The sequence below is a fragment of the Nothobranchius furzeri genome, chromosome 13 (genome assembly GCF_043380555.1).
Source record: "Nothobranchius furzeri strain GRZ-AD chromosome 13, NfurGRZ-RIMD1, whole genome shotgun sequence".
Taxonomy (NCBI): Eukaryota; Metazoa; Chordata; class Actinopteri; order Cyprinodontiformes; family Nothobranchiidae; genus Nothobranchius; species Nothobranchius furzeri.
Genome location: NC_091753.1, coordinates 39319474 through 39463652, shown reverse-complemented (window position 1 = coordinate 39463652; position 144179 = coordinate 39319474). Strand labels below are relative to the sequence as shown.

The 144179-nt window shown below is 41.3% G+C and overlaps 5 protein-coding genes across 13 annotated transcripts in view; all 5 read left to right on the top strand.

The window, feature by feature from the left end:
• Positions 1 to 1006, top strand: part of hepacama (hepatic and glial cell adhesion molecule a) — an 11530-nt gene extending 10524 nt beyond the window's left edge. For both annotated transcript variants that reach the window (XM_054742695.2, XM_015951551.3), the window contains exon 7: positions 206 to 1006. In XM_054742695.2, the coding sequence (XP_054598670.1) occupies positions 206 to 559 (354 nt within the window). In that variant the 3' untranslated portion in view covers positions 560 to 1006. The remainder of the gene's footprint in view (positions 1 to 205) is intronic.
• Positions 1007 to 1154: 148 nt separating this feature from the next.
• On the top strand, positions 1155 to 21466 carry pde9ac (phosphodiesterase 9ac). Of its 2 annotated transcripts, none has more exons than XM_015951549.3 (19): positions 1155 to 3968; positions 4157 to 4300; positions 5658 to 5728; positions 6224 to 6301; positions 6607 to 6650; positions 6722 to 6776; positions 10205 to 10275; positions 10411 to 10495; positions 10567 to 10645; positions 10732 to 10806; positions 10890 to 10976; positions 12562 to 12666; positions 12775 to 12857; positions 13129 to 13285; positions 13487 to 13600; positions 14769 to 14873; positions 14975 to 15103; positions 15192 to 15287; positions 18597 to 21466. In XM_015951549.3, the coding sequence occupies exons 2-19, from the start codon at positions 4232 to 4234 to the stop codon at positions 18642 to 18644; spliced, it is 1551 nt and encodes a 516-aa protein (XP_015807035.1). In that variant the 5' UTR covers positions 1155 to 3968; positions 4157 to 4231; the 3' UTR covers positions 18645 to 21466. The 2 variants fall into 2 exon arrangements, with proteins under 2 accessions (XP_015807035.1, XP_015807034.1); XM_015951548.3 differs by having other exon boundaries at positions 10408 to 10495; positions 18597 to 21464.
• A 33855-nt stretch (positions 21467 to 55321) lies between these two features.
• oafa (OAF homolog a (Drosophila)) lies at positions 55322 to 75783 on the top strand. The gene is made up of 4 exons (XM_015951553.3): positions 55322 to 56052; positions 71963 to 72097; positions 73358 to 73538; positions 74090 to 75783. The coding sequence occupies exons 1-4, from the start codon at positions 55816 to 55818 to the stop codon at positions 74362 to 74364; spliced, it is 828 nt and encodes a 275-aa protein (XP_015807039.1). The 5' UTR covers positions 55322 to 55815; the 3' UTR covers positions 74365 to 75783.
• A 210-nt stretch (positions 75784 to 75993) lies between these two features.
• Positions 75994 to 79669, top strand: tlcd5a (TLC domain containing 5a). 2 transcript variants are annotated; one of them, XM_054742696.2, is made up of 4 exons: positions 75994 to 76312; positions 76986 to 77271; positions 77408 to 77611; positions 77963 to 79669. In XM_054742696.2, the coding sequence occupies exons 3-4, from the start codon at positions 77416 to 77418 to the stop codon at positions 78490 to 78492; spliced, it is 726 nt and encodes a 241-aa protein (XP_054598671.1). In that variant the 5' UTR covers positions 75994 to 76312; positions 76986 to 77271; positions 77408 to 77415; the 3' UTR covers positions 78493 to 79669. The 2 variants fall into 2 exon arrangements, with proteins under 2 accessions (XP_054598671.1, XP_015807040.1); XM_015951554.3 differs by lacking the exon at positions 76986 to 77271 and having other exon boundaries at positions 75995 to 76312.
• Positions 79670 to 81968: 2299 nt separating this feature from the next.
• arhgef12a (Rho guanine nucleotide exchange factor (GEF) 12a) lies at positions 81969 to 126791 on the top strand. Of its 6 annotated transcripts, none has more exons than XM_015951559.3 (41): positions 81969 to 82229; positions 103526 to 103546; positions 104302 to 104393; positions 109493 to 109558; positions 111388 to 111486; positions 112349 to 112398; positions 112628 to 112685; positions 112774 to 112946; positions 113252 to 113329; positions 113647 to 113766; positions 114068 to 114175; positions 115430 to 115561; positions 115708 to 115809; positions 115909 to 116019; positions 116097 to 116186; positions 116360 to 116402; positions 116601 to 116706; positions 117897 to 118034; positions 118143 to 118175; positions 118667 to 118781; positions 118875 to 118968; positions 119044 to 119247; positions 121839 to 121959; positions 122036 to 122068; positions 122193 to 122344; positions 122462 to 122608; positions 122867 to 122952; positions 123413 to 123538; positions 123621 to 123735; positions 124125 to 124225; positions 124335 to 124412; positions 124488 to 124563; positions 124646 to 124813; positions 124898 to 124985; positions 125075 to 125152; positions 125236 to 125330; positions 125407 to 125610; positions 125695 to 125931; positions 126022 to 126248; positions 126327 to 126396; positions 126469 to 126791. In XM_015951559.3, the coding sequence occupies exons 1-41, from the start codon at positions 82198 to 82200 to the stop codon at positions 126477 to 126479; spliced, it is 4278 nt and encodes a 1425-aa protein (XP_015807045.1). In that variant the 5' UTR covers positions 81969 to 82197; the 3' UTR covers positions 126480 to 126791. The 6 variants fall into 6 exon arrangements, with proteins under 6 accessions (XP_015807045.1, XP_015807047.1, XP_015807046.1 ...); XM_015951561.3 differs by having other exon boundaries at positions 118872 to 118968; positions 126040 to 126248; XM_015951560.3 differs by having other exon boundaries at positions 118872 to 118968; positions 126037 to 126248.
• Positions 126792 to 144179: the final 17388 nt, after the last annotated feature.

The following is a 144179-nucleotide window of genomic DNA, read 5'->3' as shown; positions in this document are numbered from 1 at the left end:
TGCATGCCATCCACCTCAGTGGACATGGTAAAAAAAATCCAAGTTCAAATAAATATCAAAATAGACGTTTCTTGCCTTAAACACCTGAAGGGGGGAATCCCGACTGAGGGTTTCATGAGTCATGCATGACAGGGTTAGTTACATGAGACATGTAATCTATATTTAAAGGCACAAACAGCTTAGGAGGATTCTTTCTTTATTTCAGGAGACTCTGGAGCGTCTGGAAGAATGTTCTAGCAATGCCGCCAGCCAATCAGAGATCAATGTCCCTGCTACTTACGTCCAAGTCCTCCCTCTTACCTCCAATAGAACTGAGAGGCCTATCTGGTCTGCTCCACGCAAGTACCCCCGCTGTCCCTCCCCGCTGGCACAGCCACTCCCTGTTCCCCCCCTTCGTCCGGTCTCTCCTTCTGGTCGCTCCCCTGCTCACTCCCCAGCATCATCTCCACGCAGCTTCAGCCCAATTAGAAAGGTCCGGCCACCTGTGGGCATCCCCACCAGCCACCTGCCTGTGGAGGTAGAGGGTTCAGAGCAGACCCACTCCCCATCACAGCACTGACAGCCGTCTGGATGTTAGGTCTAACCCCATCATATGTGAATCATCTGTAGTTTGTCACAGTTTGTTGTGTTTGTTTATGTTTGTTCTCTTTAAATGAGCACAGTTTAACTTTTCGCCTACTTCTTTGTTGCTATGCACAAACTTTCTCTTGTGTTTGATGAGCCTCGCCGTCCTGTAGTGAGTCGTGTCAGTGATGAGACAGTAAGAAAATCAATGATGTGTTTATTTTACTTTTCAAATAAAAGTTTTGACACAAAACGCACAAATTAAACCACACACACACACACACAGAGAGACACACAGAGAGAGAGAGAGAGAGAGAGAGAGAGAGAGAGAGAGAGAGAGAGAGAGAGTATTATTATCTTACACATTAGGGCACTTTATAACCTATAAGAAAACTGGTGTAAGAATTGTCTTTTATTTTGTGACAATAAAATTCACAACTCATGCAGGTGTGCCATCTTTATTTAAAATAATATGTTATTTAAAACTGATGTCAAAAACTTCCTTTTTTTTAGGGTTCAAGAGGTTTTGTGATGGTGTAATGCTTGTCTAGTCCACTAGGTGTCACTCAAAGATTAAAATAAAGCCCTGTTTTGTATAAGTTATTTTATTTGGTTTGGTTGCATTGGTCAAAAATTGCACGTATAACAGAATATTATATAAAATTTGATTGTAATTATTCTGAAACTAAAAGGGAAATATCATCATAGCCTTTAATTGTTTGTTTGTTTTGTATGCATGGCTTTACCTTTTTATTTTGACCAAACTGACCAAATATTTTGGTTTCCAGCTGTTGTAACTGAACTATGTATGGGACTTTTTGAAAATCATAAAAGGGAAGGAAATGTGATCATAGTTCAGGTGATCAATATGCCTCAACCTGTCTCTTAGCTTGTGCAACTTTATGCAAATATTTGTTTTCTTTTTCTAAATCGACACTTCTACTTTTAAAAGAAGCAGTAACGTGTAGAGTGTTTTCACGTCTGTGTTTGTTGTCAAATCCAGCTCTCGTGTTCCGTCACACCCCCTGATCCCTCCTCACATGCATGTTGCTGCACGCAGGTTCCTGCCCTTCAATCCTGCTCCCAGGTTTCCCTGCGCTGAATAAACAACTGGGTCTGGCAGCGAAACATTCTCGCTGGCATGATGACGAAATCTTCTGTTTAGTGTCCACCGACGTGACTTCTGCCGTTTGCTCTTATGAGAAACACTCTGAAGACTACATTGCTGTATTTCAGGAAATCCTCACAAAGGGATTGTAGCATCACTTTAGTTACTCTAAGGTTTGAGAAGATGGATGATGGAACACTTTGAGATGGTGATATCTATTGCTTTTGGTTTAGCTTAACTTATTACATTACAACACCTGCACACATAGGATATCCTTGATTAATACACACCACACTGCTATTTAATCAATACTCACACATTGTGGTTTAAATGTTTGATTTGTGTATTTAAATTGGGTGTAATTTGGATTTTGTCCCATTTCTCATTCATTATCTCTCTTCTAGTGGCCTTTAGAGCCAGACCATAACCTCGTATCACCAGCTTTACTTCAGGAAAACCATCAGAAACAACGTTTTGTTTCCCTGCAGCTATTTAACCCGATTTGTTTCTGCAAGTTTTTTTTTCTTTTCACCTCATTTGCTCAAATAACTGCACCATCCATGCACATATGCACCAAAGTAATGACAGTTTAATGATGTGATGTGTTTTAACTTGAATGCATTTTCTGGTACATAACAAAGGACCAAAAGCAAAAGGATGCACAGGTGCATTCAGATGTGAGGTGGCAATGTAAAAAAGCATGCATATAAAGTAGCCGGATCCATCGCTGTTATCAGGATAATGTGTTCTCTTTTGGAGCTCCAGCTGGACGGTTGTTGTGATGGAAATCTGCATGATTTTACTGATCTGCTTTTATCCTGAAATGTGTCTTCCATTGCTGAAAGTGTGAGTCCTGTGGATGCATAACCTAATCAGATCTGCCTGGTTTGATCTGTTTGCTGCTTTGTTCTGTTTCAAATACCATCCATTCACTGGCACACAGGCTCATGAATACTCGTGCAACGCACAAACTCACAACTAGTGATAAATAAAATGGAGACGGATTGATGAAAGTGGGTCATTGGTAATTGAATTTGGAAATTTCCTTTACATTTCTGTGACGTCAAATATTAAATGCTAGTCAGCGTCTGTCTGGTCATGTTCCAACTTCCTTCCAGTGTGGCTGAAGAGCTAAAAGGGTCACTTAATGAGACTCAAGGGAAGTGAATCACGTGTGAAAGAGAAGGTGTGTTTGTCTACATGCAGGTGTGTGAGGAGAAGATGTCCTCTGGGGGGTCTCCAGGTCTAATTAATCACCCCTTGCTGCCTGAGTGAGCCTAGTCAATAATGTCCTTGTTAACACCAGCTACTTGGAGTGAAATTCCCAGAAGAAATGAGTAACTTTATTAGTGAATGTGTGCAAAATCCCTCATTTCTCAGTGCATGCTTACAAATCTGTTACACTTTATTTTAGAACATGTCGTAACTTTTATTTGCAGTTTTCATTTTAACAATTTTTCAAAACAATTAGCAATCATTTATAAAATTTCAGATGTCACATTTTGTTGCAGGTGTTAAAGTAAGAGTGTTTCTGATTGAGGCTGCATGTAGCTTTTTTCAATAGCTGTGTTATCTCACTTCTCTATAACTTGGTTTGTAAAGGTTTCATCACAAGTGTTTACTTATAAAACATCACTTCAAAATAACACAATGATTTCAGTTTAAGACAGTGTGACCTCCCAACATGAGAAATGGGTTTGTATTTTAGAAAATAAAGGCATTTGCACATTTTCTAAAGAATAATTGTGAATGTAACAGTGTGCATACAGACATTTTCTGGTTTTCTAATCAATCAAAAATGTTTTTTTTATTTTGAATATATTCCTTTCAAACTGTGTTTTTGGCCTAAGTTCATACGTGTCTAATAATTCATTAATTTAATCTTTTCAAGTTTTAATTTTCTAGCAAAAACTTGAATTTATAACATTAAATGAAATCTGACATGCATGCAAACACAAGCTCACTGCTAAACCGTCCTGCTTCTTCATTCAAGCTATTTTTTCCCACTAAAACACCATAAAGGAAATAGTTTGTCAGCTTTTCAGGCAAAAGCCTCACACCATTCATCATACTCATCATCACAGTTGTCCTTTTAGTCTCCATAGTAACGGTCTCACGGAAACAAGCGCCACTTTCACCTTTCTCACATGTCCTTCGTTATCAGCCCCATCACTCACACTCCTCCTCATATAGCTTACGTGTGTTTGTTTGTATCTGAGCGTCTCTGCATGTGTGGAAGCCGACCCCTCTGCACCTAGGACGCACCACAGGGTGAGAAAGCCACACCGTTGATGCTGTGAGTTCAACATCCACTGTATTTTCTAGTATTTTACATAATCTGTTCGATCAATTTTATTATTGCAGCTGGAAAGTCGAGTCTCATCATTTGTTTTTATGTTATTATCTTTTATTTATCAATTTTCTTGTTTTGAAATTAGCCAAATCTCAAGCAATATTCAGTCATTTTTCTTTTTGTCTAACCAGAAGATTATCCAGTTTGCCTCTTCACATTAAAAAATTCTAAGGAAGAAACTCTCAAGAGACAGGAGGGAGGTCAGAATGGGCTCCAGCTCCTCTTCTTATGCTCCCAGAAACATTTACCTGGATGTGGACGGCAAAGTGCAAAAGGTGACCTCTATTACTGTTATTTTTTTATTCACATCGTTTTTTGCTCGCACTTTCTTACAGCAGATCAAACCTTTTGGCTCATGTGAGTTAAAATGGAGTTTACGTGTTTGGTTCATTAATGTGTTTTGTACAAATCAATGTTGAATTTTTTTCAAAAATAATAAAAAAAACTCTAAATTCTAGAAAACCGCTTTCCAACGTCTGTTAAATGCAAAAGAATCCCAAATATTCAGTCTCCTTTTTAACCTTTACTTAAATATTTTTCACTGATATTGATATTTAAAAAATCAAAACAAATCTAGTTTTTGATGCTGGTTTTATTATTTTAATGAACTTTTAATTGTTTGGGATTGTAAATGCTATGTTGCATGTAAAATCTGTGTCCCTTCCTGCAAAATAATATTCGTGAGCTTCTCAGTTTCAAAAAACTTCCCAAACTTTCTAGAAATTAGTTTAGTAGTTGAAAAAAATAAAAATAAACGAGTATTCCCAGTATGACCTGGTGATGAGGATCTAAAAATAAACAATGATGCAGCCTTTCAGGTGCTGTTGAAGAAAACAACAGCAGCAATAGTGCTCATCTTTATTCCTATCAGCAACAGCTTTCGTGTGCAGCAGTATTAGCACCATTCTTTACATTATTAATCATTAGAACATAGATATGAATGTAGAAATAAAGACTTTTAGATTTTTTAGCACCAGTGAGACCAGGTCAAAGCGTGCAGCGACAGGTGGTTTTAGGCTCGAGTTTCATGTGTCTGAGATCCAAACATGCAAACAAGGAATAAATGGGAACATTTGCTGATCTGTTAAAGTGAAGAGCGCTCAGTGGTCATCTGGAACTGACATATCCTTACAAGATCCCCTGGCCCACAGCCTGGGCTGATTATTTATCTGTTGCCTTCGCTGCCTTGTTTTCTGGGCACACAGAAGGTCTTTGCACGTTCTTCTGATTACACGCTCTGCATTTATTGCAATAAGTCTATTAAACTTAGCTGATTTGTTTGCATTTGACATCTTTATTAATTCCATGAAATCTAAAACCCCATCTGTTGTTTTTTTTTCCAAGTTCTTCCCACAATGCAAACAGCTTCTTCAATGTAGTTCTCATGTAATCATGAAATGATCTAACCCACACTTTGGATTATAGAAGAACGCATGAAGCTGCAGCTGTTTATACGCACGTGCTTCTCTCAACAGATTTGACCTGATTAAAATGATAAGTTTAGTTTTCCTTGTGACTGTAATACCAGCTACTATTTTGGTTCGAATCCACAGTTGCATGTTTTAAAAGGTTTCCCAGAGGAAGTCAATTAAATGTGTAAACTTAATTTTTAAATGTGTATTTATGTTACAGGTGGTGTTCAGCCGGTTCTGTTGTCCAAGTGTCATCAAGGAGCTTCTTTATTCCTCATCTAACATTCCCAGGTCTGTTGTTTGAAGCAACTGCCACACTTAAAACCATTTTTTCACTGGCCTGAGATTACTGATGACTAATCTCAAAAGGCATTTTTAAGGGAGTTGCCAAATGTTTGTAAACATTTGCAGGACTTCTCAATTTCCTGATGATTTGCAAGGCCTTGCTGTTCTGCGAGCCATTAAAGATGTCTGGCATCCATCTGGAACTTTGCAACGGGATGGCGAAATTCTCATTGAAAATTGTTGCAGGCTCATCTTGTGTCCCATCATGTGATCTAGCAAAAATATTAAACTAATTGCAAAAAAAGGAATCAATTCAGTGTGATTTTAATTGGAGATTATTCTCTAAGAAATTCTTTGTCACAAACTTCTCACCAACAATCAGTTCAGTGAATTACTGGCAACAGATTTTAAAGAATATACATTTTAAAAAACTGGGTTCCTCAACATATTTTCATCAAATGTATCAATAAACAATATTTCTCTCTTTTTTTCACACAACAGAAGCACCGCGATCATGGTTGTGGATCCAGAAGGTGCCATGGTCTCTATTGATCCCACAATGCCTACCAATTCCCCCAGGTAGCGTGTTCCTCTTTTTAAATCAATGTGTCCGAATATCTACATCTGTAGAGATTTTGAATGTCTCATCATTTTAACTTTGAAGTCACAAAAGCAGTGGTCAGAAAATTCTGGAATCAATTTGAAAATTGGAATAAATGATTGATTCCTTTTACAAAAATTAATTGATTGATTTAAACTCTTTATGTTTTCATCACCTCTAAACAAAAAAAATTTTTTTTTTGTTTTAATTCTGGCTACAGAAAAAGAAAATGCAAAAAAAAAATGTTTTTTCCTCTAATACACAAACATCTGATTTCTTACAGCTATTTGTACAAAGTTGTCCCATTGGCCTCTGTCCAACCTGAAGGTACAGATTATTGAACATCTTTAGGTATAATCATTGCAATTCACTTACCATGTTTATTGTTGTGCTTACAGAGAAGGAAGGCATGCTTCAGAATGTGTTGTCCCATGTGGCTGAGCAGTTCAGCAGGTAAATTGTTACCTGATCTTATTTATGTAACCCTCTCCTCCATGCCAACCAATTACATGACATTTAAAGATGTGGTTCTCTCGTTTAATCGATGCTTTTGAAATGGGTTCTGGTAGGAATGAAAGTCTTGCAAGCTGCGCTCATGGCAAAAAAAAAAAAGCCCAGAAGCGCTTCCGTACCAACAAGTCGGCTGCTGCAGAAAGAAGCCCAACACAGCAGGATTTGGAGTCTAGTTTCCTGATATTTGAACACCTTGCCTTGGATTGGATAATAGCAATGTGACCATACCACTGACTTGCAATGTGGATGTTTTATCTCCATGAATAACAGAAGCCTGGAGGAGTTTTTTGTGTGTGTGTGGTAGTGTTGCTAATGCTAACGGTTAGCTTCTACTAGTCAGGACGTTGTCTGCTGTTTCCTGAATGTTAAGAAACAAGAGCTGTCTCATCGCGAGTCAAGATTGATGAATCCATAAATGTTAAGGAACAGCACTAGGCTGGTTTAAATCCTACCTGTCTGACATCTTTCATTTTGTTAACGTACACAACAAATCTTCATACTCCAGGATTACTTGTGGGGTGCCACAGGGTTCAGTGCTTGGACCTATTCTTTGTACTATATATATATATATATATGCTTCCAATTGGTAAAATAATTAGACAGCATGGGATAAACTTTCACTATTATGCAGTCAATACTCAGTTAACCCTGATTAACCTAATCGGATAGGTAGATTACAGGCTTGTCTTGAAAATAGAGCCCTGCACTGAAGCCCTAGGCCCTCGGGCCGGGCTTCGGGCCAACAACTGTGTAATTACCTCAGACACGGGCCGGGCCGGGCGCCTTTATTTTTAATCAAATTCATTAAAAAAATTGAAACACAAACGCAGCAGCAGAGCCCTGCGCAGGACTGTTTTCTTCATCCCGCTCCTGCCCGCTCCCGCTGAATTTCTGACCATTACCGCCTGCAACTGCAACGTGTGTGTTACACTCCCGCCCGCACCTGCAGCGTGCATGTCTACTCCCGCCCGCAACCGCAAAACTCGGAGAAATTATTACCTCACAATAAAAGAGATGTATTGAGTTTGTGTCCTCTCTGGTCCTGGAGAAAACATGTCACAACCCGCGGCTCTTCCATCCATCTGATGCGGCTCTCTGTGCTTGCAAAATAATGAATGGATATTTAAATAAAATGCTTTATATTTTACTGAATTAATTTAAATCTGTAAGTCAATTCTATGTAAAGATTGTCTGCGTAAACCTGAACAGGTCCAACCCAGTCTTACTGTGAGACCGGGTTGACGGGTCACGCTTGTGCGTAATCATATGCGCTTTCTGAGCTGAAGAGATTCTGGGCTTCTCCTCAGACAGGCTCATGGATGCGTCACCACATTGGAGACAGGAACAAGCACAATTCAGCCAAAGTTTCATAATCAGGGAACATTTTCTAAGTGACAAGTCTCTGAGAGACAGGGTTTGGAAAACACTCGCTTCAGTGGGAGGAACCTTCCCGCATGCGCTCTGGTTCTGCAACGCACTCCAAGCCAATCTCCACAACTTCAGCTCGCTGTGCACATATGCGCTGACAGTGAGCTGCGCTGAGCAGCTCAGATGGGAATCTTTTCTTGGGTGATTTAGCTACATCTGCGATGTGTGTAACGAATAAAATGTCAGTTCGTCGGCATGCGTCGGGGTAATTCTTTCTATTCTTTCTCCGTCAAAATAAACCGTCAAATACGGGAACTATCCGGTCAACACAAGCCCTGCTTTTGACTGTTTTGTTTTCTTGTGAAAATTGTTGGAAAGAGATCAAACTTAACTTGATTTCCACCAGAGCCAATGCGCCGTTATCTCCGTGACAGTAAACAAGGGAAAAACAAATTGATCGGAACCTGCACGTCTTTTAACACTATGGTCAGGATTGACGCACTTTGTTTTCATTTACTTGGTTAAAAAAAAAAGTCGGGCTCGGGTCGGGCCAGAGAATCTTGAAAACCTTTTCGGGCCGGGTTGGGCTGGGGCTCCACCCCCTCGGGCAGGGCCGGACACGGGCTCAGATTTTAGGCCCGTGCAGGGCTCTACTTGAAAACATAAAAAAATTGGATGACTCTTAACTTTCTGCTTTCAAATCAAGCAAGATTGAAGTTCTCATCTATGGACCGAAACTTCGGTAAAGGTAACTGCTTAGTCAATCACCTGACCTGAACGGCATTAAATTAGTCTCCGAAAACAAAGTAAGGAACCTTGGTGTTATCTTTGACCAGGACAAGTCATTCAAATCCCATGTTGAACAGGTTTCCTTTTTCCACCATTGGAATATTGTTAAGATTAGAAGCATCCTTTCCAGGAGTGATGCTGAAAAACTAGTTCATGCATGTATTACATCAAGACTGGATTACTGTAATTGATTGCTCTCAGGAAGTCCACAGAATTTAGTTAAAAGTCTTCAGCTTGTCCAAAAAGCTGCAGCTAGAGATCTGATGAGAATTAGAAAGAGAGATCATATCTCTCCTGTCTTAGCTTCCCTACATTGGCTACCTGTTGAATTCAGAATATATTTTAAGATCCTTCTTCTCACATATAAAGCTCTTAATCATCAAGTTCCATCATACATCAGTGATCTGATTGTTCCATGTGTTCCTAACTGAGCACTTCACTCTCAGACTGCAGGTTTACTGGTGGTTCCCAGAATATCTAAAAATAGGATGGGGGGGTGGGCAGATCTTTTAGTTATCAGGCTCCTCTCTTGTGGAACCAGCTCCCAGCTTTAGTCTGTGAGGCAGACACCTTGTCTACTTTTAAGACTAGGCTTAAAACATTTTTATTTGATAGGGCCTATGGTTAAAATCTGATGTTAGCCCAGATCTGGACAAGTGGGGCAGTAGAGGGAGGTGGAGTGTACAGTCGGTAAAGACAGCTCTCCCTTGCCCTGCCTCCAACATGCCTCTATCTAAAAGGCTAGGTGTTGGTCTATGTGTGTGTCTGTACTCTCTTCTCGATCCCCACTGTTGCTAAATGCTTGCTTAGTATGAGTATTGCTGTAAAGTCACTGACCCCAATCCAGTGACTTGATGCAACCTGCTGGGTTCCTTATATAGAAAACTTTTTACTTGAGACGACTCTTGTCGTGATTTGGCATTATATAAATAAACTTAAATTGAATTGAATTAAGTGACATTATGACGTAGAACTGCCAGGCGTTTGATCCTAGATTTTCCCCATGTATTCTCTATCAGAAACTGATGCAGGAGATACGTGTAGGAGACTATTTGTCATGTTCAGCCTGAATGAAAAACACACAGTGACCGATTATAATCAGAAATAATCATTAAAAATTGGTTTTCAGAGTTTCACACCTTTAACTTCAGCCCACAGAGAGTAGAGTAACTCTCAACCAAAGTTTCTGTTTTCTCTGTCATCTCTCACAGAGCATTTCACATCAATGAGATGAAAACTGAGCTCACCAACAGGCTGACGATGTTGGAAAAGAGAGTGGAACGTGAGTGGTAGAGTTTATACGCAACACCTGAAAATGTCTGGCGTGAAACTTTATTTTTGTTTTTTAATAATTATCTGCTCAAACTCATACTACATGAAAAATATTCAGGCTAACTTTTTTAACTGGTTTCAGTAGAGGGTTTGAAAGTGGTGGAAATTGAAAAGTGCAAAAATGATCTTAAGAATCTTCGAGAGGAGATGTCTTCAAGAGGTAGCAGCAGGTAAAATTATTCTTCATGTTCACGCATAACAATAACCATGAAAAATGTTGATATGGAAACTTTAATTTCAGGTTTAACTGTTCGTGTAAATACAACTTAGACGATGGGAAGAAGGTCACACCCAGACGAGACGTCCCCAATTATCCAAAGGTGCAATGGTTTCTCTTTTCCTTTTCTTTATCATCACTTAGAATGTAACAAATGTTCTTATCATTTTATCTATCTGTCACATTCAGTACACACTTTCTCAGGAGACCATTGAAGCTCTGAAGAAGCCGACTTTTGATGTTTGGCACTGGGAACACAACGAGGTTTGTTGATGATCAACCATTATTATTGTGTTCTGCACTTTTAAAGACTGATGTCTGGTTGTTTTTGTCCTTTGTGGTTGCAGATGCTGAGCTGTCTAGAGTTTATGTATCATGACTTGGGACTAGTAAAGGAATTGAACATGAACCCCATCACTCTTAAACGCTGGCTGGTAAAGAAGGCACCAATTAATAAATAAATAAATAATTTTGCAGTGTTTCCCAACCCTGTCCTGCATGATTTCCATGTTGCCCTTTTAAACTCCAGTGTTTCCCTGCTGCCACACACCTGACTTAAATGAATGAGTGATTAACAGGCATCTGCAGCACTTGATGTCCTCCTGAGGAGGCAATATCAATCAGGTGTGCTGAAGCAGAGACAGGGAAAGTAAAGGAAAACTGAAGGAATATTGTTGGTTGGGATACGAATGGAGAGTGGAACGTTGTGCTTGGCCAATTTTGGGTGCGGTGACTTGAGAGGTGGATTGAGGCGGCGGAGGGTGAACATCGGGTTGTGGCTCACAGTTCGGATCTGGGTTGGCTGAGGGGGTTGTTCGGGTGGTCAGCCGACGGCCTGTACATGCCTGGTAAGATGGCGGCCCGACTTTGCTCTGTGTCGGCCTCGTTTGTGATGGTGGATGGGGAGGAAGGGAGCAGGTAAAGCCAGTCCAGCCGTTCATTCGGCTGGGTCGGGGGCTGGTAAGAGAGACCGTGGAGGAAACAGCAATGCTTCGGGTGGCGATTGGGATGCGCAGGTGAAGCAGCGGCGACTTCAGGATGGCAGCTTTGTGGTCCGCATCAGGGCAGTAGCAGGTGCGCATTTTGCAACCTCCAACCTGTTCGGTGTGACCAGGGAGCTGTGGGAGGTGATAGGTGATGCTATGATTGTGTTTAGTGGGCTGTAGACGGTGGTGTGTCGGATGAAGGCCGAGTGCCTCAAAGCGCTGAGGCTTGAAGAGTTTATGGGGGTGGGGGGTGGTTATGGTTGTTCGGCATCTGGGGTTTGATGTCAGTGGATCCACTCCACTTTTGACGCGGTGGTGCTCCCTGCTTGTGTTATGTTGGGCTTTCTCAGCTACTTGGTCAGGGCATTTGAGGGACTCCATTTGAGGTGCTTTAGGTGCCAGGGCTTTGGGCATGTGGCTGGTGCCTGTGTGGTGGGTGTGAAGTGTCGGCAGTGCGGGGGGGGGGGGGGGGGGGGCATGATGGCAAGAATTTTGATCTGCTGCTCCACTGCTGCAACTGTGGTGGGGACCATCAGGCTGTTTACAGATGTTGTGTGGCGTATAGATCGGCGGTGGAGGTGGAGAAGTTTCAGGCAGAGCACAAGATGTCCTGTGCAGAGGCAGTGCGTTGAAGTTTTCTTATAGGGGTTGTGTGTGTTTGGGGGGGGGGTCTGTTGTTTATCGCTCTGTGGGTGCAAGGTGGTGGGGAGGTTCATTTGTGTGTTGCATGTGGCGGGTTGCTGGGTTTTTTGTGGCAGTTAATGTGGCAGCAATGCGCCTCTTTGGCATCCAGCCTGCCTTATTTAATGAAACAGAAGAAGAGACATGGAAAGCATTCAGATCAGTGTGCCCTGAGGACCAGGTTTGGGAAACACTAATTTGGAGCAAAGACACGGCCAAAAGGACCAGCTTTTGCTCAAAAACACCAGATAAAGAAATAGAGATCACACACAAGTTTGTCCGTTAGTTATTTAGTTATTCAGTTTTCAGTGGGCAGAACAATTATCAGTGTACTCTATTTTCTGTACCTCAGTTGGCTATTCAGGAGAATTACCGCAACAACCCTTTTCATAATTTTCGGCACTGCTTCTGTGTCAGTCAAATGATGTACGGCATGATTCACCTTTGCAACCTGAAGGTATGATATGAACAATAAAAAGGCTGATAATTTATAGACTAAATCATCTGTTGCTGAATCAACAACCAGACAATGATTAGCTGTGTTTTCCGTTGCACTGTTTTCCAGGAGAAGTTGACTCTGACAGATTTGGTGATCTTAATGACAACTGCAGTATGTCATGACCTGGACCACCCTGGCTACAACAACACGTAAGATTCACTTTTCTTTCTGTGGAGGTGTCGACAGCTATAACACTAGATTCCCACTGACCCCCCATTGTTCAATGCTGTTGTTGATGAACTGTGAAACTGGTTCGGCTTGGAGAGACTTCTGGTATGAAAACATGCCGATTGAGATAATGGTCTTGATTTTTGTTCTCTCTGGGGTTTCACACTGTTGAAAGCATCTCTTATCGTGGAAGCTTTATGAGAATTTGCTTATCTTAAATCCACCCGTTTAACTGTGTCTTCCATCCGTCAGGTACCAAATCAATGCTCGCACAGAGCTGGCCGTGCGCTACAACGACATCTCACCACTAGAGAATCATCACTGTGCCGTGGCATTCCAGATCATTTCCCTTCCTGAGTGCAATATCTTTGCAAATGTGAATCCAGACACCTTCAAAAATATTCGACAAGTGAGACACCATTCAATTCCATGACAAACATGTCTGCATGACGTTCCAAATATTATTTAGTTGATGTAAATTCCAATTTTTTAAAACTTTTTTTATCCAAATGTTTCCATTTATATATAATTTAAGTTGCAAGAAATCTGATTGGTGTGACATGTTTTGGGACTTGATAAATAAACTTTGACTTTTCTTTTGTGTTTCCAGGCAATTATCACTCTCATACTAGCCACAGATATGGCAAGGCATGGTGAGATCCTGGAGTGTTTTAAACAAAAAGTCAAAAATTTTGACTTTTCCAATGAGGAGCATGTGATATGTGTACGTAAAAATCTTACCAACCCAAGCACACCAACTAGTCATTGTACTGTTTACATAATTAGCCCCAAACCTTTTTATTCAGGTCGACTTAACACTGGAGTAAGACACCGCTAAGCTCTTCCAAACCTTTACAACCTTTTAAAACGTGGCTTAAGTGTGACAAATTTGGAAAATGTCCTTCAACAGACTCTTACAAAATATGTTTTATCCCGCTGTATTCCCATGGATGCTGCTCCAAACAACAAATAACCAACACTGTTACCATCAAGCTTCAGTACAGATGTCTCTGCCATACCCGTAACATCAACAGCTCTCAGAAGAGCACTTATATTGACATATTGACAAGAGCTGATCGAAAATCAATCAACTTTGATGAAAAACAGTAAAAATGGGGTTGTATGGGATAAATCTTGCATACAGCAGCTAATAATGTGAAATGACAAGTGTTGGGCTGGAGCCTGTAGGGTAAAAGGAATCTGAAAGGCCAAAGCATAACCACAGTTAGTTCTTGGTGGGATGTTGTTGTGGTTTTGTTCTACCCAATGAGTTTACAGTAATCAGCTCCAATGCACTCCTTTTAAACCTTCATCACACTCCCTTCTCCAGTAAACATTTTCACAACAATCTCAACATGTATGCGATGACGCCCCACCTTGCCACAACTTTCTTGGGCTGAATCAGGATGCAGCAACATGCAGGACCATACCAAATTAGTACAACACTGATACAAAATGGGACACAGCCTAGGCATGAGGCAATCCATGCAACTGAGCTCGAGGCCATTAGGCCTGCTGCTATCACGCTTCATCCATGACCTAATCTGCTGCCTCCACAAGCATAAACCATGAGGGACTTACTACAAAAGTTTTATGCATGCTTGTTAACCTTACTTTTTACCACAAATAATAGGGAGTCTGCCATGTATTTTAAAGCCTCTGCAAAAGACGTCCATGATCTGACTTTTTGATTCCATAAAGAGGTTTTCATCCTGTGTAAAGGGTGCATAATCAACTGACAGCTATGTTAGTATAGTAGCAAGTGTAGAAATATAGATTTTTTATGATAAACTCGTTACATATATTTAAAAATTTACTTGTTTTTAATTTAATTTGTGATTTTCTGACTTTTGTGGATATGTGCTTTCACAGATTTCTGTTTGTGTTTTCAGCTGAAGAAAGTTCTGGTCAAATGCTGTGACATATCTAATGAAGTGAGGCCGACTGAGGTCGCCGAGCCTTGGGTGGATTGCTTGCTGGAAGAGTACTTCATGCAGGTTTGTCTAGAGGTTCCTTTTACCAGGATGATGTCAACTTAAAGAAAATGCCAGTACAACAAGACAGAATGAGGATGATTCTCCTCCTTTTGTTTGTTCAGAGTGACAGGGAGAAGTCTGAAGGTCTCCCTGTGGCTCCTTTCATGGACAGAGATAAAGTCACCAAACCCACAGCTCAGATTGGATTCATCAAGTTTGTCCTTATCCCGATGTTTGAGACAGTCATGGAGGTAGGACAAAGCCTTTGTAGACATCTGGATATACGTAAACACTGTTTTTTTTTTCTTTTTTCATAATTACACTGATTTTTTTGATTAGCTTTTTCCTCAGATTGAAGAGATTATGGTTCAGCCTCTGAGAGACTCTCGTGACCACTATGAGGAACTCAAACTGCTCGAAGACGCCATGACAGAGGTGAAACCAATGTCTCTGATTAATCAACATCTTCTGACAGAAATTCAACATATTATGGAAACACTTGTGAGACAATAAGAATCATTGTGTTTACATTGCTTTAGGGACACTCGTATTTAGCCCTGTTACCACAGTAACGTAAGAAGAGACTAACCAATCCAGAGAGGAGCTTGTGGCTGTTTGCAGCCTATAATTTCACTGTCATACTTGGATAAGAGAGAGAGAGGTGGAGCCACTAATCACTGCTTCTCTTAGGTTGGGTTTAGACAGGTTTAAAAGCAAAATATAGGCAAAAGCACAATGTTTAGATTTACGTGAAGCATGCGTATGGGTGCTAATTATTGTGTAAAACAATATATTGTCAGGTGAGTTATATGTGCATCATAAAGCCACACTCATGAATGCTATTGGTTCAAACTTGCACAATGAGAGAATTTAGCACATGTTGACATTTTAAATCAGAGAGTGGACATTCCTGTGTGAAATCAGAATTTAAAGGGCAGTTCCTGCCATTTTAATATGGGTCTCTGACGTTTGAAAGTTCTGAATAAATAGCTCACCTGTAGTAGCTCTTCAAATGACCTGTTCAAGCAGATATTGTTTCATGAAGTTTTTCATTTCTTTCAGTTTTGAATTTTTCTTAAGCACAAATTGTAGTGTAACACTCCCAGTGCAACATGGACCCATTTCCTGCAGGAACTTCACCCAATTTCTATTGAAATGACCATACAACATTAAACCAATGGAGATGTAAAGATGAAAACAACAACTTTTACATCCAAATTTTAGAACTATTTTGTGATTTAAGTTGGTTTAATGCAGCAGCAATCCACTTCAGTCTTGGATGCAGTTGAATTAGAATTTAGCACATCACTGTGATCTGAATAAAACACCATTTCTCCAAAGTGAGGTCATTCAAATACAGGTGAAATGTAAAAACTTGAAATATTGTTCAAAAGCTCACGCAATACTTAAAATTTCTGGGATTTTCAATTTTGGGTTTGTATTATTGATGTAAGCCATAATCATCACTTTGCAAAGTTTTCATATTAAAAATGATTCTTGAGCCGGTGTGTGCTAAAATGACCCTTTACAGGGTTAATGAAAGGCCACTCAACCCCTATCGCCCCTTGTGGCAAGAATACTCCACTTGCAACTTCACACTGGCGGGCCGCTTTGTTGGGACTTAGCCTGATTCATACTTCTACGTGAGCTTCGCAATGGAGAGACGCACATGGAGTGTCGGATAGGTTTTCACTTTCGAACTTCTGTTCGGGCAGTGAAGTGTTGCAAAGCAATTCCCCACCAAGACAAAAGAGGGTGTGGCGTAGTTCTGTGCTACCATAACGCTCCCCGATAGTCCCCATAGTGTGTTTACTGTACCTGGTATTTACTAATGTATTTATATATTTCAGTGACTTTATAACATGGACAAATTTGTCCTTCATTCTCATCCAATTCTTCATGTGGTCGCCACCCCTAAACCCACTTTTACCATTGTTTCTGTCCACGTTTGATCCATACCTTGTACTCGCTCACTCACGAGTGAATAAATATTATTTTCTGACTTTTTGCGCGATGCGTTCTTCAGTCTGTTCTGGGTCTGCTGCTAAATATCTGTTTACTTTTTAACTGAGCTACAGCAGTGCTGGTGACAAATATACAGGAAGCGGCGTCGTGACCAATCACAAGCGTTCTCCGTAATTTTCGACAGATGTTTAAAATTTTAGGCATGCGTCGGCGAGCCCTTGCGCCGACGCATAATGGCTTTGCGTGTCTCCACACCGACGCAGGCGGAGAAGTAGAAATCAGGCTTTAGAAAGAATTGTGTTGACATACCTGGCGCTGGAGTCTGGTTCCAGCACATTTCCTGCATGTTGTAGATCATGAACACAGCTGATATGTTAAATTTAGTGATGAATCACTCCTGTAGACACTAAGGAAGGCTGGGGAGGCATTTCAGCTGTTAGATTTAGGTGTTAAAAAGCAAATGCACAGCAACGCAATATCTTTTGCTTTTGGTTCTACAAATGGACACTAGGGGGTGCTAAAAGCAAGCCAAAACTGCCTAATTCCCCTTTAAGTTGAATTACTGAAATAAATAAACTTTTGCAAAATATCCTAATTTTTTTTTGTTTTAACTGTATCTATCTACTGTTGAGATGTTTTTTTTTCTACTTAACTTAAGACTGCAACATATAGTTTAGAAGTTTATATTTCTCCTGCGGAATATTTTTCTACAATTGATATTTACGAACACACAAGGAGATGCAAGTACATATATATTAAGTCATATGCTAATATAAAGGTATTTTTTGTTCAACGAGGCGCAGAAGAAAAAAACGGAAAATTTGTCATTAGGCCTGGAGAAGAAGTAAACACGGCAGTGAGTGAGAGTGCATTTATGTCTGTGTAAGTAGAAGCCACTGAATCTGTGTTTTTACATGTTTAGTGTGCGTTATAAGCTCCTGTGTTTCCCTCTGTTCCTCCACAGCAACTCCCACCCTGACCTCTGCAGAAAGAACAACGTTAAATGTGCTGCACTTTCACCATTGCTGTTTCATAGGATCTGAATTATTTACCCACAATATCCTGTTTAGTTTTGGTTTTGCAAATAACGTTCAAAGTCAAAGTTTTCTGGAAATGTTATTAGTTTAAAAGCCAAACTAAACGCTTGAAAAAAGAAAAGAGACACTCAGTGGCGTGTCCAGATCTTTTAAAATGGGGTGGCCCAGGTGAGGCACTACTTTGTGCATATGTGGCACCCGTGGTTATGCTTTTTTGTTTTACCTCAATCCTTTTGTGGACTATGGAAATCCTATTTAAAGGGAATTCTGTGTGGTGACACCTGGGGTGGCCTATCAGATTCCAAGGGTGGCATGTGCTCCCCCAGGCCACTCCCTGGACACACCCCTGGAGACACTCAACAAATATTTGAAGATTTCAGAAAACAATCCAAACATCCGCACAAACCCAGCTGAGAACGACATATTTGATTTGTGAAAACAAGCTGGTGAAACTGTTTCTTAAACACAATGACTTTCCTTTTTTAATCACAGCATCCAATTGTACTTTGTGCTCACAAATTAAATCTAAACCTTATAATTTTATTTTCTGCCTTTTCACTTTTTCCACAGTCAATTCTGACTCGTGCAGTAGCTCTGAAGCTGCTTCTGTTTTTTCAGTGTTAGATCATCATGCAAGAACTGAACTGAGTTGTCAGTGAACCTAGATTTAGTCTCAGCTTTTGCCTTTACAGCTCAGCTGCTGCTTTCTCTTGGATTCATTTCAGCTCTTTTTCCGTTGCAGGGGTCCTCTTTCATGATCAAATTCGGGAAAGACTTGAAGAGTCAGTGAGGCCCCAGTGAAGACGTCCTGCGCCGCAATCTGAGGATGACAGTCGAAAGCAGGAGGGCAAAGATGAAAGAGACTCAGCTCAGCTGCATACTGAACTAAAATTAGGTGACACAAGGGGCAGATCTTGAACTTTGACTTAGACTTTAGCTCTGGATGTTGAAAGGAGGTGTTGGATCTTCTCCGTATATTTATGGCACTTAAGCTGAGCTCTTTTCTTGTTTGTATTTTTAATGCAAAAGTGTGAAAAAGGCGTTTTTAAAAGCATTAATGTAAAGTAATTACGTTCTTTTGCAAATGTGATTGCCTGATAGACCAAAGTTTTACAAAACACGTCACCAAAACTAAATCAAAGTTTTCCACAGTTTCCTAAACGGTAAAATTAATCAGCAATAACGTTTATTTAATGTTGGGCATGAAGAGATGTTTCATTTACACCTATGTCTTTCTGTTCTACTGAGCAACAGCGGAGAGGGCACTTTACACTTCTGCCAATGTGATAGAATATTTAGATCATTTTGACCTTTTGACATCCAGGCTAAGGCTAGATGACTGAAAAGTGCAATAGCAAATGTGTCAATCAAATTTAGATCATGTGAAATGAGTTATTTTCTTACAAAACACACATATTTATTGGAAAATATTTTCACTGAAGTCCTCAGGGGCTAGGCAGTGTCAGTTTTTCTCAGATTTACACTATAACAACCTTTATTCACTGACTGCTGGAACTGCTTGTTATGTTTTATTAATGCTACGTGTAATTTTAGGGGTTTTAAGTATTTTTCAAAAGATGTCAAATCTAGCAACCCATGTGTGTTAGAATCAACATGTTCTTTGTTATGTGTTAGAAAAGTGTCTCTTGCAGGCCTGAGCATGGAAAAGAGTCTGCAAACATTTCCTGTGTACTGGAAACTTGATCCAAATGAGCTCATGGAGAGGGAAAGCGGTAGTTGTTTGACGTCCTTGATTGTCATTTTAGTAGATCACAGGCTCTCTACAGTACCCAATTATCCGTGTTTCTGCTCACTCCTCGTGCATGGTATAATCCATTGCTACACCTTTTAAAGAAACAATGTGTAGTTTTTACCATTAATCTCTGGAAATATCCATTGTGGAAATTGAATAAAATGATGTCTAGTTGTTGAAAAATATTGTCAGCTTTGTACCGTATAATAATAAAAATTGGGTCTGAAGTTCATAGGGGCACGGGCCAAGCATCTTTGGGGGACACCATATTAGACGCCATGTTTCCTTCTGGCCGGCTCAGGGTCCTCTGCCTGTCGATGAGGTCACACTATGATTGGCTGGACGTATGACTTACAGAAGTTACATTACCACGCTCAAAAACATTTAGGCAGTGTGAAACAGGAATTTAATAACAAACTGCTAAACTCTTTCCAAACATATGTGAAAGAACAGAATCAAAAAAGAGATGCAATATATTTTGGCCAAGCGGTATTGCCATAGACATAGACATCATTGGCAGGTGCAGGGCCCTGAGTAAATCTAGAAATTACAGCACCAGAAAAATACAATCATCTAGATGGAATTCATTAATGGACCGTCAAAGTCTGAGGAGTCATGCCGAGGCTGCATGCTTTCTGCTCCACAGGTGACTAACAGTCACCCTGAAAGGTGTGACTGCCCCCTAGCACCAGGAAACTACACACTGCCACTTTAAGTTAATATTATTACTGCAAGACTGCCTGATGCCAACTTATTTTGTTTTGTATTTTAACTTGCACAGCTACTTTGACCTTTCAGGTCTCTCCCCCGATCACTGTAGTTAAAGTTGAGGTTTATCTTATTCTGGGGATGTGCAGCTGATAGTCCCGCCTCCTCATCTGCATACAATCATAGTGTTTTCAATTATGAAATAACCAATTACTGCTAAATGCGCTAGAATAAGAACTGATTCAACAACGACAACAAAAAGCATCTGAGACACATTTATGTAAGTTTAGCAATGGTGGACATAGAGAGGGTGGGACTTAAACCTTGTACTGCAACCTGCCACTAGGAGTTGTTCATTTGTCCCAGCTTCAAGTTCTGCATGGATATCTATGTGCAGGTGATGGAATAGCTTTAAGTGTTTTATTTAGATTAACAACCACAGAAATTTAGCTGATGAGTTTTTAAAAATGCTTTAAAAGCAACTGAAATACTTTACTGCTTAATCCCGCAGTCCATGCAGTCTTGTTATTTTTAACTCCTGCTGGTCACTGATTAGAGTTTAGTTACAACATCTTTACCAAAAAAAAAGCTGGAATCCAGTCAAAATGTACAAAAATGACACTGATTATTAACATTAGTGCCACCCAAATTTATCACTTGTTGAATCCATTCCACAAATTCCCTTTGAGCCATTCAACTGTGGCGGTTTCTTCCAGCTAGTCCTTGGTTATTTTATGACTGCTTTTTATTGACAGTGTGTTCTACTCCTCTCTCACGTCACCTGCAGGCTTCATCTGACACCTACAGTACCAAACACCACCTGTGTAGCTCTGAGGAAATCCCACTGCACGCTAACCTAGGAATCAGCAAGGACTTACCTGATACTTTATGTTATTCTTCTTCTGTTTACACTGAAAACAGATCAATGTTCAGCAGTTTCTATTTAATATTTTTAATAGTTCACCTGGAAGTGTTTTATCTGATATGGTTTGTGTTGTTAATCATGTGACTTTGTGGCTGTTGAGATGAAAGATAACAGAAAACCCATTTCATATTGAGTGTTTGAGCGTAATTACCCATCATCTCTTCAGCATAACGTGACAGTGTGTATTTACATACAACCTGCAGGAATGCCACAATAAAAAAAGTGTCTCATAACAGGATGGTGCACTAGTTCTAGTCCACTGATTAAGGGTATACTATGCAACTTTTTCATGAGCCAGTATGTGCTAAAGTGACCTTTTACAGCAGCCTGGTGAACTAGACCAAATTCTTACTTTGCAAAGTTTGGTCTAGGAAAGCTCTATAGAGCTCCGGGAGTTGACGTCACTTCTCCCGGCGTGCAACAGTTCAAATCGAAACGGCGCCATATTGGCAGGCAGAAGCCGGCAGCTGGACTATTTGTTATTGTCAGAAAACTCAATCAGACAGGAAATATGGTTGATTCCTGTTGTGCCCCAGGATGCAGAACAGACGCGGACGACATAAGAAATGAGCCATCTACAGGATTCCCCAAGATCCGGAGCGCCGCAAACGTTGGATCATTGTAATAAAACGCACTAGTGACCGGGCTGAAATGAAACTGTGGGACCGCGAGAGTACAGGTTTTCGCTTATGCAGCGACCACTTCATATCAGGTACTTAAACCAACGTTTCCTCAACTGTGTATGGTATTTATTTTAAATGCTTTTATTACGATTCTTAGTGGGCTTCCTAAACTTATTTTGGCGTGGCTTTTTCTGTCTTATTACTCATAGCAACAAGTAAACATCACGTAAAACGTTGCCTTGTGAGTTCTGCGTGCTGCCGTTTACGTGTTTTATGATCACAGCAATTAACCGGCTAAGCTGTATTTAATTTTTAAGCAATGGTTGATCATTTGTCAGATCACACATAAAAAGCACTTTGGATTGCTATTATCTGTCTCACCGAGACAGATCTCAGACAGATCCTGAGACACTCCTGCCTGACATATTTATTTTATTCACGGAAAACAATCAAACTAGTGATTTCTCTTGGCGTTCAGTTTATACATTCAAACAGCACAGCACTCTGTTTAAACTACTTACATGTAAATCTGTTATTTGTCCATCCATCCATCCATTTTCATCCGCGTATCCGGAGTTGGGTTGCGGGGGCAGTAGCGTCGAGAGGCCCAGACTTCCCTCGCCCCAGCCACTTGGGCCAGCTCTTCCGGGGGAATCCCAAGGGGTTCCCCGGCCAGATCTGGTAAGAAGTCCGCTCCGACAGCTTCTGGCGTTTTTAAAAAGTATCCCAGGGGCACGGTAAGGATCGGAGATGTTTAGTCTATTTAATCTCTGACTATATAAAACGATTTCTTCGGTTTTAAAGTGTGAAGTAAACTCCGACAAAGTAAAATCCAAGCTGATCCCGTGCACGTTCACGGTTACGACCCGTGTTTGTTCATCTTCTTTTACCTGCCAATATGGCGTCTACTAACTGAGAGTCACGTGGGGTCCGGAGCTCTATAGGAACATCTGCAGCATTCTCGCTGGCCAATCACAGCTCTCTAGAGGGGTTTCAGTCCTATAGGGGTTTCTATCTGCTTTGTGGACCAATCACAGTGCTTTATCCGCTTTGTGGACCAATCAGGGCCCTCTATTTGTCTGGTGGGCGTGGAACAAGATGGTGACAGCTCGTTTGAAATGGCTATTACATCAAACTTGGGCTATTTAGACTTGTGTTTTATTAAATTCAGGAGCAGATAGATGTATTTAAGTTATTTATTTAGAAAAAGGCTGTATTTTTGCCTTCTTCAACAGCGGACTGCCTTGTTTACCGACATTCAGTTCAGGTGAGTGAGCACGTCACATTGTTCATTGTCCAGTAGCATGCGGAGAGACAACAGACAAGACAACGGTAGAACCCGACCCACAACCAAGAGCCATCAGTGGAGCGTTGCCAGACTAAATAACACATTTATTTAGTCTAGCTTGCAAGGCTACCTTCACAGGGTTCATGATGTCACTCAGACCCCACCACCCCTGGCCAGAATACCGCACTTGCAACTTCAGAGTTGCCGGGCCAGTCCGTGTTGGACTTAACAAAGTGGAGCTGACATGCCTGGGGCTGCAGTCTGCTTCCATCACATTCTCTGCATGTTTGAGATCATGAATACAGCTGATTTGTTCTATTTAGGAATGAATCACTCCTGTAGACACTAACGAAAGCTTGGGAAACATTCCAGCTGTTGGATTAAGGTGTTAAAAAGATGAACGCGCAACAAGAAGATACGTTTTACTTATGTTTTTACTAAAGTACACTGGGGGGTTCTAAAAGCAAGCCAAAACCATGTTGAATCTCTTTATAGCAGTTACCTATAAATAAAAGGTAAATATTTCTTAGGAACAAGTTGAAACAACATGAAAAAGTCCTTCAGTATATTTGTTTTTATCTTAATGATGAATGACAACACAAAATTCCAAAAAGTAATTTTAACAACATGTCCTCACATGTTTCAAGCTTATAAGCTAAATGTATTCAGTGTAACTCACACATGTTTCTAATGCCTCTACCACATTGGTAGGTTTAGTATTTTCCTCAAAATGTGATCTAATGAATCTTGTATAAAATGTATTCCTTCAGGAGGTATTCAAGTCAGTGGAACTAAAATGCCATTTTCCTTTTTTTTGTATGTATATATACACACACACACACACACATATATATATATATATATATATATATATATATATATATATATATATATGTGTGTATATATATATATATACACACATATATATATATATGTATATATGTGTATATATACATATATATATGTATATATATACACATATATATATATATATATGTGTGTGTGTGTGTGTGTGTGTGTGTGTGTGTGTGTGTGTATATACATTTATCATAAAATATATAAAATTCACTTTAAATTCCACAAAATGAATATTATTTCAAAACTGTTCAGCCTTCTTAAACAGAATTGTGCACAAATTCAAAGTTAAATTTTCTCCAATCATTTACTTTTATTGTATTTGTCATATTATAATTCTGTTTTTGTTTTGTTTTTTCCTCTTCAGACAAAAGTTTTATCAATTTTTCTTCTATAGATTTTCTCACATTAATGTACAGCTCACTTCTTTTTCTTTTTTTAATTGAACCTCATTCATGTCATCTACCTCCCAAGTATTTTGTTTTCCAAGCACAGATCTGTTCTGGTGGTCTCACAAATCCTGATCTCAGGACCGAGAGAAGTTTGAAAAAGAAACAGAGGGTAATTTGATCCACTCTAATCCCTTTTTATCTGCTTTATCTCACGTTATCAGATTAAAGAGCATGTGAGAAAGACGCACACAGGAATGTTGATTGAAACTGATAAAATGTTCATTTCACAAGGCAGCACAGAGCGAGGTGAAACCCCATTTGGTATGAAGCCAGTCTTGAAAATGTTTGCATGCTGTGATTGACGTGTTTTGACTTGTCCATTTCTGGCAAGCTGTACGTTAAGAGGAATAAAAACAAAAGTTACTTTATTACTTAAATTCACCCTGAGTTAAATATACATAAGCGTCCTGTTTGTTCAGCGCCATTCCCATTTAGAAAGCCAGATTTTCAGCCCATAAAGAATAGCAGTTCTTCATTTCCTGTCTATTATTCTCCCTCTCTTACTCACTTCTCTTCTCCCAAGTTATACAGAAAACTCCCTTCACCCTCATCCAGGGGTTAAGGTGAGGGCGTGCGCGCGCGTGTGTGTGTGTGTGTGTGTGTGTGTGTGTGTGTGTGTGTGTGTGTGTGTGTGTGTGTGTGTGTGTGTGTGTGTGTGTGTGTGTGTGTGTGTGTGTGTGTGTGTGTGTGTGTGTGTGTGTGTGTGTCAGAGCTGTCGGAAGGCTCTCTGAACTGGAAGACTTGCAGAAATACAATGATCCTTGAAAAGTTTCATGGGAAACTCCATAAAATGTTATGGAACAATCTCCTACTGCTGTCCAAGCTCATCTTACTGTTCATAAATCTGTTCTTTATTACTAAAACGTTTTCTGTTTTGATGTCAAGCTCTTTGATGTCTACCAAACTTTTCCCAGTCACCTCTCAAAGATCAGAACGATAGAAAAGTCAGAGGAGTGACTCAGCCACCCAGACTGATCACTAGCGATATTTCAACGGTGCAGCTCTGACCTGTTTCCTGTGAGCAAACACATCACACAGACAAAGGGAGGGGGCAGTAAAACCATCACAGACGTTTCTTCCCTCCGACTCCTGCATTCACAAGAATGTTCAACTCCCTGTTCGACCATTAGACTGTGAGGACACCAGCTAGATTTACTGAAGACATCTACATCACTGCTAATAATGGCAGGAGGTCAAAGGTCACAAGTGAGAATCAACACTAAAGAGTGGTCCCGCATTTCTTTGTGCAGTGGGAACAATAAACAGAGTGGAGTTCTGGAAGTTTGGTTGCCAAAAGCAAGATTTAGTTTTTTTTCTTTTAAAGAAATAAAATCAGTGGAAGTGATTCTGGAAATCAATGTTTTAATGATTTTATTCAGCTCATTCAAATGAACTTTGAGCACAAGTCATTAGCCCCCTCTATAAAACAATGAAGCAAGTTATTGAGACATGTTCTCGTCCCACAAGTGTGATTTCTGAACAGACGGAGCTGGTGTGTGTGGCTGCCGAAGCCTTTTTTTTTCATTCCCTCTTCCGCTGCTCATCCAGAGCTGAGTTGCTGCATCAGGAAATGCAAAGATCTCCAGACCACCTTCTCCTTAGCTACCTCCTGGATCCTATCCAAGTGGTGTTCCCAAACCAGCTGTGAGACAATATCTCTCCAACTTCTCCAGAAATCATCCTTACCAGATGTTAAAATCCACTTTTTGAGGTACAAGTTATTCAGCAGAAGCCAAATTGGTCATTTGTAATCCTGATCTCCTTTTTTGGTTATTACCCCACAGCTCATGACCATAGACGAGTGTTGGAACATGTATGTGTTGCTAAACTGACATCTTTTCCTTTTGAATCGGACTTCTTTTCACTGCCACAGATCTGTAGCCTACAGTTTCCACATCACTGCAAAAACTTCCCCAATCTAATCTTCTTCTACCCTTACTTTTGAACAACACTCTGAAATACTTGAACCTCTCCAAATGCAGGTGGCAGTCCATCCTTTTCCAGTTTGGGACCATGGCCTCAGACTTGGAGGTGCTCAGCCTCATCTCAGCTGCTTTACCTTTGACTTCTATCCCTAATACCTGCTATAGACCCTGGCTCAGTCTGACCCTGGCTCAGTCCGGGCATCTTCCCAGTCCACACTGAAGGTCATGATTTAAAGATGTCAATCAAACCTAATTTCCTGTCAAACATAAAATAACATTTAATCTACCAAAAGATGGGTCAAAAATCTGGTTTAGGTTGGTCTAACGCAAATGTGTAGACATCAAATTGTAGATACACTAGAGACAGATTCTGAGTCCACCAGCCATGCTAACAGCCGTGCACAATCATGTTCATACTTTAGTCAATTTAGAGCCATCAACTCTTTCTAACATGCATGATGTCAGTGCTGAGAGGAGAGAAAAAAATCAGGCTTGAGCACAGAGTGGTCCTAGCTGAGTTCAAGGATTCCCAAAGGGCCACATATCTTCATGGGCTTTATCTCTTTATTTTTTAGACAAAAATGTTGAAATGATGTAGCAACCAGCTGGCTGCTGGTACAAGAGACAGAACACTTGCTGTAATTCATCTGTTGCACATAAGCTCCAGAAACCAGAGTGTTGTGTTGCAAGGTCTATGCACATATGCAGATGTGTGCAGAAATCACAGCAGCATGGGCAAAGCTTTAAGTTTTATCATGCTGTGCAGTAATGCCGTTTTATTTAAATGCCTTAAAATAAAGTAGTTGTCTTCAAAACTTCTTACTTTGCATCAGTAACAGAATGCTTTCAATTCTGGGTCTTTTAAATGGACATGTCGTGCATGTGTGTAAATGAATAATACATTTCATTGTGAGGTAAGAAAATCTGCGTTACATTCACTGTTTTGTAACTCGCATAAAAAGGACCAAATTAGCCCTTAAATTGTTTGTGTTGATTATGTTTTTGGTTTTCAATTTTCTTTTATGAAATTGACTCTTCCTTTCTTTAATAACGTTGCTTTGTGTTTGATTCTGGATCCTGTTCACCAGTCTCTTCACCCTTAATTATTTAATAATTATAAATTTCTTCTCTACAATGACCTGATTTTCCCCTCATTTATGACCAGAAACACAGTTTCCCTCTTGTCTTTGCTCCTCTCTTTGTTGTGCTCTTGTTTCCCCACCAGGCTATTGCAGACTTGCATCATTTGAAAAAGTCACATAGAAAATCTCATTAAATACATTCATATTTAATAATCAGAAACTCAATTTCTCGTTACTTTTGGACGCAGGAAGATCGGCCACTCGCTGCATGTTTCTACCAATAATGTGAAGCTTACCGGCTGAGCCAGAAGCAAATGCCAACAGGAAATAACACACTCTAGAGTTCACTTATCAGCGACACATCCAGTGCTGAAGGTCACAGAGAAGGCAGGTCAATACCTCGATACATGACTTGAGTTTGAGACAGAACCTTCATTTCTTCTTTATTATCACTTTATTTGCTCTACTTTTGCTTTCATTATGTACAAAAATCACACAAAAAAATCAAGTTTTAATGCTGATTTGGCTGTTTGTTTTGCTTTTTTCAGGATTTGACTGCTGAGAACTTTGTTTACATTTACCACCTCACCATGGCGACAGCTTGTGATATCCTGCAGGTTGGAAACCAACTCACAACCAAAACCATAAAACAACTTTGTGAGACATTAAATAAGTAGTGTTTTGCTGTGCTTCTTCATGATGTCACACACAACGTATTTGCCAAAATTTTTTTTTTTTTTTTTTTTTGTAGCTGCACAACTTAACTATAATCTTTATCAAACTGTGAAACAACTGATGTCAAAGCAGCCGTGCACATAGAGGTAAACCATCTCATGTATCCATTTTCCAGCATACCACCATTTAGTTTATATCATATATTTATTATCATTGCCTGCTCTGGTTCCCGCATGCTGGTGAAAACCTACTACTCTTGTTTCACTCAGTATCAGACAATGACCTTTACATAAACCCTGCACGCTGAGCCTGTTTGCAGGCTGTCTGTAATGCAATATTTTGTTTTTGTTCAACATGTTGCAAGAAGACAAAACTCTAACTTGGAAAGGTCGGGCACGCAAGTAAAAAACACTATAAAACAAATCATTTAAATGTTCTAATCACTTAATAACATTGTTCCATGACTGTCTAGAGTCTGGATTTGTATGTGACTTTAATTGTTTTTAAGCAGACACAATAAGAGAGAAGCTAATCCTGAAATATATCTGTCACTTTGCTGAGGCAAAGCTTGCACCAGTTTGTTTATTGCACGATAATCTGAAGTAGGCATCTGGATTGTGTGCTGGCAGAACACCAGCAGCTGTGCCGTGACTGCCAGGCCGCACGGCAATTACGTTGGCTTCTTATCAGCATGAATAGCAGGCCTGTTACTGCACAAGCCTAGCCTATTGACAGATCAACATATGGAGAACTGTTATAAAAAGGCCACTGTAGCAGAAAATACCTTAACATCACTCCCCTGTAGTCTCGAGGCATGAGTTCAAAGTGAAATTAGGTTAAAGTTCAGCCTGCTCATTGCTAATATATCATGAGATTTATAAGCTTTGACACAAGCAATTCCTTGGTAGTCAAATACTGGTGTTTCTGTTGGCACTGATCTTTTTCTGAATGATTGTTGTGTCTTTCCTGCTCTACACGCCCTGAATTTCTCACAGCTTTCCTTGCAGCCTGGATGATGCCTAAAAATTCATCTGTTTTATATGAAACTTTTTGTCTTTTTGTTTCTCTTTTTGTCAGAAAATGCAGTTATCTGTTTTTAATGTCATCTGAGTGATGGTTTAGACAGTTTATACATCCTCTACATCTTTCTGGTTACATCAAGCTGGGGGGGGGGGGGGGGGGATGAGAGCTTTCTCTTTCATCTTCCAGATTACAATCAGATTTCTAGTTTTGGGGTTGTCAATGAGCAGTATATTTAATATCGTTGTTTAGGGGACTTGCTGTGACACGGCTAAAACTAAAACCAGTGTTTGTGCCTCACAGTCTGAATCACTTCCCAACGACCTTATTAAAAACTCCACATTGTAAATTAGGAGTAGTTGAGCCTCTGCACGCTGAGTTTGATTAATTAAAAATTGAAGAGAGCCCCTCTGCACCCTGAACAGATGTTGAGTCATGTGACTCCTCAGTCAGAACCAGGATGTTAATCATCACTCTGGTGCAGGATGAGGGGACCTTGACCAAGGATCATCCACCATGAGATACACCGTTATCAAACAATCAGTATAGTTAACTTGTGTGTTAGTGATTGAAATTATCTGTTTGTTTAGCTTATTATTAAACTTACAGTTACACAGACGTTGATTTGTCAGCTTAATACGATTCATTCATTTTGAGCTACGTGTTAAAATGGGTTATTATATGTTACCAGACATGTACACACAAGGAAAAATTTTTGCATTTCCTTCTCAGAATAACAATGAGTGTGTGAAACCGGCTCAAAGTATTTGTATGTGAATATTCCAGGAACAAAGGAAGAGGCAGCTCCACCTGAGCTATCAGATCGTAACAGCTTTGCCCGGCTATAATGACGAATGATAAATGAGACTTTCCTACGCTTGTGTTTAAAGTGGGATCGCCTTTCATCTTGTGCTGGGACTCTGCCAGGAAAGATTCTTACTGTGGGGTTTTAGTGCTCTGAGCCATGAGCCCAAACATGTTTATTTGTTTTTACAAATCAGAGGTTTTATTTCATTCCTTACCTTTCTGCAGTTGTAACCGCTCTCTGTCATTGACTTTATGGGAATTTCCCCACGTTTAGCTCCTCTGACAGGTTATTGTATGGGATGGGGGACCGTGTGTCAGGGTGTGTTCTGTGCAGAAGTTGTTAAACTAGAGTTTTCTTTGGTTCCTCCGGTTATGACACGGAAATATCTGAATGTAGAGGAATTAAGGGTAACAATTTACAATAAGACTTCCTTTATAAACATTACTTAGTGCATTATTAGGTATTAATAAACTATTAAATAAAGTATTAACAACTGCTTAACCATAAGTAATGCATTACTAAGCAGAGCCCAGCCCCCACTCGCCCCGGCCCTTTGTCCTAACCTTAAGGACACGTGACAGTAAACAATAACGGTAACGTTAATAAAGGGACCCTTATTGTAAAGTATTACAGAGTTAAACAAGATCTAAGACCTATATCTAAAAGGATTTTTAATAAACCATGCAGATGGAGTCTGTCTTAATTCTTAGTATGAGCTGCAGTTTCATCCATTGTATCTTTTCTAACTTAAAAAATAGATTAGATTAATATACCAGTGCATCATTTTTCAGATCTAAAAGTGTCCCAAATCACAGCTGGGCTTTGGTTTTGGAGTCTTACTCCCTGATATTTGGACATATTGCCTAAAATTGGATGAGAGCAACACAACTCTACCACTGCATTGCAACATGGAAGTTTTATCTCCATGAATGACACAAGCCTGGAGGAGCTTCTGCTGTGTGGTGGTTTTGCTAATGCTAACAGTTAGCTTAAAGTAGTCGAGGCAAGCTCTGCTGATTCCCAGATTTGAAAACAACAACAGCCTTCCCCGATGTGAGTCAAGATGGGTGAGTCCATGAATGCTAATCCACAGAGTGACGTAGATCTATCAGAAGCTAATGCAGGAGATAGGTGTAGGAGACTATTTTCATGTTCATCCTGCATGAAAAACTCAGAGTGACTAATATTAATCAGAAAAAAATATATTTTAAATTTTTTTTATTCAGTCAACCCTACCTTTAATCACTTCTAATATCTTTAAACGTTGGTCTTGATCGCTGTGTATGTGTTTAAAAATTAAGGGCAGTGGATAAAAGGAGAAATGTCAGGTCTGAAAATATTTTTTATGCTAAAGAAAGGTGGAATTTTTGGCTGCTAAAAAGTTAAAGTGGCCAAAGAGAGAGAACAGAAACCTTCCAAAGTTTTGGCGCACAAAAGGATTAACCGACTTTGAAGGCTGTGTTTTGTAAAAGTCAGAAAAAAATCCCTAAATTAACCACCTATTAAGCTTCTGAAGACTTCTCCTTTTGGCTAATGTCAGCATTCATTAGGAGAACAAAAGAACCATGATGTGCAAATAAATGCTGCAGGGAGAAAACCACAGCTGTACAAAAAGCACATCACTGCACATCTCGAGTTAGCTAAAAATCATGTAAACAAATCAGAGAAGAACAGAAAAAATCTTTTGTTCAGAAATGAAAGCAAAGGGAAGTGTTGTTTTTTAGAAAAGATGAAAAGGATATTGACCTGAAACCTCATCAACAAAACAATTTATCTGCTAATTTAAATGCAAAGCATCAGGATATTTGTTTTTGAAAAAAATCGTCGTCGTCATCTTCCTCCGCTTATCCGGGTCCGGGTCGCGGGGAAAGCATCCTAACTAGGGAGCTCCAGACCGTCCTCTCCCCGGCCACCTCCACCAGCTCCTCCGGCAGGACCCCAAGGCGTTCCCGGACCAGATTGGAGATGTAACCTCTCCAACGTGTCCTGGGTCGACCCGGGGGCCTCCTGCCGGCAGGACATGCCCGAAACACCTCCCCGGGGAGGCGTCCAGCAGGCATCCTGACCAGATGCCCAAACCACCTCAACTGACTCCTTTCGATCCAGAGGAGCAGCGGTTCTACTCCGAGTCCCTCCCGAATGTCCGAGCTCCTCACCCTATCTCTAAGGCTGAGCCCGGCCACCCTACGGAGGAAACTCATTTTGGCCGCTTGTATCCGCGATCTCGTTCTTTCGGTCATTACCCAAAGCTCATGACCATAGGTGAGGATTGGGACGTAGATCGACCGGTAAATCGAGAGCCTGGCTTTCTGGCTCAGCTCCGTCTTCACCACGACAGATCGGCTCAACGTCCGCATCACTGCAGACGCTGAACCAATCCGCCTGTCGATCTCCTGATCCCTCCTACCCTCACTCGTGAACAAGACCCTGAGATACTCCTCCACTTGAGGTAGGACCTCTCTCCCGACCCGGAGTTGGCAAGCCACCCTTTTCTAAATTCTAAATCTAAAAAAAAATTGCAATCTGAATGCAGATTGAACTCATTCAGGATCATGAAATAAGTGGCGGCACTCCTTCAAATCTCCTTCAAAACTCAGTTTTCTGCACAGATCTCCTGTGCCGGCATCTCGAACAGTTGTATGTGTCCAGCTCACTCTTAAAATGTTTTTACAAACACAAAATAAGCCAAAAAACAAAAATCCAGTCTGTTCAGTTTCCTATTTTCTTTTAATTAAAGTCTGCACTGTAGACTCTTATTTAATCACACCTGAGCACAGGGTCCTACAAGCCTTCCTTGGCTTGCTTCTCTAATCATCTTCCAACTCTTTTCCATTTCTCCATGCAAACCTGTTCTCCAGACGAGTTCCTTTGGCCACCAATCTCCAGTGTGTAAGAAGATATCTCCAGTCAGCCTGTGCAGGGAGCTAACCGAGCAACTGGCTGCTGCCCCGACACACTGTCTGCAAAGCAATTAGGGAAGAACAGAAAGGAGGCACGGATATGAAAAAATCATCAGAGGACTGGGAATAAGCTTCAACTCCTCCGATCCCAGTGTAAATACTGCACATTCTCCAGAACACACACACAGACACATGCAAACATGCATGCACGAACACACTCACAGTAACTTTTCTGGCATCTGTCTGGGGAAGAGATCAACTACAGATCCGTCTCAGAGCTCAGCTCTCCCCAACTGAATGTCCTCAGTGCAGCAGAAGTGTAACACCATCAGTTTGTTGTTTTTGGAAGCTCTCTGATTACCTTTGAATACTTTGTTCCATAAAACCGTTATGCAGGAATACATGCTGGAACTAAAAGTGGTATTACTGCACAGCTGCATGACAGCAATAAGCTTACGTAAATACTGTATGTCTTTCTTCATTTTTCTGTCAATTTCTGAAGCAGAGTGTTCTGTTGTGCTCCAAATCCAAAAATCTGCAATAATTTGAAACATGACAGGCCTGATTAGCTACTGAGTAATCAGATCAACTTTTTTTTTTTTACCCAGTTTGGAGCAAAAATTGTTGTTTTGGTGAGAATTTCTGTCTGGGTGGCACAAATTCATCCTGCCAAATTCAACAGGTTTATATCCAGTTGATGGGGGAATGGAGGAACTAAAGCAGTTGGGGACTGTTTCAAACTAGAGTCTTGAAGAGAAAAAGAAAAATATATCCATCTCTTGTAAAGAAAGTGGAGATGTACCTAGATTTTGTGAGGTACAAGCATGCGCACACACACAAACACACACACACACACACACACACACACACAGAGAGAGTCCAAGGGAGACTAATGAGACAGGACTGTGGTGTCTGCTTCATAGTTTAGGAATGCAAACAAACTTTTCAGCTGCATCAGTCAAGAGGTATGTCCAGCGAAAAGTATAAATAATTCAGTTTCAGCTAATTTTTTCAATATATTTATGTAGTGTCATGTCAGCGATAAGTTTGCCATTTAAAACACATCTTTTGAATTGCTGACAGGAAGTTGATTATTTCACTTGGAGCATAAGAATGTGGTTGGAAAATGGCACTGTTTACACAGGGCCAGATTAAGACTTTGTTGTACCCTGGGCAACAATATTAAAGGGCCCCATCATCACGACCCAAGGATCACCATAATATGGTCACATACAGAATGTTTTACTGTAATATGCAGTAAATATACTCAATGCCTGACATCACATAACCCGCTCAGGGTGACCTTTGACCCACCTCGTGTGGACTGACCAAAGAGGAGAGGGTCTTAACTTGAGGACCTCTCTTCATTGGTCAGTCCTCATGAGACTGACTCTCAACTGATGTTCAAAGTCATAGGCAGCGAAGCGTCTCTGTGCAGCGCAAAAGCCCGGGTGGACAGAGTGACCATATTTCCATGTCACACTATGGCAACGCCACACAAACCACGTTGGGACCCTTTTTTTTTTTGTAAGAACTAAAATTAATATGCCAATAAAAGGGCTCTAAAACAAATCATATGTAAATATTTTGCACATTTATTGCAAATTCTCATGTTTCTGCTTTAGTGCTGCAACAAGGTTTTATTAATAAGAAATTATTATACCTTTTGTTTTACTACAGCATCGGTAAGCTTCCTATGCATAGATTATTATGGATGCTTGTTTCAGCTGTGAGATTCATTAGATGATAGGATCAATGAAAAAATAAGTTGTCACAGACTCCATGGAAACTTTCAGAGAATCCACAAATAGTGGCTTTCAAATGGTTTTGTTACTTTTTGCAAGTTTAGAAAAGAAGCAGATGAGACAGCATGTCTGATAATTTAGTTTTTCATCTGATAATATTAGAACATGTCAGTAATGTCTGAGGGGCTTTTACAAACACTGTATAACTAACACTCCTGGAGAGGGTATGAAGTACACAGAGGCTTCTGGGGAGCCCGGTTATAGGGAGGGGGTCTGTTTGGCCTTGGTCCCAAAATGTCTTGAAACGGCCCTGGGTGTGTGACTGAGTTTTGAAGGTGATCTGAATTGTATCAGATGTATAAATATTACATGTGTATAACTTATTGTTTTATACAGGTAAAAACGTGTAGTGGAGATAAGTCTACTTACATTTGACTTTTTCATACTTTGTTTTGTTTTCTTGTTTTTATTGAACTATTTTCCTGTCTTGTATGTCTCTCATCTTCCTGCATCTGCTCTAAACTCTCCAAAAAACTGCTGCCTGGATTCTTACTTTTTCACCTCATCAGTTACTTCTGAGCAGATCAAAGGGGTCTCCTGACCGCAAAGCGAAGTGTGCGTTTCAATGCTGTGTGAGTGAGATGGAGTCACCGCAGCACAGGTGATTAGCTTCGCAGTAGCAGAACGCTTCAGGCACAAATAAGACAGAAAAAAGAGAACACGTGAGGACATGAACGGTCGTGTGTTAATTATAGTTTTTTGGTTGCGCCACTTTGAGAATGGACCGTGCGCTGGATGCAGCTGCCTGGAGCGCTGCGCAACAACGATCAGTGCTGTGCCGCTCTCTGTGCTCTCTGCTCAAAAGAGTCCATAAATGATGTAATATAGGTAGAAAACTTTTTTCCGACTCCCCTGGATGTGTAAGATATCCAACTCCCCCATAATGCGATCCCTACTCCTGGATGAAAAACCGGACATTTTCATCGATACAAGAACCCCCCCCCCCCCCCGGACGTTACAGAGAGTGAAAAGTGGACATGTCCGGGGAAAAGAGGACGTATGGCCACCCTAGTTTAATATAAAGCGGGAGATTACAGATACAGTATTTTGCTCGTGCCCTTGCTGCCCTGGGCCTGGGCCCTTTAGAGTTCGTGGACCCCTGGGCAATTGCCCAGTTGCCTGTATGGTTAATCCGGCCTTGTATTTTCATTGGAAAACTTTAAAGTGACAGTGTGTATTTTTCCTGGCAATGGGGGCAGTAGATACCTAAATCATTGCAAGTATTGCAGTATTCTTGTGTTGGAGTAAGACCTTACCAACGGACGTCGATTAGGGTCAAAACGCCCTGGGGACTGCAAACTGGCAAGCACAGCAGACTTCCTTTCGGAGTGTTTCTCAATGTCAAGGCCCCGGGCTTCGCAAGGCAATGTCTTGTCAGAAAATCAATGACATGACACTAAGAATGAGAAAAGGCAGCAGTGTTTGTTTTATTTAAATTCAAAGACAAAATCTGATTTAAAATCAAGTGTAACTCACTCTATCTTAGAATCCTAGCCTAGAATCTAGACCATCATAGGCCGAAGCAAAGTTCTCATATATAGGGTGGCTTTCCAGGCTATTGGAATCCCCTACTCTCACTTTTCCTGGCTTCAAATGGTGCAGAATGCAGCAGCACGGCTATTGACACATTCGAGGAAGAGGTATCACATCGCTCCAATTTTGGCTTCTTGCACTGACTGTTGACTTTAGAGTTCAGTACAAAGTGCTTTTATGGCCTTGCCCCACCGTTTCTCTGGTTGCTCACTTCCAATCTCACTGAGATCGGCTGACCAGCTTCTCCTGGAGGAGAAGGAAGCAGAAGCTCAGGGGTGACAGTGGATTAACCCTAACCCCAATCCCATTAGGATTAGAAAACCTCATTGTCCGGTTTTAAATAGCTTTTAAAAACTCACTTGTTTTTGGTACTTGCATTTGTTTGGATGTTATGTTTTTATTTCATATATTTTGAACCTTTTGTCGTTTCACTGTGTTTTGTTTGTCATGTTCTGTGTCCCCTTGGTCCCCAGCCCCCTCCTGTTTGTCCTCTGCGTTCTCCTCATGTGTCTCCTGGTGTTTCCCAGCTACTCAGGTCTCCCCTAGTCACCCCTCTGTAGTTTTATTTTTTGTAGGTTCAGCTTTTCATTTTATTAGTTCCCTTTAGTGTTTGTGTCCTTCCCCACTTGTTAATTAGTCTCCCTTACTCCTCTTGTCATTAGTTGTTTATCTTTGCCCTTAGTTTCTAGGTTTTGTTATTTAGTATTTTTATAGGTTATGTTATCTTCCCCTCTGCTTGGTTTTTCCTTCCCATTTAGTTAATTGATTGCACCTGTCGCCTGTTCCCCTGATTGCTTCCCTCTGTGTTAAAAGCCTGTCTTGTCCTTCAGTGTTTGTTGGGTCATTGTCGTATGCGTCTACGTTGCCCGAGTCTGTGCTCAAGTGTGAGCTTTGTTTTGAGTTTTCAGTGAGTTTTTTAAGAGTAGTCTTATTATTTGTGCTTTGGATTTCGGCACATCCTCTTTTAATAAAGGAATTATTTTCTTTAAACCTCTCCTGCCTTGAGTAGTTCTGGGAATTTCTGCATCTTGGGTCCATCCTCCTACACTCAACGTGACATTGTTTTGTTTTATTAAACACTTTGGTCAGTTTATACACTACTGTAATGTGCTATATAAAGAAAGTTGACCTGACTTGAAATTGTTTGAAGGTGCTTCTTTTTCCACAACTTCAAAAATCTAGGTAATTAAAGACTTGAGGGTTGTTTATTATAGCTTTTAATGTTAGAAAACTCAAAAGCTCTCACCACAATTGTTTTCAAAGTTCTCGGGCAATGACACATTAAAAATAAGAATGAGATCTCAATGGAAATGTTCTGGTTTAATAAAAGTAAAAAAGTAAAGAAAGAGATTCTTTGTCTACAAGAAAGAAACTTGTGAAACTAAAACGATACACGACCATAACAAGCTATAACTCTTTGTCAGCTTGGCTTCATGAACCCTAAAAGATTGTTCTTCAGTTTTTCAAACTATTCACTTATTTAATTGGATGGAGAAGCCAGCCTCCTTTCATTTATGACTTTCAAAAGGGAAACAGTAAAAGATAACCAATTTGCGTGACAGCATGTCACAGGATGCTACTTCCCCCACATGACACTGAAGTGATAAAAAGTCACTCCTTTATAATTTTGCAAAGCATTTTAAAGCAGACATTTGCGAAAGAAAACATTGTCTTTAATGCCATGTGACTGTTTTTTTTCTGAAAATTTTTGGTGATAAAAATAGATAAAAACATTAATGTCCACTAAGTGTATTTGAATCCAACTGAATAACCAAAAAAGTCAAACATCTTGTTCCTTCTCTTGTGTGATAAACGTGTTGTCATGAGTCATGGTTAACCACACATACACACACACACACACACACACACACACTGCTTATGGTGGCAGTAATTACCACAGCACAACACTGTAGTTAATAATAAACAACTTCTGGACACTATAGTCTGTCTTGTCTGTATCACCTCTCATGAAGCAGGTGCACTTTGGTCTTGGGTGTGTGTGTGTGTGTGTGTGTGTGTGTGTGTGTGTGTGTGTGTGCGTGCGTGCGTGCGTGTGTGTGTGTGTGTGTGTGTGTGTGTGTGTGTGTGTGTGTGTGTGTATGTTTGTGTGTGTGTGTGTGTGAGTAAAATGCTACTAGCACTGTGATGTCAGAGAAGAATTTTTCACGTGTCAGAATGTTATCTTGGCCCAAATGTCCATCTGTTTGAAAGTTGTAACGGAGATGTAGTTGGTGAATACTTCAGAGCTGCACTTCATGACAAAGGGGAGTGTTTGTCTGAACTCCACTCCTCAGATTTATCAGGGCCCCAGCTTGGTTTGCCAGTCCCAACTAACAGTGTTTGCTCTGCTTTATGGTCTCTCTGTTTGCTTTCTCCTTCATTTTGAGCAGGCAGCACTAGAGCACCGTCACATTTGGGGTCACTGCCTCAGGGCTCAGCCCACCCACAGAATGCTGAAATGACAGTGCATGATTGTGACTTTTTAGTGGGTCTGTGTGTGCACAACACAAACTAGGCACACATAAGCTACCACTTCATGACATTTGACTTCAGATATGGCTGGTTTTATCAGCCTTGGCATCTCTCACATCAGGTTTGTCAAGCTCCTCCGTCAAGGCATTTTCAAATAAAACATAGCTGAAGATGAGAAAGAAAATCCAGTTTTTTTTCTGAATCCTGTAAAACAAAAACTACTTGCCATCATTACCATGCAGGTCTGAAATGGTTGCCTCAGCACTCACATGGGTCTAAGATATTTTAGATCAGGTTTATGGGTAAAATTGTCATGGTCTGAGGTTTGTGGATGCCAACTAAAAACTACTTGTAAGTCCTTAATTACAGGTGGGTGGTGCCAAGGAGCGGGCAACTGTTGCTGATCCACCATCAACCTGGCTGGGTATAAAGGGAGGAGTGAGACACCTTCACCTTACCAGATGATTACTCACCTTGGGTACACAACTCAACCTGAGTAGCACTTGCCTAATTAACCCTATGTCTAAGTACTAGTTTCTTGTTGTCCTCCCGAGTCTCTGACATTTGTTTCTATTTCCCTTTGCCTCCAGAACACAAGCCTTTACGCGCACCACTCCACCATACTTCCTCGGATCTCACCCCTGGACCACGCCTCCCTCCTCAAACCCAACCGACCCGCTCTCCACCGCTCACCTGCCCTCTCCTGCATCCTGCTCCCGAGTTCCATCGAAGGATTCCTTAAAGTCTGGTTACCACACTCGGACCTGACCTCCCATCCCTCAGGAACTTGTTCCCCCCACCGTAACTGTAAGCACAGTTTTATTCATCTCCTTCTTCTGCCAACAGTTACTGACCCGTGTCTGTTTCTAGACCCTCTCCCTCAGACTGGCAGATTGCTGAGATCTTCTCTCTTTTAGATGATGCTCCTTTTGTTAAACTTTTTGTTACGTTTTTACTCACCCAGGTGCCTCGCTTTTCTGATTCGGTATGTCTTGGGTCAGAAGAATCCCACAAAACATGACAAAAATAGGTGATTTCCCACAGTTGTCACTAAAAATATGTCAGTGTTGCAGATGTGTGATGCAGTTACAAAGAAGTCACAAAAAAGATGTTTAAAAAGTTTAAATGAATTGACAATTTCCAACATTTTTCTGTAACATATTACATGCATTAAAAGATGTATAAATGCATCAAGAGTAAAGCCTTTAGTGATCTTTTGAAGTGACCTCCAGTGGAAGCCTTATGTGCAATTATTATCTAATCTAGTCTTGAAAATATCAGTGGTGAATTCCACCAACATTTCACAAACCTTTACAAAGAATTATATTAGTTGCAGCAGAAATTATTGTGTAATGTAAAATGTGTAGAACCTCACATTTCTGTCAGAAAATATCTTTCAAACTGATGGGGATGTCGAAATTTTAAATACTGAAAAAAGTCCGACTTGAGTTGCTTTTTTAGATTGGCGTTGTTCTAAATATCTAATTTGCTTGCTTTTTAAACAACTGTTGTCTCTACAGTATGAATGAATACCTTGTGTTATTTTCTGTGGGGAAAAAGCTCTTGCACTCCTATTTAAGAAGTTTGTTGGAGTGTAGCCTGTCAACGCTCCATTGATGGCTCCCGGTCATGAGGCGGTTTCTACCGTTGTCTTTCAAACTATCTCCACATGCTATGGAACAACGAAAATTGGTAAGTGAGGCAGTCCACTGTTGAAAAAGGTGAAAATACATCCTTTTTTCTAAATTAAGGACTTAAATATATCTGTTTGCTCCTGATTCTGATAAAGCCCAAGTCCAAATAGCCCAAACTTGATGTAAAAACCATTTCAAATGAGCTGTCGCCATCCTGTTCTACTCTGTTGCATCATCCCGCCCACCAGGCGAATAGAAGGCCCTGATTGGCCCACAAAGTGAATAGAGCGCTGTGATTGGTCCACAAAGCAGACATAATTAGATCACTAACGACCTACTCATTGCTGCTGATTCTGGTTTAATCTCTATTCTTATTCTCCTCGATCTGAGTGCGGCCTTTGACACCATTTCTCATCCCATCCTCCTTAATAGACTCTATTCCTTAGGCATCACTCACACCCCCCTCCGCTGGTTTCAATCTTACCTTACTGGCCGCACTCAGTTCATCCAGTTAAAATCCTTTACCTCAGAACCCTCCCCAGTCAAGTCAGGTGTGCCCCAGGGCTCTGTCCTGGGGCCCCTCCTCTTCATAGTATATCTCCTCCCTATCGGCAAAATCTTCCGCAAATTCAATATCCAGTTTCACTGCTTTGCAGATGACACCCAGCTCTACATTTCCAGTAAGCCCAACTCAACTCTCCCACCATCCTCCCTTACACTCTGCCTCTCTGAAATCAAATCATGGTTCACCTCTAATTTCCTCAAACTCAACGGCAATAAAACTGAACTTCTTCTAGTTGGCACTAACTCCACCCTCTCAACATCTGACAGCTTTTCTTTAACTATTGACAGTGCCACAGTCTCCCCCTCACCTCATGTCAAGAGTCTGGGTGTCATTCTCGACAGCTCCCTTTCTTTTCAGGCTCACATTAATAACTTAATTCGTCAGCATACTTCCATCTACGTTCCATAAACCGTCTTCGTCCCTCACTGACCCCTCACACTGCCGCCATTCTCGTCCACAGCCTCGTCACCTCCCGTCTCGACTATTGCAATTCACTTCTTTATGGTCTCCCCAACAAACTCCTTCATAAACTGCAACTGGTCCAGAATTCAGCAGCCCGTATTATCACCAGAACCCCTTCCTTTCACCACATCACGCCGGTTCTCCAGCAGCTCCACTGGCTCCCAGTTAAATTCAGGCCCATCTTCAAAATTCTCCTCCATACCTTCAAAGCAATCCACAACCTCTCTCCTCCATATATCTCAGACCTTATAAGTATTCACACCCCGTCCCGTTCACTCAGATCTTCTTCTTCCATCCATCTTGCGGTTCCTTCTGCCCGTCTCGCTACCATGGGGAGCAGAGCTTTCAGCCGCTCTGCTCCTCGACTCTGGAACTCACTTCCCCCAGACATCAGGAACATCGACAGTTTTACCCTTTTCCAATCAAAACTCAAAACACATATGTTTAAATCTGCCTACAACCTCTGATTTTATTGAAATGTTTCTCTCTGTTTTTTCTTCTTTGGGTTTTATTATTGTTTTATTGTATTTTATTACGTGTTTTGTGTAAAGTGACCTTGGGTGTCCTGAAAGGCGCTTTGAAATAAAATGTATTATTATTATTATTATTATAATGCTGTGATTGACCCACCACTGTGGACCAATACCAGCTTTCTATGGGTTTGAAAACAATATAAAGAGCTGTAATTGTCCAGCCAGAAAGTTGCTAGGGGTTGCAGATGTTCCAATGTAGCGTTCCTAGAACAAACTTTGCAAGGCAAGAATTTTGTCTAGTTCACTAGGCTAGGAGGAGTGGGCAGGGACTGGAAAACTGTCTTATTTCATATTCATGATATGCTAATGTTTCACCTCGGATTGGCTAACCAGCAATGAGACTCATAAGCCCATTTCAAAAAACACTGGCGCCACTTTGTTGCAAAGCAGGCACATCATCAGGCAGCTTTTGCTCATTCAAAAGTTGTCTGCTAGTGGCATTTATGTGGCGCGATCACTAGTTTTCCACAAAAGATTATGCAATGATGGTATAATCCTTTTATCTTGGATGTTTTTGTATACCCCGATTGAAGCCCTTTTCTTTTTATTTTTTTGCAAGTCGCTCGAAAAGGTGGCGATCTATTCTTGCTCTAATGGACAGAAGCTCCCAAATATCTACATCACTCCAGTTAGCCATCTCAACTGATACTGATTACAAATGTGAAAGAGACTCCCCATGATTACTTGTCAGCCAGGGCTCAGCCGACATCCCACGCATGATAATCGGTTGCGTAAGGCATGATCGTCATTAGGAACTCTGACATTGCAGAAATATTACTAGCAAGCTTGGAGGCATGAATGGTGCAATATTCTTGCCTCACCATGCCCCCACAGTGCATTCAAAGGATACACGGTACATGGCGGCAGTATTACCGTGATATGCCGCCTCGATATATCTTTTGAAAGTGGCTTTACTCTCGCAAGCAAAGTTGAGCAAGTCCATAATTTTCCTGTGATGTAGAAGAAACTGGCTTTTTCTGACTGTTGTTTTCCTTTTTGTGGCTAATGCAGGCAACGTGGCTTAAAGAAAATACTCTCTTTCAGCATGCATATGTCAGTCAAAGTGACTGATCATATTTCAAGGTTTTTCAGTTAACGAGACCTTTAAAGCCTGGACCACAGGTTAGGGTCATGTCAGACTGTGAGAACTCCAGAGAGGTGGCACACTTTACGGTCCAAGATTTTAGTGAGCCAAACTGCACAACATCTTGCTATAGCAGGACAAGCTAACATCACGAGCGCACCCCACCTAAAATCATACGTCACTAAAAGCCAACAGCTTACCAGAGGTGTCAAATAGCAAAGTACAAATACTTTGTTACCTTACTTAAGTAGAAATTTTGGTTATCTATACTTTACTGGAGTAATTATTTTTTAGCCTACTTTATATTTCTACTCCCTGTGATGGTCTGCGTCTGCGTCTCCCTCATGTGTCTCCTTGTGTAATCCATCCCCCTCCAAGGATCCCCTTATGTGTCTCTTTGTGTTCCTCATGTGTCCCCTGGTCTGCAGCCCTCCAGATTATCCCTCCCAGGTCCTGTGTTCCTTTGGTCTCCCCCAGTCACCCCTCTGCAGTTTTTATATAGGTTCAGCTTTTCATTTTAGTCTCTTTAGTGTGTTTTCCCACCGGTTTTTGTAGTTTTCCTTTCCCCTTAGAGTATTAGTTATTTTTGCTGGCTCTTCTTGTCTTCAGGTTTTTACTCTTAGGTCATGTTAGTTTCCTCCCTGATTAGTTAAATGCTTTCACTTGGTTTCTCTCCCCACACACCTGCAGCCTATCTGCCTCTCATCATGCCCCAGTGTATATAACCCTGTCTGCGTCTCCATCTGTTGTTGGGTCATTGTCTTGTGTCACCTTTGTCTCGTTCCCCTCTCTAAATTTTGATCTTCGTTTTTGGATATTCTAGGTTTTGTTATTTGGGACTTTTAATTTTTGTTTTTGGCTCCCTGCCTTATTTTGGATTTATTCTTGATAAAGAATTATATGTTATTGCTTCACTCAGTGTCATCTGGTTCTCTGCATCTTTGGGTCCTAACCTCCTCTTGGCTCCCCATCGTGACACTCCCTTACATTTTCACATAATTATCAGTACTTTCTACTCCTTACTTTTAAAAAATAACCTCGTTACTCCCACTTCATTTCGGCTTGTTTTTATTCCGGATTATCGTCGGTGAAAAACAAAGGTTTGATTGTGGTTGGATGAGACCTACCATTCCGACATGCTATTGATCAGCGCAACTGCACATGACACAAATCATGTGATACTCCAGGATGTAAGACCATTAGCAAATGTATGTTGTAGCAGTAGCATTGGGCGGAGAGGCAAAATAACTTGCTAACAAGATGTCTGAACCAAGTACCCGTGAGGACGCTGACAGCCTGGAAGACAAGCCAACCCCTGTACATCCCTGGCCATACCTGGAAGAATTTTTTGAAATGGTTGGATGCAAACACAACTCATTTCGAATGCGCTGCAAGCTCTGTGCACCCAAGTACCACGAGCTGATGGCTTTCAAAAACTCACCGTCTAACTTGAAAAAGCATATTGAGGTAAGCTAAAAGTTTCATATTGTCACTCGATAATTGAAAAAATATTGTAGTAACCTAGTAACATAATAATGATACATTTTCAATGTTTGCCATGCTATGCCTGGGTACATGCTATGGCTTGCTTACTAGCAGTAAGCTATGATTTAATGTTGCAAGTTTGTTTGACTGGCTTTGTTTGACATTTTAAATTTGACTCTAGTCAAATATTATCTGAGCTTATGTTGTTGCTATATGCAATACTTCAAAGTTATTTTAAATTGTCCAAATCTATAGTCTACATCTGGTTGATAAAGCATGTACTGAATATAGGCATAATCCTGTCTGAGAGTGTGCGCTCAGGCCCTAAGGGTCTTTGTTAAGAGGTTATCAGCCAAATTCAGTTGAAAATCAATTAAAGTCATGTGGGGGACCACAAAGAGTCTACACTCACACCCAGGTTCTTTTGACTGTTTGAATGTAAATGTTGTTGACACCTTGCTGCTGCCTACTCCAAGCAGGGAGCTTACTGTTTGTATGTAAATGAGTTAATGCTTTGCAACTGAAACGCAACAGCCGACTCGGACAAGAGAGCTTAGAGTTGGAGAACTGAAAATTTGAATGAAACCTACCTTTGTGTAAACCATTTACATGCACACTTTCTACACAATGAAATAACTCAAAAACACTTCTGGCCTGAAGAAGAAAGAAGAAGAAAATATATCTCGTATATTGTTGGATTACTTCGTGGAAGAGCCCTGAGATGGGCGGAAGCGAAGAGTCACTGTTCCACTTTCCTATCTGGTCCCTTTGAAGACTTTTTAACTGATTTCAAGCTGACCTTTGGTAGTACTGAGTCCGTTACGGATATCAGAAAATGGCTATGGAAGTTATCGTAGGGTCAGAGATCGGTGGCGGATATGTCGGTGGAGTTCCGAACTTTGGCAGCACGGTCTTCCTGGAATGAAGATGCCCTTCTCGCTGCTTTTACTGAGTCCCTCAATGACCGAGTCCGGAACCAGCTGGCATTGTGTCCGGAACCCCGTTCGCTGGAGGAACTCATTCGCCTGGCTATATCCATCGATAAGCGCCTTCATGAGCTGCGGCACCAGAGTTCCAGTGCCAGAACCGCCTCCACTCCTGACCGCAGTCATGGTTCGGGTCCTCACTCCTCCGCAGAGTCCACCTCCTCGGATGAACCCATGCAGATGGGAAGGACTCGCCTCACCCATGAGGAGAGACAACATTGTGTAAGGTCAGGTCTGTGTTTATATTGTGGGGAGTCTGGACACTTCGCTAGAGCCTGCCCAGTACTGTTAAAAGGCAGAGCCCACCAGTAAAGACGGAACTACTGGTGGGCAGTAACTCAGCCTCTGTGAGCTCCCGTTGCATACTCCAGTGTTCTGTGTTTTTTACACTTGAGACACTAGTTGACTCTGGCTGTGAGCAATCTTTGATGGACCCTGACTTGGTGGAGATGGAAGATCCCAACCGTTCGGCTGCCTACTCCTCTCTTTGTGTCATCTTTGGACGACCGGAACCTATCCACCATCACTCACCAGACCATCCCTCTGCAGTTACGGGTGTCAGGTAACCACACGGAGACTTTGGCTTTTTATGTATTTCCCTCTCCTCAGTCTCCGCTGGTCCTGGGTCACTCCTGGCTGTCTCTCCACAACCCCCACGTGAACTGGAAAACGAACCGAGTAGAGGAGTGGAGCCCCGAATGTTCACAGACCTGCCTCCGCTCAGCCTCTCCGATCCTCCGCAGTCCCACTGCCCCTCCGGTGGAAAAGATTGATTTATCTGCAGTGCCACCTGTCTACCACGACCTCAGTCAAGTTTTCAGTAAGGATCGGACATCTTCACTTCCTCCTCACAGACCCTTCGACTGGAGCATAGATCTGCTGCACGGAGCTCCTCTTCCCTCCAGCTGCCTTTATCACCTTTCGAAGCCTGAGAGAGAGAGCATGGAGAGTTACATTCAGGAGTCTCTGGCCGCCGGACTCATCAGACCGTCCTCCTTGCCTCTGGGAGCTGGTTTTTTCTTTGTTCCTAAGAAAGAGGGAACGCTCAGACCCTGCATTGACTACAGGGGTCTAAATCAGATAACTGTTCAGAATAAGTACCCTCTGCCATTGTTAACTTCTACATTTGAGCCCATTCAAGATGCCACCATATTCAATCATTTGGACCTTAGAAATGCATACCATTTGGTACGGATTCGTCAGGGGGATGAGTGGAAGACTGCATTTAAGACACCCATCGGACATTTTGAATATCTGGTGATGCCTTTTGGTTTGACTAATGCCCCAGCTGTTTTTCAGTCCCTAGTGAACTCTGTTTTGGGAGACTATTTGAATACGTTTGTGAATATCTACTTAGACGATATTTTAATCTTCTCTAGTTTCTAGAGAAAAAACACGTTAACCATGTTAGGTCTTTGTTACAGCGCATCCTAGAGAACCGCCTATATGTGAAGGCTGAGAAATGTGTGTTATTCCCTACGGTAAAATTTCTAGGGTTCATCATTGAGAGCGGGAGGTTGAGGGCAGACCCCGAGAAGGTCCGTGCGGTCACTGAATGGCCCACACCGACGTCCGGTAAACAACTGTAGAGATTCCTGGGATTTGCCAATTTTTACAGGAGGTTTATCAGGAACTCTGACAAACTTGACCTCTATTAATCGGCCTTTTGTTTGGTCCCCAGAAGCCGAGGCTGCTTTCCAGACACTAAAGAGGAGATTTACAAATGCCCCTGTGCTCCACCGACCTGATCCCCAATGCCATTTTACACTTGTAGTGGATGACTCAGACACCGGTGTAAGCGCAGTGCTTTCTCAGGTATCTCCCTCAGACAATCAACTTCACCCATGTGCTTTTTTCTCTCGCCGTTTAACCCCCACTGAAAGCAGATACGACGTGGGCGACAGAGAGCTTCTGGCTGTGAAGCTCACAATAGAGGAGTGGAGACACTGGCTAGAGGGAGCTGAAACACCTTTCATCATCTGGACTGATCACAAAAACCTGGTCTACTTAAGAGAGGCAAAGAGGCTTAACCCGCAGCAGTACAGGTGGTCTTTTTTCTTTTCCCGTTCTAATTTCCAGATTTCTTATCGCCCAGGTCCTAAGAATACCAAACCAGACGCCCTCTCTAGACAGTACGCTCCAGATCAGGAGGTCGAGCCCTCCACAATTCTCCCCCCGGCATGTGTGGTGGGTGGAGTCACATGGGCGATCTGGGATCAGGTGTTGGAGGCATGTAAGACTGACCCGGGTCCAGGTAAGGGTCCTCCTGGCCGGCTCTATGTACCACAGGTTATGAGGGGCAAAGTCATCCACTGGTGTAGCATGATGAAGGTTCTCTAATTTGTGGCAAAGGTAACATTTACCCAGCTGGGTCAAGCTGGGTCAGACAGTAACTTTTAAATCCACAGATTAACCCAGGAGTCATGATGTCTGAAGAACGTATCACCATATCTGCTGCTGTTCCGTCCCAGAAGAAGGACACTTCAAGTTCACGATAATAATTAAATACTAATTTTAATAAACTCTTTGACTTTATTACTATTTGGTATAATCATCATAAATAATCACTTGGTTCAGTATAAATGTGTTTTAATTACTGAAATGAATTATTATGCTTTGGGTATAATTATGATTATGGTTGATGATAGTAATGTGTGTTCAGCAAATCAGAAGGTCAGCTTCCACCTTATCCACCTAACACAGAGTTTATCCAGAGTAAAGGGTAACTGCCAACACATGTTTTTGATGCATGACCATAGCTTTCTTGCTGAGAGTGGGTGTGTTCTGAGGACTTTGTAAACTAACTTGCAACAGCTTTCATGTCAGTTCTTGAACCTACACCATCCTGAGGAGACGGGACGGCCGCCCTGATCCTCTGCCAAGCTGTTCTGTCACGCCAATAAGAATAGCTAAGAATAAATGTAAACTGTAACCAGCTGACAGAAAAACTCCTTCCAGAGTTATTGATTTCTGAGTTAAGACGAGAAACCCCTTCAGAGTTAAGCCAAACGCTCGACACTGTGTACCCGGCGACATCTCTGGACCAGAGGATCGGTTCACTCGCGTCTTCTCTACCTGACCGACTACCCTGAGGTGGACACCATCCTCCTTGATCTTCGGATCCACAAAGAGGGTCTTCTGTTGGGTGAGGTAGCACACAGGAATGTGTTTGATGCTGTTTTCTCTAAGTAAACAACAGTTAGCTGCAAAACATCATTTCCAACCCAGAACGCTTTCCTCTCTCTGAAAGAAACCTGAGAAATCCAAACTCGTATTTTCAATTTAGCTTTCATCCAGCCACAGGTTTGCCTTTTAAAACAAGTTTAATATCAAAGCTCGTTGCAAAATTGTCGTTAAATTTTCATCCATGAATTGTCATTCCAATTGTCATTCAAATCGTAAAGTTTAAAAATTGTTAGTAATAAAATTCTTCATTTTTAAACGTTCCTCATTCTTTGAAATGAAACACAGAAAGGTATAAATATTTCTGGTTATTGAAAAGCAAAGATTCCTAACTTCTGATTCAAAAATAAACTTTTGCTATTAAATTTAATTATCTTAAATTAAACATTAATCTTTGGATTAAAAATAGACCAAACTGGTTGGGGTATGAACTTAGATCGATTATATAAGTATCAGGGATATTTATACACAATATAAGCCTCATAGGTTAATCTGCTTGGTCATTCTCAGAATCTAAACCTGAATAGCAACAGTGTTGATTCTAGTATGTAGTCTTAACTCTACACTGGGCACACACTGGCAGGCTTTCTCTACACCCAGGAGCGGGACGCACAATTGCCCTTATAAGACGAACTTTCTGGTGGCCGGCAATGTACAAGGATGTAAAGGACTATATGTCAGGATGCCACATTTGTGCCCAGCAAAAGGGGGACCATCGGTCTTCGGCGGGATTATTAAATCCTCTTCCAACTCCTTCTTGCCCCTGGTCTCACGTAGCTTTGGATTTTGTCTGCGGGTTGCCAGACTCCCATGGTTTCAATATGATACTCACCATTGTGGGCTGGTTTTCTAAAGCCTGCCACCTCATACCGTTAAAATCTCTCTCTTCTTCCACAATTACAGCAAAACTGCTCATTAAGCATGTGTACCGGCTGCACGGTATCCCTGAGGAGATTCTCTCCGATCGGGGACCCCAGTTCATCTCTAGAGTATGGAAGGAGTTCGCCGAGGCTCTGGGAGCCAGAGTTGCCCTTACGTCTGGTTACCACCTGCAGACTAATGGACAATGTGAGCGCATGAACCAGGAGCTCGGGGCGATGCTGCGCTGCGTCTGCTGCGCTGTGTCTGCTGCGCTGTGTCTGCTGCGCTGTGTCTGCTCCGCTCACCCATCTTCCTGGAGTTCCCACCTCGCCTGGGTCGAATATGCCCATAACTGCCACGTCTCAACTTCAACAGGTCAGTCTACCTTCGAAGCCTCCTTAGGGTATCATCCATCCCTGTTTCCCCAGCAGCCCTTGGCTCCTTCCACAGTTCCGCAGTTCCTCTGGGGGGCCAAACATGCTTGGGCCTCCACCCAGGTGGCTCTGGACAGAACAGCCGATAGGAACAAACGGCTGGCGGATAGCCGGCGGCACCCGGCTCCGGATTACAGCCCTGGTCAGGAGGTCTGGCTCTCATCCAAGGTCAACCCGCTAAAGGCAGCCTCCCGTAAGCTGTCTCCCAGGTTTATAGGTCCGTTCAAGATACTGGACGTCCCAAATCACTCCACGGTTCGGTTGGAGCTCCCACGCTTCCTTAAGGTTCACCCTGTATTTCACGTGTCCTTAGTTAAGCCTGTGGTTTTGAGTCCCCTCTGCCCTACGCTGGCTCCGCCACTGCCTGCGTGGTTCTACAAGGGGGGTTTGGTTTATACAGTTCGTAGGATTCTGGATTCTCGACCCCATGGCCGGGGTACCCAGTACCGGGTCGACTGGGAGGGGTACGGTCCAGAGGAGGGTTCCTGGGATCCCCGCTCCTTCACTGAGGATCCGTCCCTGATCCGGGACTACAAGGGGCATCTGCTAGGACGCCAAGAGGCGTCCGTTGGCGGGGGGGTGGGGGTGGGGGTGGGGGTGGGGGGGTGGGGGGTGGGCGGGGGGGCTACTGTCATGTGCCGGGTAGAGCACTCCTCTCATTATTCCCATCTTTGAGCTGTGTGTTTCTGGAGCGGGAGGCTCCAGCTGCAGCTGATTTGCAATCAGCGGGTCTGGCTACAAAAGGAGGATGGGGAACACTCCTCGACGCCAGATGATTACTACAGCTTGGTAGTTTCCTGCCCTCTTGCGACTCTTGGATTTTGTGCTCTAGTGTTTCTATGATTTTTTGTAAACCTTTGGATCTTTTCCCTGTGCTTACCCGTTACCAGGTTTTGGAACATTTTTAGACTTCTGTGACTTCTCTGGATTACGTCTATGGTTTTCTGCGACTCCTCTGGATTATGTCTTTGGATTTATGCGACTCCTCTGGATTACTCACCTGTCCCCCATAGGATTTCCGGACTCAGTTCTCACCGTTCTCCATTCCTCCCGGCCGGCCCGATCTCTTGCTCTCCTGCTCTCCTCTCGCTCCCTCTCCTGGACACCCCACTTGGATTCACCCCGGCACCCAACCTACCCTCCCTCATTCCTATACTCCCATACTCCCAGTAAGTCTATTCTCTGCACCCACCAAGTTTAGACTTACCTTCCTGGACTCACCTGAATCTGCTCTCCCCTCCTCAGACGCTGCGCTTCCGTTCTCGATCTCCACTGGGCTTTGCCAGTGCACCTTCAGTTCCTGTTGTAAAATAAAGATTCTTTTTTTACCATAAGATCAGTGAGTGTGTGATTCTGCATGTCTTGGGTTAAACTCATTCCCCAAACCATGTCAATTGAGAGTGTTGAATTTGTTGATGCTGGAGCCCTGTTGGACGAAGATGACTACATGGAATTCCTGCAAACACCATCACTGACTGCCACCTCCTCAACTTAGTGTCCACAGTAGATGCTTCAAAAGCAGAGGTCAACCCATTGTACAAGTGTGTGTCAAGGTTCACATTTGCCAAATGATTTAGCCTGTGGAACAAAGTTCAAGATCAACCACAGCATCTGAAGTAATTGAAGACCACTGCAAACTCCAACTTGTCAGGCCTATTGCTACAAGGTAGAATTCACTCTTCTCATCTGTAGAAAAAATCGTGAGAATAATAAGAGAACAAGGCGAAGGAGCTCTTGCAGCTGTCTGCAGTGAACTAGATACACCTAAGTAAGTGTTTGTTTTTCTGCCTTTCAGTTAATGAAGTGATTAACAGAAGATTAAGTCACAATTTAAAACTCTGAATGCTGTAGAACACATGTATTCACTGACAATTTACAGTCCCTATCTTTACTATGGACATGATTTGTAGCAACACAACATTTCTAACAGTTTTAGAAGACAACATTGTTTTAGTGGCTGCGCAGTGGCACAGTGGTTAGAGCTGTTGCCTTGCAGCAAGAAGGTCCTGGGTTTGCTTCCTGGCCTGGGATCTTTCTGCATGGAGTTTGCATGTTCTCCCTGTGCATGTGTGGGTTCTCTCCAGGTACTCCGGTTTCCTCCCACAGTCCAAAAACATGACTGTTGCCCCTCCTTTCCACCGGAACCGTCAGCGGCAAGTTACTGCAGCAGCACGTCTTGCTTGCTTATGCTGCTGCTTGCCCCTTCCAATTAGACGCAAAGCAGCAGGGGAGCAGCTGTCACCGGCAGATCACGAAGTCACGCGACATTAGCAAAATCACGCGTGACTTTGTCAGTAAACACAACAACAAGCAGGAGAAAACTACAAAAGAAATCACGTTAATAATTAGCATAAACTCACCATCTTGCCCCAAAACCGCAGATACGTCTCTCCATGCGTTATCCTTCTTGACGTTGTCTTTATAAAAACTGTGACTGGGATCAAACAGGATTGGGTACTTCTCCACTTCAGTAATCAACCTTTTGTCGTCCATTATGGAAAAACAAAGGAGACCGCTAGCTAGGTGATAACTTTATTTTTTTAAAGTAAAGCAACCTGAAGGCAGTACGGTTCTTTATTCTGAAAATCTCGGGAAGCTTCGCTCCGTTTCCGCGTCCGATTTCCTGTCTTTCCTCCCCCAAAAAATGTTGAACTTGACCCATTTCAGAGGCATAGCGCGTAGAAAATAGAACCGGCGCATGAGGGCCGCGACATGGTGCTCCTGAGACGCGGCAGACTCGCGCTGCTGACGGCTTCGGTGGAAAAAGCTCTGTTGACCATAGCAGTTCCTATCAGCAGCTATGACGTGCTGCTGCAGTAACATGCTGCTGATGGCTCCGTCACGGCTCCGGTGGAAAGGGGGGTTAGGTTAATTGGTCTGTCTAAATTGTCCTTAGGTGTGAGTGTGTGTGTGCATGATTGTTTGTCCTGTGTGTCTCTGTGTTGCCCTGTGATGGACTGGCACTCTGTCCATGGTGTACCGTGCCTGGATACCCATTGACCGCTGGAGATAGGCACCAGCCCCCCCGTGACCCTACATGGACAAGCGGATTCAGACAATGGATGGGTAGATGGATGGAACATTGTTTTACTTTTAATTATCAGTTCTTCCAGTTGAAGGTGCTACATCATGTGGGTTAAATGTTCCATGTTGTGTTTTTCTTTTCGTTTCACAGGTGTACTCCAGTGGAACTTGCATTTCTTGCAGAATATGCAAAGACAATGAACCCAGTTGCAAAGGCACTTGATGTTCTCCAGGGAGAACAAGTGCGCAGATGGGATGGTTGGTCCCCACCATAACTTTACTGAGGGCCAAGCTAAAGCAACTTCACACCACCTCCAAGTTCTATGAGCCTTTGATTGCTGCACTTCTTTTAGGCCTTGAAAAATGCTTCGGAGAGATGCTTGCAAACCCAGAGCTGATAGCTGCAACCATTCTAGTTCCCAAGTTCAAGAACCTCTAGACAAGTGATGAAAATGTCCTCAAACTTGGTATGTGTCTCACTTCTCAACTTCCACTTAATACATTAATACACACAGCACACACACACACACACGCACACACACACACACGCACGCACACACACACACACACACAGCACACACACGCACGCACGCGCACACACACACACACACACACACACAGTACACAATTATAATACTGTCATATGATCTAAATTGTCCTGATTTTTGTTTTTATTCTACAGGCCTTGACTATATCAGAGGCCACTTGGATTGCCAGGTCGAGAATTATGTCAGGTAGGGTCCTCACTGATCTCATCTTAGGAAGAGGACTTCTTTTCCTCCTTGAAGAAGACCGGCTCACTTGAAACAAGCCAGCAGTTGGATGCGTACCTTGGGTGCCCAGGAGAAACATTAGAGGTGCTGAGGTCCTTCCCAGCTGTGTGCCAGCTTTCACTTAAGCTTAATACGGCATTGCCTGCCTCAGCAGCCTGTTTAGTGTTGCAGGGCTGATCTTCAGGCCAAGAAGAGCATGCATAAGCTCAAAGAACTTTGAGAACCAGGTGCTTTTGCGGCTGAACAAAGCTTATTGGTAACTGTATGTTGTTCTGTGGGTGGACTAGGCCCTGCAGCATGACCCAAGCTTATTAATGTCATTAATGTCATTTTTTATTCCCTTACATTACTTCTACTTTTTTTTACTTTAAGTAGTTTTGAAACCAGTACTTTTATACTTTTACTTGAATAAAAAGCTTGAGTTGATACTTCAACTTCTAAAAAAGTCTTTTGAAAACCTTGTATCTTTACTTTTACTTGAGTCTTTCTTCATTTTTCTGTCAATTTCTGAAGCAGAGTGTTCTGTTGTGCTCCAAATCCAAAATTCTGCAATAATTTGAAACATGACAGGCCTGATTAGCTACTGAGTAATCAGATCAACTTTTTTTTTTTTTTTACTCAGTTTGGAACAAAAATTGTTGTTTTGGTGAGAATTTCTGTCTGGGTGGCACAAATCCATCCTGCCAAATTCAACAGGTTTACATCGAGTAGATGGGGAAATGGAGGAACTAAAGCAGTTTGGGATGGTTTCAAACTAGAGTCTTGAAGAGAAAAAGAAAAATATATCCATCTCTTGTAAACAAAGTGGAGATGTACCTAGATTTTGTGAGGTGACGAGAGTACTTCTGACACCACTGCAGCTAACTAAAACAGCTGAAAGAAGGAAAAAGCGCTGCCGTTAGCACTTATTTTATTAGACTGCAAACCAAACTCAAAAAAGCAGTGGTCCGCATGTCCCTGAGTGTAGCTCCACTTTTGCTAATGTTGCTAATTCTACCCTTGTATTGCACTCTGTCACTAGTCGTTTGAGTCGCTCCCTGCGTGTATTTTCATTGGTCCATTGCAGACAGGAGTTGTAGGTTTTCAAGCAGTGCTTGATGATTTTCATAGGCTGGCTTTGATTGTGCAGGTGCTCAATAAGCTGTCACAGAGCTGGACAGCCACAGACTTGCAAATCACCTTGATGTTCACCGTTTTTCTGTTGATTCTGTTCACAATTAAAATTTTGTCTAGGAAGGCTGAAAAATGCAATGTTCCAGGATTAAGATGAGTCTTGCCCCATTGGGATTTAGCACTTGAATCTAATGAGAATGAATCTGTATTTTCTAAAAGTTCAGGAGCTGTTTACAACAGGAAATATACTTGTTGTTTACAATAAACGTTTCAAGTAATATGGATTATGTTTTGTTTTTGAAACCCACCAGCTGCTGGTAACACCTATTTATCCCAAGGCGTCACAAAATACATCCTCCACTGCACCTTTGTAATCATTTTCAGAGTATTATTATTACTATTAGTTTTAAACTTGCGTGCAGTAGGATCACATGAGGCCTTTGGGGGGATGGGTAGACTTTTCAGAGGTTGGTGTGGCTTTAAGAGTTTACTACCAACACCACACACACACACACTCCTCACCCACACACGCGCTCACACACATTCACTCGTACGCACACCGCAGAAAGTTTGGGGGCTTGGCGAGCAATGGGACACCGACGGATAGGAAGTGAATTTCAGAAGAGTATGCATCAACACAAAGCAGGGGGAGCAGCAACGTGGGACGCTCGGCCGTAGCTTGTTTTTGGGAACCGAGCTGCGCACGTTATCCGCAACACCGGAGCGCGCGACACTTTTTCTTCAATGGACGTAGGTTCCAAGAAGTGAACAGGGGAGACTTCAGCCGCCTGATATCCATGACTGTTCGCATTTCTGATACGTTTATTTCCTCTCCGCTTGCTATGGGGCAGTAGTGACTCCTCAAACGGCACCCACCGCTTTGAAAATGAAGGAAAACACGTAAAACCAAGCTGACTATTCCGTTAGTTGGAGGATATGAACTCAGATTTCTGGATTTCGCCGCGATTATATTTGCTCGGTCGGGTTCAGTATTTCGGGGATGTTGGCGAGTTGCATCCGTGCGGCTTCGGTTCGGACGCTGGTGGCCCGTTTCTGCTGCGCCCTGGTGCTGGTGGTCTCTGTGGGGCTCGGGTCAGAGCTGAGGGTTCGGGTCCGGCTCTCGGACGGACTGGTGACCGAGGAGGTCCTGGAGGCGGACAGCGAAAGAGACTCGATATCGCTCGAATTCAAGCAGGGAGACGGAACCCTCATCACCTTCCTGGCGGACTTTAAACAGGTGAGACCTTCACACAGAGATGGCTCTAACTCCCTCAGATGTGTCTGATTTGTTTAAAATGTATTTGCCTTAACTTAAAGCAGAACTTCTCAAATCATTGACTGGGTTTCTGGAAGTCTCCAGGAGGTTCCCTTGTAAAACAGTAAATTGGGTCTTTATTGTATAACATTTAGTCCAAGAGCCATTATGTCCAAATAGTCCCTCCTGGCTGTCATTATTCCACATTCTGTAAACTAATTAAATAACTTGCTTTATTATAGGCTAGATCTAGTTGGAATTTTACTCAACCTGATTACATTTTCAGAAAAATGTTAGACTTTCACCACTTTTCTCCCATTGAAAGTTTTTTTTATATTCTTCATTCTGTTATGATTTTTTTTTTCATCCCACAAAAAAAGAAAAAATCCCAAACAGGCTGAAATAATTAACTGAGTTCAAGTCAAATCAATCCCAGGAACGTGCCAAAGAACTGAACCCCCACAGTTGTAGTTACTGTAAATCACACATAAGCTCTTGTAGAAATTTTCATTCATCCTTCTCCTTCAAAGCCAGAGTCTCACACAGACCAAACATCTGCTGCTCCTTAGATGTGGACGCCCACAAACCCCTCGCAGCGGATGGGTTTGGTCAAGAGCGGATCAGAAATTGCCACCTTTTAGCTTTTGTTTTTCCAAAAGTTGAATGGGCTGATGTCCTCATCTGGTCAACATTGAAGCTGTGAGTTGTGAGTTTTGTCCCCCCAGACACATCAAATCTTGTTTTGAACAGGGGAGTTGACTCTGAAAGGCATGGGTCTGTGATGGTTGATGTCACACAGAAGCTGAAGAGTTGGCGAAATGTGAAGGGGGAGACTTACCCGGATTAAGTGGGCATGTCGGACCTTTTTTGATCTGTGTGTCTGCTTCGCTAAGCAAAACAGCTAATTTGGAGTTGAAAGAGAAGAGGCCTTCACCTCCGATCATTGGTGACAAACAGTTTATCTGGAATTCTTTTCTTTGTGTTCTTTTAACACACACATCCATCCACATGTGGTTTTGATCATTTGATTAAAGCCAATAAAACTTCTCAGACCACTTTACTTTTCCGCTGGCTGATTTATCTGTTTCAGTTTTTGGTCTGAGCCTTCTAGCCGTGCCTCTGCTACCCCTCAGTCCTCTTCTCCATCTCCCCCTGCATGTGGTTTCCATTCAACTCTTGAGCAGCACCTCCACGATTTATGGAAAGTTGGACGAGCTGCCAGTTCCAGCTGTCGTACATATACAGTAGAGGTGAATGTGATGGGTGCGTTTTACCAGGAATGTGAAACAATGAATTATTATCAAGATTTACAGCCAGTTGTGTCAGGGTTGTACACAACAGGTCTCTGTGATCACATTATTTTTTTATTTAGCTCAGAAGACGGGAAAATGACTAAACATCTCTACATGAGTATTCAGGAAACGGCTTTCTTGCTTCTTGATTGCTTCCTTGCAAATATGTGGTAATGAAAAACAAATCCAAAATGTATTGACGCTAGCATTTAGTCATTCAAGTGATGATTTCCTCTGAGTGTCAGCTGTGAAATTAGCCTCGTTCTAAAGAGTTTTCAACATGTGGAAAAGATGATGTGGTTTAGCCAGCTCACAGCATCTCTGTGTCATGTTGAATAAATCTCACCACGTGGATAACCCCGCTTTAACTTCAAATCACTCAGGAAAAGTTCTTTTTAGGAGTTTTAGACAATGACTGCATCCAGATACGATCATATTAGGGCTGCAGCTATCAAATATTTTTGTAATCGAGTACTCTATCGAATCTTTTTTTCGATTAATCGAGTACTCTAATAAATTACCCTTTTGTGTTTGTAAACCATTATATCAAATAGCATGTTATAATTATGAAAGACCTCTTAAAATGAGCACGCAATTGCCAGTTATTCTTCAAGTTTTATTCAAAATTAGTTTTCAAAACTTCAGCACTTCAACTTTACTTCACAGTAAACAAATGCGTGTGCAACTAGGAGGATAACTGTTGAAGTAGCGCTGCGAGCGGCTGCGGCCCAAACAGAACCAGAACCGCTCACGGCGCAAACAGCTCGCCGGCTCTTTCCCTATTAACACGTTCGTTTTAATTTCTACACTTTTTTTCTCACACTAACAAGGATTGTCGAAAGCATGTTTGCTGTGGTTATGTCAAATTATACTGATCACAAAACATTTATTTACTTTCTTTCGTTTTCCTCCGCCACTCATAAATACCCGTGTCCTCCTGCAGCAATCCTCAGGGAAAACAAATATCAATAACAACACAATAAAAAGTTCGACATATTGTGTAAAAACTGCTATTTTTTTTAGCACATTTTAAGTCAGACGTGTTGCTAGCAGACGTACGGTGTGAGCTGAAACTGAGTGCTACAAACGAAGAAGTCACACAGTGTCTGCAGAATATATAGAAATACAGGCTAAAATGCATTAACTTGTAGAGGCTCCGAGTCCGCTTGCAGAAGTGACATTTACAGGTGCTGCAGCATGGAGGATGTGGTGTTGTGGTAGGCTAAATCCATTTTACACTATTTACACTGGACTACGTTTTCCACCTTACGACGTGAAAAATGGTCCCACAACTTTGACATTTTCTGTCTTTTTCGCACTCCACCGGGGTCCACATTGTCCGCCATGGCTTAAGAGAAAGTTAAGTTACATTCGCTACTCGCGTGTGCATTGATTCAGCCCAGTGGGCATGTGCGTCACTTATTTCGGTCCGGGTGAAACATGACCCCGGGCGATTGCAAAGCCATGAATTAATTAAATATGAATTAAACGAATCCTCGAGGCAGAGGATTTGACTCGAGGATTTTTTGTACTCGAATCATTCAAGGTACTCGAGGAATCGTTTCAGCCCTAGATCATATGTCTAACTGTAATCTCAGGTTACACAGTCTCTTTCAAAGCATTTGGCCTGATTGATTAATTGATTGATATCTGCCACTTTTATCAACCTACTTGTGAAAATGTGGCTGATTACTAAACAGAGTCGTAAAATATACTAGCTTTTATAGATGGAAAACGTTTCTTTGTCAAGATAATCATTTATTTTTTGTCGGTTGAACGTAACAAAAATTATATATCGACTAGGGCTGCCACAAACGACTACTTTAATAGTCGATTAATCTTCAGTTTTGTTGACGACTACTTGATTAATCAAGTCATGATTAATAGTATAGCTTATTGCAGCAGGATGCTCTGATATACCTGTCATTAACTTCCAGTTTGAAGTGTGATCAGTTATGTGCCATCTAATAATAAAGACAAGATGATGATAGCTTATCTAACACATTTTAATGAACATTGTAACCTGTTAATACAAATGCTGCAGTCAAATGGAGATAGGCACCTAGAACCAAAAGTAAATAGAAGACCAAAATGACTTGTGTTCACAAATGTATCCAGCATTTATTTATGACTTTGTAACAAACTTGTCTGCTGATGATGAGAAGCGCTTTTTTTAAAACACTGATGTAGCTTGATATAACAAATCATTAGTGCAAATACGTGACATACACACATGTTTTAAAGGTAATAAAATTGCCATCACAACTGTTGTTGCTACACCTATGAATACAAGTAATTCTCTGTTGATATTAGCAGCTAAGAGGTAATTCGCTTAAGCTTGGTTTATGCTTGACGCATTCACTTTCCGCTTGGTGATGCGGCTCACGGATGGAACGCGTTTCACAACTCGCAGCATTTATGGTTCATGCGGCTTGTCTCTGCGGTGAGCCAATTTTCTCCCAAACTGAACGGGGCAGCATGGAGCTCTACAGCATGCATCCAACACTACACCATAGTAGAAGTAGAAACTACTGTTTACAACATGGCATTCCAGCATTTTTAACAACGTCCTCATCTTTTCCGACAGTGCGAGCTATTTCTCTCCAAGAATTATTAACAACATGTTGATCACGGTGATCTTTGAGAGCTGAATCATACAAATGTCTGTATTTACGAACCTCTGCCATACTAGTTCTTGCCGGTCCGCCATGTTTTTCTGCGTCTGACCATCCGCGTGGTTAGAAAATTTCCTAGGTGCGCGGTGTGGAAATTTTGGTCCGTGTGGAGGGGCGTGGTTGTTAAAATGACGCAATTTCGCCACGCAGAGCCGTGCGGACCTCGCGGACGCGTCATGCATAAACCAACCTTTACAGAGGCAACCCTTTGTTCTCCGCTATGACGAGCTCCCTTTTAAGGTGTTCGTACATTGCCACTGTTCTCCTGTGAAAGGACCATTTCATTTAGCAGATTTTACACTCTACATGCTTCTCTTTTGTCTTTGTAAAATGCTCTAAACTTTTGAGCTACGTTGCTGACTCGCCATGATGTCTTCTTTCTCTGGATTTAAAGGCGAAGTGGATAGCCGCTACTGCGCATGCGTCTCGAGCTGAAAGGCAGAAAGCAGCCGCAGCAGGCGAGATTTAAAAAAACGCTTGACGTCGTCGTGACTAATTGACTAATCATGGCAGCACTAATATCGATATCTGATTTTAATACGGTTGCTTTGTCTGATTACTGATATTTACGATATATTACAAATTATACTATTCACGTGAACTTTCAACACCATGAAAAAGCTACCATGCCACTTACATATTTTTCTTTCTTTCAGTTTTCTTTCTTTCTTTCTTTCTTTCTTTCTTTCAGTTTTCTTTCTTTCTTTCTTTCTTTCTTTCATGCTAATTTGCTTTTCTCCCCGTTTTCCTTAATTAACAAGAGCAATTCAAAGTCCAAAGGTCTACCATAAGCTGAACGTAAACCACGTCCTGTCTGTCGTGTTTGAGTGGTTGTTTTGATATTAATCATTAACTGAGACACTAATCTGCTCATTGTGTTTTGATTTCATTTCCAACTAATGGGTTTGATCAGTGCAGGAATGTGTCTCTTTGCATTTTCTGCAACTATTTCTACACTTACAGTTGTACACGTTTTAATCCTAAATTACAGTTTCTGAGAAGACTAATTTACCACATTTCTTTTCTTCCTTTGGCTGAGATGGTAAAGATGATTTGAAACTCAAAAGTTTGAACGGGTTTCTAAATAAACTAATACTTCCACTAGTGTTTTACTAGTCAGATCTGAAACTTACCAAAATGTTAAAACATTCTGAAAACGTCTTAACATTGTCATTTTAAAATACAATATTTTTGGATGTAACACATTTCAGAGGTTTTTAAAACAGTCAGCACAGACCTAGTTTGAGTGAGCTTTAGTTGTGCTGATGGGTAAGGCGATCAACAGGTGACTGGAGGCCACTTGACACCATCTCACATTATCATGGTAAATGGCTCTGAAGTTTGCAAATAATGGCATTGTGGCGCAAGTGTTTTAGCTGTTGGGTTGATTTCCATTTCAGACCGACATGCAGATAGAGTTTCAGTTATTTTGTACCTGCTTCCCCTCAGGACAGCAAACTGTAGAGTACAATGTCTTCAAAGCACAGTGGCTTTAATGGCACGCCCAACAACTAGCTGTCTTCTTCTAACACCCTAACAGCAAACTGTGTGTGGAGAAGCAGGTTGGGCAGTGTTTGGGTAGCGTCTGAAGCTCGGCGGTGGATGTCTGCTGAGCCAGGGGTTTGTGGGCTTATGCTGTGCCCTGAGTACTGCTTGAAAGGCATTCATTCCTTCCAGAGACAACTGCAAATGTATTGCTTAAACGAGTAATCTACTCCTTTAAACTGCCTGCAGTGTAAGAGTGTCATTTTTGTGTATCAAAAGACATGAGTTGTTTTTTAACTGGTCGCATCAGTTACAAGTCGGTACAGTTTTGTTTCTTTTGTCTGCCACACCTTACTGACACACCATCCTTCTTGTCACTTGCTCAAACTTGTTAAAATCTGCCATTGTAGGTATAAGTGTCACCTGTTCCAGGAAGTGCTCTTTGACTCAGACCTACTGTAGTTTGAGCTTTCCCACACTTACAAAAGGACGGCACAGTGAATCATCAATGACTCACTTAAAGTTATTTATGGGACAAACTGTCTCCAGCTATCGATGCATACCAGTGACATGTGGCTTTCAGAAAATGACAGCATTTAAGTTTGAACACAGGTTTAATCTTCTTTACATTTTTTTTAACTGTCCTTGTTCTTACAGGCTTTAAAAATGAGCTTTGAATTAGTTGATTTTTTTGTCTTTCTCTCTTTTGATTGTATTTAGTTTCAGCATTAACTTTAGAAATGGACAACAACTAGCTAGCATTTGTATTAAATGTTCTGTGCTTTTTGAGCCCAATAATTTTTAGATACTTCTATTTCTGCTTTGTTAATCTTTTATTGCAGCTCTCACAGTCAGTTTAAAAGACAAATTTATATGCCGGTCTTCTTTTCCCAGTCAGCCTTTGTTCTCTGCTAGCTGAACTGGTGTAAAGTACCGTCCTCCACAGCCTTGTTGTGGTCAGTCCCACGTGGCCGCCCTTTGACCTCTCATAGCCACATTTGCTCCAGTTGGTGTCTTTATCCTTTGTTTCCCTCCCACCAGCAGACCAGATGTTCATCATGCTGCTGAGACCATTAAAAAGAGACAACTTTCCATTTCTACAAGTACAGAGATCATCACAGTAGGAGATGCTGCATACTGAGTGCTATCTTTATTTCCAGCGATAGCGGTAGCGACTTTTGACGTACAAGAAGACAACAGTTGTGGCTTGCAGCGTGCAAATGCTGTAATCTTTTCTAACAACCTCTGGCGTTTTAAAAATGCTAACAAAGAGGTTTAAATGTGCCAAAGCCTCTGACCTGTTTAGTGCTCAGTATCCTGAAAAGGCTCATTGCCAGATTTGTAGCCCATAGCACAACCAGGTTACTTTTAGGCAAATTGGTTTGGGTTATTTTAGTTGAGTAAAAGCTGATCTGCTGAAGTTGAGAGACTTCACACTTTGGGAGTTATTAAATGGAATTCCTTCATGTCTTCAATGAAAATTTCTGGAAAAGAAATAATGTCCTCTGCTGAATAATGCAGGACGTGGAGCATATTTGAGGTTTATAAATAAATTATAAATCATTAATAATGTCTCAAAAACTCAATATGTTTCAATTTAATGCCTAATGAACGCTTTGTTTGTTATAGTTTAATTATGCAGTTGTTTTTATTAATTTATTTTTACCCTTAAGTATTAAAGACTTGTTTTTTTGTGGGATATGAATAACATTTAGATCCTAAATGAAGCTTCAGCTTTCTCCATTCTTCCGTCTTTATCTGCCTCATTTCCTTCTCTGTTGGCTCTCACTTGCCTCCCTGTAATTTCCTGAGTGAAAAGTCTTCTTAAACTGTTTGGTTATTTGGTTAATTGCATCCAGATTTTGTGCAAATGACTGCATACCTGCCCTGTGGTGGTTTGTGCACAAGTTTGTAAAGTCTGAAGTAGTTTATGAACATTTTTGTCTCTTTCAGAGTTCACATTAAGACACCAGCTTGCAAAAAGTTACCTTTCATTAGTTCAGGAGAATAGCCAAGGGGAACTGCTTTTCTTTCCACATCCTCGGGTGTTTTGATTGTCCATTCACTGACTCTGTTTACTAATTGTTTTTTTCTTTGGGCAGCCAGGTGTGACTTGCCCTAAATGTGACACCACATTCCTTTCCTTTGGAGCATCTGTAATTAAGTTCAACTCAAGCATTTTTTAGCTCAGCGGTTTTGCTCCTGCTCCTTTTGTTTGTGCGTGTCTCCGACTTTGTCTCCCGTGCTGATCTTTAATCCCAGCCCACACCTGTGCTTGTTGACTGGCTCTCCCCTTACTCCAAGGCAAATACCCTCCTTTTAGCAAAAAAAAAAAAAAAAGGTAAATGCACTTGTTGGGTTTTTGTAACAGATGGTCTGTGCCATTTAGGTTGACTTGGTAACTTTGAAGCAAATTCATCACTTGTGTGTGTGTGTGTTTTTTTTTTTTTTTTTTTTTTTACAAAGGGGACAAATCAATCAACTTAAAGCTGGCATTGTGCTTATTTTTAAAGCTTTTATGCACCGTGTCAACTCAGTAGGAAGCTTCACCGCCACAGGCGTTCTACGACTAATATTTTTCCAGGAGGAATTTGTGCAGTGGTGCTGCTCCAAATGACACTTTTCCCTGCTACAAGAGGCTCCACATCGGCCTCCTTTATCCCCATTATTGGCATCTCCATTGGACATTTGTGATTCAGTTCTGCCACTTCTAAAGTCCAACACCCATTAAGTGTTACATCACACAGCGTGATATAGGTTACTGTCATGATTTTATTATATTGATCTTGCATAGTGCACTGTGAGTTGACCTGTAATACCAAACCAGAGGCGGACACTGGCTCACTATTCATGTCTGTATGAATATCTGTCCTTGCACGCAAGTTTGGTGCACAAAAACACCCACATACAGTGTCTTTGGCATTTTTTGCACACAATAGTTTTCGGCTCTAGCTGGTTTGCAGCAGTGCAGAAATGTCACCGTAAATGCCACCCTTTGAGTGAGTGAATGGGCTTTTGTGCACCTCTTAAAAAAATCTGACCCACCGATGGCAGCCGCTAATAAAACAAGCCCCCGCTCTTTTTGCTGTTTAACAGGTCTTAGTGTGTCCCACTTGTTGGGCTGCATAAATACAGGTTTCTGTCTGGCTGTAGGCCAGTGGCAGATTGTAAAATGTAAATGCACCAAGTTCTTAGCTGCAAGACAGAAATGTTGTAAAATCTACACTTATGTAGAATATTTATAGCTGCGCTGACATTTATGCAGCTCTGGTCAGAAGGAAAATTCAAGGCTGTGTAGTCCTTTGATTATGGTATCGGGTCGCTTTCTTCAAGCCAGGCCAGCATTTTTTTTTCTTTTAAATCCTAATGTCCATACCTGGTGATTTTCTCTGACGTTGGCCTGCAAGCCTTTAATTCCTGAAGCAAATGGAAACTTGGTAATTATAGGGGGCATGACTTACTTTCTCAATATAGACTTCACCTTTTTATGGAGAGACTCTGAATGCATGTAACTAAAGTCTCTTCTCCTGTCTGATATGGTTTCTGTTAATGTGGGATGTCGGATAAAGAAATAGCTTTGTAAAATATATATCATGAGCTGTTTTCACACGCAGTCAGAGGACAAGTGCAGGAGAATGTGTGGACATCTGGTCCACTCTGTGTCCAATAATGTGATGGGCATGTTTGTTACAGCTGGTGATTTTATAACGGAAATGTGTTCTTAGAGCTGGAAATGTAAGGAAACTGTTTGCAGAGGCACATGTGTCTACAGTGATGCAGGAAGGATGTTTATTTATTTTTTTATTACATCAACTTTGAGAATGGCAGATGGGGCTTCTTGTTGTCTCGAAGACCTTGAACGTCTGAGCAACAATCGAAAAGAACAGTTTTTTTAATCTTAAAAAAGTAAAAAAAATAAACCTACAATAGAATTCACATGTTTGCACTCAAAATTCACACATTTTCACTGAGCAAATATCATTTCTGCAACAAACTTTGCAGACATCTGCATTCCCAAGTGCTTCCTGCAATGTTTCAGAATTTGGTGCAGCTTTTAAATGTGGCTGTATTTGTTCACATCTGTTTCCTCCTTCATGTTTTTATAATCTCAGTAAAAAAATGATGAAGCAGTTATTTGATCTGTCAGCTCAGTACTCGCTTTCACCTGGTATTTGGATATTACCTGTCATCACACCAACAGGTGTAAAACCTCCTTCATTCATCCCTTGCTGTGTTTTCTTTCAGCATTCTCAGAGTGTGTCCACAAACGAGTCTGTACACACAGTGATGGTTTTTAGAGAGCCAAAGGAGTGTTGAGTCTTTTCCAAGCAAACACTGTAATCCAACAGCTTCTGTCTGGGTTCATGGTGTTGCTTGTTGGATTATTAGATGGTCAGTTTAAGAGACGATGAACTATTTTTTTATGTCAGGACACAAAAATAAGAAGTCATTATCAAGAGTTTAACATATTTTATTAGTAATAATCATTTAAATTTGGTGGTAAATTTAAATGCTCTTGTGCCTTTGTGTCAATATTACACAATTAAAACGTGTTGCACGCTTTTATTTGACCAGCCCAAAAATATAAGTCACCTCCCATGTAATCTGAATAATTTATTTTAGAAATGTTTAAAACATTGAGATTAAGATCAAGATGGCTGAAAATGAAATTGGGGTCTTAAAAGTAAATGTATGATAGACAACAACTGTTTTGGATGTTACGCCTGGGAAGTTTGACAGCTGCTGTGAATATTTTCCCAGGGTTTTTCCTGCATTCAAATTTGCGTGCCGGCTACCTCCAACCTGATTTCATTCTGCCCCAGCTACAGGTCCTTCTCAAAAAATTAGCATACTGTGATGAAGTTCATTATTTTCTGTAATGTACTGATAAACATTAGACTTTCATATATATTAGATTCATTACACACAACTGAAGTAGTTAAGCCTTTTATTGTTTCTAATATTGATGATTTTGGCGTACAGCTCATGAAAAAAGTTTTAAAAAAAGTGAATTGCCTTATTTTATGACTGATTAAAAAAAAGTTAATTGTCATTTAGTCAGAATTTGAATTGCACATGGTTTATTTTCATAATACCGATACCGATTTATTTCTAAAGCACATTTAAAAACACAGCATGACAGCTGACCAAAGTGCAGTTTTAAATCACCTGTGTTGATTTAAGAGCATCCCCAACTTTCATTCAGAAGTCAGGAGACGATACGACTGCTCCACCCTGCCATCTTAAAGCCGGACCACCGGCCATCCTAGACAAATTTCTTGTGAACAAAAACGGTGAAAGTGCGGGTGATTTGCTAGTCTTGTGGCCGTCCAGTGTGAAGGCTCTGCAACAGGCACTGCTTGAAGACTTACAACTCCTGTCAACCAATGAAAATACACCCGGGGAGTCATGTAAACACCTAGTAACGAGAGTGCAATAGGCTATGTGCACGCCGATACGTGACGTAATTTCCGCTCAAACGTGAGGATTGGCGTGAACATCCGGTAGCCGCTGAAACCACACACTGTGCTAGCTAGTCTCGTAAATTATTCTGTTTTAATATTCCTTTTACTTGTGCGCCTCTTTCTACCAACATCTCATCGATTTACATGTCCTAAACATGACATGTAAACAGACTAAATTTCTGTTTCAACAACGTACGGACAGCAGATCTAACCACCACTGCTGAAACAAGGAAGTAATGTATACACAGAGGCTATACAAAAGTAGAATCAACAACATTAGTAACAGTGAAGCTACAAGCAGGATCATGTGGACCTCTCATTTTTGGAGTTCGGCTCAGAGTCCAATAAAAGAAGTGTTAACGGCAGCGCTTTTTTTCTCTTTTCAGCATTGTTGTTTTAGTTAGCTGTCGGCTTTTAGTGACGTATGCTTTAAGGGGGGTGCGCTCGTGACGTTAGCACTTCCTGCTAAAGCGAGACCTTGTGCAGTTTTGCTCGCTGAAATCTTGGACCGCTGTCGATACCAGATCTGCTCAGGTGCCAGATCGGCTCGGGGTCCTGTGCCTGCCGATGACGTCAGACAACAGCAAATCCACTCGGTTTTTACACATACACTTTGGAAAGAGTTTAGCAGTTTTGTCATACATTCTTGTGTCTTACGGTCTAAATTTTTTCTTTTTAACTGTAATTTGGCAATAAAGCACCATATTGTCTTTGTTATTTAAAGAATGTTGAACTACATCAGGGGTGTCAAACTCAAACTCACAAGGGGCCGAAATGAAACTCTGGGACGGAGTCGAGGGCCAAACTTAATATTTTTGAAAAAGTGACGGCAAATTTGCACGTTTTCTTTATCAACATATATGCAATTTTGAACCTTTAAATTTGGAAACAAACATATTTCTGCATTAACACTGAATGTGGAATAACCAAATAACACACGAGCAAGTCAGTTACAAATAAAACACATCAGTGGTATTCATTACTTGTGGTATATTCAGCATTTTTAAAATCTATTCAGGATTTATGTTTTCTTGTTTATTCATTTTTCTTATTTTTTATTCTCCTTTTTTTCTCCTGTAATAAGTGTCATCACTGCTGTGATGTCTAGCTTTCCCCACTGAGGAACAATAAAGGGATTTTCTATTCTATTCATCTATCTGCAGCCTTTCCACTTCCTGTTTACTGTAGGTTAAATCTTTTCCCACGGGCCAACAACAAAATAAAAAAAATCATTTTATCTTAAATGAAAATGCAACATCTCACCTGTTAACTTTCATGTTTTGGAGCATAAAAAGAGCATAAAACCAACATATTTAAAGCTCAGTTTGCTCCACTGGTTTACTGTGATGCTCACCTGTTCCAGCCAGATACCTGCGTCATGGGGTTGATCTGAGCTGAGGAGGAGACTCCTGTTGTTTTGTTCATCTTCATCATAATAATGACAACATTAGATGACAACAGCTGCTCACATAGGTTTGTGCTGATGATGTCTGAGCAGCTTGACCACGTTGTTGTGTGTCGGGGAGGAAACACGACAGCAGCCACAGAGTCGTGCTGGTTTGAGCGTGTCGCTGCTCGCTGGAGTTATATCAGCTCTGTCTGGTCGTTAGTTAGAAAACTTTCTCTTTAAGTCGTGAACACATTACTGAGCGGCTAGAATCTAAGTTTCTGGGCTTCAACGTCAGAAAACAGCTGAGTGAACTCGGCGCTGAGTGAGAGGAGTGGTTTGTCCGAGACAGCGGAGCTGCAGACACCCAACTACCTCTGACTGCCTCGCGCTTGAAAAAACACAAAGGAGGGGGCGCGTCTGCTCCGCGCTGGTGCCGCAAAGCATCATGGGAGTTGTAGTCTTTGTGATAAAATCGGCCAGCTGGCCAGTTTTAATATATTTTTGATATTTATCTCGCGGGCCACATAAAAATGCTCCGCGGGCCGCATCTGGCCCGCGGGCCTTGACTCTGACATATGTGAACTACATAAAACCAACGACATTTTTCAAATGAATTTACATAATTAGCTGCCATGTCCATTTGTATAAATTTGGGATTCCTCTGTATAATTTGTAAGTTCTTATGTAAATAAATCCATTCATTCATTAAAAATGAATGATTCATTCATTTGTTCAACAAAGTTAGTTTTTTTTTTTTGCCCCATTTCATCAAAATCAGTTTCCTCTGGCAATATAAACATATTTGTTTTTGGGCAACAGGACTTCAACTGCAAATTTGTTCGGACCAATCAAAACTTTCAGTGTCAATGTACTAACATAACTTTTACGAACATGGTATCGTACTATACTAAGTCCTGCCTTCAGCCAATCATGTATTGTGATGTCATCGGCAGGCACAGGCCTCCGAGCCGATGTGGCACCCGAGCAGATCTGGCACCGACACCGTACAGTGTGCCACCTTTCTGGAGTTGTCCCAGTGTGACATGAGTAATTCTGTGCGACAGCTGAAAAACTCACAGTGCGGTCCGGGCTTTAGGCCCCCTCACACAAGATTAAGACCAAGCTCTGTCCCCCCGTGCACCAAATGTGGAAACATTTAGTGTGATTTGAGTTTTTTCATGTAGCAGTTATCAAATAAGCTGTCAATTATTTTGGTTCTTGAGACTTTCTCTGTGCTCTTGCTATATCCTAAACCGTAGACCTCACCCTGGCACGATCCCCCTCGGACCACTTCAGCTATGAGTTCTTTGCAGCAAGGGTCATTTCTTTGGCATAAGGCCAGCATAGGCAACCACCAATCTTCTTGTGACTGCCTCATGTCAACGGTCTGCTTCCACAATGATTCCTTGATATGCCACTACTACAACAATAACTATGACCTTTACAGCAGTTTTGTGCATGAACGCTATTGTAGACCCACTGCATGTAATGTGGAACCCTTTGCTTTCCTAAAAAGCACCTGAATACTTTCCCAAGACTCTTTCTAGGCAAGCTACATTTTCATAGGAAGGTCTTCTTCCAGTGTGAAGGCTTAGGTTCCAGTCAATTAAATTAGTCTTCCTGCAGTCTAGACTGGTCATTTCCTGAAAGCAGATGGGATAGAAGTAATAAAGGAGACAGAACTGTCAAAAATACTAGAATAAAAGAAATATATTTAATAAAAACTGATGTTTTGGTGCCCATTCATGCACGAAGAGCAAGAACCAGAGTGTTTAAGGAAGAGGGTACAAAGCACGAGTCACGAGCAAGCCCATTCTTATGGTCATGCAGCTTGTTTGGTGGTTTGTTTTTGACATCGCTCCAGGATGTGACTACACCTGGCTAGGAAAGTGTGAGACTCTCTCACCCCATGAAACCACATAATGTTAATGCCACACTTTGGTTATTATGAGCAAGAACCTGTCCCTCCTAACTGTGCCAGGTCTTCTCCGTCCTTCTGTTTCCGTTATATGAAATCAGCTGATTCTCTCAAAATGTCAATCAACTAGAGGCAGATTTGCTTCGCTAATCAATGTTTTTTTTTTTTTTTTTTGCCCTTTCAGTACCATTGCTGAGTACTGGACCTTAAGTAGACAATCATTAATCAGAAAACACAATGGCTTAGGTAGGAGATCTCCCAAGTCTGCACTTCCAACCAGAGAGCCCGTTCTACAGTAGGTGATGGTGGTGGAGCTTGCTTCCAACTCTGTAATTACCCAGAAAACCCTGGGGCAAATCCATGTGGCTGACACGAATGTGTTTCCTCTTCTTTTCCCCTCTGCCTTCTCACAGCACCATGTGTCTGCAGCATGGGAGGTCTCAACGCCGTGGCCTCGGCGTCTCCACACACGTGATGACACTCGCCCGTCTCTGTCTGCAATGAACCCCCTCTTCCTTATATCTTCACCGGCGTATATTTGTCAAGTCTTGGCATTTGTCTTTAATCATTGTCTTCTTATCATCTCCAAATGAAAACAGCTGAGGTTTCTAATTTCCACTCCCTGTGGTGTGTGTTTCTGTGCCCCTTTCAGCCTCTGTTCTCTGGAACCCCGAGCAGTTCACACAGATGAAATCAATATTTGCTCAGCAATTTTCTTTTCCTAAGGTCAAATGGTATCGCATGATTGTCTTGTGTAATGCTCTTGCTTTTGTATGCCTGCCAGAAACTCCCTTTACAGACAAAAGTGGCTCTTGGAAAATAAAAAAGGAGTTCTTGGTTAGTAGTCTATAAAGGTAGAGTTTACACACTTGTGACTGTGAGGCAGGATGTGTTGCTTTTTCTGTCACTATTTACTCCTTTTATTACTAAAACAAACTAATATGTGAGCAGGAAGTTGGACCTAGGAGCTTAAGGAGAACTCAGAGGGGTTATCTTTGAGCTATTTATCTATCCCAGAGTTCCTCTAGTGCAGGGACTGGAAACTATCAAGCAGCGACTCCCTGGCAGCCTGTTTGCTTCATAGGGGTGTGTGAAAAGTGGAGGAGGGGTGTTTGGGACTAGAGAGGGGGTAGTCTGAATGGGAAGACAGGCCTGCAGCTCTGCTCTACACACACTATTGAGGTTCCCATCAGGCTTTGCATCCCCTCCTCTCTTAAAAAGTTTCATGGTCTTGGGTTTGGTGCCAGATCTCTCACAAATGTGCCAGACTTTTACAGCGTTTGAGACATCCTGATAAGTTTGCCAGTAAAGCGGCCCAAAGCTTTAATCTTGACAGTAGGAATAGCCAGAATGGTATTGGAGGGACATTGCTCAGGCCTGCAGACAAAAAAACGCATCAACAAACTGTCGAATGAGACGTTATGGATGTAGTGAATATAAAACACTATTTACTTTAAGCAGACAGTTGTTTGAACATCTTTGAACTGCACATGTTGAATTACTTAGCTTGTCTGGAATAGAGTTGCATTAAGCAGAGCTGTGGACAGAATATCAGCTGCACGTTTAAACAAGGAGTTGCTGTAACCTCAGCCTTTGCACCAGCTCAGCCTCCTCCAGGACTTGTCTGTTTGTTCAGACGCTCATTTCTCCTCTCTGACCTCTTACAGGAAGTCAAGATATTCCGGGCGCTGATCCTTGGCGAGCTGGAGCGAGGGCAGAACCAGTACCAGGCGCTGTGCTTCATCTTGCGCCTCAGCCGCAATGAGATCATCCCCAGCGAGTCCATGGCTCGTCTCAGACAGGTGGGACTCGGCAAATGTTGTGTTCTAGTGTTAATTCAATTCAGTTTATTTATATAGCGCCAAATCACGACGAGTTGTCTCAAGGCACTTCACATAGTAAACATTCCAGTACAGTTCAGTTCATTAAGCCAATCAGTAAAAAGTTTCCTATAAAAGGAACCCAGCAGGTTGCATCGAGTCGCTGACTGGTGTCGGAGTGTTTACAGCAATCCTCATACTAAGTAAGCATGTAGCGACAGTGGAGAGGAAAACTCCCCTTTAACAACGTTTAAAGCTCATTTCTCAATTCTAAACCGTATAAAGTCATTGTTGTCTTAATTTTCCTTTTATTTTATTTTGGCGTTTGTTTTTCCTGACGCCGATTGCTTTAAACTACTGGAAATCAAACATTCAAATACATAGAAATTCATCACAGTGTGTTGATGATGGGAGTCATAGTGGTTGGATGAGTTTTTTATGTTTAATTGTCAAATATGATGGCAAGGTAAAAGTATTGGGGCATAGAAGAACAAAATGTAAGGGCGGGGCTCTGATATCATAAATAAATGACCTTTGAACACAAGGAACAAAGAAGTACGATCCAGATTCTTGGGCCAATATGCGCTAAAATGACCCTTTTACAGGTTAATGAAATGTCACTCAGACCCCCACTGCCATCTGTGGTCAGAATGCCACACTTGCAACTTCAGAGTGGCGGGCCACTCCCTGTTAGTTTTAGTGAAGCGGAGCTGACAAGCCTGGAGCTGGAGTCTGCTTCCAGCATGTTTTCTGCATGTTTTAGATCATGAACTAGTTAGTTGGATTTAGTGATGAACTGCTCCTGTAGAAACCAATGAAGGATGAGGAGACATTTCAGCAGTTGGATCAAGGTTTTAAAAAGACGAACGCACAGCTAGGAGATAAGTTTCACTTTAAGTTTTACTGACGGACAATAGGGGGGGCTAAATGCTATCCAAAACTGCATCATATCTCTTTAACATTCTGCTTTTTGCATACTTTAAGTACTTTTGCTCAACATGTGCTTAAAAAAATACTAATCTGAAATTGCATTTATATCCTTTTGCAGTAGCTGGATTAGAATTATTGATATTGAGATTGGCTTAATGTGTTGAAGACCACAAGAACAAATGAATGCCCTTATAGTTTTTATTAATATGACATCAAGTGCATACTGTGATTTCATTTTTCACAATGTGCACCTGCTGGCTTTCATCAGATATTTTAGCTCAAAGAATCTGATCATTTGCTTCATGTTTGCAGAAAAACCCTCAGGCTATTCGCCTGGCAGAGGAGCGGAGAGGACTGGAGCAGCTGACCATGACGACGGTAGCCAATCTCAGCCGGGCCTGGCAGCTCAGTTCCCACATCCGCAACATGTGCAGTGAAGCTCAAGAGGCCATTTACACCAGGGATGCAGATGTCAAATACTGGCTGGAGAAAGGTAATCTGATCTAAGTTTATCCATCAAACACACAAGAATGGCTTTGGCTCTCTTTTATCTGCTGTCCTGCTTCTGCAGCTCATCTCTGCACATCTAAAGTAACACACTTTGACTTTGAAATTCTATATTCTCAGCTTTTTTTTTTTTTTTGCGGTATACCTTTTGAATATTACAGTCTCTAGCAGATGATGCTCTATAATTCTGTCTGTCCTTCAGGACGTTCACTAATTTACCCATTTGCTTGTGAGAAGCTGTTTGCAACGGGATTAATAAAGCTCAGTGATCTAGTCTGAGGAGAATCTGTGTGGCAGATCCATTGTTCACTGACAGCTGTGCTGTAAAGAAAACAATGTGGACGGTCACAGTTCACCGGGTTCCATCACCCACAAGAGCAGCATCCTTTTAACATAACAAAGCTGCACCTTCTCTCTCTTTGTTTGCCCTCTTGAGTCGTTATTTAACTAAAATCAGATTCACACAGTTGCTTGATGGTGTGTTGTTGTGTTAAACGCCACCAGTTCAGATGGTAATCCATATTTTTTGTGTTGTAGGAGTGGATGGCTCTATATTTGAAGCGCTGCCTCAAACAACAGAGGTGTCCAGTTTTCAGGCGTGCCATGCTACTAAAGATTTGTGGCAACCGTGTCTCTGCATGTACAGCGTGCGTCTGGAGTGGTACCCCTGTCTTCTGAAGTACTGCCGCAGCCGGGACGCCACAGGAAAAGGATCCACCTACAAATGTGGCATAAAGAGCTGCAGCAAGGGCTACAATTTTACATACTATGTTCCACAGAAACAACTTTGTCTTTGGGATGAGGAGACCTAGCGTGTTTTCCTGGGGAGTTAAGAAAAGCTGCTTTTTTCTCTCTCTCTCATCCAAGCCAGTACCTCTCCTGCAGTGCTGTTAAAAGTAAACCTGCTAATACTGGAGCTTGATGTATGATGAAATGCAAACTTTGCTCATACTAAACCAGATCCAGCTTCCACGTGACACCAAAACAAAGGATGAATGGATGCAGTGCAACAGCATCTCTACAGCTGTTCTGGGAGAAACAAGAGAACAAATTACAGCTGGCGTTGATGTCGTTTTGCCAAAAAATCTACCACAAACGTGCCTTTTTTTTTTCTTGGGAGGATTTACTGGAAATAGACAATAACCTCTGAAACAAGCTACAGATGGGAAAAAGGTGGATTTCTGGGTGAATAAACACCAGCAAAGGAACAACCTCACTTTCTCTAGGGAGTCAGACAAATAAATTCTTCCTGCCTGGTGAAGGACGTTGAAGATAGTTTTAAAACTCTGTGAAAAACTGAACATCGCCAGCTAAGCATCTGTTTAGAGCAAAGTAAACAGCCTTATTTATTATGTGTAGGAGTATTTTTGCATGTTTCTGTCACAGTAACCTCATCATTTGTTTGTGTTAAACAAGCTGTTAAATCTACCTGTCTAAACCACAAGTCCTCAGTTTGGAGAAGTATTCTGATTCTTTAGATTTGTTTTCTACCCACATGTGTCAATGTGTTGCCATGGCCGCACAGCCAGAGTTGATTACCAGGTTTAGCGTTGTACCTAACGTGACCGCTTTAGCTGTAGGGAGCATCTCCAGTATGCAAGTCACATTCTAAAACTGGCAAAAAGAAACAAACAAACAAACAAACAAACAAAAAAACAGTTCTTAGGTTGAATGTCGCTTGAAGCATTTCTAGTTAAATGATTAATACTGCCCTCTTCTGGTGGCTCCAAGTATATGTTTTTATTTTCTTTTGCGTCCCAGTTTATTCATGTCAACTCTTCAAGTAATTTATGTAATTAAAAATTCTGATCTTGAGCAATATATGTGTAAATTCAAGGATAAATCCTTGAATTTGTGGGACCAGAATGATTTTTGTGTTTTGTTTTGATACGGTGACGATTTGAAGTTTTTTTTTCAGATTGCCTTACCTTCTGCTTGGCCTTAACTGCATCATAAACATTAATTTTTTTTCTTTGTCTGTTTAATGTCCTAATAACTTAAGAACCAAACGAGTGAAATATTCTGATCCGTGGCCTGTTGTGACGATCAAGTGCCTTAACATTTCCACTGATATTTTTATGATATAATTGTAGATTGCATTGTTAAACCTGTTTTTCTATGAAGAGTTTTGAATTTTTAAAAAGTTGCCATATTAAGAAAATGGGGCAGTTTGATAATGTAACTTTTAGAGCTGTTATTGTCTATTTCAATAAAGTCTTTTTTGCACTGCAGATGTGGCTTCTTGTTTTGTTTTAAGACAGTTTCCACAAACAACAAAACAAAATAAATCGAAGAATGCAAAGATCTTTTATTAATAATTTTAATGAGCTGATTGAAAAAAACGTTTACTTGGAAAATTGGTGTTTATTGATCCCTGCATGCGCTTCTATTTGGTCTCCACTAGAGAAGTTGTAACTACCAGTATTGACCACAAGATGTCGCTGTTCAAACAAAATACACAAAATCGTGTAAAGAGCCACAAATAAGAATACATGTTTTTTTTTATTCTGACAGGTATTAATTGTACGAATCATATTTAGATAAGGTTTAGTATTGGATAAGACAAAATTAACAGCGTTTTTTCCCTTACAAGTTACTTGGACCTTTTGTGTGATCTAGGAGCGCCTGAGAGTCGAAGGATGCTGATGAAAGGTGCTGCTGAAACAATAGCAGCTAATGTGCCACCTTATCCTTTGACCTGGAAAGAACAGCGAGTTGCGGGAATGTAAACCTGGAGGGGACCTGATGGTTGCTATCAAGGTAACCAGATGTTTTTGCTTTTATAAACCAAAAAATGTCCAACTATAACTGGTAACCAGCATGCTACTGGCTAGCTAGCTACTAGAACCAGTTTGGTTGTTAGCATGTAGCAGCATCCTTATGGGTGATAGGTGGGAGAGCTCCAGGTGTCTTTTTCTCTACCAACATCAACAACCATGGACTGAACTTTCCAATAAAAACTTATAGAGATTATTATTGTTAAGATATAAGTGTATGTACTATAAATCCCAGTCAGAAGTGTTAAAGTTGTTGACTACACTGCTAATATCTGATCCAAACAACCACAGTGTTCCTAAAAAAAAATAAAGTAGTAGTGGTAGTTTAAACATGTGCGAACGTTTTTGCACGAGCTGCTGTGTTTTTATATCCCTCCTTTAAATTGAGTAAATTGTAGCTTTTCTTGAGAAATAAATTGAGTATGTTATTGTTTTTCATAAGTAAGTTGACTTAACGTGCAATTTGATTATGTCATGCTATGTTTGATGACATCTGGGAATGATTGAAAACATAATTAATAGCTGCGGTCATATTTTTGTTAGTTGTTTTCTCTGGAACTGTTTAGGAAATGAAACAAGACAATAACCAATCATTTAAAATGATTCATGTTGTTTTCAATGAGCACGTGTTGTTTGAGAGCCTGTCTTCCTCATAGGGACCTGTCTGAAGCCCAGCACCCAGTGACTTCTTAACCAGTTTCAAAACTCACTTGAAGTCTTTGAGAGTCAAGCGTCCATCTTCTTGTTCTTGTGCCTGTCTGGATGGTCTCACCTCCTAGCACAAACGTCACGGCAGAAGAAGAGACATCCCCCTCACCCCACCAGACACTCAGCCAGCCAACTATTGTACTATTATAGTTCAAGCAAAGGCTAATTGTTAGTCTTTTACAAAGGGTGCACAGTCCAATTTTTGGATGGTATTTCTGCCTCTTTCTTTCTACTGTAAGTGATATCACAGCACAAGACGTGCCTCCTTGCAGTTTCTCTCATCCTGTAACATGATTCAAAGCTGGCTCAGAAGTTTTTTCAGCTGCTTTACTTTTAGTTATTATTGAAGATTTGTTTGCTTTGTCGTCAGAGGAGAAGATGGCGCTGCTTGTTGTTTGTGCACTTCTGTGCCTGTTCTGCTGGGCGTCTTTCTACTTCTTCTTGTGCAACGTGAATGGCTCCAGGAGCTACGAATGGAACTGCCGGCTGGTCACCTTGGTGCACGGCATACTGGCCATTTGCATCACGGCATACATCGGGTATGTGGACGGACCCTGGCCCTTCACGCATCCGGGTAAGACATCTTGTGCTTTGGAATGATCAGCGTGTAACTTTTAAATTTATATAATAAAACTGAATATTTAAGAGGTAAAATTATACAAAGAAAAGCCTAATCCTATTTTAGTTTTTAATTAAATATCTTTTGTTTGCCTTTGATGGGTAAACTTGGCTTAGTTTAGCATGACGTGAAAGCATTTTTAACCACTTTCCTCCTTTAAAAGTGGGTGGGTAGATCATTGTTCAAAATTCAGTGGAATTTTCTTTCTAAATGTTTGCCAAACTGCTTTTTTGTGTGTGGTTTTGACTTGTTTGTGCACAAATATATATTGAAATAAGGCATTTGTTTTCTGCTTCTGGATCCCAGGAACTAAGAACACTCCTCTGCAGATCAGTGCCATGGTTGTGAGTCTGGGCTATTTCATCTTTGACATGGCCTGGTGTGTGTACTTCCGCACAGAGGGACCTGTTATGCTGGCCCACCACACCATGAGCATCCTGGGAATCCTGCTCACCCTGTGGCTGGGGGAGTCTGGCATCGAGTCATGCGCGGTGCTCTTTGGCAGCGAGATCACCAACCCCCTCCTGCAGGCACGCTGGTTCCTCAAACAGACAGGACACTACGAGACTCTGCTGGGGGAAGTTGTGGACGTCCTGTTCGTGCTGCTGTTTGTGTTGATGCGGGTCTTCGTGGGAGGAACAATGCTGTACTGTGAGCTGATCTCACCCAGACCGAGATTCTTCATCAAGTGTGGAGGAGTGGCGATGTACGCCTTATCCTGGGTCTTCATGGTGGACATTGTTCGGTTCGCCAGACGGAAGAGTAAGAGCTGGCACAAACAGAGAGTCCTCCGAGAGGCTGCTACAGCTAATGGTCATGAAGGGAAGATGGACTGACTTTAAAAACTACATTTTAGACCTACAAAGAAAATCAAATTCTGTATTTAGGTTTTGATTTTATCATTTTATTTTTACACCATCAAACTGTAATACACACTCCTTTCTTCATCTGAGGTCCTGCCACCTAAACCCATTAGATCGTTGCTCAAAAAAAAGATGAAGTTAAGTGACTTAAAAGACGATCGCTCCAAACCAAAGCACTTTCTGAAGACACACATTGCTTTCAGCTGCTGTAAACTGTGGCCTAGTCATATGTGGTGCTGCTCCAAAAGGGGAGTGTACAGTTAGGAATGAGACGTTCAGGCCTGGGGTGACGGTGGAAAAGTTGTAGTCACAGAAAAACGTTAGGACGTCTTCTTGTAATAGGTCATTTATTTCTTTCTTTGCACAAGAAACTAAGCAGATTCATGTTTACTCAGGGGACTAGAGGAATATCAAACAGTTTTGTTGATTCACACAGTTCAATCTGGATTTTTATTCCACTTTTTGCTCTAAAAGAACATATTAATTTCATTTCCCATGTGCAAATGCATATACCGGTAGTTGCAAAAACAAGCCTTCACATTAATGACAAAACCCGACACTGATTATATGTGAATCATTCACATAAAAAGACCTGTTGGTTTATTAGGCTGCTAGATAAATAGTTCAATGTCAAACAGGTCTTGTCTGCAGCTAAAAAACTAACTGCACTGATCTTTTATCTGAATTTATGTTTTAAAATCCCTAGAGAACATTTTTGATCCCCTTTTCTCCGATCGTCTAACCTTTGAGGCAACAAGCTCCTGAAAGAGTTGGGAGTAAATAAACATCTGTGCTTATGGCTTTGTCCCATACAAAGAAAGTTACGGTTCACCAACTTTTCATTTTTGTGTTCAGACTTAATATGGCAATCTGTTATATTTCTGCATAGGTCCATGAGCGTTGTTTTGTTTACCATTAATACATGTATGTTGATATTTTATGACTGCTCATCAGACTGCCATGTAAAATTCTTGGTGTGCATCCAGAAAAGAACAACTCGTCTGTGCCTTAGCTATCTGAATGTACCTGTGGGTTTGTGTTGTGATGTAAATCCTCCAATGCAAAATGGTGTACTTTGGAGAGAGTATTCTTGGTTCCATATGTCACATTTGTACCCCGTTATTTGAATTAAAATGAAGCAATTTGTGTTTTTGTGTGTTTTAAACAGCACCGTGTCATTTAAAACCAAAACCAAGGCACCAGAAGTGTTACAATCAATATAAGACACTTCGATGGGCTATTGCTGAAGTTACCTAATCCAACCACACGATGGCGGCATAACAATATATGAACGATCAGAGAAAAAAAATATGAAACATCTTCTGTCAATGTTGAGATTACAGACTCGATAGGAGACATTGAATTGGCTCTTGCTGCCTGTAGATCCTTCACTAGAGGGCAGTAGACATGTCTACGACTGCATATGACCGGTTTCTGGTGAAAGTACTAATAATACTCTCATCTGGATGCTTTAAGGTAGAAGTAGTTTGCTGCAGATTGGTAACAATAATCTACATTGTGTTGAATGGCACTTTAAGATATTGTTTGTTGTATTTTTAACCCCAGCTCTTTAAAATGGCATTAAACCACACCATACACTGAACCAAAGTCTTCAATTGTGGTTACATTTCTGGATTTAATAGACAATTTAAGAAAGGTTAACACATGTTGATATCTTCTTATGCATAAAATACTTGACTCTTATTTGTTATTAATCACTTAATTACAAATATAGAAATACATTTGAAGAAAAAAGCAAACAAAAACTAATGCAAGTCTATGTAGCAAAATAAAAAACAATAATTGATTGACTCGGAAAGGATACTGGAAAAATTAAAGAATACTTAAACTTTGATTAAAAAATGGTATAGATCTGACGTGGATTTTTTTCTGAAAATGTTATTAACAAATATCTAAACAACTTCAGTTGAGTGAAATAAAGATTAGTTGTTACCACACCAATAAGCTAACAGTCATAATGAAAACAATAGAAATTGTATTACAGGCATTAAGTGATGGCGGTCAAAACCAACCTTCTGGGGTATTTCTAAGAGCTACTTATGACAACAATAATAGCAACAATACTTTAAATGCTCTTGAGGAAGTAATAGATAAGTACCAAAGTTTTCATGTAATAAATAAAATCTTGGGTAAAAAAAAGCCAGATTTTACCATCTCCTGTGTTTATTTTCTGCCTAGTTCGTGTGTTAAAATACATCGCATCCTTTCCAAACGCGTATTACATCGCTATTACATGTAGTAGCAGCGATGGGAGGGCTGTAGTTAGCATTTAGCCAGTTTTCCATCACCAGTGTCCCCCTTCATCCCCTGGCGGAAGTGGTTAGTGGGAGCGCTGCTGCCTGGACCCCAACTGACTGGTAGCGAGCTAGGGCGTTGCTAGCGGCAGAAAGTGGGATTTTTGGTTCATTTCTACAAGTTATATTCTTCTGGAAACGGCGTCTTCCGTCGGAAAACAACACGTCTTCTGCTCGCTGAAAGTTTGAAGCCCATCTGCTTCTTGGTCGCTGTTTAGAAGAGTGGAGGTTACTTTGTGCGCCGTTAGCCGGACACTTAGCTACCCACCCTTTCCATCCACGGGAATTCTGAAGAGAAACGACTGAATTTGGAAACATGGAGTCATGCAACGTAGCGCCGTGCTAACTCGAATCCACAGGATTTCCCCCCTTATTTTTCTGGCTTCAGAAGACCTTCGTAAGGGACTCGACTCTGAGACTTCTCGCAAGATTCATGAGGTGTTTTGTACGTGTAATTTTCGCTCGTTTGCCGGTTCATTGTTGTGGACGGGAGTTTGCTTAATTTGCACTCGAAATAAGAGTACGCACGCACGCACACACACACAAGCAAAGTTTTTGCTGAAAGAGCTCGTCTGTTTTGTTAGCTGGTGAGATTTAACGCCAGCTTGTTGTGAGAAAGGACTTTCGGAAAACATGCTAATCTAACAGACGTTGTTTAAAGTTTTGTATTAATAAAACATCCAAACACAGCTACAGCTGTTTTGCTAACTTGTAACAGTAATAGTTGGTGCTGAGCGATTCTCATGATCACGGGAGAGTCGTTCCCACAGCCACGGACAGGCATTTCTTGGAGTTGGGAATACCAAATGGGACTTCAGGAATTTCCAACATCTTTAAAGATCATTTAGGCACCGACCGAGGCCACTCGGCTGAGCAGGGGTGGTGGCAGACGGACTGCATCTCTGGGCCAAGGTGCCTGCTGGATTGGATTGTTTACACGTTCCCCACCGGCGGAAAACCGGGATATGAATGCAACGGAATCATACAAAGACTTCGCATATGCACGGGAAGTTGTGCCAGCCGGAGCTGTATATTTATTATTACTGGGAGAATATTCATTGCAGCTGGAGTAGGATTTCATCCAGGAACTGTGCAGCTAAATGCGACAGAGGGCCGGATTATATAAAGAAAAGCTTTGGACTTTAGCTTCGATTTGACTGGGAATACTCGCTGACAGATTGAGCATTCAGTGTTTTTATTTTGTTTAGTCCAAGGACGTGCCTTGCAACAAATCAACACTGCTCTAAAAGTATATCGATCCTCCACTGTTCAGACGAATGTCAGAGAAGGACGCTCTGGGAAATCAGCTCTGGAAAATGTTAAAAGGATACAACTTTCTGCAAATCTAGAACCGGATAGCCCAATGAGTGACACACAGCCCAGCTTCACTGACAGGTATTGTAAACAAAACAAAAAATGACAATGATTATTTTTTTATTCACCTTCACAAATGGAGTCATTTTAAGGGTTTTAACCTGAAACTCAGTCCACGCCTATTCTGCAGATACCACTTAGCAACAACCAATCTGTGTTGATACACTCCATAATAACAGTGTAATTCAATTACTAAAGATGGACAGGAGATCTTCATGGAAGCTTTGCTTAGCTCAGCATGGGTAATAGACTTCTGTGCCCAAAGTACTGCTTGCCCACTGAGGGAGAAAGCCTGCAAATGCTAGGAAACAGTCATCTCTGATCCCTGAACACCTTTCAACATCACTATTACAACTAAGCCTTTAAAGCTAACCCTCTCCTACACCTATTAAAGCAATCTCTGGCTTTAAATTAAACCTTAGCCTCATGAAGTAATCGCTTTATCTTGGCAGCTGTCAGTCTGAAATCAAAGGTTAAACCAGAAGGCTAAATAACATGTTTTTTTGGACCAAATAAAATAGATCAGTCTTATACCATTTCATAATATTCAGGGCAGCAGCAGCTCAGGAGATAGAATGGGTTGTCCAGTAATTGGAAGGTTGCAGGTTCAATCCTGGCTCCCACTAGAGAATGCTGCTTTTGTGTCCTTAGGCAAGACATTTAACCCACCTTGCCCGCTGATGGTGGTCAGAAGGACTGGTGGTGCCAGGGCACGGCTGGCCTCGCCTCTGTCAGTGCGCCCCAGGGTAGCTGTGGCTACATTGTAGCTCATCACCACCAGCGTGTGAATGTGTGTGTGTGAATGGGTGGATGATTGATTGTGTTGTGAAGCACCTTGGGGGAGCTTTAGAACTCTAACCCAGGTTTCACATTTGAAGCATTAGCAGCACGAAACGGCAACGGAATGGTTTGCTCGCCAACTTCAAAGCAGTCCTTTTCCCAATGGGAGAGTCTTGGCAACGGTACGGCTTCCTGGCTGCGCTCTTCGCCGGACTCGCGAGATCACATGATCCCTTGAGACATCAGGTCATGGTTTGTTTATGCAATCTGTGATTAAACCAAAAACAAGAATATCACGTTCAATATCGCTGTTTGATGTCATATATGATGTTGTTCCTCTCCACTGCCAGGATTAAAGCCATGAAAAACACACCGCTGCGTGTCTGGTAAAATACTGGGAGTAAATAAGCTGTTGGGTCACACATAAGCTTCATATATATGAAACTGCATCACTGCGGTACTTTTATTTTGAAAATTACCAGGTATTTTACACTAAAACAGTGTGTGATTTTCTGTCTAGCCCTATGTTAACCGCAGAAATTGACGGCTCGTGGCAAAATATAGAACCCAATCCTATCTTCCAGGCGCTTCTGGGACGCACCTGGAAATTGCCTCATCACTGCTGGTTTGAAACAGTCCATATATAATGGATTCTATTTGAAGCAGTGACGTTCCGCTGACGTTTCGCGTCACTGATGCTTTCAGTGTGAAACTGGAGTAAGAAGGTGCTATCCAAATACAGCCCAGTTACTTTTTACCATTCCTCTTTGCTTTGGTACCATGGGGAATATGGAGGTTGCTTGAAAAAAAAGTTGAGTTGGTGCATTAACATCAAGTCTTCCTGCTCTGAATCTCACATACCTGCAAGTGGAACTTCTGGCTGGCTGGACTGTGTTGGTAGATTTGGAATAGAAGAAGCGTAATGCACAGGTTGGGATGTGAAATATCCTCATGGCTTGAGCTGGGGGCTAAAGCCCAATCAATTACATGACCCCCTTCCCCCACTGCAGTGATGGCAGCAGTTCCTGGCACCACCTGCTATAGTAGTGTTATTTTATTGCATATGTGTGGTTTGTCAAATATGTAGGGCTGCATGGTGGCGCGGTGGTTAGCACTGTTGCCTCGCAGCACGAAGGTTGCAGGTTCGAAACTCGGCTGCGGCCTTTCTGCGTGGAGTTGCGTGTTCTCCCCATGCATGCGTGGGTTTCCTCCGGGTACTCCGGTTTCCCCCACAGATCACAACATGCCCTACAGGTTATAAACTGTACGTCGCTTTGGATAAAAGCGTCTGCTAAATAAATAAACATAAACATAAACATGTGTAACTTGACACTGTCTGATGGCTTCCTAATGGCTCTGATAACAAACCTGTAAAAACAGAATTAGAAATGCAAATACAATTATCAATATTTTTGACAATAAAATTTACAATGGTATTGAAGTTCCTCTTAAGAGTTGCAGCTTATTTTAGAAAATTGCACGGCATATTTAGACATTTTAGAGTTGCTGCAGCCTGAGAAGACTGGAAATTGCTACACAAGTTTCTTTTCCTGTTCACATTCCCTTAAGCTTTTTCGGGTGGATTTTTCTTGTGTTGGGTTTGGTTCTCCAGTAGTCAGGCTTTTTAATCCACAAGCAGTGGAAATTGCAGGCTAGTGTATTCGGTTTAAAAAGAAGTAAAGAACAACTGAACAGTTGAAACAGTTTCTAGGCCCAACATATGCACAACAACTAGAATTGCTCTTGTTTTGAGATTAGCTGAAAAACTGTAGAAATGTATGACTATATTAACTTTTGCATCACCCACTTGTTTGCTTACGTCTTAGAGCATTTTCCAGCCTTTGCTTTCTGGTACTCCACTGTGACATTGTGCAGTCTGCATTTGGAAATGGTTGGCTTTGACAGTGCTATGCATCTCAAATCTATTGGTGTTGGGCCATCAGCCGGTGGATCACTTTTGCTGTTAGCTCTTTGTCATAGAGTTCTGCTGATCTCCACATTTTCCCACCCGGGGCCCTCCTGGGAAATGCTGCTGGTGACATCACTAGTAGTAAACAATGGCTTTCAGTGCAAACAAACTGGCTGTCTGCTGCGTATTCCTTCACTGGGCTGTCAGTGTAGGTCAAGTTTGTTAAGCGAGGCTGAATGGAGTATGCCTTCATTGTTACTGTCTTGGACAAAACTGTGCTTATGTCAGTAATGGCTGTTGTACCTACCATGTGTCAAAAATCAGTTAGCATAGCTTCTAATTAATATTAACAGTTTAGCAATTCATTACGATGTTATTAGTTATAATGGTTGCATAGCGGAGCAGTTGTTAACACTGTTGCCTTGCAGTGAGAAGGTCGCAGGTTCAAATCCCAGCTGTGACCTTTCTGGTGATTTTACCATGCTCTCCTGATGCATTCATGGGTCTTTTCCAGTTGCTCCTACAGGATAGGCTATTTCACTGCTTTGGTATTCCTAAATTTGTAAGTCGTTTTGGTAAAAGCGTCTTCTAAAGAAATAAAAATTTGCATAATTTTACATAATGATATAAATTCAGTCAAAACATCCCCTGGTTTTAGAGCGTCAGGAGGAAAGTAATACAACATACTTGTAAAATTAAAGATAAGTGAAGTAGCAATACTCAATGACAATAATACAGAGTGGGAGTTGGTGTTTGTTTTGCTGCAGTTTGTTTCCTCATGATAAATGTTTTCATGAGTGCCTCTGACAGCTTGGTCTGCTGGTATCTCCTGTGTTTGGCAAACCTCCCTGGTAATGCAGCATCCTTCCATTCCATCAAGTCAGTGCTACTGAAGGAGCTGCGTCAGCTGCTCTGAACCAGCCATTAAAATCAGCGCCCAGAAGTCAGCTAAATCTTTGACCAGAGTGGGAAATGTTCTAGCAAGGTAGGGAAGGTAATACCCACATTCATAGTCTGTAATTTTATGTTTTGTAGAAGGAGCTAGAAAACAGGTTTATGGTTGATAAATAGATTAAATAGGCTATTTTGATGAAAGTAATCAATTATAATTAAAGCAGCAATAGCAAATTTGGAAAACGAATAAGCTAAAAAAATGCTTTCATGCCTCTTAACAACATTCTAATATAAAATAGCTATAAATAGTATTGTGTTGATAAAAAAAAACCCAAATAAAGTAGTTCTCTCGTATTTGTCAAAAAATCTCCGCTAATAACATGTTTCGGACTGAAGCAACTATTGGACAATTCAGTTTTTGGTCTCGCCGAACTGCTGCACAGAACGCAACAGAACACCACTGGTGTGAGAGGTTCTCTGCTCAATAGTATCAGACAATAAGAAAAAGCTGGCTGCCACTTCAACTTTAGGACAAACTACCAGAGTCCCAAAAAGAAAAACACCATTTAAAGTCACAGAAAACAGAAGACGTTTGGATGTACAGTCTATGGTTTGGACGTAGAAACAGCAAATGGTGTTTAGCACTATTTCGTTTCCTCCTGCATTGTGTTTCCGGTTCCAGTAGAAGCATCTCAGGGAAGATACCCAAGAGGAGGAGTGAGTGTTCCGTGACCATGTTTGCATTCAAAACCTAGCTTGTTTGCAGATTTGCCATAACAGCTTCAACAATAAAAAAATATAATAACAAAGTAGCAAAAGTTTAAAAATCCTTTTGCACACAAAAGAAAAAACTTCAAATATCAGACAGAACTGAACAGAACAGAGCCCGATTTAACATTATTTTTATAGAAAAAATAACAAAAAGCATTTTTGGGATGAATTATGTAGCATTTATTAATATAAACGAAAAGTAATTTCTCCTTTATGTTTCTGTGACGTACTGTGCATAATAACAAGCTGAATCAGTTGCTTCTGTAGGGCCTTTTAATGCAAACTTTCTGTTTAGACTGAAGACTACAGTGATTGTAGCATCCATCCATCCATCCATTTTCATCCGCTTATCTGGAGTCGGGTCGCAGTGGCAGTAGCTTAAGTCGAGAGGCCCAGACTTCCCTCTACCCAGCCACTTGGTCCAGCTCTTCCTGGGGAATCCCAAGTAGCACCCATATAAACAATAAATCTGCAATAATTGGGTATTAATCCATTAATTTTAAATTCAGTTAGAATGACAGAACACTCATAACTATGTCAGCCAAACATCTCACTATGCATTAATGACCTTTACAGTCTTTCACAAGTATGATTCTACCCTGACTTGTGAATAAAGTTTAAATGAGCTGTCTGACCTTTTGTCAACATGTCCAACAGCTCCCATCTACCATTGTTTTGTTTCACAGAATCTACTAAAAAGACACTGATTCTGGTTTTGTGTGCTGATATCCATTAGCACATAGCAATTGTGAGTTCAAGAACAGGGAAAATGTTGCATTTTTTAAAATTGCTGCTTGATAGCAGTGCAGTCATGGGACCAAAAAGAAAAAGAAAATGGATATAATGTATAGGGCTTTGTTGTTGTTGTTTTTTTTTTCTAATCTACATAATATATTTATAGCTATACTATGTTTAGAATGTTGTAAGAAGGCATGAAACAAATGTTTTAAGCTAACTTTTCCAAATTTTCCCTTGTAGCTTTAAAATTAAACACTTAATTTGCAGTCCAAACTGTTTATTTTAGCCCACTGATTTACAAAATATTGTACAGCCCTATACTGCAGATTTAGGGAATTATGCTATCATATCAAATATAATATTAAGTGGAAATTATATCTGTTACTTAAGTGTAATGTTGGAGTAATGCACAGTATGTGGCTACCTCTCTTAATCACAGGCGATAGTTTAGTTGTATTCTTTGCCTTAAATGTGTCTTTCTCACTCATAATCTCTAGATAATTCAAACCATTACAAAGGTAAATCGTTTTTTATATATTTTGTGGATTATGTCTGTTTTTTTCTGGGAGTTTTTCTGCTAAAGTGAAAAATAAAGAGCATGCAGCATCAGGAGCATTTAAAAATGGTGAAAGTGATTATCGCCTAGTCGCCACTTTTCATTATATTATTTTCAATAAAATTAATATGAAACAGTTTCTCTCTTAAGGAAAGATGAAAGTGATCATTGTAGCGTGATGTGTAGGGTTTATAATGATCACTGATTTCCCCCCCCCCCCCCCCCGAAATGGTGATGTTGAAGAATGGATCGTGCCTGGGCATTAGCTAGGGCTGGGGGTTTGTGTGGTTTTTCACCCAGCTCTGTGATGTTGATGCCAGTGGACACCTCTTACAATCATTTCCTGATAGCCAAGAGAGCTTCAGGGCCTCTACATTACTTTCACTCCACAAAAGACTGGATCACAACAATAGAGAGAACAGAGACAAGGAGAGAGAGAGAGCTGTCAAGTCCAAGTGTGTTGTCCTCGCATTTGCATTTAGGGGTTTGGAGCCATAAACTAGGCTACTGCCTTCAAGCTAACAGCAACATTTTGCTGGGGTAATCTGCGGACTATACAGTGGCTCAGTAATGACGTTGTAGATTTGTTGCATTTGAAATATTTATCTAACTACTTTTTATTTTTAATTTACAATTTATTTTAATTTTCTTTTTGCTATGCCTGTTCTGTTTTTATCTAAGTGGCTGGAAGTACATTTCATAAGAAGAAGAATCTGCTTAGTCTGAATGGATGGGGCTTCTTCAGAAGATGCTGTTTTAGAGCTTTTGCTGCAGCAGCATTATTAATCTTACAGTGTCTGTTTCAGCTGATTCAATGATGATCAAGCAGTTTAACATACTTGTACATGTTATGTGCAACATCTTGCATCAGAACGTTGATATATGCTGTCCTGCAAAGACACTTATGTATTCCCAGAATAGATTGTAAAAACATTTAAAGAGAAAGCTGTATCAGTGTGCTCTTACTATCATATTTTGACTATTAAATGATCTATAACGATGTATTGATTAGATAAAAAGAGGGCATTTCTATTCAACAATATGCTTTCAAAGTCATGTACTTCCTACTAACATAGAAATATCCATAACCACATACATTGAGTGTATTTAAAAATATATATCCATAAATAAACAATTAACAAGAGTTTAATTTACATTTCTCAACATTCTTGTCAACATGTTTGCATATGAATAAGATCCAGGGTGCCCCAGTCTAAGTGCATCTAGAAGAAAATTCTGAAGTCTTTTTCTTCCATTTGTTGTGTCTGTATGATGGGTACAGATACCAACTACTAGGGATGTGTTTTGGTGAAATTCTGACGATACTCATCACGATACAGGAAAGAAGATACGATATATCACTATATATTCCGATACATTCAGCCAGACAATATGATTTTTCTAGACTGAATTTATTGTAGGAAAATTCAATTAACAGTCCAAACTGATATGTAACATGTTTAACATGAGGTATCTGAACCATAATAGAGGGATTTACATTTCACTGGTGGAAACAAAACCCATTGCACACTGCTGCCAACTAGCGGTCGGCGTTTGAATTCCACCAAAAGAAAAGAAAATACACAAATGTTTGCATTTAAATTTGTCCAAAATTCGATTCACGGCTTTTGAATATCGACATAATATTGCAGGAAAAAAAATCACAATATTTTCTTACATTCCTACCTTAAGGTTTACAGGCTCTCAATTAACCTGCAAACATTTTCTGTCAACGCATTTCTCATTTGTAATGAGGAACTCGTGGTTGGATTGTGTAAATGCTTCTTTATTTATTTTTTTTTTTGCTGATTCTCAGTTCTGGGTTAAGTCTGGTCTTTCCCCAATTAGTCTGGTGAGTCATTCTCACAGTCCTGGGTTACCTGATTTTTGGCTAGGCTGTAGTTCCAAATATACGGCTTAGTGTTTAGGGCAGGGAGGGGGCGTCGTGTTCTTGCTGATATTGAGAGGCTTTAAACTTTTTTTTATAGTTAGTATCATCCTAGAATTGTCATATAGAAGTCATGTCATCCCAGCCCTAACAAAACTATGAAAACTTTCATGCAATCTTAGGATACATTTATTAATCAGGCCCACAAAACACAGGATATTAGTATTAATCAAGTTCTTTTTTTCTTTTTAATAGTTTTTAAATTGAATCTTAATATTCACTAAGTATAATGTCTACAAAAGGCAGCCTTGAATAAACTGATGAAAAATTACTCTGCTGAAGTACTTCAACTTTATTAAAATAACACAAACTCATTAATTTGGTCCGCATTGTGCTTCTTAGGTGTGAATGATTATCCCTGATAATCAAAAAGAGTTCTAGCCTGTTCAGATGGAGGAAACTGAACCTTTTTAGTTCCTTAAAGACATTTTGCTTCTCATCCGAGGAGCTTTGTCAGTTCAAGAAAAGCTCCCCAGATGTGAAGCGAAGCCAGACAAGTCCAGTTGCCTTCATTTGAACCTACTAGGATTGCCATGACCAAGGACCATCAGCATTCAAGAGGAAGATTTAAAATAAGTGGGTAAGTTGCTTCTGACAGCAAAATTGTAAAAATGCATCAGTAAAGTCAGTCAGAGGGCAACATGATTTTTTTTTAGGTTTGAGGATAATATCAAGTGCACATGAGCTGTTCTTTTATGTGACTTAGAAATAACTTTTTTTTTCTATTCCAAGATCTTTTTATCCTCACCTTGTAGGGCTTCCTGGTCTAGAAGCTTCTTCCATTTTTAGAATCCTTTGCCTAAATTAATTCAACTTAAAAAAAACGTGTAGCTCATTGGTGATGGAAAGATATGTATAGGGAGCCTGTCTCCTCCCTTTCCGGTCAGCTCATCGGTCCCCGGAAGAACTAAAAAATGAATGCAAGTCATCGGTGCTATAATAGCTATTTTTAGTCTGCTTTGTATTATGCCCTGGGTCACACATATGTTGTGCTTCAGTTTAAATAAAAAGTAACGGTGTGCGTTTCGACCGCACATCAAATCAAATCAAATCACTTTTATTGTCACGTCACATGTGCAGGTACACTGGTACAGTACATGCGAGTGAAATTCTTGTGTGCGAGCTTCACAGCAACAGAGTTATGCAAAAATACAGTAATGTAAAAACAAGTAAAATATAAAAATGTCTAATCTAAGTAATAATATGTATAGGTTGTAATGTATATACATTACTAAATGTTTATGCAAGTATATTATTATTATTTTTAATATATTGTTCTACATGTGTGCGTGTGAGTGTGTGTATAGTGTGTATACGTGTTTTACAAATGAATAAAGTAAACAATAAGATAAGAGATATAAAATGTACAGAGGTTGGTATGTGCAAAACAGTGGCATTAATGTACAGTATGGAGTGTGTAATGTTGGAGATCTATAAGTTTGTAAAATAAGTTTGTAAAAATTCATAATTCCTATGGCTTACAAATCAGACATCGGTACATCGCATACATGACATCACCACAGAATCTCCTCTGTCCAAGCGTAGCTGCTACTTACCACATGGCCAGATTTATGGTGGTTCTTTCATCCTGCTGGAAGGATTCAAAGCTCATGCAACTTACAGCCATTTTTACTCTGCTATTCTCTGTGTCTGGTTCAATTTGATGATTTTTACATAAAACCTAAAAAAATATTTGCCCCCGTTCAAAAATAAGTGCTTCCTTGGCATCAGAATATGTCTTTAAAATTCACAGACATCTTATGTGAAATCCATGGCACATAACAAAAGAGCTTAGAAAATAACTTGACTTCACTTTTTCATTCTTCTAGGGACCCATGGTCCAGAAGTAGATGGGTGTGACTTAGGCCCCCTATTTGGTATATGCAAACATCAAATAAAGCAGTGTTCAGTTTATTTAGCTTTGTTTTAACTGTGGAAAATCAAAATTTATGATTGAAATTCAGTTAATTGTGTTGTTGAATGCTAGCCAGGTAAGCCATCTTATAGACCCCTTGAATGTTATTATTTACATCCGGGTAATAGCGCACATCAACACAACACTGGAGGGCAAAAACACCCTCTCCAGTCATTTTCCAGAGCTGTATCATTTTAATTTAAGCTAACAAACTTAAATTTAGGGATGTAGCTATCACTGCTTTAGATTATCTAATCCATCTGTGTGCTGATGTTAACCATGCTGATAGATTAAGCTGGGGGGCGGTGGCTTGGGCGCGTGACATCACTTATTAAGGGCTCTATATATGTAAATATATAGTCTGGCCACGACAGGTCGTCGGGCGGAATCTATGGTTATCTTTCAGACTGTCTCCACACGCAGCGCTAGGACCAATCACAGCATGAACAACATGACTTCATGTTGTTCATGCTGTGAACAACATCAGTCTACCGAGCAGTGTCAAAGAAGTAGAAGAGGAAGCAAATACATCCTTTTTCGAGATAAATTACCTCTAAGATAAGATAAGTACCTCTGTCTGCTCATTTCTCAAAGAAAAGCTCAAGTCTAAATAAAGCTGATGCCAAAGCCATTTCAAATGAGCGCCATTCCTAAACCAACGCCATCTTGTAGTCTTTCTCCATCACAGCTCTAGTTCAGAGTCAACCCAACAAATGCAGAGTGCTTTGAGTGGCAAGACACTAAACTGTGCAGGCTGGTGTTAGACCTGCTGAGGCTACAAAAAAGCGTGGGTAGACCAACTTTCAGAGCAAAATGTTTTTCCTGCTGCTACGGTTGGTCTGGATTTCTAAGCTAGCTGAATGCAGCATGTTAATGATCTGCTATTAAGATTGGTACATCTTTTGTGTTTTTTCTCAACATCACATTAGACATACAGACAACTGGATAATGTAGGAGAATTATTCTCTGAGCAACTCACCAGAAGCCAAATCAACCCACTGCTGTTGTGTAATTGTACTGTATTTACAATAATACATATATGTTATTGGATTTGCTCCAGTTAGATTTATACTGCAAACTGTAATGGAAAACCACTGGTGGGGTAACTCAGACATTACACCCACTTATTTACATAAGCAGTGCACGCATGAAAGGGGCTTATGTCTGTGTTTCCAGGTGCCTATCTGTAACTACACACACATGCATTCATGTAGGCGTGCGTGCGCACACACACTCACACATAAATTTGTTAAAGCTAAGAGATTTGTCATCAAGCAGAAGGTCCTTTGTACTATAACCCCAATTTATAAAAGGAAAGGGAAAATACAGTTTTGTGAAGATTTCCGTAATCTGATCACTGGTGTTCTCAGGAGTTTGCAGCAGGAATTATGACTAAGCAATGGTGCAGACAGTTTAACTTGTTGAACCACCTTTTTTTGCTTCCCCTTTCTCATTGCTCGAGGACAGCAGACAGGATAGCGTGAAGAAATGTCTATCCCCAGGCCCTGATGTCAGGAATCCTGATGAGGTTTATTGGGGCAGAAAGGGCACGGATTCCCCCCTGAGGCTGTAGCTTGAGCCCCAAAGCCTCTTGGTCTTGTTCCTTTACTATCACGCCTTCCACTCTGCCTCATGGATTTATTTCCTTTTTTGTACCTTTAATCTACACTGTATTAGATAGCATGGGATGAAGAAGTATGACAGTCTGGGTGTAGACAGCTTTTTTTGCTCTTGCAGGGAGTCGAGAGGAGTGACGTCATGCAGGCTGTCTGTTTACGTGAGACTCAGGTGTACAGATTAGATAACAGTATGTTTGTGCTCCTACCTGCTGGCTGGCATCCAGCTTGAATCAGACTGTTCAGAAGACTATTGTTACACTTTTCAGATAAAATCACAGACTTGTTTTAGGAGGTGCTTTGAATGACAGACTCCATAAGGTACTTGCTTGGCAAGCTACTGGCATTTCGTAGCTCTGAACCAGCCAACCATTCCATCCAGCATATTGACAGTACCGTTTTCAGTCGTACCATCTCAGGATGACCTCTGTTGTTTCGTTCTTCCAGGAACATACCTCCAGCTGATCTTACAGCCTGCTGACACCTCGTGTAGCGGCCCAATTCTTTATCAGTGTTTAGCTTGGCCCCACCTCTTCCAGCCCCCTTAACACTTTTTTTCTGGTGAAATGTGTTTATCCTCCTATAAGAGTCCTTATTTGTACACGTTTCCTGTACAACCACATGTTGTATGTGTTGGGCTGCATACAATGTTTCCTTTGATCTTTTATTGTCTTTATAATTTTGACATTACTTTCAGTGAGTTGGGTTTGTTCTAACAACCAAGTTAGCTGCTTATAATTCAACTCCCAAGTTAAACTTTGGTCATGTGTCGAAATCTGTTATGATCAACTGGATTAGGCAGAGAACTGTTTGAAGTTCCCTCTCTTATTTTTGCATGAATGGGTTCATTCCTCCTTGTATATTTGACTTTCTTTTAAGTTAGGAAGACAAACACACTGACAAAAACTGTGTTCTTGAGTCCTTCTCCCACAGAACTGTTCGTCCTCTTCTTTTTCTCTCTCTGGTTGGGTCCCAGCCTTTCCTGCTGCCACTTTTGCTGCAGTTGGCTCAGCTCTGCCACAGTTTTCCATCATAACACCAAACCTCAATGGAGCATTCAAGCCCAAACCCGCTCCAACTCTGCCCCTCCTTTCTGTCCCATTCTCGTCTAACTCTGCCTTCTTTCTCGCTTACTCACTCCCCACAACTTTATTGGGCCAGTGCGGCATGAGGTCTTAACTCTTGAGTGTTATGACAGCGTAGCAGCTGAAGAATTAAGTTAGCTCAGTAACTTGTTAAACCTGCTGTTTTTGTGCTCTAAAATAAATAAATGGGTCTTTAATTAGCATGCTGGTTTGGATCCTTCTAAATCAGTGTGTTATCTGTGGAAATACACAGAAATTTAAACGTCAAGCAATACCTGTAACGGCTTTAATTTAGAATCATTAAGACTTTAAGCTTGCTTGTAAGTGTTAACAAACACTATTAAAGTTACAAGTTTTGACTCAAGGTGAGTCATACAGTGAAATATATCTCTTTGATTTAATTCAAGTTTGTGCATGCGTGAAGAATTTGTCCCTACAGAAAAACACTAGTTACACAAAGCCATTACAATGGTGCAAATAGGGCTGGGGGTAAACGATTATTTTTAAAACGATTATTCTGACGATTATTTTATCGAATAGTCGACTATTCTAATGACTATTTAGAAAATTAATCTAATGATTATTTTTCTATTGCACAATTAACAAAAACCAGAAAATCTCAAATAAATTCCTCAAAAAAAATTGATAAATTCTTACTGTAAGAGAATAAACACTACAGGCCTTCCATTTTGTATAACACTGCATTTATTGTGTTGCGGTTGTTTATGTTCTGATGACGTGTAGAACTTGGGAGTGCAGGCTGCTGCCTGAGAGGTGGTAGAAGATGGAGTGTCTCCATGCTGCTTTGTTTTGGTCACTTATGTGCGTGAGGCGAGTGGTCTTATGGGTTAAACCAAACTCAGGTGGTATTTTACACTAAACCGAAAACCCACAACACTCTAAATGTAATAAAAGGGAGATCTACACCACAAAAAATATGAACTCTAAACCAAAACGTAACAGCTTATCCCAACGCAAGAAGCTGTTAGCGAATATGCTAACAGTAGCTTTACCAACATTAAGTTCAAGTTACCAAGTTTAAATAAACCAAAAACACCCAGCAGCAAACAGACCAGCACGGAGGAGAGACTGCTACCACCAAAACAGCTCTCCTAATGTCTGAAAGAAGCTCCTTTATGAAGGGAGAAGCGCTCCCGGTGATTTTCTACATCTGCGATAGACACGAAGCAGCGCATCTGACCCCGGAAGTTGTTGTCCGTTGCCGGGAGACGAAGGGGCAAAACAGGAAAATAATCTAGTAGTGGACGGACGTTGTTCCGGGTCTTCGGTATTTGGCGGAGATGTTAGTGAAGGCGGAGAAGAGGGCGAACTAGAGGAAGAACAGGCAGATTCCTCCTCTATTTACAAACTCCTGGGGATGCAACAAGTGGGCGCGGTGCGTCGACTTCCGGATCTGAAGTCGACAAATTTTTAGAATCGAGCCGTCGACTTCGTCGAGGCTTCGCTACAGCCCTAGGTGCAAAGCATGTGTTTAAAATGTTTTGTTTTTTTGTTCAAACCCTTTTGCTTTGGCTAGTGTCTGTCCATATTTCTAGTGTTTGTCTATATTTCTAGGCTAGCTATCCTGTGCTATAACCCAACTTACCACAATTAAGTTATTAATATATTCAAGCTTAAGTTACTTTGTGGAGTTTCACAGCCTTTTAAGTTGCATAATTTAAACTACAATTCGTAGATGCCATTGTGATGTCTAGGAAAATTTGACTTGGATTGATAAGGCTGGAAACCTCAAGAGAGATATGAAGCTCAACAGATTAGTGTCGTGCATGGGCAGTCACATGTACATTTAGATGACAGTGCAATTGGACAGATGCAATGTGAAAAATGTATTTACTAGATTGAAAGATTTCAACCAAGTTGGTTTCTCCAGACAACTGCTTAAAGATGAAGACAAATTCAAACAGTATAAGTTGTGTTTCAAGAATATACTTCATTCATGACTAGACTTCCAGAGCTATTCTTGCTATACAGTGACAAGATGGTTAGCGTAGCGCTAACATGAATAACAAAGCACTCTGTGCTTACCATTGTCCCACCAAAGCCATGCTGCTCTACTGTTTTTAAACTAAACTCTTTATTGGTGAATAATATTGTAACTACTGTATGATAATCTGTTTTAATGTGTTATGTCCTTATGGAACAATAACATTGATAAAGAATTAAGTTGGCCCTTGCCACCTGTAGATCCTCCACCAGAGGTTAGAAGACATGTTTACGTGCTGATTTAACAGGCTTTTGACGAACGTACAAGACCTATTACTCCACTTTAAGATCGGAAGTGGTTTAACGTGAATTTGCGAAAATAGTCCAGTTTACGTAAACACCAGCATATTTTAATATTGTCCAATGAAAAACTTTAAGTCATTGAACTTGTCAACCAACGTGTTTCTGCTCTAAACTTGCAAAAACATTGCCATTAAAGAAACTTCTTGAAAACCACATACTGCAGACTGTCCACAATCTGCTAGAACATTTTGCCACCAACATTTTTTCAAAGACACATAAGAGATAAATCTCTGATCTCTGTGGCTACCTGCAGCAATGCATTATGTATTACAGCTACCATGGCACTGGAAGTACTTATTGTAAAATTTGTGCACAATTTGCTCTTAAAGGTGATTTATTAAAATAGTCCAACAAATAGCTTGGACAACTTATAATCTCGCTTCTTGCAGCTCTATTAACTCTTACCAGCTCCCTTAACATTTAATCACACAACTATCGCGTCTCTTAACTCAACTGTAACAGTGCAAAAGCATTCATGAATACATGCATAAGAATAACCCTGTCAAGGATCATTGTTGTACTATGAAATATTTTCTGGTGTACACTAAGAATTCTGCATAGTTATTGAGGATCCCTATCATCCCAATACGTTTCACATTGAAATACAAAAAAGTCTCCTCTCATGAGATTGAAACTCAGAATAGCACACCCCAACAATTAGGTTAATGCCAGCAAGACTTACTGTTTCTGGAAGTTACATTTCACCGTGGAAAATGATGTCAGATATCAACAAGTGCTAAAACCTTAGCATCAGCTTTAGCACAACATCCTTCACTTTAAACACCAGACCCTGAAAAATAGTTAAATATTATTATAACTCAGTCATTGGAACCATGATGCGATATTTTCATGTCACGTATACCAAAAGCATCACAACCTCAGGGTTCTGTGCAGCAAGTTATTTTTGACCTGCTCTGTAGGAACAGCACATATAATTGAAGAAAAATAATGATGGTGCTGTGTTTTACTGTAGTTGTGAAACAAGTACTTTGAATGAATGACTCAAGATTCATATTATGTTGACAGTTGCAATACTCTTTTATTTGTACTGCTGTCAGTAATGTCATAAAAAACTTCTGCATCGAGTTGTTTCCTTTAGTTGTACTCTTTACTGCCCTTTCATCTGGTTAGAATTTTTATTTGCCTGTTTTAGCAACACCATTATGGACAGCTTGACATAAAACTTACCAATCCCAGAACTAGTTGATTTGTGTGTTATTCTTTTGTTCTTGTGTGATCAACCGACATCTGCCAGCTTATGTTTGCCATCCCTGAACTTGTGCATTTTCTTGTAACATTTCAGAGTGAGCTTTGTGTGCTGACTTTTCCGTCTCTTGAAATCAGAAGTTTCTTAGGGAGGAGGCTGCTTAAACCATTTTTTTCTCTGCTAGAGACTCTGGAACTTATTACAGTCTAAGGCTTTTCCATAAATGGGTCATTCAGCTGCCCCTGCATGGTTCTGAATGGGACTCAGTGTCGCAGGGAGAAAGAGAGTTAATGTGGGATGCTAACTTGCAGGAAAGATTTGTGTTCAGAAATCAGTATGCATTTGTATTTCTGTTTTGTGTTTTAATGCTGAGCTTTTAGGGTTTAATTAATTCTATAAGTTTCACCATTTATGTGTGGTATTTTCCTTCCATTTGACATTCTTTAAAAAGCCAGTAGCAGAAACTCATAAATAACTTAAAATAAACTATTTCAACTAGGGATGGACAATATATCGGCATCGATATCGGTATCACGTCTCTCGTCTCTCTCTCGTCTTCCTCCGCTTATCCGGGTCCGGGTCGCGGGGGCAGCATCCCAACTAGGGAGCTCCAGGCCGTCCTCTCCCCAGCCTTGTCCACCAGCTCCTCCGGCAGGACCCCAAGGCGTTCCCGGACCAGATTGGAGATGTAACCTCTCCAACGTGTCCTGGGTCGACCCGGGGGCCTTCTGCCGGCAGGACATGCCCGAAACACCTCCCCGGGGAGGCGTCCAGGAGGCATCCTGACCAGATGCCCAAACCACCTCAACTGGCTCCTTTCAATCCGGAGGAGCAGCGGTTCTACTCCGAGTCCCTCCCGAATGTCCGAGCTCCTCACCCTATCTCTAAGGCTGAGCCCGGCCACCCTACGGAGGAAACTCATTTCGGCCGCTTGTATCCGCGATCTCGTTCTTTCGGTCATTACCCAAAGCTCATGACCATAGGTGAGGATTGGGACGTAGATCGACCGGTAAATCGAGAGCCTGGCTTTCTGGCTCAGCTCCCTCTTCCCCACGACAGATCGGCTCAGCGTCCGCATCACTGCAGACGCCGAACCAATCCGCCTGTCGATCTCCCGATCCCTCCTACCCTCACTCGTGAACAAGACCCCGAGATACTTAAACTCCTCCACTTGAGGTAGGACCTCTCCCCCGACCCGGAGGTGGCAAGCCACCCTTTTCCGGTCGAGAACCATGGTCTCAGATTTGGAGGTACTGATCCTCATCCCAGCCGCTTCACATTCGGCCGCGAACCTACCCAGCAAGAGCTGAAGGTCAGAGCTGGATGAAGCTAGGAGGACCACATCATCCGCAAAAAGCAGAGACGAGATTCTCCTGCCACCAAACTCGACACACTCCACACCACGGCTGCGTCTAGAAATTCTGTCCATAAAAGTGATGAACAGAACCGGTGACAAAGGGCAGCCCTGGCGGAGTCCAACCCTCACTGGGAACAGGTCCGACTTACTACCGGCTATGCGGACCAAACTCACGCTCCTCTGGTAAAGGGACTGAATGGCCCTTAACAGAAAGCCACCCACCCCATACTCCTGGAGCGTCCCCCACAGGGTGCCCCTGGGGACACGGTCATAAGCCTTCTCCAAATCCACAAAGCACATGTGGATTGGTTGGGCAAACTCCCATGCCCCCTCCATCACCCTTGCAAGGGTATAGAGCTGGTCCACAGTTCCACGGCCAGGACGAAAACCACATTGCTCCTCCTCTATCTGAGATTCAACTATCGATCGGACCCTCCTCTCCAGTACCTTGGAGTAGACCTTTCCAGGGAGGCTGAGGAGTGTGATCCCCCTATAGTTGGAACACACCCTCAGGTCACCCTTCTTAAAGATGGGGACCACCACCCCGGTCTGCCACTCCCTAGGAACTGCCCCCGATGACCACGCAATGTTGTAGAGACGTGTCAACCATGACAGCCCTACAACATCCATAGCCTTGAGATACCCAGGACGAACCTCATCCGCCCCCGGGGCTCCGCCGCTGTGTAGTTGTTTGACTACCTCAGCAACTTCTGCCCCCGAGATCGGACAGTCCATCCCCAGGCCTCCCAGCTCTGGTTCCTCCTCGGAATGCGCACTGGTGGGATTGAGGAGCTCCTCAAAGTATTCCTTCCACCGTCCGACTATAGCCTCAGTTGACGTCAGCAGCTCCCCATCCCCACTGTAAACAGTGTGAGCGAGTTGCTGCCTTCCTCTCCTGAGGCGCCGGACAATTTGCCAGAACCTCTTTGGAGCCGATCGATAGTCTTTCTCCATGGCCTCACCAAACTCCTCCCACGCCTGAGATTTTGCCTCGGCAACTGCCACTGCTGCACCCCGCTTGGCTATCCGGTACCTGTCTGCTGCCTCCGGAGACCCACAGACCAGCCACGCCCTGTAGGCCTCCTTCTTCAGCCTGACGGCTCCCCGAACCTCTGGTGTCTGGTGGTGGATATCGGTATCAGCCGATGTTAATCATTTTTTTAACATATCGGTAAATGCTTGATAAATAAAACTGGGCCAATATTAACAACTGATATTTTTTCCATCTTGTCTCCATTTGTTTGCCTGTTTCAGAGGGCGAGGGGTGATGTGTATTTGTTTAGTCATGTGAACATTGAATGAAATCATCTCAGAAGCATACATGTGTGTGATGTGTGTACATAATAATGTAAAATTGGCTTTGATCATTTTCATTTTATACAAAATCTTCTGATTTTAGAAGCATTAATGTCAGTATATCGGTATCTGCAAATATCGGTTATCGGCCATAACAGTGATCTTAATATCGGTATCGGCTAGGGCTGTCGCAGTTGAGGAATTCCCCCTGCGGTGATTCAGGGTGGCTTAATATTGCGGTGTGCGATATTATTGCAGCACTTTTTTTTTATTGCAGTACTATCTAAACATAATGTTTACACATTTGAAAAAGGTTAAAAATTGCCTTCTTTTATAACACTTTACTGAATGCAGATCAAAGGGCAGTAACAACACAGATCGCAGTAACGTTTGTTTCTCCGACAGTCGGAGTCCGACTGAACTTAAAAACAACAAAATTCAGGAGAAGGTTAAACTTTTAAATGCAAATTTGGCTGCAGCATCTAACAAATAAGAAACAAGTCTCCATTTTGTTTAGTTGTTTAAAATCAAGCATAAAAAATTACATGTACCGGGCGCGGGGCACTATAATTTCACTTTCACTTTCACACACACGAATGACGGTGCTTTATAGCTCGGTCACGTCCTTGTTACCTACAAGGAAAACCAGCATGTTAGCCATATACGGTTTGAGAGAGGATCTGAGAGGGGTGGCAACATTTCCAGCAACACTGAAAACCCTCTCGGATGGTGCGCTCGTTGCACTAACACACACGTACTTGCGTGCGACTGGCAAGCAAAGGGAATCTCTCCCGGTTGTTGCTCCACCATGTCGGGGGGGTTTCTTTAGGGTCGATGCATTCCTCCTGCAGGTAGTGAGTGAGCTCCAGCTCGGCTCAAACTCTCTTCAGGACGGTTGCAGAAGCAGTGCTTGTCCGGGACTTCAGCAGGTCTCCGAGCGTTTATTTATTTATTTATTTATTTGCCGCTGGTGGCAGCTCTGTCTCGGCCAAGGACCCTGGCTGCGCAGCAGCTGACGTACTGAAAACCAAAGTGCTCCCAAAGGAGCGAAGTAGCATTTCGTTTTGATACCAGTGCAGCCATCCTTCTCAACATGCATCATTGAGTTGAATCAAGTTCAGTAATCGCGGTGGCCCATGATGCAGCGCGGTGGGTTTCTTCATATTGCGATATTTCATTTTTGCGGTTACCGTGACAGCCCTAGTATCGGCCCAAAAATTTTATATCGGTGCATCACTAATTTGAACTCAATAAATAATGTGTTCAAAAAAGTAAAAATTGAGCATGCTTTTACTCTTTTCCATCATTTTCATTGAAGCCCAAATTTACATTTTTTACAATAAATTCAAATAAATATTTCAGTTAGGGGTGCACCGATTGCTGTTTTTGGCCGATCACCAATCTTGAGAAAAATCAGACCTTGTCGATACAGATTTTTTTTACCAATACTAATTTAGTTTTAACTAACAGCAGATTACGTCAATGTTTCAATTTCCTTTTGTTGAGAAAACCAATATGAATACTCATGAAACAATACCAGTTTCAACTGGACATGAGGTAGTGTTTTTAAAATATAATTGAACATATTTAGCATTGCTGTTTGAACTACAAAATCATTTTTGTTCCTTTAGACTTTATTTTTTTCTAATTTTGAAAACAAGACTTTTGTGCCTGTTTTGACACACTTATACAAAAAATATTCTATGGCAATGATTTGTTTTAGCATTAACTAGGGGGGCACAGATTGCAGTTTTTCACCATTTTGAAGAAAAAAAAAGAGATCTGGGCTGATATATTGGTTGGCTAATAGATCGGTGCACCCCTAATTTTAGTTTTAAGCTTAATGGCTGCAGATTAGCAATACACATTTAGATGATAGGTAGAGTTTGTATAAGTAAGGAATGTACAATGACAAAACACGGTTTCTTCTTCTAAAATATATTTATGGCTCTGCCTATCCCATAATGGTCTGCTCTATAACGCAGAGCTGAAAAGCCACTTAGATGATAGAGGCACTTCATCATTTGGAAGATTAGGGTTTGACTCATAATCTATCATATCTGAAAGTGCTGTTGTATATATGGAGTGCAAATAGAAGAAGTACCCTAAGAGTGTTTGGAGATGAGGATCACATTGTACAGCACAGTGAAAAGCCTACACAACACACGGTACTTGAATAATTTATCATTAAGAATAAAGAATGGGAAAATGTTTGTGTTAGGTTGAATTCTGTAAATTGTGTGTTACTTTTTGTTTGCAAGTGATGCAAGTTCTCCTTTTAGAACTGACCGATACATTTAGGCCATACTCTTTGAATGCTACTTTTCACTTCTTATGACTGGATCTAAAAACAGTGCTTAGTCCAAAAGTGTCAAGTGCAGCATTTTAAAACACATGTTCCCCTATAGTTCCAAACCGTTCTCAACAGCCTAACTCCTGGGGTCTTGGGCACTCACATCCCCCACCATGATGAGAGTCTGTTGGTCTGTGCATTTTTTGTAGTTTGCCACTCATTTTTGTTTCTGACATCATACCCCACTGAAAGAGGGCATCGAGTACTTTTGAAGGACTAGAAGAAATTATCTTTTTGCTGACTTGGGAATGGAGCAGTAGTTGCAAGACATTTGACCTGGATGGATGGATGGATGACCTCTAGCACATTGCTACCATTTCAATTACAGTTCTTAACAATAATCATCCTCTTGGTGTAATTTTGAAAGTAATATTTAATTGGCTGTTTTGAAAGACGTGTTTTTTACAAATAGATTGGGCAGTGTGTGAGGGATTTTATTGTGATCCACACAGCTGAAGACATTTGACCTGAAAAAACGCTTTAATCTAAAGCTGAAGAACTTTGATGTTTGTCAGGATTATCATGTTTACCACTAAATGAGTCTGCTGAGCCTGGTTTCCTGATTTGTATCTGCTTCTTTTGCAGGTTTAACAAGAAAGCAATCAGGTAAGACATTTTATTTTTCCATATGTGCTTCTGATGATAATATCCTGCAATACTGCTTAATAGTAGTTGGACCTCACGTAGATCCAGTTGAGAGAACTGGAGTTGGTACTGTGCTGTAACACAGAAGTCCTCAGCATCTTGACCAAACATACACCACCAACCCCCACTTTTTCATGAACACACACACACACACACACACACACACACACACACACACACACACACACACACACACACACACACACACACACACACACACACACACACACACACACAAGTGACAAAGACATCCCTCTTCCATGAGCAGCCTATTACTGCCTTCCTCTGTGAACGGGAACAGAGGCCTCTCACAGCTGGGGCCAGAATGGGCAGAAGCAGCCATACATAGAGTCTGAAGGTTCATGTCGGAGTCTGGCCTCGTGGCATCTCCACTGAGGAGTGTCCTTTATCTGGTCTTGGTCTCTGAGCTCTCAGGAGAATGGTTGCACATCCTCTTCAGTTGTCACATGAGACAGCGAGGACACTCAACATCATTCGTCTATTAGAACATCTTACTGTAATAAATACTCATTAATTCTTTATTCATGCAACATTTCTCAAATATTCGCTTTCCTGAATTGTGTTGACGGAGAGCAGTAGCACGGCAGGATTTATGCTCTACAATGCTTGGCCACATGATTACTTTAAGCACTCATCATCACATCTTTTTTGTCACATTCACCACCTGTTACTCACCCTCGTTCCTCTTTCCCTAGAACCAGCAGCATTCTCAGTAAAGACCACCCCCCAGACAAGAAACCCAAAAGTGACAAAACCTCACCTCCCTCCAATGAGTTTGACCCTACAGGTAACTTCCCAGTCTCACTTTCAGGCTTACATCTTTACACTTCTTCTTTTTTGATGTTTACTTACTTACAGCTTTTATTAGGCCCGAGCAGCGAAAGCGCTGCGAAGGCCTCTTGTTTTTTTGCTCTGTTTATTCTTTCTTTTTTCTTATTTATTATTCCGGTGCCGCTTTGAACGGCTTTTTGGGGACCTTAACATACCCCAAAACTCACAATATTTTGCAACCTTGTCAGGCCTGGTGAAAAATTTTATATTTTAAAGGTCCCAAAAAAAATCGCAAAGAAAATGGCTGAACAGCGCCCCCTACAAGGTGAAAAAAAACCCTCTCCATAAAGCTTAGTTTATCGTACAGTTATGAAATTTGGTACACTTCTAGTACTCATCAGTCCGCACAGAAAAGTCTCTTGCAACCATGGTCAATATCAAACAGGAAGTCGGCCATTTTGGGTTGAAATGGCGATTTTTAGCCGTTTCTGCCGTTTTTAGGGTCCGTTTCTGATTGGATTGCTCGATCATTTTTTGCACGATCGTCTCATAAATTGTGTAAAATTGTTCAGAAGGGATGGGTGAACAAAATGAGACAAGGATTCTGACTTTTCGTATATGTTGAAGGGGCGGGGCCAGGCCTCGAAGTTTGACTGCTCGCCAAAAAAGTTTAAATTGCTATAACTTCATAACTGAATGGAATAGAGTTACCAAACTGTCTGTGGTCATTCGTCATCCACCCACAAAGTAAATTGAATGGTCGGATGATGACATCACACAAGCCCCGCCCCCTCAGGAGCAAAAAGGTCAAGTTTTACTGTGAAAGGTCCCAAATTGCCCCATTTCACTTAATCACCACAAATTTGTAGCTGGTAACTCAAGACAAGTTGGGGTTGCTTGGCGTCTCTTTATGGGAGTTTTCGGCAGAGGGCGGGGCTGTGGCGGCGCGGCGAAGTCAGGCGTACCGCCGTGGCCTTACGTTTGCCGCCCATTTCGTCATTTCTAAAGATATCGTCACGAAACTTCTTGTGAGTGATCCTAGTCCGGCCCCCCAAAAGATCTGATGTCAACATCCGGTGGGCGTTGCCTATTTTCTGAAATAGCGCCCCCTAGGACCATTAAAACTGTCAGCCCCAAGCCATGCTTTGACTGAGGATTACGAAATTTGGTACACTAATGTGGTGTCTCAGGACCTACAAAAAAGTCTCTTGGAGCCAAGTGCAAAGTCGCACAGGAAGTCGGCCATTTTGGTCCAAGTACGCGATTTAGTGGTTTTCGCACACGTTGTTTGGAGAGTGATGCTCCGTTGCCCTTTTCACCAATCTCCTTCAGACTTGTGTTATATAATCTTAAGACATAGGGGGAAAAATTCCACCGTGGATTTTTCAAAAGTTGAAAGGTGTGGGCGTGGCTAAGCCTCAAACTTTGACCTGTCGCCACGCCACTCTTTTTTTCACAGCTCCCTACTGGACTCCTTTTACCCAATCACCAGGATTCTGTGGCAAACAGCAGTAGACAACTTGAGGTTACCTGGTCTCCAGTACTGGCAGGTTTTGAATAAAGGCGGGGCTTTGAGAGCATGGCGAAAATCGCCATCACGCCATGGAAATACGTTTGCCTCTCATTTATTCAGTTATCGTGATATCACTACGAAACTTCTGGTGATTGATCCTAGTCTGACCCCCAAGAGAAATGGACAGCTGAAGTTTGTGGGCGTGGCCTATTCTCTTAAATAGCGCCCCCTAGGACCATTTAAACTAATAGCCCCAAGCCATGCTTTGACTGAGGATTACAAAATTTGGTACACTAATGTGGTGTCTCAGGACCTACAAAAAAGTCTCTTGGACCCAAGCGCAAAGTTGCACAGGAAGTCGGCCATTTTGGTCAAAGTACGCGATTTAGTGGTTTTCGCACACGTTGTTTGGAGAGTGATGCTCCGTCGCCCTTTTCACCAATCGCCTTCAAGCTTCTGCTATGCACTCTTAAGACAGAGGGGAAAAAATTCCACCGTCGGATTTTTCAAAAGTTGAAAGGTGTGGGCGTGGCTAAGCCTCAAACTTTGACCTTTCGCCACGCCACTCTTTTTTTTTCACGTCCCTATTGGACTCCTTTTACCCAATCAATAGGAATCTCTGGCAAATAGCAGTAGACAAGTTGAGGTCACTTGGTATCCAGTACAAGTAGGTTTAGAAAAAGGGCGGGGCTTTGGCAGCATGGCAAAAATCGCCATCACACCAAGGAAATACGTTTGCGTCCCATTTCTTCAGTTTTCGTGATATCGCTACGAAACTTCTGGTGAGTGATCCTAGTCTGACCCCCAAGAGAAATAGACAGCTGAAGATTGTGGGCGTGGCCTATTTTCTGAACTAGCGCCCCCCTAGAGTCATTAAAACTGTCAGCCCCAAGCCATGCTTTGTCCGATTGATGCCAATTTAACAGAAAAACATCTTGTCAGCCAAAGCTGACCTCATTGGGATTGGGATGGTCACAGCGCCCCCTAGATAACTTTAACCTACAATAACTTTAAAAAAACGTGGTCAGAAAAGCATTACAGTTGGCCTGTGTCATCACACCACCAGTGTGGTAAAGATAGAGTTTGCCCTATTGGTGAGACATGTAGTATAATGATGGGCTCAGAGGGGATGCTGAGTCAGGGTGAGGTGCGGACGAGGTGACCGTTAGCGGTTTCTGGTGTCGGGGTGGCCGACGTTTCTGTTCCGCGGACGTGCCCTGTTGCCTCGGGCTGCCGGCCAGGCCGGAGCGGCGCGGAGCTGCGAGGGCCGAACGACGCTGCTTGCAGCTTTAATTTTGTTTTCTATTTCTAAGCTTTATTCATTCTGTTTGTCAAATGGAACAAATTTGCTGTGTTTTGCTGCAATGGTGAAAGTGTGTGCTTTATATTTTGTTTGTAATTGCAGGGCTCCAGACTTTTAACACCAATAGCACTTTAGCAGCTAAACATTTAAAAGCAGCACTAACTTCCCTCTGGCACATATATTTCCGTCACTGCTACACTAATGATGAATAATTCATTTAGTTATGATCATAAAATTTACAAACATGCATTTTTAGATTTTAGGGTTGGAACTAAATTCCATCATACTACCTTAAAATCCGTTCAAGCAAAAGTAAGTACCAAATCCATTGCAATGACAAGTGAAGGGCATCAATTCTTGAATATTTTACACTTTAGCTGCTTATTTTTCTTTTTCACTCCCACATAAATTCAGTCAGAATCAATTTTCTCTTTTAAACAAATGAACATGAGCCATAAATACAGCAAAGTTTCCACATTTGTCATTAGTCAGCTTCAGGTGTTCTGAGTTTTATAGCCACCATAGTCACCTGTGCAGTTGACTCCAGCCTTTGCAGATACGATTCAGTCTCATTACTGAAGCAGGATTAATGGTGTTGTCCTTCAGTCGAATTTTAATTTTCTTTTGCCAGCCAGTTAACTACTTTAAGCCAACTTCATCTTCTAAACAACCTTCGTCAACATGAGGTTGAAATTTTACACTGTTGACTCTGAGCTTTTTAAATACAAACATAGCACAAAAAAGCAGAAAAAGAAACAAGAGATCTTTTTTTTTTTTTAATAAATAAAGACAACCTGCTCACCCTTGTTTCTAGGCCGCATTGTCCTGGTGCAATATTTACAATATTTATGTCTCAGCTTCTTCCTTCACACACACACACACACACACACACACACACACACACACACACACACACACACACACACACACACACACACACACACACACACACACACACACACACACACACACACACACACACACACTTTTTTGCTTAATAAGCTGCATGATGACAATTAAAACGGTGTTTGATTGGGTGTTTACTTTAATGTTTTTCCTAATTAAGAAAATTGGTCAATCTCATGGATTATTTGCGAATGCATAAACAGTTACGGTCTGGAGCCTTGGACAGTGCTTACCTGTGTTATGTGTTCTAAAATAATAGTTTGAACAGGAATTTTTCTGCTTTTTTAAAACTGGGATGGTTCTGTATCTGCAAAGTCCAGATAGTTCTTTTAATTTTACATAAAACTATGCTTCCAGGCATAAAGGCCACATAAAGTCTCTAAGCTTGTTATTTTATCAAATCCCATTTTTTGCAGGATGAGCTTGTTGAGGTTCCATAACAGATCGGTTTAATATGGTGGCTGTCCCTTTGGTGTTTGTCCACAAGCAAGGCAGCGCGGTTTAAGAAATGACTGAAGCTCCTGTACTCAAAACAGCAGAAAAATCCTCAGTGCCAAATGGTAGTTGATCTCTGTGTGATGCAACAAATCTTAGACAAGATATAATTTCTCAGTGGTTACACAAGAAATGTCCTGTTTTATCTAGCACTGCTTATACATGCAATTCCCAAAAAAAGGCTTCCATTATTTAATAAAAATATTAATCTTTTAATTCCCCCTCTTTATAAACATTGTTCATTTGTGCTTTTTTGTTGTCATGCATATAAGCTTGCGCTGTTTGTTTATGCTTGTTGCTAATATTAATTTGCATGTTGCATGAACTTGACCAGTTGTTTTGAATGTTACCTGATTTCTCCAAATAATTTTATAATGGTTTGGTTATAGTAGAAAATGTTGAAAACAGATGCACACATTGTAAATTTTTGCTAACCTGCTGATTCGGATTTAACTGCGTCAGATTCCTCCCTGAAATTATAACTATAAGCATATAGATTTGTTTTACTTTATTTAACCTTTATTTAACAAGATGATTTAACCAGAATATCAATTTCTCAAATGTTTAATTTCTAGTTCAATAAAAAATCTGATAGTTATGAACCTGTGGATTTAGTCATTATTATAGACTTTGAAACAAATATGGAGCACCAGGAAAAATGCAAAAAAAAAAAAAAAAACACACATTTCTGCTGAGCATTATTTTCTTTACAAATGGACTCTAGTTTAATCCAAACCAGTATGTTTTAAGGCTGTGTTCATTTACTTTTTCTTCTTCATGATTTGTTTCTGCTTTTATGATTTTCTCTTTCCTGTTTTGTGTTTCCTTTCCACGTGTTTTTGTTTTTGTTTTGTTCTGTTTGTGCGCTGCTGTGCTGTCTGGTGGGGGCTGTGGGCAGACGCTCTGGTGGTGCAGAAGAGTGGCAACAACAGTGTGCTAGCAGAGGGGAAGCCTGAGTCCTGTGGTAAGATGTTCTGGTGTCACGGCTTTTAGAGCCTGGTGCGAAATTGCCAATGGTTAAAATAAAGTTCAATAAGTTTAGTTCTTTTAAATGAATGCAGCCAGTCCATAAAAAAACCCATCTGCACTGGCCACTATAAAAAAGGAGACATTTCAAACTGGAATCTGCAATTTTATTATTCCTTGAATAATGCAAAAAAAAAAAAACATGTTTCAAATTAATGTATGCTTCTGCACAGCAGCCAAGATTAAAATCGTGTGTTTTGGCTCTTAACGTCTGTACTAGTTGTTATATAAGACCTAAGCGGCTGTTCACAGCTTTAGGATTACCAAGGTCCTGTTGAACTGTGTAGCTTTAACACTTGAGCCAGGTCATGGGTGGTATTTCTGCACATTTTGAATTAAATAATCTTTGAAGGTCAATGAAGCCCTACGCAGGGTATTTTTACCCTGATTTATTCTCAGTGTAAAACTAAGCACTCAGTGGGTTTGGCTTGTTTCCTGAATTCATGTTAACAGATGATGGGGCCTCGTCATCCCATCATGCATCTCTGCTCAGCTACTTTCCGCTCTCTCGTGCTGGTAACAGTTTTTGTTTCTGGTTCTGTTTCAAAGAGGGTCTGAAAAAAATCCTTATCACCGAACAGCAGCCAAAACCCCAAATACTCAAACTCCACTCACAGGAAGTAGTTTTGCCGGTTGTATTTCAACAATTTATGCCCCCTCTATTTGGCTTGGTGCTTCTAAAGGTGCACTGTCAATATGAAAGGTCAGTTTATTCTCTAGAGAACATTTCCTTGCATTTTAGCAAAGGGTGCTGATTACATATCAGTTAAAGCTTTGAATAATACATTAGCTCAGATGGATTAACCTGAGCAGTCATTAGAACAGCACTCTCACTTATCAGTGTGTAGGAATACCATCTAAGCAGCTCACAAACCCCAGTAAAAAACATGGAAAACAGGCAAAAGAAAATCAGTTCCAGAGGCAAATTCACACCAGCTCTTTAACCCACATGGCTTTATCTCTTTCCTCGACATCCATGCTCCCCCACTCTCGCCCTTCCCCCTTTCATCTCTACCTAACCCTGGTTTTACAACCCCCCTCCCTCTATGACTGTGCCTCTTTCTCTCCGCTAATCCTTATTGATGGACTCACTTCGATTGTTTGCTTCTGACCAGAAAATCTTGGACAAAACACAAGAATTAAGCTTAAAAGGTTAAATCTGTCAAATAGTTAATAAAAATCGTAAAATATGTTTTGAAAAGTACAAGAATGTTTTATTTTCCCCTCCTGAGTATTTTTCTTTCTGTGACCGTGAGTTTTACTCTGCTGTCAGTCTAGTGTAGCCCCGCCGTGAGATAAGCGCTAATCTCTTCTTATCATACAAGTCACAAACGCTGCCTAAAGAACCTGACGAGTAACAATCCTCATCCGGAGCCTTGGAACGACAACAGATTTGTTAGGATTTGAAAATGAATTTTAGTTTTTGATCAAATGAACACGATTGTCCTTCCATGTGCACAACAGCTTTACTGGGTTTCTCTTCATGCTGATTGCAGACATCTCCATTTTTACGCCAACCTTAATTTAACTGTGTTAGAGGAAGAAACCGAAGAGTCAGTATTTTTATTCATTTATATAGAGAAGTGAAACGTAACAGAGATCCGCTTTCTAAAAATAAAAGCTTTTGTCACTGAAAACATTTTTTACCCAACAAAAACCATTTCACACAATTTCAAGATCCATTAAACGGAAAAGACATGGGGGTTTAGTTGTGAGTATGTTTACTTGACTTCCTGGCCACATTGTTTTGTCCTGTTTCTCTTGCAGGTCTAGTCCAGCGATGTGTGATCATCCAGAAAGATGAAAATGGCTTTGGGTTCACTGTCAGTGGCGATAACCCCGTGTTTGTGCAGCTGGTCAAAGAAGGTGAGACCGAGTCTTAGAAACAAAACAACAACTCAAAATGCTGCAGAATATGTTCGGTTGTGGTGAGACAAGAAAGGGGAAGTGGAAGGAAACACTTGAAGACTTAAGTTGCTCTGTCGTCGATGTTGGGCAGCGTTTAACTGTCTTTCTTTTGCGTATGGTTTATACTTGTTATGGAATCAAATAGAGATGGAGAAATTACTTGTTAATTTCAATCTAGTGTGAGATGGACCCCGTTTTCTGACAAAAACACATCTAAATGTTCACCGTGCCCAAAGCTCGATGGGAAAGCTGAATTGCATCTCTGCTCCTCTTCATCAGCTCTGAGTTAAACACTTTGTACAAACTGAGAAGGTTCGTGGACGTATTACAGTATTTAACTTGCTCGTGTAACTGAAACAGGCTTGTCAGAAGCCGTCGTTTCGCTACATTAGCAGGCTAAAATAAGGACAGCAGCCGCTAGCAGTGCCACATCTGTTCACAGCCTCGTCGGGGCAGTTGCTGCTGTTTGTAGAAACGACTCCAGCTCCTGCTGACGGTGGAGTCAGACGTGGCTCTCATAATAACCTGTCTCATGCCTAAATCCTTTTGTTTGGGGTGGAGCTGTGAAACAGGTCCTTCTTGTAACATAACCACTGTTATGGTCTTTCAAAATAGTCACTTTGCCACATCTGCTCCGTCAAGGCAACGTGATGTTTGCTTTGTGTAGAAATATCAGCAGGGATGTCTTCGCTATTAACCCCCTAACCCCACTCCCCTGAAAAAATCTGTTAGCTCTATTTTATTTCTCTGCCTCTTGAGGAGATCTAATGTGTAGCGTTATTCCACTACAAATGTGTTATTTTTTCTTTGCCCTCACCAGATGGGGCTGCTATGCGGGCAGGTGTTCAGACAGGAGACAGGATCATCAAGGTATTGTAGTTATCTGTTTATGTTTCTTTAAACTGCAGGCCTCCATGTTCCTGCTGCTCTGATACAGAAGCTGTAGGCTGCCCCCTGCTGGACACTTAGTACTTTATGTTTTCCCACCACATCTTACAATTTAAAATTTAAAATTGTGGAATGAGTTATTAGATTGTATTTTCTGAACATCTATATTAATGCTTTTATTTCCCCTCTATGTGCCATTTTTTTCTTGCAGGTTAACGGGACCCTTGTGACACAGTCCAATCACACTGAAGTTGTGAAACTTATCAAATGTTAGTTGCTCTGCTTATATTTAACTTAAATGTCATGATAAAAACCTTTTTGAAAAGACTTAATCATCCTTTTGGTGTTTTATTCTAGCGGGCTCGTATGTGGCCCTCACGGTTTTGGGGCGACCTCCGGGGCTCGCTCAGATCCCGTTGCCTGAGGCAGAGCCTGATGTGTTCGGCGTTAGGGTATCCTCCCCGAACTCTCCAGCCACCGAACGCTCATGCAGTCCTCAGGACCGCCTCTTTTCCCCACAACAACAATATGTACTAAACATACGTTACTTGTTTATTTTCTGTCTCTGTTGTCAACATTCTTATTTACAAGGACACTCTTATCTTCTTCTTCTGTCTTATAAATTATTGCTTTTTTATCTTTGTTCCATCATTCCAAATGGTGGTGCTTTCTTTAGTTCTCAGCCTTTAAAAAATGTGCATGTGGTACATAAGTGTGTGTGTGTGTGTGTGTGTGTGTGTGTGTGTGTGTGTGTGTGTGTGTGTGTGTGTGTGTGTGTGTGTGTGTGTGTGTGTTTAAAGCCCAGATTAAGAATGCTAGGTTTTGTCTCCCCCAGGACGAGAACAACAGTTTCTGCGACCAGAGGACAAATGTCTTTGCAAAGTTTCTATCAAAGGAGCAGCAGGAGCTGCAGGTTAGCATAACAAAGACTATTGTCTCGTGTCTTTTACTTTAATATTGTTTTCCTATTAGGTTTCATCCCTAATTCGTCTTTCTAAGGAATATGTTTGTTAAAAATCCAAAGATCACATTTAATGTTTAATGGAAACTTGTTTTTTGTGTAGGAATAAAGTAGAAACAATCTGTAAATGCAATGATTCTTTTTTTAAATCAAGGCCCAATTTTTTTAAGCTAATGTGAGTTTTCCTGAGTCTACTTGTGTATTTGCCAGAATGTTACACTGATGTCCCAGACTAGTTGTTCCTGTTCACCTCATCTCTCACTGTCTAGGTCATGAAAAAGGAGTACAGCAGGAACCCCTCCCCCAAACTACTGAAAGACATTCAGGAAGCTACAAAACACATTCCACAGCTGCAGGGTCAGCTCTTCAAGGCCACTGGGACAACACAGGTACCGACTTGCAATTTTAGCCTCTGAGCACCATATTCACAGACAGAGATGCTCCAGAAACACAGGAGCAATCTTTTACTCCATTTTGTGTAGCATTGGAGATGATTCCAGACAAACATTAATCCTAATCTCATCAGAGGATTAGGTTTCCTCTGTGTGAAGCATCTCTTTTGTGTCTGTGTGACTTCTAAATGTATTTGCACACATGCAAATGGTCATTTTGTGAGCCTTTGAGGCTGACTGTGACTCTCTAGCTGATCATAATCAACAAAAATAAATAAATTGTTGCATGCTTCCTCAGGAGGCTGTTTCCGGTGGTGATGAAGACAATGGTAGCATATCAGAGACAGATTGGACCCCTCCTCATAAAGGAAACAACTGCATAGACCTGCTGTGGAACAACACTCCAGTAAGTTTACATGAAGTCAGAAATGTCACTTCCTTAAATTAAATAAATAAATAAAAATCACCATAGTTTTGAGCTCTAGAGAACACCAGCTTGTTTCAGTCTTCATACTGTATATGCAACGTTTTGTTAAAATATCAACAACACGTGTTATTATTTTTTTAATTTTCAGATTTGTTGCTATTATTATCTTTATTAGTATAGAAAAGACTAGACTTAATTGATCCCACAGCGGGGAAATTCACTCGTAACAGCTGCACATACTCCTAGAGAAAAGAAAGAAGAAAAATAATAACAAGATTACAGGCAAATACACAAAAGCAATAAACGTTTACTGTAACCTATTAATATTGTTATCCACATTTCACTGCGGTGTCTTAGTCCAAGAACATTCTGCGCTGAGAAAAGATGGAGAAGTGGACGATTTGGTTGAAAAATAGGACTTTGCACAATTAGTTAGAATTCAAAGTTTGTGTTTTGAGGGACTCCCAGCTGTCACAACATCAAATTTTAGCTCAATATCTGTAAAAGCGACTGAGCTGTAGCGGTTTCTGTGTTGGCTAAAGTTGATTAGCTTTGGAAGCCATCTTGAATTAAAACAGATTCCAAACGTAAATCAGTTCACATTGAAAACTTTTTCAGACTTTCTTCAGAATCTGTGTTGCGATTGAGGAGTTGTTTTGCTAGCACTACACACAGACATGCACAGGAACTGGTGGAGACCAATATTTACTGTTTTTTCAGCAGCGGCTGATAATTATCCTTAGTAAATATGATTTAAAGTCAGGCACATCCTCGGGCAGCCCGTTGCTGTCGCAGAATTTAATTTAAACAAATTTTTACGTTCACTAATAACATCTGCATGATTAATAATCTAAATGAACTGTATTTAGGTGTCTGACTTTAACACTGAGCAGTGCTCAAAGTTAAGATTGAACAGTTAGTTAAATTCAGAGTTCAAAAACTGATTCAGCTTCAGAAATGTTGTGCATCAACTGGTGTTATTAGTAACATTTTAGCATGAAAATAAGATGGAAATGTCAAGATATCCAACATGAAAATCAGCAGTACATATCGGCTGACCATGTCTCCTACATATGGGCATCTGCAATAGAAAAAAAACAATATCGGTCAACCTCAAACATGAGTGGACGCATGCAAACGTGTGCACATGCACAGGCAGAAACATTACTACTTATTTTTTTACTTTTAGAGGTGGGCGATAATTGAAAATGTGAAAATGTATCCCTCTTCCAGAAATCCCGTGTATTCGAACCTGGATCTCCTTCTACCCAGAGTCCAAGAGACTCCTGCGCGAGCCCCAAAAGCTCTCCTAAAGACAGCTTCAACCCCGTCTACTCCCCAGAGACGGAGGACGTCACTGACCTGGTATCTAAACCATTCTGGGTTGTTCTCATTTTCTTGGGGAAAGTTATTCATTCACTCCATTTGCTTTGTTGGTATTTGCCAAACACGAGTTCAGCGTGACATGTCAGAGGTTTCAACTATCAGGGTGTCGACGTATGTTTTTGCAGGACACCGTCTCTCCCACCACGGTCAGCAGTCCTCTTCCCTGCCGCCTTGGCTTGCAAATTATAGGAGCAGAAGACGACTATTTTGATTCGGACCAGGAGCAGGTACGTTAGGATAGCTTTAACGTCTTTTTCTTTTATGACATATCCTCCATCACGAGCTTTTTGAAGGAACTGTGAGTTGTGGGGCTTACTGTGTTGCAGACAAATGGCCAGTGTAACAGCTTTAACAGTATTGAGCAGCTCAAGTCTCGTCCTGCCCACCTCGCAGCTTTTTTGCATCATGTCATTTCTCAGTTTGACCCTGCTCCTGTGGTAAGACCCTCTACTGGAGCCATATTTATTCTGCTTTTTAGAGGAGTTTCTTACATTTGTGTGTTTTCTTTTCTCAGTTGTGCTACCTCTATGCTGACTATTACAAGCAAACCAACTCCAAAGAAACAAGAAAGGAGCTCCATAACGTCTTCATAGACCGGGCAGCAGTAGGTCTACGTTTTGATTATAAGAATAAATTTCCATTTGTATTATGTTACATAAGATACTCACATCTAATAGAGAGTTGCTGGTTTGTGACCAAATTTGCCGGTGATGACATTGGTGATACTTAATTTGTAGGAAATGGATCAAACTAACCCTAACCCTATTTCTGTTTCAGATTTTAAAAGTTCCCATTCCTGAATCAGTTTCTTCTGACCTTAGTAAGTATGTCTTTGTGTGCCTGGCTGGCAGCATTTAAATTGATCTTTTGAAGTAATTTTGATTTCAGTGTAAGCTGCTGACCTGCAGTAATCATTTAGAGGTTTACCAAATAAAATATCTAGTATATATTTAGCATGTGCTTCCCTCAGTCCCTTTGTATTTGATGTTTAATGTCTGTGTGTGTACATTTTTTGAAGACTGGCGACGAATGGAACTGAACCCTGAAGAAACAAACAAACAGTATGTTAAAACACTGCAGGACTCTCTCCTCTCTGACATTCAGAAAAACCTCGAGGACTTCAGGTAAACCTCTGAATCCTTATTTTATTTTTGCCATTTTATTTAGTTTCATTAGTTCCAGTGTTGGCTGCGCAGTGGTTAGAGCTGTTGCCTTGCAGCAAGAAGGTCCTGTGTTCGCTTCCCAGCCTGGGATCTTTCTGCATGGAGTTTGCATGTTCTCCCTGTGCATGCGTGGGTTAACTGGGTTAATTGGTCTGTCTAAATTGTCCTTAGGTGTGAGTGTGTGTGCACATGATTGTTTGTCCTGTGTGTCTCTGTGTTGCCCTGCGATGGACTGGCTCTCTGTCCAGAGTGTACCCCGCCTGATTGCCCATTGACCGCTGGAGATAGGCACCAACCCCCCTGCGACCCTACGTGGACAAAGCGGGTTCAGACAATGGATGGATGGATAGTTCCAGTGTCACTAGTTAAAACATGACATACATTTTTTTTATTGTGTAGTAATTTTTTTTAGTTCTTTTACGGCACCTTGACATATGTGCATATACAAGAGCACAAGTGGATCTAATGGAAGAGATGAGCTTTAAATGCATACTGTGCATCTTTTTCATATATTTTTTTAAATAATTTTCTTGAGCCAGTATGTGCTAAAACGATCCTTTATAGGGGTAATGAAAAGTCACTCAGACCCCACCGCCCCCCTGTGGCCAAAATACCACACTTGCAACTTCAGAGTATCTGGACAGTCCCTAGTTGATAGTAAAGTGGAGCTGGTATGCTAGCGTTGGAGTCTGCTTCAGCACGATTCCTGCATGCTTTAGATCGTGAGCTCAGCTTTTTTGTTTGATTTAGTGACGAATCGCTCCTGTAGAAAGTAATGAAGGCATTTCAGCAGTTGCATTAAGGTATTAAAAAAGACAAATGTACAGTGAAGAGGAGAATTTCACTTTCAGTTTTACAGCAGTGAGTTAAAACGGACTCTAGGGGGTGCTAAAAGCAAGCTAAAAACTACCAAGTTTGCCTTTAAATACATGAGGTTGGGAACAGTTGGCATGGAACATTTCAAATATTTGATGAATCAAATACTCAATTACTAAAATATTTGATAGCTGCAAACATGAATAAGTCAGTAGAAAAGAAAGATGACAGACAGGAGAAGGAAACCTCCAGCAGGACAAAAGTACATCTCCATTCATCAACCTGTTAAATCACCATGACTAATAACAGATCATCCGATGTTTTTGCACATGCAGGCAGAAACGCAGTATGGGCCTAACAGTGGCTAAGGCTGAGCTGACAAGACTGGACCAAGAAAGAGTCAGAGACCGGGTCACCATAGAGCGGGAGCGATCATACGCAGAAAGCATCATCAGTAAAATAGATGACATCCTGTAAGCAGCACACGTATACGTAGAAACATTCATTCATTCATTCTTTAAAAAGAATCTCCATACATTTTTGTTGCTGCTTGCTCAGTTCCTTTTACTTTCTGTTTGCAGGTTCACTACTCAAACCACAGAGGAAGACAAATGGTAATAAAGCTCCCAATTGGTGGCCTGGTGCAGAAAATGTCACTTGAGGATTAATGAATGGATTCTTTTGAGGAAAAACCTGTTTCACATCTAAAATAAAATGTGCCTCATGTGGCTCATTTCACTGTAATAATAAAAAAAAAGTCTTGTGCAATGCTAGTCCTTAAAGTTTCACCCAATATTAAAAAAACATCAACTTTTATGTAATTAGAGCTCTAATTTGCTCCCCCCATGTTCACAAATTAAACACCCAGGCAGCCTATTAAAGGGAACGTGATTTATGCAGCATATTTATATTAAATAATTCAGAAGTGTGACTGATTGAAACGGGCTTGTTTGGAGATGCCATATGGTCCCAGCACAGCACAGATGGTTTAGTTAGAGTTTGAAAAGAAGAAAAACTGGTGTGACATATGTTACCAGTCACGATGTCCTCCACAGATGTCAGCAGTGCCTCGTTTTGTAAATTGAACTCTTTTATTTCCCTTCAGCACTACGATACAGAATGTTATCTACACATACATGAAGCACCTTGGGGTGAGAGTCAAGGAACCTCGAATTCTGGAGGCCAAACGGGGTCGGAAAAGCTTTTTACCTAAAATGATGGTACTTCATATACATCTGGCATAATACACTTCCATCTTCAACCATTATCACCTATTTGACACTTTATTAAATCTATATTTTTACATCCAGCAGAAAGGCATAAAAACTGAGAAGGAAGGAGAAGACAAAGGCAGAAAAGTATTTATGTTGCCCCTGCGTCGGCCCAGCCGCATTGACTCGTCGCCAGGTGAGTCTTATGTTGTTAAATAAATTAAAACAGTGATGGTGTGCTTCATGAGTTTTCAAAACTCCTCGTATGCAGCCATTAAAGCCCTGGACAGTCGTCCCAAGCCTCAGAAACAGCTGTCTCAGCCGACGCCTGTGACCAGCGAGCTAATGGAAGTTGGTCCATTGAGAGGCAGCCAATCCAGCGATTGCAATGACCTCAATCACTCCATGTCTGTCACCACCTCATCTCCAAACATCAACACCCACTGCACAGATGTGAGCCGAGACGTCGACATCGGTGAGCCACAACATGACTAAATGAAGAGAAAAGGAAATAATGGTTTTGTTTGTTTAGCACAGTCACTGTTGATATCAGTTGTAACAGTGTGTCCAAGGTAGAGGTGTGAATCTTCACTTGTCTCCCGATTCGATTCAATTACGATTATTGGGTTAACGATTCAATTTGATTCGATATCCCGATGCATCACGATTATTTCTTATTGATTTGTTTTCATCGATAAATAGAAGATGTCAGATAATTGCTTTTTATTTTAATTTTTTAGTCAAAAACGTAATTGACACAACCTGCCATCCCTCAAAAGCTCTCCATTCCCAACAGGTTAGGACAAAACATTTTAAACATTTAAGAAGATTTAACGAAGTAAAACCATCCGTTTCCTCCTTCAACACCACGCCTCAGGCTGAGAAAAACACGCTTTGCAAAAACTCACAAAATCTCAAAAAGTACTGAAAACCTACAGGACACATAATGTAATAATAAAATACATAATGGGTTCATATATGAGTGTTTAATGTCTCTGAGCAGCTCTAGAGTCAAATATGTATGCCACAGTTGAAGGGTGTCAGAAATAACACCAAATGAAATGTTTGACTAGTTTGTTATTTTATTTGAACCCAGTGGTTCATTTCTGAAATGTTGGAGAATGAATCAAGTTCTGTTTGATGCAGAAAATAATAAAACATAAAACAAATTCTAAACCTCCAATAATATTTAAGATGTGTGTTTTATTCTTTCTGATAATAACACCAGCAGAAGGCTGTGGGCTGGATTAGGATTAAATTACCCAGCTGATGGATCTCCTTCACTAACCAGCTAACTACAAACCTTTCCACTAGCTGTCCTGTGTTACTCTCACCATGTGACCCTCATGTCCACGCTGTCTCTGGAGGAGCAGATAGGAAACAAGATCTCCTGTAATCTAAAAAGAACCAAAGCTTCCTCCCAGTGTTTTAAAATTGAATTTAACGTCAGTTTATCTTCATGAAACAAAAGAATAAAGTGGAATAAAAACTTCTATTTTTTCTATTTCTCTCTCCTTTTAACTTCTCCATGTCCCTAAATAAAAGAGATAGATGATTACTGATTACGCTGCAGCCGCCGTCACTGACCCCCGCTCCCTCCCCAAGACCGGATCTCCCTACATCACAACACTCGGTCTGACTGAGCGCTTCCAGGAGAAATAATAATTAAATTATGAAAATAATAATGCGTGTTTAGAGGAGCGTCCTCCGATCCTCTCTCTTGTGTGATGGGGCGACGGTGGCACAGGAGTTAAGTGCTCGTCTCGCAATCGGAAGGTCGCAGGTTCGAGACCCGCTCAGTCTGTCGCTGTCGTTGTGTCCTTGGGCAAGACACTTAACCCACATTGCCTGCTGGTGGTGGTCGGAGGGACCGGTGGCGCCAGTGCTCGGCAGCCTCGCCTCTGTCAGTGCGCCCCAGGGCAGCTGTGGTTACATTGTAGCTCATCACCACCAGTGTGTGAATGTGTGTGTGAATGGGTGTGTGAATGGGTGAATGACTGATTGTGTTGTAAAGCGCCTTGGGGGGTTCCAGGACTCTAGAAGGCGCTATATCAAATACAGGCCATTTACCATTTTTACCATTTAGCAGACATCCCCCCCCTCAGTCGCTGATCGAGCGAACGGAGCGCGCCGCATGACAACCCGCTCAATTAACATAATTCACGGCCCAAATCCAACAGAACCGGTCAGGCTGATTCGGTTCCGGTTCGGTCTCAGGTTACAACTCCAGCGCTCAGCCCTGCAGTACCACATTAAGGCGGAGGTAAATGTGGAGGACGCTCACTCTGACAGATTTGGATGCTGCGCTGGTGCCGCCATTAAAAAAACAAAACTACATTCCACTATAATCGATTATGGCGTACTCTTCTATGATGCAGAATCGTTTATGTCCGCATCGCGATGCATCGATTATTTGATTATTTTCCTCAGCTCTAGTCCATGGTCAGGTGTCTATGTCTTCTGAGTCTCACTTAAGGTTTAGTCACTAATAATCTCACAAGAAATTAAAATAAAACAGAACATTTGACAAAAATTCAAATCACCACTAAACGACTGAGTCTCCGCTAATGACACACAGTGGATAACTCAGTGTTACTCCACGTCCTTCATTTCAACACCAACCCCGAGTCGTAACAGCAAGTTAGAGCAATGTAATGCAGAAGCTGAAGCCAAAGCAAGTTCAAAGATCCAAATGTTTTAAAATGCATTTAGTTGTTTTGTATTTTTAACGCTTAAACACGCCGGTGATCAGGTGAGTCGGAGGGACTTTGAGCCCCGTGAGTGCATCCAAAACTACAGCATCATGGCACCACCTTTAGCTTCACTTTAGAAAAAGGAAAATCAATGAAGGTGTGTCATCCATCTGTATTTATGTCAGTTCTCTTTATGCTCATCTTGTAGTTTTGAAAATGTGAAAACATAAAAACACATAGAAAACTGATCTTTGAGTCAACTTTATGAACAACCCTGCTGTAACCGAGCTGGATGGACAAATAGTGCATAGTACCTTAGTACAAAACCTCTGGTATCCCACCGTTAATGAATAAAGCTAAATGTGTGTCTCAGGTGGGACGTCATCTGGGTCCTCCAGACTGAACGACGGCCTTCAGACCGACCTGGACGTGTTCCCATTCCCGTCTTCACCACTGGATGTTTGTGATCAGCTCCAGGAGGACGACAGTGACCGGTACTTTTACGGTCCTGTTTGGGATTTTCTTTCAAGTAGAAATTTTTGTCACTGAATGTTTTTATGATTACTTTAGAGCCCATGAGGGAACTCCAAAGGCCACAAGAAGGCAAGTATACTCGGTTTATTTCACTGTAGAGCTTTAAATAAGTTCAGGAGAACTTAACAGAAGGACCTGGACCTTAAATAGTTCCATGTAACATTCCAATAACAAAACCTTTCTCTTTTGCTAGATTTGAAGGATTGATTGCAGCTGATGTCCAAAGTGAGGACGATCAAGGGACAGACTCTGAGCACAATCCTCCAAACTGGCATCAGCGGGTGGGTCGAGAAGTCCTCGTAGGCCTCAGTCCTCATGAAATCAAGCGTCAGGAAGTTATCAACGGTGAGGGCAGCCTGTGAAAGCATCTTAGGCCACATGTTGAAAAAAAAAACAGATGGAGGGCTGGTATTTATGTCTTTGGTTGTCAGATGTAATGAACAACTGGTATCGTGTCTGCAGAGCTGTTTTACACTGAGCGCGCTCATGTGCGGATGCTGAAAGTTTTGGACCTCGTCTTCTACCAAAAGCTTTCCAAAGATGCAATTCTTCCTCCTACTGACATCAAAAATATCTTCACCAACTTGGAGGAGGTTCTGCAGCTGCATGGTACACACACACACACACACACACACACACACACACACACACACACACACACACACACACACACACACACACACACACACACACACACACACACACACACACACACACACACACACAGTTTTTACACAGTTTTGAACCTTTAGGAATCAGAAAACATCTGAAGAATAAAATGGACTAGGACATTGCTGATCCTCACCTATTTTGATCTCACACAAAAATGAGACGTGCTAACTCTGATTTTGTGCGTTATTATTTAAGTTTCAATACTGGAGCAAATGACAGCTGTCCGGAAGAGAAACGAGTCTTCCGTCATTGATCAAATAGGAGATGACTTGCTCTCTTGGGTGAGTACAAGCCCTTCATCCTAACACTCAGTATTATTGAAGATCGGTGTTTCATATTTAAACATGTGCTTGTGACTGTTTTACATGAATCCTTCTAGTAAACATTAACTGGTGAAACATCTGCCCATCTCATTAACAAGACACCTTATTAGAGTGGAAGGGAGAGAAATAAATCCTTGTTTCTCAGTAAATGGGCCCATCAGAGGATGCCCTAGATTTGCCTGACAACCACACATCCCTGTACCAAGTGTGCTACATTTGATGTGAAGAGAATCCTCTCCACGGGATATAAGCTGGGTAAACGGTCCCCTGAGGATCCAGTCTGCAGTCAATCCTAAGATGTCCCTGCTAAAGTGACATAATCCTGGCCCTATATTTGGAGTCAGCTACTTATTTAAGGGTGTGCATGCAAAAATGTACATGTCAAATATTTGAGCGTCCCTCTGTGCACTGGTCACAGTTCAGCGGCGGCGAGGAGGAGAAGATCAAGCAGGCAGTGGGGACGTTTTGCAGCAATCAGCCTTTTGCTCTAGAGATTATTAAAACCAAGCAGAAGAAAGACTCGAGGTTCATTTCATTCATCCAGGTATGAACGTTTAGCTCACACAGGACATGCTGCTGCTCTCTGTCTGAGTAAAAGCCTCTGATCTGTGTGCTTTTATTTGCAGGAGGCTGAGAGTAACAGACTGTGTCGCCGGCTGCAGCTCAAAGACCTCATTCCTGTAGAGATGCTCCGGCTCACCAAGTACCCGCTGCTACTGGACAACATCGTCAAGTACACAGGTGCAGTAGTGTTGACCTTCTAACCACAGTTAGCAGTGATGGGTACTATTTATGGGTACTAATGATTATTTGTTATTTGACCTTTACAAAGTCCTTTAGTCAAACAGACACCGGCTTTAGACCTGAGGGAAAACAATCTCAAAGAGACTTTAAGCAACATGAATTACAGACTAATGGAGAGTTCAACATTAGACAAGTCCTGGAGCTTTGGTGCAAATGTGACACTCATCATTTTATTATTAGCTGGGGTTTGATTCTCACCAGCTATTATAGGACCATATAATGTCCCCTGCTTTGTCGTATTTTTGGAGAATGATGGCGCATTAATGGACAGAAGAACTACTGCTCCCTGAAGAATGCTAGTACTCAATACCATCGTGTTGTTTCAGACATTGCTGTGGAAAAGCAGAAAGTCAAGCAGGCAGCAGAATGCTGTAGAAGGATCCTCAGTCATGTCAACCAGGCTGTGAAGGAGTCTGAGGACAAACAGGTGAGAACTGATTTACTTTGAAAATCATTTTAATGCTTTTTCTTACATTTCCACTTCCCTCATTGATCATTTTTGTCCCTTTTTTCGATTCTCTTCTTCCTTCCTGTAGAAATTAGAAGACTATCAGCGAAGATTGGACCTCTCCACTCTAAAGCAGACTGACAACCCTCTGATCGCTGAACTAAAGGTGGGTTATCTCAGTTAAACTAGTTTTATGTCAACATTCTGGACTTGAAGTTTTATTTATTTTCTGCTCCTTCAGAATCTGGATCTAACAAAGAGGACGATGATTCATGAGGGTTCACTGTCGTGGAAAGTGAACAGGGACAAGACTATTGGTGGGTATTGACTGCTCATAGAGCACCTAATGATACCTTAACCACTGCTTGTGTCTGACATGCGTCGTTTCTGGCCTTTCAGAGTTGTTCACACTCCTCCTTGAGGACATCCTCGTTCTGCTGCAGAAACAGGATGAGCGTCTGATCCTTAAGTGTCACAGCAAGAACCTGGCAGGTGCTGCAGATACCAAACACATCTACAGCCCCATCATCAAACTCAGCACTGTCCTCGTGCGCTCTGTTGCTACGGGTCAGTTAAGTCTCTTGCCCTTTACGTGAACACCTGATCGGAATAAAAGCACTTCAAAACTCAATCTGTCTTCTTTCCCTTCAGACAACAGGTCCTTTTTCGTCCTCTCTGTGTCTGAAAACGGTTCCCACATCTACGAGCTAATGGCGCCCACTGTGACGGATCAGAACACGTGAGAGCTGCTGACTTTAGATCAGTTTATCTGATTTCTGTCGCTACAGTGCATCAATAGGCAAATGCATCTTCTCTCTTCTGCAACAGGTGGCAAAGTCTGATCTCCCAGAGAGCCGATGCAATGAAAGTCAAGCCTCACAGCATCATCCCGTTACCTCAGCCTGAGTATGGTTCTTCTAATCTAATCAGATTAGACATCTCCCAGGGTTAGAACATTTCAATAAGATGAGTTTCTGCATGTGTGTTAGCGGGGAGAGAGATGGAGCGGAGATCATAACAGCTGGTACTTCCCGACTGGGTAAAGACCCGGACCGCACATCCACCAGCAGCACTCAGTCCACAGGTAGCTGAAGCTGCTTTTATCTGACATGTTTTCACTTAAATAAGACGTGGGACTGATAATAATTATTTTTATTTAGATAAAGAGAGAGGTCCAGCCTCTAGAGGTGCATTACAGACTTCTCTACCTGGTAGTAATCCTTTTGAAGAAGTGAAGGCTGAGGAGGAGGAGGAGGAGGGTGGCTTTGTGGACCGAGTGCTTCCTTACCAAGTAGCTGAAATCGACAGAGAAGGAGACTCGTTTGATGTGTTTCCCTCTCGAGCAGATGAAGCACTGAAAACATGTAAGAACACAAATAAACATGCATAAAGTTTACTGTGCTTAAAACGCTAAATAAGTAAATCATTGTTTGTAATCTGCTCCTCAGTGGCAGCATTAAAGCACGTGTTGGTGACCCAGCTGATGTCCCAGGAGGCAGCAGAACAAAGCAAACGCTCCTCTGGAGTCCGTCTCCTCAGGACTACGTCCCTGCGGACCCCGACGGACAACCGCAGCAAGGTTCTGGTCCACAACGGCTCCGAGAAAAGTAGCTCCAAAACAGAAGACCTGGCTCAGGACCTGGGGTCGTGGGACACTGGATTCTTTGAGTCACCTGAAGATTACGGTAAATTTGCACAGTTAGAAAGTAGCTTTTATGAATCTGTTCAAATAAATTCACCATGATGGTGAAGTTTCATGATGACTCTAACTGCAGGATGTTTGGTCCTAGAAGGTTACTGCGGCCCACGGGAGAGCAGCACAGATGACGACATCCTGGCCTCAACCACAGGGAAGCAGCTGAACACCTCACAAGTCTGCGCTGCCGACTCCGGCATCAATTTACGATTTTCCTCCACGTCACAGGTCGGCAGCCTCTCCACTTTCAGCAGGCAGGTGCTGTCGCACCTTAGAAATCTTCAGACCAACCTCAACTATCTAAAGGTGCTTCACATTTTCCATGATGTACGCTCATGTAGTCAAACGTTTATCTATCTAGCGCCATAATCTTTCCCCTTCCAGGAGGTGGAGGCGAAGTACAACAATCTAATACACCAAAGGCCAGAGAGGTCGACAACAGACAAGGATAAAGGTATCTCCATTCATGCACAATTTACCCTAAATCACCACAGTTTTTCTCATCACATGCTTTTTCCTCCAACAGATAAGAGATAGTGTGGATGTCAGATTCTGGTTCTGGTCCCAAAGAGGAAGGACATACTTTCTTCTTCTGTCCTGGACTTTCTGGACGTCCTGTAAGCTTGTCCTCTCACTGCTGATTCCCCTTTTTCAATAGCACCCCCCCCCCCCCCCTCCGGTGGGAGGATGAAAGACTTGAGAGTGAGCAGATGTTTGAAGGAACATCACCACCCTTCTCAGCACAAGGCAATCAGGGAAGTGGGATTGCCCCAGAACCTCAGCCGCTTCAACCTCCCAACACCCAGTTCCCCCTAAAACTTCCTGCGAGAAAGAGAACTTATACCAAAATGTACAAAGATGTGTGCTTAGAATATATGTATATGAAACACAAACGAGAAAAGGAAAATTTTAAGATAATGTATTAAGATTTTTTTTTATCCCAAGATGTATTTATTTTCTTTTTTTCTTTTCATTTTTTTCACGTATTGCTTCCCATACTGCTTGCATGCTTTTGGCTGCAGTGTTACCCTGCAGCTGCTCCTCGTCCTTCAGTCAGACCTGATTAGTGTGGGTGCACGCTGACACACTCCCTCTGGTGTGAGCTTAGGAACAGCACTGCATTCGGACTGATAGAGGCCAGAGTTGCACTAGTGACGGATACATCTCGTGTATTTAAAATGACAAATTGTTCAAGTCTAGGATTTAACCTAAATTCCAGGTGTGGTGTTAACTAGAATGAAGAGTCTCTAGACTCTGATATGGTCCTGTTTCACTTCTGTGCTGACTGCTGTCTTCTCCCTTTTCACTCTTGTTGTTTTGTGTGTGATTCTCTCCCTTCTTTTCCCAGTGAAAATCATGGTTATCTTTCCTTTTCCTCTTCCAAGTAACCAAGTGGCTTTCATCCTCACTCATCCCTTCCCACTCTAAATGTCACGCTTCCTCTTCTGCCTCTGGTTATCGTGCCCTTTCCCCCTCTCCTACAAGGAGCGGTCATGCTCTTTCTGTATCAGCCTCTGACAGAAACGCTGCTTCTCTCTGCTTCTGATGGTGATGCTGATCTGACTGCCTGATATTCTGATAATGGCATGAAGTTCAACATATAGATCAAGTTGGAAGGTTGTTCATTGAGGAAATAAACGCTGCCATGACATGTTCAAAAGCAAAAGTCGTGTGTGCATTTTGTTCTTTCATATTTACACAGTTGGTTTATCTGTGTGGGGCCACATGCTGGCTGGCTGTTACACTCAGGCTCACACTCGTTTTCTATAACAGTTTCAGGCATGGAGAAATGATTGAAGGCCTAAACTCTGGAAGCATAGTAAAAAATATCAAGGACAGCTTTGTTTTAATTATGATGGATGCATATGTTGTCTTAAAACTCACTCTTAAACAAATTATACAAAATGACTCACTTTTAATCGTAGTTCAGTTATGATCTTATTCTATTAATTTTAAATATCAAAGGCTGTGACCATAAAATACTACACTAATCAGGTTTATATGAATTTTGATAATAAAACCTACCATGATTGGTCAATATCTATATCAAAATAATCATAAGGGTTATTTTAAAGACAGCTGTAAATGCAAATATGTTCTGCTTTTTTTTTTTTAATTTTATTTCCGGGCTAGAATGATGCTGCACAGTTGTAAGAAAACATACAAATAGAAACACACACAGAGAATTTTTTTTAATTAAAATAAAGAAAATCTCAATCCTAGACTTTTATTAAAGTTGGCCGCCCTTCTTTAGTGTTTTATTTTGAAAGAACAGGAAATTAAAGTTGGCAGCCCTGCTTTTGTGTTTTATTTTGAAATAATTAACAGAAAATGTGTCTACTAAATAATTATTGTAATTTTAAATATGTATTTTTTATCATCTCATTCTCCACGTCCTCATTCCTCTTCCAAGAGAACAAAAACAACGAGTAGGATTATTTTCCAACTCCCTTTAGATAAGAAAGAAAAAATGTTCTCTTAATAGAACCAGAGTGCATTTCCGGTGTTCTCCCACTGGATGGCGGCAATTCTTCTAGTTCTTGTTAATTCAGCGATGTCATGAAAATAAACAGTTTTATTCTTCACATTTTCATGGATATCTTTTAAATGTTTTGCCCATAACTATTTAGCATTGGGGTCTATTAATAGCATTTGTTTTATCTCTCATATAGTTTAAGCTCATCAAAGCTCACTGGGGCCTTTGCATCATTCTGATTAAGCCCCAAATGACAAAAATAAAACTTTCTCTGCCTGATTATTCGTTTGGAATCCCTGCTCGGTTCATATATTTACTCAGCATTTTTTTATTTTTATTTTTTTACTATTAATTCGTGGTCATCTCCTTTGGCAACTGTGTCCTTTACTTCGGCTCAAATGTTATGAACCACTGAAGAGTAATCAAATAAATAAATAAATACCAGAAAGCCTAATGATTATTGTTCAAATTAGATTTAAACAATTCTAAAACAAAAGATCATTCATCAAATCAAACTTCATCCTCCTGAAAATCAAGTTCTGAACTTTGATCTTATAGTATCAAAACATGTAAAAGCAAAGTCAGAACCACTGGTGAGTAAATTAAAAACACTAAATATGTTGTTAATTACCAGCAGGTGGCAAACTTTCTCTATTAAACTTCATGCTGACAAAATCCACCCTAAAACCTGCAGTGACATCACCTTTTAAGCTACTGAGCTCATTCATCCTCCGGGTTACGTTTGTGTGGGAAGAATACATCTGGAATGTGATTGACTTCCATAAAGAACTAAACTGTAGTGACAGCGGTCCTAGATTGGAGAACACAAGTGGAGGAAGTCTCCCGTTGTGAGTGACAACGTACCACTTCCGCCTCTGCTGCTGGAAGAGTTTGAGACGGAGACAGCGAGAAGCTCGACAGCAGAGAGGTGAGAAAGGTTTAAAAATAGAAGGTGGAAAACAGAAAATTAGAAACAAACGGGGAGGGCCAGGTTCTGATCAAGATGCAGGTATAGGGTTAGGTAAATTGAGTACTTTTGGAGCTCAGTATATATATATATATATATATATATATATATATATATATATATATATATATATATATTAACCCGTGACCAATAAGCTATTAACCCGTGACCAATAAGCTGTGATACTCTATCTAAATGTAGAACATCACCCTGCCTGGTCTTTATTGCGTTTAATCAGAAGATTCTAGGATTCTTCATTTATTAGGGGATTGCACACACTTCGTTTTGATTCAGAAAACAGTCAGGTTTACAAAAGTAAGAATTTATTTTACAAACAATTAAAACTTGAGAAATTTGTTAACTATTATTTACTGTGAGTGGATGGAACTAAAGGTTCAATTCAATTCAAGTTTATTTATATAGCGCCAAATCACGACAAGAGTCGTCTCAAGGCACTTCACATAATAAACATTCCAATCCAGGTCAGTTCATTAAGCCAATCAGAAATAATGTTTCCTATATAAGGAACCCAGCAAATTGCATCAAGTCACTGACAAGTGTCAGTGACTATACAGCAATCCTCATACTAAGCAAGCACAAAGCGACAGTGGAGAGCAACACTCCCTTTTAACAGGAAGAAACCTCCAGAGAATCCCGGCTCAGTATAAGCAGCCATCCTCCACGACTGACTAGGGATCGAGAAGACAGAGCACACACACACACACACACACACACACACACACACACACACACACACACACACACACACACACACACACACACACACACACACACACACACACACACACACATGCACGCACACACGCACACTCACAAAGACCAGTAATGTGTCTATAGTTATATTGTGATGTCTTAGTAAATATTGTATTTGGTGAAAGATAAACTTTATTGTATTTATCCTAGTGAATCTACAATTAAACGGGTAAACTAGCAGTAGCACATCCAACGTCAAGGAAAGCAAAAAGCCATTATCAGGAGAGGGAGAATGTTTTAGTGGTTAGCAGCAGTGTGCTAGTCGATGGCCCCCTCCATGAGGCCACCACAGCTCAGCAGAACGTCGTTGTAGCTTCTTCTGGGGAGAAAAACACTTACAGAGAAAATAAAGTTAACAGCTGAAATTGCAGAAAATAGTACAGTTAAAGAGCAGATTGTAGAAGAAAGCAGTAGAGTGTGGAAAGTGGTCAGTGTATCCTACATCAGTCTAAGCCTATAGCAGCATAACTACAGAGATAACTCTGGAATATCTATCCTATTTAGATGGGGGCATGTTGGAGTCAGGGCAAGGGAGAGCCGTCTTTACCGACTGTACACTCCACCTCCCTCTACTCCCCCACTTGTCCAGATTTAGGCTAACATCAGATTTTAACCATAGGCCCTATCAAATAAAAATGTTTTAAGCCTAGTCATAAAAGTAGACAAAGTGTCTGCCTCACGGACTAAGGCTGGGAGCTGGTTCCACAGGAGAGGAGCCTGATAACTAAAAGATCTGCCTCCCATCCTAATTTTAGATATTCTGGGAACCACCAGTAGACCTGCAGTCTGAGAGCGAAGTGCTCGGTTAGGAACATATGGAACAATCAGATCACTGATGTATGATGGATCTTGATGATTAAGAGCTTTATATGTGAGAAGGAGGATCTTAAAATCTATTCTGAATTTAACAGGTAGCCAATGTAGGGAAGCTAAGACAGGAGAGATATGATCTCTCTTTTTAATTCTCATCAGAACTCTAGTTGCAGCATTTTGGACAAGCTGAATACTTTTAACTACATTCTGTGGACTTCCTGAGAGTAATGAATTACAGTAATCCAGTCTTGATGTAATACATGCATGAACTAGTTTTTCAGCATCACTCCTGGAAAGGATGCTTCTAATCTTAACAATATTCCAATGGTGGAAAAAGGAAATCCTACAAACCTGTTTAACATGGGATTTGAATGACTTGTCCTGGTCAAAGATAACACCAAGGTTCCTGTGGACCTTGACCTTATAGAGCTCCGGGAGTTGACGTCACTTCTCCCGGCATGCAACAGTTCAAATCGAAACGGCACCATATTGGCAGGTAGAAGCCGGCAGCTGGACTATTTGTTATTGTCAGAAAACTCAATCAGACAGGAAATATGGTAGATTCCTGTTGTGCCCCAGGATGCAGAACAGACACGGACGACATAAGGAATGAGCCATCTACAGGATTCCCCAAGATCCGGAGTGCCGCAAATGTTGGATGATTGTAATAAAACACACTAGTGACCGGGCTTAAATGAAACTGTGGGACCGCGAGAGTAAAGGTTTTCGCTTATGCAGCGACCACTTCATATCAGGTACTTAAACCAACGTTTCCTCTACTGTGTATGGTATTTATTTTAAATGCTTTTATTACGATTCTTAGTGGGGTTCCTAAACTTATTTTGGCGTGGCCTTTTCTGTCTTATTACTCACAGCAACAAGTAAACATCACGTAAAACGTTGCCTCGTGATTTCTGCGTGCTGCCGTTTACGTGTTTTATGATCACTGCAATTAACCGGCTAAGCTGTATTTAATTTTTAAGCAATGGTTGATCAATTGTCAGATCACACATAAAAAGCACTTTGGATTGCTATTATCTGTCTCACCGAGACAGATCTCAGACAGATCCTGAGACGCTCCCGCCTGACATATTTATTTTATTCACGGAAAACAATCAAACTAGTGATTTCTCTTGGCGTTCAGTTTATACATTCAAACAGCACAGAACTCTGTTTAAACTACTTACGTGTAAATCTGTTATTTGTCCATCCATTTTCATCCGCGTATCCGGAGTCGGGTTGCGGGGGCAGTAGCGTCGAGAGGCCCAGACTTCCCTCTCCCCAGCCGCCTGAGCCAGCTCCTCCGGGTAAATCCCAAGGGGTTCCCCGGCCAGGTCCGGTAAGAAGTCCGCTCCGACAGCTTATGGCGTTTTTAAAAAGTATCCCAGGGGCACGGTAAGGATCGGAGATGTTTAGTCTATTTAATCTCTGACTATATAAAACGATTTCTTCGGTTTTAAAGTGTGAAGTAAACTCTGACAAAGTAAAATCCAAGCTGATCCCGTTCACGTTCATGTTTACGATCCGTGTTTGTTTAGCTTCTTTTACCTGCCAATATGGTGTCTACTAACTGAGAGTCACGTGGGGTCCGGAGCTCTATAGGAGCAGAGGTCAGTCCAGCTGAACTGGAATGAAGGTCAATGCACCTTTCAGAGTCGGGAGGCAATCACCATCCCACGTAGAACAAAGAGCCATGCAGCAGGACAGGATGTGTCCTAAAACATGGATATGCAGAAAGAGTTCCCCTGAAAGAGCAAACAAGCAAAGAAAGCGGCTGAACCTTTACCTGACAGAAAAAAGCACATTTGTTTTCCTGTGGGAAACATTTTAATCAACCTATCAGACAATGAACAGGCACCTGTGACTTGGCTTGGAGTTAACCCTGTCTAATTACCACACCACACTTTGATGAAGTATCTGGGTAAAAAGCTCCAGGCGGGCCAGCTGGCACTGGGCTGCATTGTTCAGTGTGCTGTAAGAGAAAATCCAGTGGGATCAGCAAACAGGTGCTGATATGTGACCTGGGAGCACAGCTGGGCTTAACACACCTCAGAGGTAAAACACAAAATCAATGGAGCTACTGGCAGCCAGATGCAGATTTTTGGAGACCTGATAGTCATGGTGCACAGCTGCAACCTTTGTTCTGCCAGGCAGTCAATATTTCAATTTAAACACTCAGTTCTCACACGGTTTGTTGCAATTATCAGATTTGTTTATGTTTTAAGCATCATCAGATGCATTTTTCCCTCAGTCTATATTTTTATTTCACTTAATCCAATGCAGATATAAAACATTCTACTTTGTACGAAGAAGCTTTTATTAAATGTCACTTTTTACTTAATTTATTTTTGTCCTGAATATTTTTTAATTTCCTGTAAATTTGATGATTAGTTTTTAGAAAAATGGTGCAGCCTTACTACCCAAGGAGACCACTGGAATGCATAAAAACCTTTTGTTTCTGGCTTCTTCCAGCTCTTGGAGGGTGCAGAGTAGACTAGGGATGAACGAGTACACCACCATCTGTATCTGTATCTGTTCAACCATCTAAATTATCCGTATCCGTATCTGTTCTTGGAGTGGGCGTGGCCTAACCCGGAAATTGGTGTAGTTTAACCAATACCTTATTTTAAGTCTGATCAGAAGTTGCTATGTGTATTGTTTATTTGAAAACTATTTACAGAGCAGCCTCAGAGTTGAGATTAAATGTTTTTGATCACAATAGTAAAGGAACTATTACAGAACAAGTTTTTGAATAAAATCAGAACATTAATATTTAAGTGCATGAATTAAGAGAGAGAGAGAGAGAGAGAGAGAGAGAGAGAGAGAGAAGAAAAAATATTTTCTATAGCACCTCTCAAGATAAAAATCACGAGGCGCTTCACAAAAACAAAACATGTAAAATAGAAAAAAATAATTTAGAAAATGATTAAAATATATTTAAAATGAGCAAAAAATAAGACAATTGTGATTAAAAAATGTAAAGAAAGAGAGAGAGTGAATAGGAAAGAGGGAGTGGATCCTGAGGGAGGAGAGAGAGAGGAAAAAAAAACCCCGACCGGAGTGGAGATAGTGACTGACGCAGCAACAGCCGTTTTTATCGCGTCAGACCCGTGCCACAACCCGTGCACGCGCATTGGGTCCACAGCGCGCGTGTGAACGGGACTCGCGAGCGAAAATATACATGGCAGCGCGCGCGTGAACGGGACTCGCGAGCGAAAATATACATGGCAGCGCGCGCGTGAACGGGACTCGCGAGCGAAAATATACATGGCGAGAGGTCATTTGTGCACTGAGAGGGAGCAAACTGTGTCTGTGAGCGCACAAGGATGTGCACAAGTGACAAACCTGCGTGCGCGCATTGCCAACGAGCACACGGCGGAGGAAAATGTGCGCGCGCGGCAGCCTCTCTGCGCGCTCGGCAGCCTCTGCGCGCTCGGTTTCTAATTCCGCTCGCTCGGCTGTGAGGAGTTTTGGCACTCTGGAGGCGTGGCCTGTGGCAGATCTTCCCTATCCTCTGATTGGTTCGTTTACCCCGCACTTTACTCTCTAGCTTTCTATATAAAAAAAATCTGATATTCAGCAGTTGCTGGCATAGCTCAGCTGGGAGAGCGGGTGACTCTCACTCTGGAGGATCCAGGTTTGAGTCTGGCCAAGTAGAGTTGATGTCATATTATTCTTTCCTAATTCCTGTGATATTATTTTACAGTTGTGACCGTTCAACTGTCATTAAACGTGCGAATGTTTGCTGGGCAGTGTTTTAAAAAGTGCACATAAGCTAGATGGTTTTAACCAGGTAAAAATAGACTTGTGGGTGTAGGTATGTTCAAGTTTAAAAAGTTCTTGCCTCATTAATGTATTGTTAATTTTTTTCAGCATTTAATTGACAAATTATCCTTTCAAATAATTAATTGATGAGTTACATAATTGTCCATTTAGAATTGTTGAATGGACTGAGTCAAGTTTGGTGCACTTTATATATTTCAAAACATGTTTTTTTTAAATTATGCATATAAATAATTTTAATGTTAATTTATTGAAATATTTCTATTTTTTCATTACCTCACCCTTGTTTTGACAAAAACAAGACCTTGCTGGATAATATCACGGAGAAACTATTTGTTCACAGTACTTGGCTCAGTGAGGATCTGTATACCAAAGGAGGAGATACTCAGAAATCTGTCTGCAGATTGTTACAACCCAGACTGGAAGTGGTGGGCTGTAATAAGAAAGGAGACCAAACAGAGGAGTGGGGGGTTCAACAACTGATTTATTTAACCAAAGTAAGGATTTACTAAAGCAGATCAGTGCAGTCAAGAATTACTGGTGTTTGGGTAGTCCTGAACGTGTTGTGATGCCCCCACCGTCTCATTGGGTTTTCATTTGTGTTTAATTGTGTTTTTCTTCTGTTGTAGGCAGCTCGTTAAGCAGCCTTGGAGGCACCTGGGCTCAGGGTGTGGTGCTGCCTACAAAGCCTACTGTTTTTCTGCTTTCACTGGGTCTCTCCTGTGTGGTGGAGAGTCCTCACTGGCCATTTTCTGTTCACTAACTTGCTTTAGTAAATCCTTACTTTTGTTAAATAAATCAGTTGTTGAACCCCCACTCCTCTGTTTGGTCTCCTTTCTTATTACAGCCCACCACTTCCAGTCTGGGTTGTAACAATCTGCAGACAGATTTCTGAGTATCTCCTCCTTTACACAGATCCTCACTGAGCCATGTACTGTGAACAAATAGTTTCTCCATGATATTATCCAGCAAGGTTCCGTTTTTGTCAAAACAAGGGTGAGGTAATGAAAAAATAGAAATATTTCATTAAATTAACATTTAAATTATTTATATGCATCATTTAAAAAAAACATGTTTTGAAATATATAAAGTGCACCAAACTTGACTCAGTCCATTCAACAATTCTAAATGGACGATTATGTAACTCATCAATTAATTATTTGAAAGGATAATTTGTCAATTAAATACTGAAAAAAATAAACAATTCATTAATGAGGCAAGAACTTTTCTCTCTCTGTCTCTCTCTCTGTCTCTCTCTCTCTCTCTCTCTCTCTCTCTCTCTCTCTGGAAGCCCCACTCTAAGGGAGTTTGCAGTGTATTAGTGAGTCATATATTGTACAATCACAGTCAAAAAGTTTTCCACCAGTAGTTTTATTTCAGTATGTATTTTTCCAGTATCACAAAAAATGTAATTTTATATGGTTAAAACCATCTAGCTTATGTGCACTTTTTAAAACACTGCCCAGCAAACATTCGGACGTTTAATGACAGTTGAACGGTCACAACTGTAAACTACCTGAAATTAAGAATAATTAACATGACATCTACTGCATTTTCCTTGGCCGGACTCAAACCTGGATCCTCTGGGGCGAGAGTCACCCACTCTCCCAGCTGAGCTATGCTAGCAACTACTGAATATCAGACTTTTTTATATAGATAGAGGGTAAAGTGCGGGGTGAATTAACCAATCAGAGGACAGAGAAGATCTGCCACAGGCCACGCCTCCAGAGTGCCAAAAGCCCTTACAGCCGAGCGAGCAGGAGTCAGAAACCGAGCGCGCACAGAGGCTGCCGAGCGTGCACAGAGGCTGCCGCGCGCGCACGTTTTCCTCTGCCGTGTGCTCGTTGACAACGCGCGCACGCAGGTTTGTCACTTGTGCACATCCTTGTGCGCTCACAGACACAGTTTGCTCCCTCTCAGTGCACAAATGACCTCTAGCCATGTATATTTCCGCTCGCGAGTCCCGTTCACACGCGCGCTGCCATGTATATTTGCGCTCGCGAGTCCCGTTCACACGCGCGCTGTGGACCCAATGCGCGTGCACGGGTTGTGGCACGCTTTAAACGCCATACGTTTTCAGCTCTGTCTTGTCAAATGCACCACGTACGTTACGAAAAATTTAACTTTAAATATCTTTAAAGTAACTTTAAAAAGAGGCGAACTGAAGAAAACCTAGGGAGTACTGAAGAAACGTGAGCAACAGTGAAGCAAGCACAGAGAGATCCGTTACTGTCTGTGTGTGTGCTTGGATGGACCGGACGCGGACTGAGCTCCCGGTGCAGAGTTTTGTATGTTGGGAGGGGCGGGCGCTCTATTTGACTGGCCATTCACAGAGCGTGAAGACAGTCAGTTACCCAATGAGGATTTTCCTTCAGCACGATTACAGATACTTACGAGTTTTACTCGTTTCATGCTCGTACTCGTCAAAAATGCTTTATCCGTACCGTATACTCATCTGAAACGAGTATCCGGCTCATCCCTAGTGCAGACGCTTTTCTTCTCCTCTCCTCCATATCTTATCCTCAAGGCCTTTGTCTGTCTGTGTGTGCTGGGTGCACGGCTGCTTCTGCATTTTTTCTGGAAACTGGAAACTGAAATTCACTAAAATGGATCTCGTCAGTTGGTCACTCAACGTAGTTGATAACATTTATTCAACGATGAGAACGGGAGAAAGGGCTCCCGGATGCCCCTCCGGGACAGACCCAGTTGGACACATCATCGACTCTTGGAAACAGTGGAACTTCATTTGTCTATCTCAGCTGTCTGTGGAGGACTCTGAAGATGTGTAGATATTCTTGGTGTTGGTGTCGGGTTTCCTGCTGATCGGCATTGGAGGCTACCTGGCTTACCGGAAAATTAACGAGCTGTCGAGAAATATTGGCCTGATCCCCGAGCTCAGAGATGGATTGTGCTGCACTGTGAATTCACAGACTCACATAATTGTCAAGATGAATCGTAAGCTTGGAACTTTGGCCGAGATTTATTCACTGGCACAGAAGATGGATGCCATTAAGGATAGAGTGGATGAATCAGCACGGATTGGGATGGTTTAATGTCCATTATTGGGATTTTGAGAGGTTGAGGACCAACAAACTGTAAGACAGAGAGGAAATTATCTCTGTCTGGCCCCAAAACAATTTCTAATCGGAATCTGGCGCCCTTGAGCCTACAAGGCTACAACAAAAACTCCCCCCTCAGAAGACATGTGGAATGTGCCATCGCTATGGCAACTCAACTCTGTCTCCTATCCCAGCCTGGGTGTGACTGTGGGAAGGCCGCTGAAACGTTCCAGGGTCACTGCAACCCTCCAACCCTCAATGCTCCTCCTCCTATCCACACTGAGGTGATGTGCTGCTTCTATCGTGGTTGCAGGAACTGAAGTAGGGATAGTCCCACCCCACCACCCTACCTGGTGGACACTTGTGTTGTCTGAAGTCTGTTGCATATATGTTTGAGGTGTTTTTTTGCAGAGCAAAGCTGCCCTCCCGGTGGAGGGTAACTCTGAAGTACCTTTTTTCCCTCCACCTGAACCAATCCTCATGTAACCCTCTTATCTCTATTAAGGTAGCGCGACTCAGGCTTACGAATGACCACAGTCACCAGTTCTTGTCATGTGTCTTGCCCATGTATGTCTGATCTCTGAATTGTGTTTACTGAAACTCTAATTTCCCTCTGGGATTAATAAAGTATCTTTGATTTGATTTGATTTGAAAATGATGATGAGCAGCAGCAGAAACGGGCCTGCAGCAACTCTAGATTGAGAAATACAGCAAGAAAACTGGAATGTAACTGAAGAAATACACTCCTCGATGTCTAATGGCTTTATTGACAAGGATGAGGGAGCTCTGCGGCGACATACAAAGCTGAGTGAGCAGAAGCTAACGGCAGCGTGAAGCGGCAGCATGGGCTGAAGGTCAAAGCTAAGCAATGCGATAAAATACGTAAACAAATGCAGCGCGGCTTAGCATGCATACTGACAATGTGACCATTACATTAGCTTAACAAGCAGAAGAAGACTTACAGATACAAGTCGAACAGTAGCATGGATAGACAGCAGTGTGATGGTTGAGCAGCAGCAATACAAATGAGAAGCAGCAGTATGTACAGTCAGGGATAGTCACATGTACGTGACTTCAGGCACATCCCTGAATACACCTTTTTCCCTCGAGGTTTGATCACAGCACATCCTAGTGGCCAGTGGTGACCTCTGCAGTAAAACAAAAACAAAGCTGACATTGTTCAAGGGAAAAAGAGCATATTACATATTAATATCAACAGTGTGCATTTTAAGGGAAGGTTTCACAGCTTGGTGCACCGGTTTGGAAAGACTTTCATTACATTTGGCAGCTTCACACTTCTGATGACATCCCAATAGAAGGAGAGAGGATGAATGTCATACTGAGAGACCAGGCCTGGGTTCAGGTGATTTAATCTGCCTCATGCTTCTTCAGAGTGTCGATCAATAAAACTCAAATATTAATTCCAGCAGCAGGAAATAATAATTCCAGAAGAAAAAGGCAAACAGGAACAAAGAGAGAATAGCAGAACCTGGCAGGAATCAAGCATTTGTAACTGTCTTTGGTCGTCTGTTGCTGGTTTCTTACTGTCTGGAAGCTTTTAAACTAATCATCTGAAACATTTAGGACTGGATTTTGTAAAGAGTACAATTCTGTTTAGCTCAAATGTTTCCTGGTAAGTGGAGCTGCTTCTGCTGGCCACCCAGAGGTTTTAATAGAATAACCCAACATCTCTGCAAATGGCCCACAGTGGCACTGTGTGGAAACAAGAGCAAACAAATGAAGATGTCGGTCCAGACAATCTGTATGCATGACCCTATTACCTATTTTACAGATCCTCTTTCTTGCACCTAGAGTGCAGGATCATCGGAGAACAAATGTGTTCATGCAGACAGCTGGTCTTTGATCCTGAACAGTGCAGAGCTCTCTTCAGTCCTCTCATGGAAAAGAAACTTCTCAGGTTGTTGAGGGAATGAGGAAATTGATGCCAAAACATCAGTTAATAGAAGAACGCTCTGAATGCTAATGAGAGAATCCGCTGACAATTCGTGTTATGATTTGTCGGTGAATTTTAATCCCTGTCAGCGCACCATGCCAACTTCTTCCAATCAATACACCAGCAGGGATGCACCCACTCCCTGACATCAGCATAAATGTGTCATCCATTGTGGGCTGAACCAAGCACCCTTGTTCGCATCATAGTGAGGTGACTGCTCCCTTAACTTGCCATTTCAGCATCAGCAGCCTTATTGAAACATTTTAAGGTCACACCACCATGTTTTTGCAATAAAAGGTTAATAAAACTATAACAGAACAACGTTTCTTTACCGCTTACATTGAAATAGAGCAATTTTTCCAATGTAACATTTAACTAGAGGTGTCCTTTTAAAGACAATTTTCTCATCCATCATAATTAATACTAAGGTGTCCTTGATCTTTCATTATGCTTCAAGATGTTCCAGCCTTCAATCATTCCTCCATTAATGAAACTGTCATAGAAAAAGAGTTTTAGCCTGAGTGTAACAGCCAGCCAGCATGTGACTACACTAGAAATAAATAAAAGAACAGAAGATTTTTGCATTTCAAACATGTCACGGGAGCATTTCTTCTCTAGAGTTGTATGTTATATTTCTATGTTGAACTTCGTGACATTATCGGAATATCAGGCAGTCAGATCAGCATCACCATCAGAAGCAGAGAGCACGACTTCTCCTTGTAGGAGAGGGGGAAAGGACATGATAACCAGAGGCAGAAGAGGAAGTGTGACATTTAGAGTGGGAAGGGATGAGTGAGAATGAAAGCCACTTGGTTACTTGGAAGTTGTTCACAGGGAGAATGTGGGAGGGAATTTCACACAAAGGGAGAAAAGAGTAAAAATCTGAGAAAAAAAGAGTAAACAGTTTGGGAGATAATTACAGAAAAAGCAAATAAAAACATCTTGGGATAAAAAAGGAAAATCCAGGACACGAGAAGAAAGTAAACAATATGAAGGGCCGATACCAATATCCGATTTTAAGATCACTGTTATGGCTGATACCAATATACTGACATTAATGCTTCTAAAATTTGCAGATTTAGTATAAAATAAAAATCATTAAAGCTGAATTCAAGTTATTATGTGCACACAACACGCACATTTACGGTTCTGAGATGATTTCATTCACTGTTCACTTGACTAAACAATCACACATCACCCCCCTCACCCTCTGAAACAGGCAAACAAATGGAGATGAGATGGAAAAAAATATCGGTTGTTAATATCGACCCGATTTTATTTATTGAACCGATACCGATATGTTAAAAAATGACTAACATCGGCTGACACCGATATTGATGGCAATACATTGTCCATCCCTAATATATATATATATATATATATATATATATATATATATATATATATATATATATATATATATATATATATATATATGGCCTATGACCCTCTAATACTAAAAAGCAGAAACAATTTGATCAGGGTGACTCTGATGACTTGTTTGTAAAGAACTTGTGATCATAAATTATTTCGGTTTTCATACAAAGCTTCTAATAATCTTTTGCAGCACTAATGGTTACACCGGCACATTCCAGACAGCAATTGTTGTTGCACAACTACTAATAAGTGCACTTTAACTTCAGCTAAAAGGTTTATGTAGATAACTCACCGTTAGCTCAAGGATCATAAGGCCGTCCCTCTACTTAGAGCAGAGAGGTCTAATCTTCTCTCATAGAGGAAGAAATAAACAAGAAAGTTAAAAATAAGTATTCAAGAGAAAGCAGGTAGCAACAAAACAGATAAATTGAGGCAAAGCAGGTACAATTTAACAGAGAGTAATGTAAAGGAAGTGCAAATCTATAAAAACACAAAGTGAAAACAAAAAAACTGTAATAATACAAACACATTCTCACCTGTTTGTCCTCAGACTCCTTCACAGGCCGGTTTAGATGACTGATGATCCTTCCAGAGCATCCTGCTGCCTGCTTGACTTTTTGCCTCCCCACTTCAATGTCTGAAAATATTATGACATTGAGCATTAAAGTATCCACAGCTCTTCAGGGAGCAGTTCGCCAAACGGATATTCCTTCTGTCCATTAACACGCCGTAATTCTCTAAAATTATGATAAAACAGGGGACACATTATTCAATTCAATTTGGTTCAATAATACTTTATTAATCCCAGAGGGAAATTAGAGATTATGTTCCTATAATAGCTGAAGATACTTTATCATTAGTGCTTCCTCTCAGTGAGACCCTAACTCCAGCCAAGAATAAAATGATGGACCAAATAACGAGTGTCACATTTCAGGAGATTTGTTCCAACCCTCCAGGACTCGCCTAATGTTAAACTCTCCATTAGTCTGTAATTCATTAACAGTTGGCACACTGCCAGGCAGAGCCTCTTTTAGACATAAATGTTCTCCAAAAATCTGAGGCTGGTCATAACATTTCTGATGAAGCATTTGACTTTTTAATAACCTCTAAGAGACAATGCAAGCTATTAAAATATTTAGTATTCTTAAAAAAAAGTCTTATAATTATAGAACTTAAGTAAACATGAAGCAATCCTTTTAAAGGATCAGATAAAGACATTTCATGCATGATAACGGAACTTCTTGTCACGTTCCATGTCCTCATTCTCCAGTGCCCGTTCATGGTTCCCCTCCTTATTGTGTCATTCACTTTGATTAGGTATTTCTTATTCATCCCCCTGCCTTTCAGTGTATTTAGTTCTGTAACTCTTTAGGACATTAGTTTATTTATCTTTAGTTCTCCTGTGTCTTTGTTGCTATAGTGTTTAGGTTCATTTGTGTTCAGTAGCTTTTACAGATTTTTAGGTCCGCTTTCCTCCCCTGCTTTGTTCTGCTTCTTCTCTCTGTTTATTAGTCTCACCTGTGCCCAATTCCCTTAGTCACCCTGTGTATATACCGTAAATCCTCTAATACAGGCCCGGGCCTGTATTTGACTCAAGCTCATCAAGCTCCAGGCCTTTATTGGAAGGAGGGCTAGTCTTAGAGGCAGGCCTCTATTTCTATTTGAGCAAAATGAACTAATGGTTCGCTGGAGTTTTTGACAATTAAAATTGCGCCCACATTTTCAAAGTTAAACACATTTCTTTTAACAACAGTAGTTTCTGCTTCAGCCATCTCCCCCCTCCCCCTGCTTCAGCCCTCTCCCCCCTCCCCCGCGCAGCGGCCGCAAACTCACTGATGCGCCTACAGCCTCTCGGAGTTCCTGCTGCTCTAAACATTACAATAATTATTTCATTTTCTGTTCCTCACTTCTGATGACCTTCAATGGTGTCTGTTTGTTGCAACCACCAGGTACAACAACTAAAGCCTGGTTTATGCTTCTCCGTCAGCTCCGCGAGGGACAGACACGCACGGATTGACGGAAGCGTTTTGCTTTCATACTTCTCCGTCTCCTGGAGAGTGTTGCAAAGCAATTGCCCGGCAGGACAACAGAGGGCGTAGCGCTGTTCTGTGGTATCCTGTCACGTATCGGTCCAAGATCGTGTGTTTATATTGTGTTTTTTGTGTATATAAGAGACTTTTAACACGGACATATTTGTCTCTCATTCTCCCACCTCTTCATGCGCTCCCCACCTCTAAACCCACGTTTCCTGTCATTTCCATCCACAAATAAAATGCTTGCTGCGCATCTTTTCACTCCTCCAGCCACGGGAGGATGAAACGTTCATATTTTTAGAGTTTTTTCGCGAGGTATTCTTCAAGCTTCTCCGTGTCTGCCGCTAGTTATCCTCGGCTCTCTTTGCAGTGGCGGCGCTGTAAACAACAGCGGCGTCCTGACCAATCACAAGCTTGCGTAATCCGTCTCGTTCGACGGATGTTTAAAAAAGTGGGCTCGACTCCGTACGTACTTGCGTGCCTGCCGGAGCCCTACGCAAGGACGGATAATGGCATTGCGTGTCTCTGCACTGACGCAGGCGGAGAAGCATAAATCAGGCTTAACTTGTTTTTATTTGACTATTTTTCTGTCCTGCCTGTTTATTATCTTCCTGCATCTCCTCTCAATCCTAAAGAGAAACTGCTACCTGGGTTCATATATATTCACCTCATGAGTTACCTTTGAACTGCAGTTCTAAAAGATCTACCGACCGCAAAAACAGCGGAGCGCTCGCTGTTTGGCGGCCGTATCAGTGATCAGTGCGTCGGAGGACAAGGTGATGCGCGTAGCGCCCCGCTCCACAGCATGCAGCGAAATGCATCAGGCGCAAATAAAAGACAGAAAACATTAAAGGAAATGAACTGACATGAACGATCGCGTGTTAAATTAGTTTTTGAGGTGGCGACACCTGATTGTTACTGTGGCTGTGCTCAGGAAGCAGATCTACCGACCGCGAAAACAGCTTAGCGCTCCTTGCTTGGCGGCCGCATCAGTGATCTGT

What these genes read in the sequence shown, in the direction of transcription:
- pde9ac (XM_015951548.3), top strand. Translation starts at nt 4,232, where the DNA reads ATGGGCTCCAGCTCCTCTTCTTATGCTCCCAGAAACATTTACCTGGAT. An exon ending in TCACTCTTAAACGCTGGCTG is followed by an intron (nt 10,977 to 12,561) that starts GTAAAGAAGGCA and finishes TCTGTACCTCAG; the next exon opens with TTGGCTATTCAGGAGAATTA. An exon ending in TCGAAGACGCCATGACAGAG is followed by an intron (nt 15,288 to 18,596) that starts GTGAAACCAATG and finishes TTTCCGTTGCAG; the next exon opens with GGGTCCTCTTTCATGATCAA.
- oafa (XM_015951553.3), top strand. Translation starts at nt 55,816, where the DNA reads ATGTTGGCGAGTTGCATCCGTGCGGCTTCGGTTCGGACGCTGGTGGCC. An exon ending in TCCTGGCGGACTTTAAACAG is followed by an intron (nt 56,053 to 71,962) that starts GTGAGACCTTCA and finishes GACCTCTTACAG; the next exon opens with GAAGTCAAGATATTCCGGGC. An exon ending in CAAATACTGGCTGGAGAAAG is followed by an intron (nt 73,539 to 74,089) that starts GTAATCTGATCT and finishes TTTGTGTTGTAG; the next exon opens with GAGTGGATGGCTCTATATTT.
- tlcd5a (XM_054742696.2), top strand. Translation starts at nt 77,416, where the DNA reads ATGGCGCTGCTTGTTGTTTGTGCACTTCTGTGCCTGTTCTGCTGGGCG. An exon ending in CTGGCCCTTCACGCATCCGG is followed by an intron (nt 77,612 to 77,962) that starts GTAAGACATCTT and finishes TCTGGATCCCAG; the next exon opens with GAACTAAGAACACTCCTCTG.
- arhgef12a (XM_015951558.3), top strand. Translation starts at nt 82,198, where the DNA reads ATGAGTGACACACAGCCCAGCTTCACTGACAG. An exon ending in CAGCAGCACTCAGTCCACAG is followed by an intron (nt 125,331 to 125,406) that starts GTAGCTGAAGCT and finishes ATTTTTATTTAG; the next exon opens with ATAAAGAGAGAGGTCCAGCC. An exon ending in CCAACCTCAACTATCTAAAG is followed by an intron (nt 126,249 to 126,326) that starts GTGCTTCACATT and finishes TTCCCCTTCCAG; the next exon opens with GAGGTGGAGGCGAAGTACAA.